Raw genomic sequence first — 144179 nt, 5'->3', positions numbered from 1 at the left:
TCTTAAGATCATATAATCTATTACATAATATTAACATTATTTTATAATAGGTTATGTAAATCTATTTATTCCCAGGCAGTTTTTTTCTTCCAGTCATATTACATTTAACTTTTTAATATATTTGGAATTTTGGGTAAGTTTAAGGCAGAGATCTAACTTTCCTTTTTCCCCCCTCATGCTGTACTCAGCCATCCTGATATTATTGGTCATTTATTTTCCTAGATGACACCTGTATCTTATACCAAATACTTACATATATTTTGATTTGTTTTGAGACTCATGGTCAGTAACACTGATCTGTTCATTTATAGCATATTAATGAGCTAATTATTATAATGTTTTTATTATTTTAACTTTGTTATATATTTTAATAATTGATGATATACCAATAATGTTTTAATATTTAAAATTCTTATTGTATATTTTAAGTAGCTTTTATTCTAAAAACCAATACATAAATATTTCATAATAAAAAAAAGTAATTACATGTTCATGGCCTTGAGTTTCAGTAACAAAGAAGAGTGTAAGATGAAAAATAAAAGCTCAGAATTATATTCCTCTCCTGATTGAGAACCACTAATCTAGCTCTTCTCTGGGACCAAAGGAATTGGTCAATAAGGTAGCCATTGGTAGCTAGCATTTTAATTGTGTGTACTCATATTTGCACTGTGTGTGCCTTCAAAAATTTTTTTTGATAACTTTTTGGTTGTGAGCTTTGGCTTTTCTTTCTAGTTTGCATCAGAAAAATGGAGACCCCTCCCAAAATACTAGTAAATCCCCATTCTTTATTCTTCTTTCTGTCTTGGGGCCATCTGAAATGCTGACAGATACCTCCCTTTGGCAGCTGAGAATCTGGGATCCACTTAGGGCCCATTAGCACACTGGCAGAAGAAAGTGATCTAGCATGCTGGCCACAGCCACATCTGCTTAATTGCATAGGTATCAGAGGGATCGTGCCTCCTCTGGTAATTGCTGTGGAAGGGGTCAGCAGGGCAGAGGTTCCATTCCCCTTGGGCCCCCTTCCCCACCAAATTCCCTTTTGGTGAAGGCGAGTTGGCTAATCCCATGACACCCCATCTGTCTGACTCATCCTTCCCTCCCTGCTCCCACACTGCAGCCCCATCCTGAGGGCATGGGCTCAATCAATCTCTCCTGACACCAGGGCCAGGCAGAGAGATGGAAATCAGACAGAGGGACTAATGGCTTAGCTCCCCACGCACCTGGTCTGCCTCCAGGGCTCTGGACACATTCCATGGTGGGGCTGTCCATCTCTTTCCCGGGTGCTTTTGCTAACCCAAACATCGGAGCAAGATTCCTCTTACCTTACTCCAAAAGACATAAACTAACTAGAGCATTCTTTCCACAGTGCCACTTGGTAAAGGTTAACTAGGAGCTAATCACCAAAGGAAGATGTGGGTGCATAGGCTGCCGCAGAGAGGGAGTGAAGGAGTCTAATATTCTTGTCTGACACCCTGGTGAATCAATCAAAGCACTTAGTAAAGCCTACTTAAACCTCAGAACTGTCCCCCCAATCCCAGGTGTCCAATGTTTGCACCAAGCTCATTAAGTATATACAACAAAGATACCATACTTTGGGGATAGAAGGGAGGATGTTGGGAGGAATAGAGGGAGGCAGGTGGAACTTGGCCAATGGGATATAAGAGGAAGTATCATATATATTACTTCTCCAAAGTGTTCTTAAAGGAAGGGAAGCAAACCCTCTTTATTCCCTTCCTCTTTTATGCTGTTGGAATATAAGATGGCTGGAGCCCAAGAAGCCACATGAGACTATGAATTGGAAGTCACCTATGGCAGATAACAAAGCAACAACAAAAAAGTCTGGATTCCTGAAGGCTATGGGGCAATCATTCATTCCTGGACTGTTTACCTCTGGACTTTCTTGATATAAGAGAGAATAAACATCTTGCTTAAACAGTTGTCATTTTGAGTTTCCTTTTACTTGGCAGGCTAACTATTGGAGAGCTATTAGGGAAGAGAATCACTGGACTTGTGAGATGAGACAGTGGGAGTTGAACCTTGCCACCGTATGGGAAGGGTTGCCTGAATGAAGCCGATGCATCAGGAAGCAGGGTCAGAGACTAAGAGTGCCTTAGTCCTGCTGATATTGTTTAGACATTGTATTTGGCTGTGCTAGAAGTGCATAGCCTTAACTTTTTCTTTATTTTTGCCTAAGTCTTTTTTGTGTGTGTGTGTGTAAATTGGGGTTTCTGAGTTTTGCCATTAAAAGAGTCCTATCTGATACAAGCAGCAAAACCGCTTCTTTAAACGAATCTTACTCAGAACCTCAGTCCTAGTTAATAGATGCAAGTGGAGCTACTTCAGCTAAAGCAGGCCCCGAGATCTCTCTGGAATTCCTTGTCCTCACAGCACAGTTTGAAAACCACTCAACTAGATGACTCCATAATTCTGTGGAAGAACATGGCTAATTCTAGAACAAGTATCAGCCCCTTTTTCAGAATCACTGCAAAGCCAGTGATTGTATCATTGCTGCTTTTCAATACTTTTTTTCTCCATTGGTAGTAATGTTAATTCGCAAGTGGACACTTTAGTTGAGACAAACAAGCTCAGTCCTCCCTCAGCTATTCTAGCACATTCAGTATCGTAGTCTTGTGAGCTCATTCATTTAAAATTATGTATACACACACACACACACACACACACACACACACACACACACTAGAGGCCTAGTGCATGAAATTCGTGCATGGAGGGGAGGGGTGTTTCTCAGCCCAACCTGCACCCTCTCCAATCTGGGACCCCTTGGGGGATGTCCGACTGCCTGTTTAGGCCCGATCCATGGCCTAAACAGGCAGTCGGACATCCCTTTCACAATCTAGGACTGCTGGATCCCAACTGCTGGCCTGCCTGCCTTCCTGATTGCCCCTAACCACTCCCCTGCAAGCCCGATCGATGCCTAACTTCCCTCCCCTGACACCCTGGTCACCCCCCCCAAATGCCCTCCTTGCATATTCCCTCTTTATTAGATAGGGTTTTTTCTTTAGCATATTGGACAGTCCTAACTGGTTTGGCTCAGTGGATGGAGCATTGGCCTGCAGAATCAAGGGTCCAAGGTTTGATTCTGGTCAAGGGCATGTACCTTGGTTGGGGCCACATACCCAGTGGGGAGTGTGCAGGAGGCAGCTGATCGATCTCTCTCATAGATGTTTCTAGCTCTTTATCCCTTTCCCTTCCTCTCTGTAAAAAATCAATAAAATATATGTTATAAAAAAAGAAACATTTAAGATTCCTCCATATCTGCCTGGCTGGTGTGACTCAATGGTTGAGACCCCAGGCTGCCACCGCTGGAAGGGGTTTGGGCCCTGGCCAGGCTGAGACCCCAGCCCAGGCTGCCGCCTCACCCCAGCCAGGCTGAGACCCCTGACCAGGCTGCCATCTCAGCCTGGCTGGGGATAGCCCGGTGGGGTTGCACGGCTCCAGCCCAGGCTGCCTTCGCTGGCCTGAAGATCGTGCATTGGGGGTGCACTGCCCTGCCAGCCTGAGACCCCGGCCCCAAGCCTCCGCCGCTTGCCCCAGATCGTGCAGCTTGGGGCCAGGGCGCTGCTGGCCTGAGACCCCGGCCCCTAACCACGGCCGCTTTGCCCCGGATCTTGCCAGGGATCACACTGGGCGCTGGTGCCTCTCAGCCGGACACTCTGGGCTGCCGCCACTGGGCAAGGATTGCCGTGTAGGGGGCGGGTGCCTCCCAGCTAGACACCCTGGACTGCTGCTGCTGGGCAGACTTGGGGACTCCGCCGGGGCTCGGGGCTAAGAGGACTGGGCGCCGCCATCTTGTAGCCATGGGCGCCGCTGTTTTTTGTCACGGAGTTATGGTTAATTTGCATATTACTCTTTTATTTTATATATATATATAATTTTTGTATTGATTTCAGAGAGGAGAGAGAGAGAGAGAGAAATATCAATGTTGAGAGAGAATCATTGATCAGTTGCATCCTGCAGGCCCGCACTGGGTATTGAGACCACAACCGAGCATGTGCCCTGATCAGGAATCGAACCTTGACCTCCTGGTTCACGTTCAACCACTGAGCCACACCAGCCAGGCTTATGAGCTCATTCTTAATCAAGATTTGGCAGTCAGGTCTGTTAGCCTGGACTCATTCATTTATATTTTAACTTGAGGGTCTTGGGCTTATTAGGGTTAATTAAGCCCACTGGGAGATTAGCTTCTCTCTAGTTGATTCTGCCATTCTTCAGATCCTTGGCATTTGGGATTGGTCCAGTTGAGTGCCCTTTGGAACCAAGTTTAATTTGTGCTTGGTGAGATCTTGGAGGGAGATCAGATGCCAAACTTAGATTCCACGTTTTCATTGGAGATACTCAGAATATGGAACCCACACCAGCTGCCTCCTCTAAGGATCCCTATAGGAGAGAGGGCACTGACTGCCTCAGCTTCCGTTCCCCATTCAGCCCCTATGGAGCAGGCATCCCTACTACCCACATGGATCTCTGGCTGGTCAGGGAAGGGAAGTTATGCCCGCTCTCTGCCCAGTGAAGGGCGCCTCACACCACCATTGATCTATTGGAATGTTGAACGGAACAACCATTTTTCTCTTGATGTGAGCATTGTTGACATTTTCATCAGCAGCCCAGGCTCTAAAAGCCACATCTTGGCAAGAGAAGAGGTGAAATTTTTCTCAAGCCTTTGCTCCAGGCAATCACTCTGGGATTCAGGGTTGGAGTCTTTTCATCAGAGGCATAGAATCACTGGAATAAAGACAAGTAATTCTTTCCAGCTTCAGGGAAATGGTTTTCCTCCTTTTCCTAGAGTTTATGTATGCCCTAGCTGCTGACCCAGGGAAGTTTTAGAATTAGACTCTGGTATCAGTTCAGAGGCTTGGTAGAGTTTCCAGGTCTTCCTGTGAGAAAAGTGGCATCCTTGGGACCATCTTAAAAGCTGCCTTGGAGTCTGACCTTACCTGGTCACACTGCTGCTACTTTTGCAGGAGTTGATGTTACACAAAGATGGTGAGTGCCTCAGCCAAAACTGGCCAGTCTTAAAGGGGACAGAGTTAGACCAGCACAAACGCTCCTCTACCCAAAAGGTTGAAAGATCAAGTTTGCTTGAGCTGGCAGGCGTAGGTACCCCTTTTATTGCTTGCAAGGTTCTTTAATCAGTAACTATTCAAGTCTTAATCAAGCACCTGTTTTGTGCCATAACCATGCATGGTACTAAGGAAGTGTAGAGAAAGATGGAGAGTGTGGTCTCTGCCGTTGGAGAGCCCATGGAATGGAATGCCTTTGCTATCTAAAATGGAGACACTGAGATATTGTGTGTCCCCAGGCCACCATGGACATGGGAAAGAAGGCAGAGTACCTGGTTGGTTGAGGGGACAAGCAGTAACGTGAGATTCACCGTATCTCAAAATTTTATTCTAAATAGGCACACCCTAGATATCATCCCATCTCTGAATGAAGGCTTGCCAGACTTTGCAGCAGGAATTTTGATTTTAGGCGAACAGGATCTTTATTAGGCTTGGGTGCAGTTTTGTGTCCTGTGAAATGCCTGAGGAGCAAATGGAAATGAAAAAATTCGAAGAGACTGAGATGGACACTGGTACACACTCCCCTGCTTTCCCATGGACTGTCTTTGCAGTTGTTTCTGAACAAGTTTTGGGGAGAGGATGGCCTTTTTCTGCCATGTTTCTAGGAACTGGGTGAGGGCACCAGGGATGAGTAAAATGTGTCCCAGCATCTGGGAATGTATTGCCAGATACCCTTCCCTCAGATGCTCATCAGAGGGGCCTTCTGAGAGCTTTCCAGAAAACTTATTAGATAAGTCCAGCGTCCGCTTATCTCTGGGAGGCATACACATTCCCCTTTGCTGTCTCTAATGGTTATTATCTGAAAACTGTCTAGACTTTAGATTCTAAAAGGGTTAAGGAGAATGAGAATGAAATATTTCTTCATTTGGGGGTGGGAGTGGACACAATGAAATATTCCCATTCCTGACCTCTGGGGCGGACTCCCTGCACAGTCAGTTAGAGGCCCCACAACTTGGGGAATGGGATTTGTCAGTGTCTAAGTGATGTCCCATCACAAGGGGATTATATGTTGTTTGGCTTGCACGAAGAGTTTTTGCAATAAACTTTTCCATTTGGGTGGAAAGGGAGCAGGAAAAGCCTTTAATCTTGGCGTTTGCATGGTATCTGCAATGGGGTTAGGGTGATTGCTCCCAACTGCTTAGAGAGTATTTTGGTGGGGTGGTGGGGGGTGGATTCCAGCCCCCTTTTGGATTCAGGTCTAACTTTCTTTTTTTTTAAAAAAAAAAAATCCCCTTTTATCCCAAAGCTCATCATGCTAGCATCTAGCGAGAAGTACTTTTTTTGCAGTTTCTTAAACATGTTGCCTTTTAGATCTTATATTAAAATGTACTTCCTTCCTGTAGGGGACACGGTGAAACTAGAACAGTTGCCTTGTAATTTTCCCACTTTGATTCTGCTGTTTGCAGAGGGCACCTCCAGTTCTCCAGGGCAGTGAGGAGCTGCTGTCCTGAGGAGGGAGTTAACGCCAGATTTGCTGCCCTCCTGAGAGTGGGGGTAGCCCTGGCTTTACCGCCTGAGTGATCCAGGCCCTCCTCGCCCTCAGCTTTGATGTGGCATCAGCAGATTGAGTGAGGGGAGCACGTCTCTGTGAAAATGTAGTTAAATCTAACTTTTCTTTAATCGATTCCACAATCTATGTCCCATAGAAACTACTACTATATGTTATTATAGATCCAAAGGGGATATCCCCTCTCTTTGGGGTCTTCCAGCTTTCAGTGACATCTCCTTTGGTTTCTTGGAGCATTTGTCCGATAGCAATGGACACTTCAAGGTCAGAAGGGAATTAATAATACCCTTCTGAGCCTGAACATTTCTTTCCAACTTGCTTGCTCCCAAGACAGCCTGGCCCATTGAAGGCCTCTCTAATTGTTAAGATGTTCCTTCTTAAATTGAGTTGAAGTTTGTCCTGCTCCCATGCACTGGCCTCTGTCCTGACAGCTGAGAACCCTGTTTAATCTAGATCAGTCTCCCATGAAGAAGAGTGGGGACAATGGCCTGGGACTCCAGGACAGGAGCTGTGAGCTCAAATGCTCTCAAGGACCTGGGTGGAGTAAGCTGGGTGGATAGTTAGTGACCAGTGACAGACTTGGAGCTGGTGAGACACAAGAATGATATGTTCCATTTCCAAAATGGACAGTCACCCCCTGACTCTGGCAACCACCAATCTGTTCTCTGTATCTATGAGTTTGATTTTTCTTATTTTAGATTCCACATATAAGTAAGATAATACAGCATTTGTCTTTTTCTTTCTGGCTTACAGGTATTTCACTTAGCATAATGCCCTCAAGGTCCATCCATATTATTGCAAATGGCAGGATTTCCTTCTTTTTAGGTTATTTTCCATATAATTTTAAAAATATATATATATTTTATTGATTTCAGAGAGGAAGGGAGGGGGAGAGAGAGAGATAGAAACATCAATGATGAGAGAGAATAATTGATTGGCTGCCTCCTGCATGCCCCCCACTTGGGATGGAGCCTGCAACCTGGGCATGTGCCCTGACCGGGAATTGAACCGTGACCTCCTGGTTCATAGGTTGATGCTCAACTGCTGGTTGGGTCCATATAATATTTTATATGCTCCTAAAAACCTTCATAAAATTGACCAAAATAAAAAACAGTGGGACTTTTATAGGACACATTCTCTACACATGATCAAACAAAATTAGAAATAAACAATAAAAGGGTACTAACAAATAATGACTATTTGGAAATAAAAAACAGTTCTAGGTAACACTAAAATTAAAAAGGAAATTTAAAAAGAATTTTCTATCTAGAAACAAAAAGAGAATTACTGAAATAGATAACCAACCATAATAACAAAAAAGCAGAATAGCAAATAAACTCATGAATAATTTAAAAGAGAAAAATCATCTCAACACAACAGTAAATGCCAAAAAGGCATTGTATTAAATTTGTCATTCTTAATATAAGTAGGAATAGAAAAAAAGAAACCTTTGCCGAAACCGGTTTGGCTCAAGGGTCCCGGGTTCGATTCCGGTCAAGGGCATGTACCTTGGTTGCGGGCACATCCCCAGTAGGGGGTGTGCAGGAGGCAGCTGATCCATGTTTCTCTCTCATCGATGTTTCTGACTCTCTATCCCTCTCTCTTCCTCTCTGTAAAAAATCAATAAAAATATATATAAAGAAAAAAAGAAACTTTTGAATATTAAAACTACCAAAAAAACAAGAGGAAATATTATCCTAAAGTGAAAGATGGTGCCAAGACAATGTCAATTACAATAATAATAATAAAAAACTAGAGAGAAGGATCCCTACAATTACCATGATCATTTAATGTTATTTTAGAGTTTTTAGCAAATGTAATAAGGCAAAAAAATTAAATAGCAGGCATAAATATTGCAAAAGAATAGGTAAAACCGTCTCTTCTTGCTATTAATACATTGTGTATGTGAAGTCCAAGGAATCTGGAAAAAAGTAAAAACCCTACTGAATTTAATAAATGAACTGGGATGCAAGATAATTATGCAAAAATCATATATTTTCACTGTTCCAACAGTAAGCATCTAGTAATGGAAATGGAAGTGTTATATCATTTAAAATAATGACAAAATAATTTAAAGTGAAGACCCATAATCTATATAAAAATACCTTACTACAAGACATAAGATCTAAATAAACAGAGAGACACATTATATTCTTAGATGGGAGGATAATATAACAAAAGTGACAATCATCCCAAATTGATATATAAATCTTTGCAGTTTAAAACTTTGATGGGTTTTCCTTAAAACTAGATGTAAATATTTTAAATTCATGTAGAATATTTTGAGAGCTCTAGCCTGGTGGCTCAGTTGGTTGGAATGTTATCTGGAATACCAAAAGGTTCCGGGTTCAATCCCTGGTCAGGGTGGGTACGGGAGGCAACTGATCGATATTTCTCTCCTATATTGATGATTCATTCTCTCTCTCTCTCTCTCTCTCTCTCTCTCTCTCTCTCTCTCTCTCTCTCTCCCACAACCATCAATAAAAACATATCCTCAAGAAAGGATTAAAAAAAACCCTACAAAGAATATTATGAGAAAGGAGAAAAATAAGGGATTACTTGTCTCATATGCAATATGTACTATAAAACCTCCATAATAAATCCAATATGGTATTTATGTAAGAATAGACAAGTAGGTCATTGGAACAGAATTAACAATTCAGAATTAAATGTCAGAATAAATGAGAATTTAATATAAGACAAGTGCGGTGGTTTAATTCAGAGGGAAAATAATGGACTCTTTAATAAATGGCGCTAGCATAATTGGATATCCATCTGGAAGAAAAAAATGGACCCCATTCTTATATCAAACACAAAAATAAATTCCAGATGGATTAAAGACAAATGTAAGACAAATGTAAAAAGAAAAACATTAAAATGTTGTAATAAAATATAGGGAGATCTTACCAACCAAGATTTGAAACACAGAAATAATAAAAGAAAAGTAAGACTTACTTGGCTACATAAAAATTTTAAGTTTTTGTATAGGAAACATTTCCATATACGAAGTCTATAGATTAATAATAGATCTTGGAAAGTATTTGTAATGCAGACAAATATTTATAATGTCAAAGAATCAATTTCTTTAATATATAAAGAGCTCTAACAAATTGATAAAAGACATACCAAGCAATAGAAAACTAGGCATTATGTTTGCATAGACAATTTACAGAAAGAATAGTAAAAAACTATATGAAAAGATGCTTGAATTCATTAGTAATCAGGGAACTGCAAAGTAAAGCAACAATAAAGTATTAGTTTATACCTATAAGATTAGCAAAACTATGAAGAACTCCAACTCATTGTTAGGGGTACATGTATAAGACATTTATGCTTATGAAAATGAGAAATGTTATATCCTTTCTGGAAAGCAACTGGGAACATCCATTAAAATTTAAAATATCATATACACTTTGAGAAACAGCATTATACTTCCAGGAATTTATTGCATAAAAACAAATGTGCACAATTTCATGAGGGCATATATGTATATATATATTTTATTTCTTTTTTATTATTGTCTAAAGTTTTACATTTGTCTTCTTTTTTCCTAATTGACACCCCCCCCCCCAGCCATTCCCACCCTGGGAAGCCCCCACTGCCCCAGTGTCTGTGTCCGTTGGTTATGCTAATATGCATGCATACGAGTCCTTTAGTTGCTCTCTAACCCCCCTTCCCCTACCATTTGTCTCTAGATTGATCTATTCTTGTTCATCAAATTATGTTGATCATTATATCCCACATATGAGTAAGATCATGTGATATTTATCTTTCTCCGACTAGCTTATTTCGCTTAGCATAATGCTCTCCAGTTCCATCCATGTTGTTGCAAATGGTAAAAGTTCCTTCTTTTTTTATAGCGGCGTAGTATTCCATTGTGTAGATGTACCATAGTTTTCTAATCCACTCATCTGCTGATGGGCACGTAAGCTGTTTCCAAATCTTAGCTATTGTAAATTGTGCTGCTATGAACATAGGGGTGCATATATCCTTTCTGATTGGTGTTTCTGGTTTCTTGGGATATAGTCCTAGAAGTGGGATTACTGGGTCAAATGGGAGTTCCATTTTTAACTTTTTGAGGAAACTCCATACTGTCTTCCACAGTGGCTGCACCAGTCTGCATTCCCACCAGCAGTGCACGAGGGTTCCTTTTTGTCCACATCCTTGCCAGCACTTGTTGTTTGTTGATTGGTTGATGATAGCCATTCTGACGGTGTGAGATGGTATCTCATTGTTGTTTTGATTTGCATCTCTCAGATGATTAGTGACTTTGAGCATGTTTTCATATGTCTCTGGGCCTTCTCTATGTCCTCTTTCGAAAAGTGTCTATTTAGATCCTTTGACCATTTTTTTTTATTGGCTTGTTTATCTTCATTTTGTTAAGTTGTATGAGTTCTCTGTAAATTTTGGAGATTAAACCCTTATCTGAAATATCATTGGCAAATATGTTCTCCCATGCAGTGGGCTTTCTTGTTGTTTTGCTGATGGTTTCTTTTGCTGTGCAGAAGCTTTTTATTTTGTTGTAGTCCCATTTGTTTATTTTCTCCTTAGTCTCCATTGCCCTAGGAGCTGTGTCTATAAAGATATTGCTATGACATATGTCTGCAGTTTTGCTGCCTATGGTGTCTTGTAGGCTTTTATGGTTTCCTGTCTTACATTCAAGTCCTTTAGCCATTTTGAGTTTGTTTTTGTGTATGGTGTAATTTGGTGATCTAGTTTCATTTTTTTTGCATGTATCTGTCCAAATTTCCCAGCACCATTTATTAAAGAGATTGTTTTGACTTCATTGTATGCTCTTGCCTACTTTGTCAAATATTAATTGAGCATAATGGCTTGGGTTCTCTATTCTATTCCATTGGTCTATATGTCTGTTCATGTGCCAGTACCAGGCAGTTTTGAGAACTGTGGCTTGGTAATATAGCTTGATATCTGGTAATGTGATCCCTCCAACTTTGTTCTTCTTTCTCAGGATTGCTGTGGCTATTCGGGGTCTTTTTTTTTTATTCCAGATGAATTTTTGGAGAGTTTGTTTTATATCTTCGAAATATGCCATTGGTATTTTAATGGAAATTGCATAAATCTGTAGATTGCTTTGGGTAGTATGAACATTTTAATGTTGATTCTACCAATCCATGAACATGGTATATTCTTCCATTTGTTTATGTCTTCCTCTATCTATTTTTTTCAATGTCCTGAAGTTTTCCGAATACATGTCTTTTACGTCCTTAGTTGTTTATTCCTAGGTATCTTAATTTTTTTTTGGTGCAATGGTAAATGGATTGTTTTTGTTTGTTTGTTTGTTTCTCTTTCTGTGGGTTCATTATTGGTTTATAAAAAGGCCATAGATTTCTGGGTGTTAATTTTGTATCCTGCTACATTGCCAAATTCATTTATTAGGTCTAGTAGTTTTTTGATGGAGTCTTTGGGGTTTTCTATGTATAGTATCATGTCATCTGCGAATAAGGACAGTTTTATTTCTTCTTTTCCAATTTGGATGCCTTTTATTTCTTCTTGTCCAATCGCTATGGCTAGCACTTCCAGTACCATATGGAACAGGAGTGGTAAAAGTGGTCATCCCTATCTTGTTCCTGTTCTTAGGGGAAATGGTTTTAGTTTTTGCCCATTGAGTATAATGTTGGCTGTAGTTTTGTCATATAAGGCTTTTATTATGTTGAGGTATGATCCCTCTATTCCCACTTTGCTGAGAGAGTTTTTATCAAGAAAGGGTGTTGGATTTTGTCAAATGCTTTTTCTGCATTGATTGATATGATTATGTGATTTTTGTCTCTCTGTTTATGTGATGTATCATATTTATTGATTTGCGAATATCGTACCATCCTTGCATCCCCAAAATAAATCCCACTTGTTCATGGCTTATGATCTTTCTAATGTAATGCTGAGTCCGATTTGCTAGAATTTTGTTGAGGATTTTAGCATCTATGTTCATCAAGGATATTGGCCTGTAGTTACCTTTATTTGTGGTGTCTTTATCTGTTATTGGGATTAGGGTAATACTGGCTTCATAGAAAGAGCTTGGAAGTGTGCCGTCCTCTTGAATTTTTTGCAATAGTCTGAGGAGAATAGGTTTTAGTTCTTCTTTGAATGCTTGATAGAACTCCCCTGTAAAGCCATCTGGACCAGGGCTTTTGTTTGCTGGAAGATTTTTGATCGCTGCTTCAATTTCTTTGGTAGTTATCGGCCTATTCAGGTTTTTTTATTCTTCCTTATTGAGTTTTGGGAGCTTGTATTTTTCTAAGAATATGTCCATTTCATCTAGGTTGTCCATTTTGTTCATAGTATTTTTTCATAATTGCTTGTATTTCTGTAGGATCGGTTGTTACTTCACCTCTTTCATTTCTGATTTTGTTTATTTGGGTCCTCTCTCTTTGCTTCTTGGTGAGCCTAACTAGAGGTTCATCAATCTTGTTTATCCTTTCAAAGAACCAGCTCTTGGTTTTGTTGATCTTTTGTATTATTATTTTTTTTATCTCTATGTCATTTATCTCTGCTCTGATCTTTATTATTTCCTTCCTTCTGCTTACACTGGGCTTTTCTTGTTGCTCTCTTTCTAACTCTTTGAGTTGTATGGTTAGATAATTTATTACCATTGTTTCTTGTTTTTTGAGATAGGCCTGTAGAGCTATGAACTTCCCTCTCAAGACTGCTTTCACTGTGTCCCATAGATTTTGGATTGTGTTTTCATTGTCATTTGTTGTCATGATGCTTTTTATTTCTTCTTTGATCTCTTTGGTAACCCAATCATTGTTTAATAGCATGCTCTTTAGCCTCCAGTTGTTTGATTTTTTTATTGTAGTTGATTTCTGGTTTTATGCCATTGTGATCTGAGAAGATGCTTGATATGATTTCTATCTTCTTGAATTTGAAGAGACTTTGCCTGTGTCCCAATATATGGTCTATCTTTGAAAATGACCCATGTGTACTTGAGAAGAATGTATCTTCTGTGGCTTTGGGGTGAAATGTTCTGAAGATGTCAATTAATTCCATCTGATCTAGTGAGTCATGTAGATTGATGTTTCTTTGCTGATTTTTTGTTGAGATGATTTGTCCAGTGGTATTAGTGGGGTATTAAAGTCCCCTACTGTGGCTGTATTGCTGTCAATCTCTTTCTTGATATCCTCCAGAATTTTTTATGTATTTGGGTGCTCCTGTATTGGGTGCATATATGTTTGCCAAGGTTATATCTTCTTGTTGAATTGCTCCCTTTAGTATTATGAAGTGGCCTTCCTTGCTCTTGTTATGGCCTTCACTTTGAGGTCTAATTTGTCAGATATAAATATTGCTACCCCAGCTTTTTTTTTTTCATTTCCATTAGCCTAAAAAACCTTTTTCCATCCCTTCACCATCAGTCTGTGTGAGTCCTTTGTTCTGAGTTGGGTTTCCTGTAGACAGCAGATATATGGGTCATGTTTTCTTATCCACTCAGCTATCCTATGTCTTTTGATTGGGGCATTTCATCCATTTACATTTAAAGCTATTATTTATAGGTACTTGTTTGTCGCCATTTTTATGCCTTTGTTCCTTCTTCCCTTCCTATTTCTTCTTTTTACAGCATTCCCTTTAGCATTTCTTGAATTGCTGGTTTGGTGGTAATAAACTCCCTTAGTCCTGTTTTGTCTGTGAAGCTCCTGATTTCACCCTCAATTTTGATTGATAGCCTTGCTGGGTACAGTATTCTTGGATTCAGACCCTTCCTTTGCATGGCTTTGTATATTTCATTCCATTCCCTTCTGGCCTGATGTGTTTCTGTTGAGAAATCAGTCCCTAGTCTGATGGGGGATCTTTTGTAGGTATCTTTCTGTCTCTCTCTGGCAGCCTTTAAGATTCTTACTTTGTCGTTGGTATTTGCCAATTTAATTATAATATGTGTTGGTGTTGATCTTTTGGTGTTCATCTTGTTTGGGATTCTGTGAGCTTCTTGGACTTGTGTGAGCTTTTTCTTCTCTATATCAGGGAAATTTTCTGTCATTATTTCTTCAAACAGGTTTTCTATTCCTTGCTCAGTTTCCTCTCCTTCTGGCACCCCTATTATGCGGATGTTGTTTCATTTCATGTTGTACCAAAGTTCCCTTAGGCTCTCCTCCTGTTTTTTAAGTTTTTTTTTTTCTTCTTCTAGATGTTGCTCTGCTTGGGTATTTTTTCCTACCTTGTCTTCTAGCTCACTGATGCAGTCCCCTGCTTCTTCTAGTCTACTATTGATGCTTTCCATTAAGTTCTTTATTGCAGCTATGTCATTTTTTATTTCTTATTGGTTCTTCTTACACATGTTTTTGAATTTGTCTTCCATCCTTTTCAGAGACCTTATGACCATTGCTCTGAATTCCTTCTCTGACATATTGCTTGCCTCCATTTCGGTTACTTCCTTTTCTGGTGATTCCTTTTTTTGTTTTGTATGCGGGCTGTTTCTTTGTCTCCCCAGGATTGCTGCTTTCTGGATGTCTGGTTATGTAGCTCTCTCTGTCCTTCATTGACTTAAAGACACAACAAGACACAACGCACAGGGAACCAAACACAAATGTATTCATGATACTAGTAACCCCAAATAAAGGTGACCTCCAGAGATAAGAGAGTTAGGGGATAGAAAAGAGTACAAAAATGATATTGAGAAAAGGAAAAAATGTAATAGAGAAAAGAAAGCAAAGAAAAAAGAAGGGGTGAAAAATATATGTATATGGGGAGAAAACTCCAATAAAACAACTAATCCCCCCCAAAAAATTGCAAAGAACAAACACCCAGAGATGAATGCAAACTACAAACAACAACTAATCCAAAATATGTAAACTACAAAGCCCCAAACAACAAACACCCAGAAGAATCTGAGGAAGCAGAGCTTATTTCCAGAAGGTGAGGTCAAGGAATTGAATGAATGGGGAAATAGCCACAATTCAGTATAGACGAGGTAGAAAGGGAATGAGTGTATAAGAAAAAAAGTAAAAAACTAAATATAAAAAAGTAAAAAAATATGTATATTCAAGTATATATACACAAGAAAATTTATATATATATAACTTTTTATTATATATTATATAACTCAATAATATATATATAACATATATAATTTAAATATATAACTTTTCCCCTTCTTTAATCTATCTATTTATGTATTTGTTTACCATTGGAAAAGGAGAATAGAAAGTAGATAGGCCTGAGTTTGTGATTGGAATTAGTTAAGCTATTAGTAAAAGAAGAGAAGCAGTGATGAGAGGAAAAACAGAAGTAAAAAAAAAAGAAGAAGAAAAAGAAAAAAAACAACAAAAATAAAAAAGCAATAAAAACCAAACTAATCAACAATCAAACAAACAACACCAAGTCAGCTTCTCTCAAGGACCAAGAGTCATAGCATCGTCTCACAAGATCCCCTGTTTGTTTTAATCTAACAGCTCTCATTCCCTCCTCAGAAAGAGTAACTGAACCCTTGTCTCACACCTCACATTCTCCATATCTGTTTTCAGGCTCTGGGAGGATGGCTTGAATGGGATCAAGTGGAAATATGGAAAGAAGGTCTTTCCTTCATGAGTATCAGCCATCACCACCCATTGTTGTGGAACAGTTTGTCTAGCTGTTCCCAAATCCCTCCAAACACTGAACAGTGGGCAATGAGAGGTGGAGGCTGAAGGTCAATTTCAGAATCCTCAGTCTTGTCAATCAGAGCCACAATTTTACAAAGCCAGTGAGATTTCAAACAGGTAAAGTGAGGCATGTGGAAGTGTTTTATAGATAAAACAAAAATTTCTGCAAGTTAATATTATTCACTATGTAACTTGAGCTTTATAGTCATCTTGTAGCAACTCTGATTCTCAGAGATATTAAATGACCATTCATTAATTTCTTACTTCATCAAAAATTCATAGAACACCTTTCCTATGTGATATGCCTTCTTCTAGGTATTTACATATATTATCTGATTTAGTTTATTATTGACTCATACCTATGTTGTGATGGACTGTACTGGAATCTATGCTAAAAGGAAAAAATCAGTAACAATGATCTTATTTTGTTCATCTCTTTGCGTTAATATTTTAAATATTGAATTAAAATGTTATTTATCTTGATTTTTGAGTTTTTCAGCACCTCTTTAAATTTTGTGCCTTCGGCAAATGCCTCACTTATCCCACTCTGGTCTTAGCTCTGCTTATAACCCTATGAGGTAGGTATTATCCTAATCATATTACAGAAAAAGAAATTTCCGTTCAGGGATCTTAGCTAACTTTCCCAAACTAATGAGTAATATAACAGTAATATATATCTAAGGCTGTGTGACTTTATGCTACTGTATCATGCTATCTTTGAATTGAGGGAATATACAGAAAAATTCCTTTAAGATCTAGAAAGTGCTATTTAGTATTGCCATTTTTAAAAATGCATTTTATTTTTAAATCTATTATTACCATTTTAAAGCTTCTTTATACTCCCAGTGTGTTTTGTTTTGGATTAAAAGGTCTTATAATTTAGAGACTCATTTTCTTTGTATGACACAGCATTATGTACAGATAGGAGTTTGACTAGTAACAATCACATGAATTCATACATAGTGTGCTTTCACTTTTTATCTGTTTGTGCTTTACAAACCAAGGAAATAGAATAGATGGATAACTTTCTCAATTCCTTGGATGAGGAAACTGCAGTTTACATAGAGGAAATGACTTTGAGGTGGTATAGTCTCCTCATGCTCTTTGTCTTTTATTTTTGATGCTAGTAATCATGGGAGTGGCCATAGTTCCAGGATGGGAGACTGGAGGGAAAAACAGCACACTAAATCAACGAGATGAGCACTCTAGAATGGAGTGGGGACAGGGACTTGAGACCCATGTCACCCTCTTATTCGTAGACTAGAGGCCTGATGCACGAAGATTCGTGCAAGAATGGGCCTTCCTTCCCCTGGCTGCCAGCACCGCCTTTGCTCTGGCCGGAGCCACCTTTCCACCTTCGCATGATGCCCAGAGGCCCAGAGTGGCTGGGGCAGAGTGGAATGCCTGCATTATCGCCATGTTGACGACGCAAGCGTCCCGCCCCCCCCACCCCGGCCGCTCGGCGCCTGTGTATGCAAGTTAATCCACCATCTTTGTTGGGTTAATTTGCATACTCCTGATTGGCTGGTGGTCATCACGGCGGTACAGTCAATTTGCTTCTTTCTCTTTTATTAGTGTAGACTAGAGGCCCAGTGCACGAACCCTGGCCTATGGGGTCCCTTGGCCTGACCTGCACCCTCTCGCAATTCAAGACCCCTCGGGGGATATTGGAGAGCCGGTTTCGGCCTGATCCCCGCAGGCCAGGCCAAGGGACCCCACCGGTGCATGAATCTGTGCACCTGGCCTCTAGTATGCATATAAAACCTTTGATTAATCTCTTCCTGCCCTCCCCCCTTCCCTCTGAGATTCATCAGTCTGTTCCAAGTCTCCATTCCTGTGCATTGAGTGTCTGCCCCTTGGTGGTCAATGTGCATCATAGCTACCAGTCGAATGGTTGAACGGTCACTTAGGTTTTTATATACATAGAGATAATCACAGAAACCATTAAGGATCTTCCTGTGGAAACTTCTCGGAGGCATCTTGCAACTGGGAAATGGTGTGTTTATTTTCAGTTTGTATAGGATTATCATTGCTTACCCTTTTTCAGAATCCCCCCACCAGAGAAGAGGAAAATTAATGTCTGCCTTCTTTTTTCCCCACTTCTTTCAAGTTGTGTGGCATGTGAATATCCAGACCAGTAGAGGGTGCTCTGGCCAGTTGGCAAGTCATTTAGTGGTTGGTCTGCCCTGTGAATCAAAGAGAAGTTAGTTACCTTCTGAACACCAGTCCAATTTATGAAGATCAGCAATGTGACAGGGCCTTTGGATATACATATCACTGGGGTTTGAGGAGAGAAATTACTACAACAACCTTCTCACTAGACTTTCTGTCTTTGTCTTGCTCTTCTCAAACCCATCCAAAGCTACAGTAATCTTAGTTTCCTTCAGTGATTTCCCTTTCTCTTATATAAAATCCAAAACCAGAATAGCTCTTTAAAAAAATTTTTTTTTATTGATTTCAGAGAGGAAGGGAGAGGGAGAGAGATAGAAACATCAATGATGAGAGAGAATAACTGATTGGTTGCATCCTGCACACCCCCTACTGGGAATTGTGCCTGCAACTCAGACATGTGCTCTGACTGGGAGTCGAATTGCGATCTCCTGGTTCATAGGGCTACGCTCAACTACTGAGCTACACTGGTCAGGCAGAAGAGCTCTTTACAAATATTTCCAGCCCCATTTCTCACAACCCCCATCCTCACATGTTATGGTCAATTCTAAGCCATTTAAAAAATATATATTTTATTGATTTTTAGAGATAGAGAAAGGGAGAGAATGAGAGAGAGAAACATCACTTGGCTGCCTCCTGCACACCCCCTGCTAGGGATTGAGCCCACAACCTGGGCATGTGCCCTGACCAGGAATTGAACTGGTGACCTTTTGGTGTATGGGATGATGCTCAACCAACTGAGCCACACCAGCCAGGCCTTCTAAGCCATCAAGCTAAATTCACTGGACAGTCTCTCACTTCTGGGGCTATGCATGAGTTGTATTTTCTGCCTAGGTTCTCTTTCCCCTGGATGCCTCTTGCATGGCTAACTTTTTTTTTACCTCCCAGTTTAGATGTTATGTTTCCTATGGCCTTTGTTATGATGCAGATCCCTGGGCATACTCTCAGAGAGATTCTAGAGGTGGGGTGAGGCCTACCAGATTTCTGTGTGATTCTTATCATATTGAAAATTAGGAGCTACTTTCTCTGTTTATCAATAATGGAAAAAATTCTTTTTATGTTTGTGTTGCCACGGACACAGTCGAATGCCTGGTCCAATCATCTCTCAGGCTATGGATCTCCTTCCTTGGAGGGCGAATGGGATCCGGTGGCCTTCCCACGATAGTTTCTCCACACTGTTTGATCCTCCCTGCCTGAGACCTCCCCTCTTCAGGGAGAAATCCTCTTTGCATTTGGTGTCAGTGCACAGAAATAGCTTTTATTCTTCTAGGGCTGTGGCCTCCCCGGATGGGGGAGCCAGCTTCTGGCCCAACATTCTCGACTCAACTCTCCCGACTCTCCTTCTCCAGGTTATTTCTCCCTGTGTGTGCCAAGCACTTTGTAAATGTGATAATGAGGGGTCCAATTTGCTGTGCTAACAGATAAAACAGAGGAGCTGAGCGGCAGGGCTCCCCTGGAAAGCAAATGTCAGCTGTTGCCAGGATTGTTTCCTCATTTCCCCTGCCTCTGCTAACCCCCTCACCCAGCTTGAACTAATTAGATGGCTAGCACTTCATAATGAAGGCTAATAATCACCTAATGGGTAGTCCTGAACAAACAAGCTGTAAGGGCTGGAGCAAAACCCGGTTTCCCTGTCCCCAGGCCCTTGGGAATTTGGCCAGACAGGTGAAATGACTCTCAGGGGCCTCAGGGGCCAGAATCTGGGCCATGCGGACCACTCCACCGTCCCCTTCTTTGCCCAGCCTGTTAGGAGATTTTCCATTATGTAGCCAAGGCTCCTGGATTGGCCAGACTTTAGTTTGGAGAGAGAGTCAGAAAGCAGCTGCCCCCAGTGGGACCTCCTCCTCCACACACCCCCTTGTCACCTGATAACAGGAGTTGGGAGAGGGCAGTGTCAAACCCCCCTGAGGCGCTCTTTTATGCTCTCAGAATAATCGAGTTTCAAAGAAGAGAACAGATGGATTTCATTTTCCTAACTTTTAGCTGGTTCCAATGTGCAAACAGTTAAGATCATAATGTTAACATTTTCTCAATGTTTTATGTGCATATAAAATATTTGTGAAGAATGTGCTTTTGAATGCAAAGTTTGATCCAATTACAATTTTATAGAGTTTATAAAAACATAAAAAGTATGTTTTCTGGGTGTCTGAGACCCTTTTGGCCTTTACAGTAAACTTGGAAGCTCGCAGGGAAACATAATTGCCACCATGTCGGAGAGGACCCTATGGAACTTAAAATGATGAGCCCATTATGTAAATATGGAAACATCCCATAGTCTCTTGGGGTGAATGAGATACTGATGAATGGAATTAAAAACAATTCTGTGGGCTTGGATCAGATTGGAAATGGTTGTTATTTTCTGTCTTTGAAGAGCTATAAGAAAAAAAAAAGTAAGGAAAAGAATCTTGCAAACTTAACTTCTGTGGTTTAGAAAACATAAGGTGGCTCCATGCAAAATCAGGAAGCTTTATTAGTGGGGCAGAAGCAACAGCTCCATAGAAAAAGATGCCTTTTCAGCGTGAACTCTAAAGTCAGCAGAACATGTAGGAAGCTTATATTTGAGGATGAAATGGAATTTCCCAGGGGTGGAGAGGATTGGGTGGATAATCTCTCTTCTAGCTCTAAAATGCCATAATAACCTACCACCCCTCCTGCCGAAAGCTCATTTCAAGCTGTTGGAATACATGAGACAACCATAGGTAGCATGTCTAGAAGAGGTGCCCATGCAATTAATTTGTCCAAAACCGAGTCCCCAATCAGAGGGCTTCGTTCTTGGAAAATATAGTTGCATAAAAAGCCTGTTTCTGAGTCAGTTGGCTTGCAGATTGCTGTATTTTCTGGTTCCATGTGTAAGTAGTTCATAACATTACCAGCCCATTCCCATTCGGGGATGTTGATTAGGAATAGCTCTTGATACCATAGTGAGAGTGTACACAGGATTGTAAAGAATAGTTCTATTAAGCAAATGTGGACCGGATTTCTTTCCAGGGACTGGTCCAGCTCCAGCAGCTCCCCTGTGGCATTCAGGTGCCTTACGAGGTGAGCATTTTTCCGTTGCTCACATCTGGGGCAGGTCCCTTAGCTCTGGAGAAACCCAAGGTGGTCTAATGAGAATTGCTCTCAGTGCACCGATTTGAGTGTGTATCATTGACTAGGAGAATCCTGAGCTCTTAGAACTAGAGGAAATGTAGAGATTATCTTGTTTTATACGTAAGGAAACTGTGTGAAGCTCAGAAAGATTAAGAGACTTGGGCAAAGTCACACAGTCTCTCAGGGCAGGACTCCTGCCATTCTGATATGACCCTTTTGCCATCTTCTATATCCACATGGGGAGTTTGAGGAAATCCATATGGCTGGAACCAAATGAGGGAGGGAGAGTGTGAGTTTCTTAGGGCTGCCATAACAAATTATCATAAACTTGGTGGCTTAAAACAATGGATATTTATTCTCTCACAGTTCTGGAGGCTAGAAGAATCAAGGTATCAGTGGGGCTACACTTCCTCTGAAGGCTTTACAGAAGAATCCTTCCTTGCTTCTTCTTTCAGCAAGCGTGCTCCCAAGCATTCCTTGGTTTGTGACAATGTAATCCAACCTCTGCCCACCTCCATTTTTACCTGACTTTCTTCTCTGTCTCTCTGTGGGTCTACTTTTCTCAGAAGGACACTGGTCATTGGATTTAGGGACCACCCTAATCCAGTATGATCCCATCTCAATCCTTAACTAATATATCTGCCTCCTATATTTTCAAAGGTTACATTCTGAGGTTCTGAATAGGTGGGAATTTTGAGGAACACTAATCAACCCTATTATAGGTGGGTGGTAGGAGAGGAAGTCAGAGAGCAGAGCAGGTACTATCCGTTCCTGAAACATGCTAGGCACATTCTCTCCTCATTGCTTTTTTTAAAAAAATCCTCACCCTAGGATATGTGGGTTTTTTTGGTGTGTTTTTTTGTTGTTGTTGTTTTTTTTTATTGATTTGAGAGAGAGAGGAAGAGAGAGAGCGAGAAAGAGAGAGAGAGAAAACTATCAATGTGAGAAAGAAACATTGATAGGTTAGTTACCTTCCATACATGCTCCGTCTGGGATTGAACCCTAGGTATGTGCCCCTACCGGGAACATACACAACCCTTTTGGTATGCAGGATGATGCTCAAACTAACTGAGCTACCTGGCCAAGGCCTCACTGCTTTTGCTCTAGATCAGGGGTGGGGAATGTCTGGCCCGTGGGCTCTATATGGCCCAAGAAATCATTTGGTCTGGCCCTGCCAAGGCATTAAGGGTGAGTTAATTAAATGTTTGACCAAATATAGCAGGCTAATTTTTAAGTTGATAATTTCGTATGCCTGTGAATGATGTTATAAATATTCAAATGGTCCTTGGCAAAGAAAAGTTTCTCCACCCCTGTCCTAGATGTCTTCCCCCAGATACTTGTGTGGCATGTTCCCTCACTTTCTTCATGTCACCTCCTTACTTGCTTCTTTAAGCCTTCTTGATTCTGTGGAGTCTTAACAGGCCATTTGTAACAATCTTGGCTTTTATTCTATGTGAGAAGCCATTGGAGGATTTTGAGTAAAAGAGCCACATGATCTGACTTATCTACACTAATAAAAGAAAAATGCTAATTGACCGTACCTTCGCTATGCCCACAGCCAATCAGAGTGAGTATGCAAATTAACCCAACAAAGATGGCGGTTAATTTGCATACGCTGAAGGAGGGAGGAGTGAAGACTGAAGACAGCATAAAAGGAAGAGGGAGGGAAGGCAGAAAGCAAGGCGGCTGCGGGAGGGAAAGAGTGGGCGGGGTGGGTGGCGGGTGGTGGGCGGCGGTGGCGGGCGGCGGAAAAGTGCGGGGCGGCAGTGGAAGGGAAAGCATGAGGCAGTGGTGGCAGGAGGGAAAGTGTGGGGGGTGGCGGTTGGGGGAGGGAAAGCGTGGGGTGGGGGGCAGAGACGGCGGGAGGGAAGGGAAAGCACCAGGCGGCGGCGGGAGGGAAAGTGTGGGACAGCGGTGGCGGTGGGAGGGAAAGTGCAGGGGGGGGTGGCGGCTGCAGGAGGGAAAGTGTGGAGGGTGGGGGGGCGGCGGCGGGGGGAGGAAAAGCGTGGGGTGGGGGTTGGGGGGCAGAGGCGGAAGGGAAAGCACGGGGGGGGGGCGGGAGAGGTGGTGGTGGTGGGAGGGAAGCCCGCCGGAAGCCCTGTTCTTGCAGTAATCTTCCTGCAAGGGGCCTCTAGTCCTATATAATAAAGAGGTAATATGCAAATTAACCCTCATGCTGTCACAAGATGGCTGCACCCACAGCGGAGGCGGGGTTCCTGTAACGAGTGATCAGCAGGGACCTGAGGCTGCATGGCGCCGGGCTGGGGCGGGGGACCTGAGGCTATGCCCCCCACTCTGGTGCCAGGCTGGGGGTCCTCAGGCCTAGCCCCCCACCCTGCAGGGCTTGACGGGAGACCTCAGGCCACACCCCCTGCCCTGTTGCTGGCCCAGGAGACCTCAGGCCACACCCCCCACCCTGGCGCCAGGCTGGGCGACCTCAGGCCGCGCCCCCCACCCGGTGTGCGCTAGGGGATCTGAGGCTGTGCCCCCTTGCCCAGCGGGGCTTGATGGGGGCCCTGAGGCTGGGACCCCCACCCGGCAGGGCTTGATGGGGGTGGGGCTGGCTGGATCTGGATCTCACCCAATGGGGGTGGGGCTGGCTGGGTCTCACGCGATTTCGAGGAGCGCATGGTGGGTGGGGACTTTACTCTGTGTCCGTAGCACACCCCAGACTCTGACAGGAGGAAGATTTTCATATACATTTTACTAATTTTCTTTCATCTCTGACACTTCTATTATAGAGAAAGGGCAAATAGCAATATTAAAATATTTCCTCTAATTAATTCCCTTTTAATGTGCATGAATTTCGTGTACCAGGCCACCAGTGTTTTCTAAGACTTATTATTATAAAAGAGTTGCTGTAGGGAAATTGGCTGTAGGCGGTAAGGGTAAATAAAAGGAGAGAGTGGTGTGACTTTTGCAGTAGATTAGAGGAAAAACAATTGGAGTTGGAAGTGGTAGAAATGTAGACGTGATCAGATTCTGAACAGATTTTGAAGGTATAACTGGAGTTTGGTCATTAAATCTTGAAATGCCTATTAGACACCCAAGTGGAGATGTTGATTAAGCAGTCGGATTTGTAAGTCTGCAATTAAGGGGAGAGGAACATGTTAGAGATACTAGTAAATATTTGGGAGTTACAGCATTAAGATAGTATTTAAAGCCATGTTACCTTACAGGTGAGCTCATCTGAGTAATAGAATGAAGAAAAAGAAAAGAGAGGTCTAGGGACTATGCCTTGGGATTCTGTATCATTTAGGGGTTGGAAAGATAAGGAGGATCCAGCAGAGAAAACTGAGATGAAATGGCCAATGAGAGAGGAAGAAAACAAGAGAGAGTGGTGGCCTAGAAGCCAGGTGGAGGAAGGTTTCAAAGTGGAGGGACTGATCAACCGTGTCAAGATTGGCTGATAGGTAAACAACCATGAGGCCTTAGGACAATGGGGGGTCCCTGGTGGCCTTGATGAGAAGTTGTGATGAGGATAAAGCATGATTAAATGACGTCCCTGTTAGAACTCTGGGTCAGGTGGAAAAGAATTGTGATGGGACCACATAACCCAATGCTGGGCAATGAGATCAGAGGGGAGGTTGGCTGGAGGGATTAGGAGAAAATGTATCCTTGTGCCCAGAAAGGAAAAGCTGGGAGAGATATGCTCTTCTTCTCTCTATTGTCTGTGGAGATGACACATCGATGAGCCAAATGCAGCTGAGCACAGGGAGGTCTACCATGTTCTGTCCTTTCGCCTCCCAGGCTACTCTGAAGGAGGCAAAGAGAAGTGGGTGACCCAGGCCTGATAATCTTACCTCCCAGGTTTGCGGCATCACTGCATGACAACCTTCTCGGAAAAATTGCAGCTTCCCTTCTGGTCCCGGTCCTCCGAGTGTCCTCTAGTCTCAGACACCCCCTCATCTCCTGTCCTAGTTCCCTTGCTTTCTGCCACTGTTTGGGTTATGCCTCACAACCTCTTCACAGTTTAAAAAGGTGGGGCTCCTGGAGTTACAAACATCTGCCTGGCCAAAACATTGAGAGTGGAATGGAAGATTCTGAGGTCTCAGGATGGCCCCAGGAGAATTATTTCAAAACAGAGGGGTTCACCAGGGGCCTCACACACAGAACATTGAGAGCCAATCTTCCTTTTCTTCGGGCCTTTCCTCTCCCAGGCAGACTCCCCAGGGGCTCTTTAGAGCAAAGCACTTCACAGGAAGCTAGAAAAGGAGTCCTTGGAAACATACAGAGGCCAACTATGTGGGGGTGAGCAAGAGGTAAAGATTTTTGTTCCAAAGGAAGGAAGCATAATGAAGGATGCTTTCATTTAGCCTGTGATGACAAGATAAGGAATTAATAGGTTTAAGCTGCATTGAGGAACGCTGAGATAACAGCGGGTGATAAACCTCCCAACCAGATGGTGCTCCAGACAACACGGGAGGATCCTTGGGCTCCAGCCCAGCCTCCCTCAGAGTTCCAGGGATTTTAGGGTGTTAGCAAGGCCAGGCCTCTCCCTCTCGACCTCGAGAGTGAGTGGAAGTGGACAAAGCAACTCCTAGAGACCTGGAAAAGGAACACCTGCAGGGAAGTAGGTCTGTTCCCACCTGGGGAATGGCAGGAGTCAGCCAGGACTGGCCCTGTGCAGATTTATTTATTCGCTGCAGAAGACAGAAACATCCCCAGGTTCCACCTCAGAAATCCAGGATTTCCCAAAGTGAATCTCCAAGGAAGTGACACATCCTATATAATAAAAGCATAATATGCAAATCAACTGAACAGCAGAACGACTGGTTGCTATGACGTGCACTGACCACCAGGGGGCAGACGCTTAATGCAGGAGCGGCCCCCTGGTGGTCAGTGCACTCCCACAGGGGGAATGCTGCTCAGCCAGAAGCTGGGCTCATGGCTGGCAAGCCCAGTGGCAGTGGCAGGAGCCTCTCCGCCTCCGAGGCAGCGCTAAGGAGCAGCGAGCCAGGCTCACAGCTGGCAAGTGCAGCAGTGGTGGTGAGAGCCTCTCCCGCCTCTGCTGCAGTTGGGTGGTAAGGAGTGCGGGGTCCCGGACTGTGAGAACCCTGGACTGCAAGAGCCCTGGACTGCGAGAGGGATGTCTGACTGCCAGCTTAGGCCCGATCCCCCTGGGGCCAGCAGGGAGACATCCCCCAAGGGGTCCTGGACTGCTAGAGGGCACAGGCCAGGCTCCTCCCCCCCCCCTCCCAGTGCATGAATCTCATGCACTGGGTCTCTAGTTCACTAGAAGTGTGTGGAATTCTGCTACCTACCTGATCTTGAGAGTTATGGGGCCAGTGGGAAAAAAGAAAGTGGAGAGAGTTACTCTTTCTGAAGCTGGGCATGTGCAGCCTGCAGTTCAGCTGTCCTGTGAGCAGAACTTGTGAAAATGTGCATCTGCTCTCTGAAGCAAGGACAGGGAGTCCATGTTTGATTTGGTAATTGCAGGAAACGAGTTCTGGCTACTTGTGGCACTGAATCTTTGATTTGTTTCTCCTACCTAGAACGGATCGTTTTGGCTAAAGTCCTGTCTCTCTTTGCATCCCACCAAGAATGGGAAAGAAAAAGAAAAGAAAGGAAAAGCCAAACAAATGAAGCCGGGGGATTTACAGGATGCATCTGGCAGCAGCCAGCATCTCAAGAAGCTGTCAAGGCAATGGCCTTATGGAGCAGCGCACACCCAGCTGGGCCAGAGCAGCTCACCTGGGTTCTTTACCCCCAGAAGTTCCGGGAGAGGGAAGCTCCCTACTCTGGCTGCTCTTTCTTACTCTTTTGATCCGAGTCAGGCCCCATTCCCCTGACCATCACCCCCACCTGGTCTTCCTTCTTTATTGCTGCTCCTCCCACCTCCCCATGTTTGCTGGGGAAAGCTGTGAGAAGATTACCATAGTCATCTTCTCCTCTGTCACGCCATCCAGGAACTTTCTGAAGCCCACCCCAAAGGCTCCCACGCTGAGCTCTGGAACCTTAGGGTAATTTGAACCTGCATCTGTGGATAACTTCGTCTGTGTTTACAGATAGAAGACAAGCTGCAAGAAACAGGACTGGATTTGTTTTTTGTAAGTCAAACCAGCTGCGATCTCCTGTCTATGGCTGCTTCCTTTGCAAGTGCCAAATGTCACTCGTGGTTGGAGACACTTTTCTTCTCCGAGAGTTGTTTTCCCTCTTGCAGCCAGCTCTCCTCCTGCGCTTCTTCCGCCACCAGCTGCTCCCCTGCAATGTGTCATTGCGCTGGGTCAGCCTGTGCACCACCCTGGCCTGCCTCCTGAGAGAGTGCTCCCTCTCAGGAGTCACTGACCTCTGGGAAGGCTGCTTAGCTGGGATAGGCTGGGCTACCAGGCTGGACTAGACCAGCCCCTCCCCAGAGTCTTCCTTTCCCTCCATCTTTTAGATATCAACTTGAAGTTCATCTCCATGAGGTTCTAAACCAAGAATCACTTTGGGAAGAAAAAGAAAAGAGAGACACGTGGCCTAATTATTACTCATTGGAGGGAGCATCAGGGTGACTATATGCATTTAAGGTCAACTGCACTTCAGATTGGTAATATTTAAATTGTCATACAGCCCGGCCAGCATGGCTCAGTGGTTGAGCATCAACCTATGAACCAGGAAGTCACAGGTTTGATTCCCGGTAAGGGCACATGCCCAGGTTGTGGGCTCTATCCCCAGTAGGGGGTGTGCAGGAGGCAGCCAAGCAGTGATTCTCTCTCATCATTGATGTTTCCATTTTTCACTCCTCCCTTCCTCTCTGAAATCAATAAAAAATATTTTTAAAAAATAAATTGTCTTACAAAAAAGTAATGTTTGTATTTAAGTTGGTCAGTATCCATCTTTTCCTTTTTTGGATGAAAGTTTCTTGGGAACTGGGACATGGTCATGTTATGTAGGAAGTTCTACATGCAAATTTCCATTCAGCAAGTATTTGTTCAACACCTACTGTTTAAGGGTTCAGCTTCCTGCTGCTTAGCTATTTGTTGGTTGGAGAGTACCCTGTCAAAAAAGGAGAAAACTCACACGCTCACCCAGCACAGTTCCGTCTTTCAGGAATAAACTTCCTAAATTTCCACTGCTCTACCATCTCTAAATTCTTTCCTCTGACACTTTGAGTTTGCAAAATTCTTTTAAAAAAGATTCCATAGCCATGAGAGTTGGGGAGTGCTTTGAGGCGAAATGAAAACAAAAGTAAAAACCCAAAACCCAAATCAAAACCATAAACTTGCAGTTCTTACCTGATGCAATTGTTACCAATTGCTTCAAATAGTTGATTATTTAAAAAAAAAAATTGGTTCCCATATTTTTATTATTGTCTAAGAAAGGTTTCACCAACTACTTGGAGCCATCATTACTGGAGGTAGGTTTGTATGGTAGTACTTCAACCTCTGTGACAATTTTCCTGTCAGCTCCGTGACTTTTGAAGTCCTCTGTGGTGTGAAAGGACTCCAGATCTTATTCTTTAATCTTCCTCCGGTCCCCTCCTCTTTCTCTCCTTCAGTCTCTGCTGGGTACTCACAGAACTCAGTGACTTGGTTTTTCATTTATAAACTAGAGGCCCAGTGCATGGAAATCATACACTCAGAGGGGGGTCCCTCAGCCCGGCCTGCACCCTCTCACAGTCCGAGAGCCCTCGGGGGATGTCCAACTGACAGCTTAGGCCCACTCCCCTCAGTAGGACAGCCGGCAGTCAGACAGCCGGCAGTCAGACAGCCTTAGCGCTGCTGCTGAGGCGGGAGAGGCTCCTGCCACCACTACTGCCCTCACCAGTCGTGAACCCAGCTTCTGGCTGAGCAGTGCTCCCCCTGTGGGAACACTCTGACCACTAGGGGGCAGCTCCTACGTCATAGTGATGGGTTATTCCACTGTTCGGTCAATTTGCATATTAGCCTTTTATTATATAGGATGATGCTTCTTCAGGTAAAGAAGTCTTACATTTTGATATGGTAATTCTTAATCTTTTGTTTTTGTTTTCTTTGGCCTTAATTCCATCTCAAACTCCAGGTGGGATAAATATTAACCTATATACTCATCAATTGGTAACATAATTCCTTTCCATTTAACACGTTCATCAATATGTAATTTAAAAAATATATATTTTATTGATTTTTTACAGAGTGGAAGGGAGAGGGATAGAGAATTAGAAACATCGATCAGCTGCCTCCTGTACACCCCCCACTGGGGATATGCCCGCAACCAAGGTACATGCCCCTGACCGGAATCGAACCTGGGACCCTTTAGTCTACAGGCCGACGCTCTACCCACTGAGCCAAACCGATTAGGGCCATCAATATGTAATTTATTTGTGTAGCATGAGGTAGGAATAGAACTTTGTTTTGTTCAATCAGTCAGTTTTCTCATCACTATTTTATTGATTGACACATCCTTTTCCCATTGAAATGAAATATTGCATGATGGGGAGTGGTTCTTCTCCATTCTGGATAGTTTACCCCCAGGTGGAGCAGTCCATTGCTGTGATAATTCCAATTTCTTTCTATTTCTCTCCTCACTCCACGATAAAGCATACTTAGTTTGGTTGTATCTTTCCTGTTGGAATCAAGGTAACCACAAGGAACAATCTTTCTGCTCTAAATGTTTTTGGCCATTGCACCTACTATGGGGATTTCTGAAGGGCATGTCTATCTCCGGTGTTGGCTCTGAGGAAACTGAGGTGATGGAGGCCAGTCTTTATTACTGATGAGGGTTCAGATGAAGCATGCAGTTTAGTGTGAAAGTTCAATGTGCTTGCTGATTGAACCTTGAGTCAGACAGATAGACTCACCCACTGTATAGAAATACTGGAGCAGGGTAGCCTCCCCACAGGTGAGGAGAGCCTGGAAGAGGAGAGAATGGCTGCTCCCCATGGACAGTTCAGTCCCAAGTGGAAAAAGAACAGAATCAGGTTGATCAAACCCAGTGTCCTCCCAATTGTACCAATAGATATATGTCACTTCCCTTCCCCAGATGAGGAATAAGTAAAGATAGATCGAAGCCAGAGAGGTCACTGAAATGCATCTTCTTCTACCCAGAAGGAAACATTAGGAGTAGAAAAGCACAGATACACACATTTATTTCTGAGCTTTCTTGTAGGTTTTTTGTTTTGTTTTGTTTTGTTTTGCGCCAGAACCAATCTTTTAAAGTTCTGGAGCTTTTTAATACTAGTTAATATTTGGCAGAGTGAGTCATTCCTTACAGGTTTTTTTTTTTTTAAAGTTTTTGGTAATTTCTGATTTTTTTAAAAACTCACTTTTTAAGAATATTTTATAATTTAAAAATCTTGGTGCTTTTTATTGAAAGTGCATTATGTAGCCCAGCTGGTGTGGCTCAATGGTTGAGCATCGACCTATGAACCAGGAGGTCATGGTTCGATTCCTGGTCAGGGCTCATGTCCAGGTTGCGAGCTTGATCCCCAATAGGGGTGTGCAAGAGGCAGCCAATCAATGATTTTTTTCTCATCATTGATGTTTGTATCCCTCTCTCTCTCTTTCTTCCTCTCTGTAATAAAAAGAAAATTTTTTTAGAAGAAAGTGTATTATGAAATCTAAGGATACTCGGCATATTTTTATTATTTTTTTGGTAATCCTCACCCGAGGATATTTTTTTCCATCAACTGGTTGCCCTCCACATGCCAACTGGGCCAAGGATCAAGCCTGAAACCGAGGTATGTGCCCTTGACTAGAATCAAACCTGTGACCTTTTAGTCCACGGGCCAATGCTCTAACCACTGAGCAACCGGCTAGGGCTTGACATATTTTTAAAAAAATATGTATTTATTAATTTCAGAAAAGGGGGAAGAGGGAGAGAAATATGGAAACATCAATGATGAGAGAGAATATTCCACCCACTGCCTCCTCCACACCCCCTACTGGGGATTGAGCCTGCAACCCAGGCAAGTGCCATGACTGGGAATTGAACCTCAAACCATGATCACATGGTTCAAGGGTCCACGCTCAACCACTGAGCTAAACAGGCGTGGCTCCACATATTTTTAATACTGAATTTTTCATTTAGGAAAGTATATTTCTCTTGATGTTTAAGATTTTTTAAAATTTCCAATAAATATTTGTAGTTTTACTTATAGATAACCTGTACATATTTTTTATTTTAAAAGAGGTAAGAGAGATCTTTTTTTTCATCATGGGCACACTTGCAGAAATCATTGGGACTTTTGCATGTTCCTGAGGTTAGCTTTCGTGCATAGAAAAAGATTATTTGTGGGATATTAACATCAATATTTGATTTCTTAGAATTACAGATTTAAAAACTAGATTTTCCTTACTCTTTTAAGTTCAAGTTACAAGCCTTATTATTCTATTCATGAAATTAGTAAAATATAAAAGTTTTCTTTGAATAAGTTTAATTAATGCAAGATGAATAGAGAACATACAAGCTTAACCAATTGATCCCAATTACAACTCAGTTGACTAAATTTCTTCATCATTAAAGCTATATTTATAAGTTTAACGTGGATTTTCTTTTCAACACTTCAACTACCTGTAACAAGCATTACCTTCCTAAGTACTTGAAAAACTCTATTAAGTCTGATAGAACAAACTGATAAATACAGTAAATCTTTAAAAACATTCCGGTACTGTTTAAAAACTTAGCTAAAGTCTCTTATTCTTTTCAACTCACAACTATAAAATTAATTACTCAATTGCATGTTGTAAAATGGAATCAACTCTAATCATATGCCAAAATCCTTAAACCCTACAATCTCTGTAAATACCAAATACAGATTGTTCCAATGATTACCAAAACCTATTTTTTAATGTAACACAAAAGTATTAATGTAATAGTCTGATTTATTTACTCATGTCTACATTTGATTCTAAACCTTCCTAGGGTTAAAAAGATAACCAGGAATGAAAAAATACTGCCATACAAAGCCAACAAGAGTTATACCAGTCAAATTGGGGGAGAGATTGAAGTAGAATGAAGTTGCTACAGGTCAGAGATTTTGGACCAGACACTGGATTCTCCTGAAGCTACTCAGCAACACATTGACTCAGTTTTCAATAGTCACTAAAAGACAGGGACCCTGAGTCCATACCCTTTGGAAGGGACTGAACTTTTCTAAAGTTAAGATATGCTATTACTTTGTATTCTACTGTCTGATATCAAGTCTGCAGCCTCCCACCCAGTTTGCTTCACATGTTTAGGTCCAATACATTTACTTCCCACCCAATTCCATTTTGAGTTCTTTTCAGATCCATGCTGTAGGCCAGGCCACACTTTGATAGCTGTTTAATGACACCCTGTCAAAGTCAGCATACACTTTCTGTTTGTTTTGAAAGCCCAGGACTGAAGTCTTCCTCACAGAGATAAAGAATTTGTATATATAAAAGGCTAATATGCAAAGTGTCCCCTCGGGAGTTTGACTGGGAGAACAGGAGTTTGATCGCTTGCTATGATGTGTGCTGACCACCAGAGGGTGGTGCGGAACATGGTGGGCGACCATTGGTGGCAGTGGGGTGCTGAGGGAGCGAGGGCGGGGAGGCGGGAACCTGATGGGCCCTGATTGCTGGCCAGGCCTAGGGACCCTACCCATGCACGAATTTCGTGCACTGGGCCTCTAGTATTATATAAGCATCCATTGCTTCTCACCCAGCTTCGTCAAATCTTAACATTTTGTTATCTTTGCTTCAGGTTTTCTAAAACATTTCTGATGCAGTCAAAGCCTCCATTGATTTCATTTTTTTCCTCCCCAAAGGAACACTCCTAAATTTTACATTTGTGAAACACATTTCCAAGTATCTTTTGATTCTATTATAACATGAGGGTGCCAAGAAACTGTATTGTTTTGCATGTTCTCAAATTTTACTTAGTAAATACTATTTAAAAATGTTATGTTTTTAAAAAGTAACTGAAAACATAGTAGTGCAGTAAGTGGGAAACACAATAAAAGAGCAGAACAAAAACCTATTTTAAGATTCAGTAGTTTATTTTGAGATCCAGGAATAAATGAATACTTGTTATAATAATGAGTTGGAAACACTTTAACATCATATAATAATTCAAACCAAAAGTAAAATATTAAAAAAGCATTATGTTTTTGAGAATTATTAATGTTGATACATGTATCTGCAGTTAATTTAACTGCTGTATACCAGGAATTATGAATAAATATATATATTTTATTTGGTGAATGGAATTTTTCCCCATTTTTTGCTATTATAAACATTGATGTAATTTATATTTTTGTATGTTTCTGTGTACACATATGTGTGTGATAGTTTTCTTTGACTACATATCTATAAATGTATGTTGAGTCCTACATTTTTAACTTAATTATTTTCAAATTGCTATGTAATAGTTTATGAGAGTTCCCATTGCTCCCTTATTCTTGCCAACACTTGTTTGCAAACTTTTGTAATCTGATGAATGTGAATAGTCTTTTGCTGTTGTTTTAGTTTATAATTTCCTGGTTACTGGTGAGATTGAGCATTTTTCTTTCATCTAACTTTCTTTTCTCTAAATTGCCTGCTCAGATGTTTTACCCATTTTGCTGCTATCACTTTTTCCACTTAATTGATTTGTAAGCCCTTTATAAATACTGATTTAATTCTTCGTTAGTTTTGTACATAAAAAAATACTAAGTTTTAATTTTTATTGGGGTCAAATTTATCAGTTTTTTTTATGATTTGTGTTTTTTTTGTGAAGTCATAATGATTTCCTAAAAATGTTTTACATTAAAAATAATTTAAAGTTAAAAATTTTTTCTTTTTACACTTAGGCCTTAATTTATTTGGAATTGGTTATTTTGTGTGAGGAAATAAAGTAGTACATAGTTTCCAAATGTATATCACCCATTATTAAATGATTAATCTATTCATGTGTCATGCCACCTCTGTCATATCATGTTTCCATGTATGTATGGGTCTTCTTGTGTGTGTGATTGTGTAATCCCTAAAGTAGTATTACTCTATTTCAATTACTATAACTTTACATTTTTGTGACCTTTGCTAGTCATATGAATTTTAGATCTGCTTATCAAGTTCACAAAAATGTGTTAGGGTTTTGGCTGGAGTTGTAATGCATTTATAGATTTACCTGGATAGAATTAGGATCTTAATAATATTGAGTCTTTTTATTCATAAACTTGCTACTTATTCTAGTCTTTTATTCACTACATCATTTATTAATGTTTTGTAATTTTTTCAATAAATGTGTCATACATTTTTTGCATATATGATTATATAACTATATTATAGCTATATTGATATAAACTATAAACAGATTCTTTATAGTTTTCATTGCTGTTGTAAATGGGATCTATTTTTAATTATAATCTCAAATTCATAATTACCAGTGGAGTTGTAAATTATTAATTTTAAAATGTTACTAATGTAACTATTATGAGTTATAATAGTTTGTAAAATCCTTAGGTTGATTCTCCATATAGAAAATCATCATCCAGGGAGAAAGACAATTTCAAATTTTTGTTTTCAATTATTATTTGTTTTATTCTTCTGTCTTGCATTGGCCAGGACCTCCTGTATAATGTTGAATATAACCAGTGAGTCTAACTCTTGACTTTATTGTTAATGCTTTTGAAATTGTATAATTAATTATGATGTTCAATAGTTTTTTTGTATCATCTATATATATAAAGAGCCAGGGTCCGTAATGACCAAGGCTCCACCAAACAACGGAAGTCAGTGCTAGGTTGCCGTGGTGACCCAACACTGACTGCAGCCATTGCCGGCACAGGACCCAGCACTGAAGAGGGGCTACGGATCAGGCCCAGAGAGAGGCCTGCAGAGAGAGAGGCAGGTTCTGATCCCCAGCCTCTGTGGCAGCTGTTGATCAGCCATTGCCTCTCTCTTTCTCTCCCCGCTTCTCCAGCAGCTGGACCTCTGTTTCTCTCCGGCCCTCCTTGGGGGCTGCTGATCAGCCCCGCCTCTTTGATCAGGCCCAGAGAAAGGCCCAGAGATGCTGACTGGCATAGAAACTGACCAATCAGAACCAAATCTGGGTGAAGTGCCAGGAGCCAATGGCTGCCTAGGAGGCGGAGCTTTTGACGCTGACTGGTATAGAAACCAACCAATCAGAACCAAATCTGGGTGAAGTGTGAGTTGCCAATGGCTGCCTAGGAGGTGGAGCTTTTGACGCTGACTGGCATAGAAACCAACCAGTCAGAACCTAATCTGGGTGAACTGCAAAGGCAGAACCTAAGGTGGGGGCTGAGGAGGGGTTTTAAGGGCAACAGCTGTTTGGTGTAAGGTGTAAGAAAGCGGTTCAATTTTTTCATAACCAGTTTGGTAGTATAGTGTATATGGCTGGCTACCAGTCCAGATATAGGGATTATGTGTTTTTGTCTGCCAAGAGCATCTTCTCCTGCTGAAAAAGGCTCCCCCCCGCATTTAAGCAATTCTATCCTACTAATAAAAGAGTAATATGCAAATTGACCCTAACTCTGCTACACCCACCAGCCACGCCCACCAGCCATGCCCACCAACCACGCCCACCAGCCAATCAGGAGTAAATATGCAAATAAACCCAACCAAGATGGCTACAGCCACAGAGAGCAGGAGGGAGGCTTGGGTTTCCCTGGTAACAAAGGAAGCCAAGCTTTCCGCCTGCCCTTGCCGGCCTAAGCCTCCACTCAAGGCTACAAAATTTCAATTATTGAAGGTAAACAAATCCAAACAGAAATGGCGGCAGCCACGGAGCTGGAAAGAGCAGGAGGCAAGGATTGCCCCCGGCAATGTAGGAAGCAAAGCTTCTGCAGCCCTGGCTGGCCTAGGCCTCCACTCCAGGCTACAAAGTTTCAATTATAGAAGAACACAAACCCCAAAAGAAATGGCTGCTGGCCACGGAGTGAGCAGGAGGCTTGGCTCCGCTCCAGGCTACAAAGTTTCAATTGTAGAAGGTAAATAAATCCCAGATACCAGGGCCTCTGCTTGGGTCGCCAGGGGGCGTGGCCGGCCTGCAAACCACCACAGGCCCTTCACCCAGGCCACCCCACACCCCAAGGGAACCCCCACCCTGATCCAGGATACCCTTCAGGGCAAACCAGCTGGCCCCCACCCATGCACCAGGCCTCTATCCTAACTAATAAAAGAGTAATATGCAGATTCACCATCACTCCAACACACAAGATGGCTGCTCCCATGTGGTCAAAGATCCTGCCCCCATGTGGACACAAGATGACCGGCACAAGATGGCCAGCAGGGGAGGGCAGTTGGGAGGGACCAGGCCTGCAAAGGAAGGCAGTTGGGGGCAATCAAGCCTGCAGGGGAGGGCAGTTAGGGGTGACCAGGCCAGCAGAGGAGGGAAGTTGGGGGTGACCGGGCCTGCAGGGAAGGGCAGTTGGGTGGGACCCAGGCCTGCAGGGGAGAGTAGTTGGGGGGACCAGGCCTGCAGGGGAGGGCAGTTAGGGGTGACCAGGCCTAAAGGGGAGGGCAGTTAGGGGCAAACATGTTGGCAGGGGAGCAGTTAGGCATCAATCAGGCTGGCAGGGGAGTGGTTAGGGGGTGATCAGACTGGCAGGCAGAAGCGGTTAGGGGCAATCAGGAAGGCAGGCAGGCGAGCAGTTGGGAGCCAGCAGACCTGGATTGTGAGAGGGATGTCCAACTGCCCGTTTAGGCCTGAAATGGGCAGTCAGACATCCCTCGAGGGGTCCCAGATTGGTGAGGGTGCAGGCTGGCCTGAGGGACACCCCCCACCGTGCACGAATTTCGTGCACCGGGCCTCTAGTCCTATATAACTATCTATACTACTAAAAGGGTAATATGCTAATTAGACTGGGTCAACCGGCCATCTTCCAGACATCTGACTTCCTTCCAGACAAAGCCATGGTGGTGGGGGCCAAGGCAGAGGCAGTTAGGGGTGATCAGGCTGTCAGGGGAAGGCAGTTGGGGCAAGATCAGGCTGGCAGAAGAGTGCAGTTGGGGGCAACCAGGCTTGTAGGGGAGGGCACTTGGGGGCGAGATCAGGCCAGCAGGGGAGGACAGTTGGGGGCGAGATCAGGCTGGCAGGGGAGGGCAGTTAGGGACGATCAGGCAGGCAGGCAGGTGAGTGGTTAGAAGCCAGCAGTCCCAGATTGCAAGAGGGATGTCCGACCGCTGGTTTAGGGGATCGGGCCTAAACCGGTGTTTGGACATCCCCTAAGGGGTCCCTGATTGGAGAGGTTGCAGGCTGGGCTGAGAGACCCGCCCCCCTGCACGAATTTCATGCACCGGGTCCCTAGTGTTTAATAATATAGCTGATGAAATTAAGAAGTCATCTACTATTAGTAATTTTCTAAGAATTTATTTTAGAATGATTGGGTATTGACTTTTGATATTTCTATTCTTTTGAAACATTCATACTTAAGTATAACTTTTTTTTATAACAAAGTCTATAGTTATTCACTTTATCTACCTTCTTGACAAAAAAACTTATCAAATGTTGAGAACTCATTGGAATAACCCACTCTCTCCAGTCTTGCCACTCCATGATCTTTTTTTTTTTTTAATATATTTTTATTGATTTTTTACAGAGAGGAAGGGAGAGGGATAGAGAGTCAGAAACATCGATCAGCTGCCTCCTGCACACCTCCTTCTGGGGATGTGCCCACAACCAAGGTACATGCCCTTGACTGGAATTGAACCTGGGACCTTTCAGTCCACAGGCTGATGCTCTATCCACTGAGCCAAACCAGTTAGGGCCACTCCATGATCATGATTTATAATTTAGACCAGAATTACTGAGTGCCACATTTAAATTTTGTAGTAAACAATTTAAAAATTAAAAATAGTAAAAATAATTTTAACAATATATTTTCTTTAACTCATGTCTAAAATATTATTACTTCAATTTGTAGTAAATACAAAAATCAATGGGATATTTTACATTCTTTTATCATACTAAGTTTTTGAAATCCAGTGTGCATTTAAACTTCATCATATCCCAGTTCAAATTAGCTACATTTCAAGTGCCCAATGGTCACATTTAGCTAGTGCCTACCATATTGGACAGCTTAGCTCTAGAATCTTCATGTTTACCTTATTTCAAACATGAAAATTACCTATAATATAAGTAATTTCCATAAAAATTAGTAATTTACATTAAAATAGGAAATTTACATAAAAGTTATCTATAATATAGGTGTATATAGTTAGTATATACACTGAGTGGCCAGATTATTATCTCTGAACGCATAATAATCTGGCCACTCAGTATATATATATATATATATATATATATATGTGTGTGTGTGTGTGTGTGTGTGTGTATATATATATATATATATATATATATATATATATATATATATATATATATTTTAGAGGCCCGGTGCATGAATTCGTGCATGGGTGGGGTCCGGCCAGCCTGGCCAGGGGGAGGGGACATGGGCAGTTGGCCAACCTGCCTTCTGGTTGAACTCCTGGTCGAGGGGACAATTTGCATATTAGCCTTTTATTATATAGGATATACACTGAGTGGCCAGATTATTACGCATTCAGAGATCATAATAATCTGGCCACTCAGTGTATATGTATGTATTATATAGTATATGTTATATATATATATATATATATATATATATATATATATATACAGTATAGCTATATATTATATAGCTAGTGTTAATTTTACCAACAAATCTCTCCATTTTAGTGCTTCCTATTGTTTCTCTAAATTCCATGTCTTCCCTCTAGATTTGTTTTTCTTTTTGTTGAATTACATTATTTATAGTTCTTTAGTTGCAGGACTGTTAAATATAATTTTAAAATTTTTGGTAGGTCTGAAATGTTCTACTTTGCCCTCGCTCTTGAATATAGATTTAGCTGGTTACAATCCAATATTAACAATCATTTTCCCTTAGGGTTTTAAAGATATTACAGTGTTGTCTCTTACCTTCAAGCAGAGAGTCTGGCTTCTGTCCCTTCTCGGATAGAGCACTTTTAGTACTCTTTATCTTTAAGGAGCTGAATTCTGGAGTATCACTTGTGCCTGGATAGTGATCACTTGTGCTTCTAGTTCCTGTTGAAGCCCAGCAGGTCATAGCTTCAACCTTACTCATCCTTTTGTATTTCTCTTCAGTTTCTGATCGTTGATAACACTTATCTTAGTTTTGAATTAGGTATAACTTTCTATTATTCTATTTTACACTAGAGGCCCAGTGCATGAAATTTGTGCACAGATGGCGTCCCTAGGCCTGGCCAGCAATCAGGGCTGATCAGGTTCCCTGCCTCCCCACCTTCTTCTTCCCTCACTGCCCATGTGCCGCCACCGTGTGGTTCCCCGCCTCCCTGTCTCCTCCTTCCCTTGCTGCCCGTGTCTGCTGCCAACCACTCCCAGTTCCCTGTCCCAGCCCAGGGCCTGGCCAGGGGGAGGGGCAAACCACCACTGTGGCAGGTGGGCAGTGGGCCAATCGGGGCCTGTGGGCTGGGGGCAGCTCCTGCGTTGAATATCTGCCCCCTGGTGGTCAGTGTGCGTCATAGCAACTGGTCATTCCATTGTAACGGTCGCTTAGGCTTTTATGTATATAGATTTTATCTATTATTAACAAGGTGTGTATCAAAGCATGAACTGATAGAACCATCTTGTCCAGAAATCAAAAACTTTGTTAGAGTCTTGGGTAATTTATTTATTGTTTTGTTGCATCTATATTATTTTTTCCTATATAATTTCTTTCCTTTCCTTCATGGTATATAAGAAACATATTGATTTTTATACACATATTTGTAATTACACATCTTCCTTTCTAATAATTCTCCTTACTTTTAAAGTTTATTTTGTAGGTAATAGATAAAATGATTTTCAGATAATTTATTTTATCTTCCTCTGTGTAGATATGATTTATAGAATTTTCATGTTAACAGTGGTAGCAAATATCCATATCTTGTCTCTAACTTTAAAGAAGATTTATCTACTGTCTCATCATGAAATATGAGAGTAGAATCTGATCCAAAATAAATATTCTTTTTATTTTATTTATTATTATTATTATTTTAAAAATATATATTTTATTGATTTTTTACAGAGAGGAAGGGAGAGGGAGAGTTAGAAACATCGATGAGAGAGAAACATCAATCAGCTGCCTCCTGCACACCCCTACTGGGGATGTGCCCGCAACCAAGGTACATGCCCTTGACCAGAATCGAACCTGGGACCCTTGAGTCCTCAGGCTGATGCTCTATCCACTGAGCCAAACCAGTTAGGGCTTATTTATTATTTTTAAAAATCTTTATTGTTGAAAGTATTACATATGTCCCCTTTTTTCTCCCATCGACCCCCTCCAGGACACCCTATCCCCCAACCCAGGCCCTCACCACCCCACTGTCTGTATCCATAGGTTATACGTATATGCATACAAGGTCTTTGGATCCACTCGGTTCATCAGTTTACAAAATAAATATTCTTAATTAGGTTAAGGGAGTATCCTTTCATTTCTAGTTTATTGTTGTTAAAAGAAATCAGAAATAACTGTAAAGTCCTTTTAATACCTTTTAGTTTCCCTCAAGTTATTCATATGCTTTGACTTACTGTGTTCATGTATATCTATAGATATAAAAGACTAAGTGACCATTATGACTGGTCGACTGGTTGCTATGACACACACTGACCACCAGGGGGCAGGCACTCAATTCAGGAGCTGCCCTCTAATGGTCAGTGTGCTCCCACAGCCAACCTCCCTCGGTCCCTCCCCCCAGCTGGCTGGCCCCAATCGACCTGGATCACCAGGCCGAGGGACCCCACCGTGTATGAATTCGTGCACTGGGCCTCTAGTTGATTTAATAAGATTGAATCTGTAAATATTTCTCTTTTCCACGTCCAGCATGGCTAGAGAACGGTCCAGTTCCTGAGTAGGGCTGGCTGGGGATTGAGAAAATGAAAGAAAGAGACAGACACAGATAGAAGGAAGAAGCTGGGGCCGGGTGGGACCACTGTCCTCTGACATGGACAGGAACAGGAACAGTGACCCCAAGCCAATACAGTGTGTTTATTTTATACAGTGAGAAAAAACAGGAAGTTTTACTAAAAGTCAAGACAAAGGAGATTATGCGCATTATAGGGTGGGCCCAGGTCATATTCATTCCTGGTGCTTGGCTGGATTTAAATAACAAAACCCCCCCCCTGGCACCTGGGCTGAAGGTCAAGCTGACAACACTCTTGCCTTTTGGTAAAGTGTTTTTCCAGGGTGTGGCTTTGCTGCCACCACTGGATTCAGCTGACAATAATTAAAGAAATGCCCGCCGAAGCCGGTTTGGCTCAGTGGATGGAGCGTTGGCCTGTGGACTGAGGGGTCCCAGGTTCGATTCCGGTCAAGGGCATGTACCTTGGTTGCGGGCACATCCCCAGTGGGAGGTGTGCAGGAGGCAGCTGATCGATGTTTCTCTCTCATCAATGTTTCTAACTCTCTATCCCTCTCCCTTCCTCTCTGTAAAAAATCAATAAAAAATATTAAAAAAAAAAAAAAGAAAAGAAATGCCCATGTGCCTTCCCAGGTACTCTCTACATGAATCATCCTTCATTTCTGGAATAAACTTTATTTGGTCATCAAGTATTACTCTTAATATGCTGTTGGATTCCATTGCTAATACTTTAGTTAGATTTGTAGATTAAAATAACAAGTGAGATTAGCATTTAGTTTTTCTTCTTGGCTTTCTTAGGTTTGATTTGAGAGTTATGCAGACTTTGTAAAATTAACTGGGAAGTTTTCCATTTTTTCATATGCTCTGAAAAGGTTTAAATAGCAGATAAAAGGGTTTTATCTGTTCATTGAAAGTTTGAAAGAATTCATTTGTGAAACCATCAAATTATTGTTTCTAAATTGTTATTTTTACATTATGCACCTTCTGTTTTAGAAGTAATTTTAAAAACATTTGCAATTAGTTATTTAACCAGACTTGCAACAGCTATTCATACTGAACCCTTTGTTTGTCCGGTGTAATCGCTCACTGTCATTTAATACCACAACTCCTCCATTCTTAAGCACTCATTTAGTTCAGTGTTATTTTAAGACTCTTTAAGAAAAATTATATATATACTCATATTTTTTGTATATATATGATCATATCTTTCCTTCATAATGGAGATACATTTCCAGGGAGTAATTCTTGGGCCACAACCTCTTCTTATCAAAACTGTGTAGACTTTTCATCTGACATTTAGTACTGCAGCATAAACTTTTAAAGCAGTCTAGTGTTTATTCCTTTGAAGATAATCTTAAAAAAAAAAATATATATATATATATATATATATATATATATATATATATATATATACACACACACACACACACACACATATAAATTTTGGATTTTAGAGAATTTTTATCTGCATCTGATAATTTAAATGTCCTAAATTATATTTTAGATTTGGGTCATTGTTTATTGATTTTTGCCTAAAATGTACTTTACTCCTTTGCATGCATTCTCCCATCTTTTATTTGTCTTTTTAATATATTTTAGTTACAAAATATATTATATATACATTTTATATACATATAAAGCTGTTGCTTCAGTTCCAGTTCTCATTTTTCATGAGGAATAATCCTTAGATTTGATTATTTATTTGTACTATAGATATTTGAGGGCTAACTCTGCAATGGGCTCTGATCTAGACATATGTACATAACATACTTTTTCTCATAAATCTCTTAGATTTTTCCTCTGTATTCTGGTTTAATTGATGATATACTTTGAGTTTATTTACAGTTCTTATCTCAATCACATTTATTTTCACCTTATCTTGTTATCATTTCATCTTTTCTTATTTTATTCTTAAGATGACCTGCCTCTGTTTTTTTAATTTTTTTTTGAGAATACCAAAATATTTTATGAATTAATTTCCTGAATCTTGCATTAAATAATTTTAAGAAGTATGTTCTGTCCCTGAATATTTGAAATGGGTTTCCTGTCATTCTGCTGTATATTTTTCATAGACCTCATTTGTTTTTTTGTGTCTTTTTCCACCCCCCCTCTGGAATCTCTATGAATAATAGCTGTGTTGACTCAGAGCTTGCCAAAGGATTTTGAGATTTGCTTCTAGCATTCTCCCCATTCCCTCCTCAGGTCTAATGTTCCGTTCTCAGCCTGTGGGCAACAGCTATTGTTTTTCCTTCTCACTGCCTCACTTCTTTTAGGAACTTCTTACCACTCTTCTGGGAGCTGACACTCCCCTACTCCACCAAAGAACCAGGTTCAGACCACATTCCCCCCTTCAGGCCACTGTTAGGGAACCTGGCAGAGACTAGGCCATTCACTCTTTCATAGGCATTTTGAAATTAGACAAGGAGAAATCTGTTTCTCTCTGGTTCACTGAATCTGTAACACACAGTTTAGGAACTGTTCACAGCCATGCTTTCTATCATGTGGATTGAAGAAGTAGAGAAAGCTGATCTAGAGAGAGAGAAAAAAAAGAAGAAGAAAGCAGACAAACAGGGAGAAACAGAGACCAAAAGGGACTTACAGTTATGGAAAGGGGGCAGGGGTGGAAAATAAAGAAGCCTGAGGTGTTGGATTGGAGTTTGGAAATATCAACATGACCTCGTGAACATAGTTTTGAATGTCCCTCAACTGCAATTTGTCTGATGTTTTCCTCATGGTTAGACGGAGGTTATATGTTTGGGGGAGAAAGACCACAGAAGTAAATTTTCCTTCTCATCATATCATCTCCAGCATACATACTACTTATCAACATGACTTTTCACTGTTGATGTTAACTTTGATCACCTGAGATAGTGTTGGAGAGGTTTCTCCAAAGTAATGTTACTCCGTTTACCTCCCTTTTCATACTCTTTGGAAGGAAGTTACTATGTATACCCACCATGTTCCATCTTCTCAAGGGAATTCTCTACATGGATCCCTTTGTCTTTTTGGTCTGTTTTGGAGGGAAAATCCCCAAGTTTGTATTTCAATTCTTACATTGAGTTTTTCATTTCTGGTATCATATTTTAAATTTCCAATATCTTCCTTTTTTGTCCTTTCAATGTTGCTTTTTAAGATTACCTGTTTTGCCCAGCCCGTGTGGCTCAGTGTTTGAGCATCGACCTACGAACAGGAGGTTATGATTGGAATACCAGTCAGGGCACATGCCCAGTTTGTGGGCTTGAACCCTAGTAGGGGGCATACAAGAGGCAGCCAATTAATGATTCTCTCTCATCATTGATGTTTCTATCTCTCTCTCCCTCTCCCTTCCTCTCTAAAATAAATAAAAATATATTTTAAAAAAGATTACCTGTTCTTATTTCATGGATGAAATATTTTCTTATTTCTTTTTCAGTTTTTGCCCTACAACTCTTTTTTTGTTGAAGTCACTTTCATCTGTTTGTTTTGGCACTTGCCTTTTATATTATAGATCTTCCTCAGAGATCTCTTCATACTTGGCTATCTCTTCATATTTGAGAATGGGTCATGGAAAAGCTACTGGAAGCCCTGGGTGAGAGGGCAGAGTTTATTTGCTGTGGGTTTTACTCTAAGGTGTTTTGGCTGTGTCGCTTCATTAGGGAGCTTCCCAAATCAGTATGCTTAGGTCTTATCTCATGCTCTAAATGAATTTCCCAGAGAAGGTTTTACCAATTTGCTTCCTGCAGAGTTAGTTATATGTCTGCTTGTCTGTGATCTCAATGCCAAAAGGGAGAATAAGGGTAAGGGTCTCAACACCGAGAACCTACATTTTCACGTAACTCCCTGTTTTCATTATGGTACTCCCTCTTTCCCCCAATGTGCAGTGATGTTCCATGGTCTTAAGAGCCTAATTTTTACCTTCTTTGGTGAACAAATCTCCAGTTTTCTGGCAGGGTAAAGGAAGGAGCAATCATCAGTGGCATCTAGAGATCTCAGAATTTCTTAGACTTTTCTCCTGATTTTAGCTCCACCTTTAGTTCCCCTCCCTGCCCCATTTCCAGAGATATCTGGTACTAACTGTTGGGTGTTTCATTATGTAAACTGGGTTGTTCCTCTTATTTGTCCAGTTTTCTCTTAGTATTCATTATCTGCAGACTGCTTAGTCAGTTACACATTCATCCACCTGCTCTCCAGCTTCCAACGTTTTGTTGTGCCATTCTCCTCCAGAATATTTGTCTTATGGAAGAGGAAGAAGAGAATAATATATATGTTCAGTTCTCCATCTTTAACCAGACATCATTAAGATCTGTATTCTCACCCAGCTAGTGTGGCTCAGTGGTTGAGCTCGACCTATAAACCAGGAGGTCACAGTTGGATTCCCCATCGGGGCACATGCCCAAGTTGTGGGCTCAATCCCCAGTAGGGGGCATGCAGGAGGCAGCAGATCAATGATTCTTTCTCATCACTGATGTTTCTATCTCTCTCTCCCTCTCCTTCCTCTCTGAAATCAACAATATATATATATATCTGTATTTTCTAGTGCATAGCTCCTCCCATAGAGAAAGCCTTGTGCATATCTACAGCCTTAAACACAGTGTGAGAAGGCAGCATTTGTTTGAACAAGTTTGATGACTGCCACCATTGTTGTGATTTTTTTCTGAGAGAAGCCAGGGGCTCAGTGAGTCAAGTGGTGAGCTCTGTGCCATAGATTAAGAATTAAGATTACTGGAGAGAAACCAAGATGGCGGCATAGGTAAACACTTAAACTGCTGCCTTGCACAACAATTTCAAAATTACAACTAAAAGATAAAACGAACATCATCCAGAACCACAGGAAAACAGGCTGAGTGGAAATTCTAAAACTAGAAGGAAAGAGGAAAGCACACAGAGAATCAGAGGAGCTGCAAAAGGCTGAGGTACGTTGACACGCGCGGGCGGCTGAGTGCCTGGCTGGCTTTCTCTAGCGGGAAGGAGACAAAAGCTCCCGACTGCGCTGAACCCCAGTTCTGACTGCACTGAACCCTAGTTCCGGGCAAGACCCTGGGGACCCAGGCTTATACGGGGGGAATCTGGACTGTCAGGTGGAAACTCAGGGGAGCCGCAAAAGGCAGAGGTCTGGAGGGGCATGCGCGAGTGCGCGAAGAGAGGACTGACTGCTGAATGCCGCTGGCTTTCTCTAGCGGGTGGGAAACAGAAGCTCCCCCACTACGCTGAACTCCAGTTATGGGCGAGAATCTGGGAATCCAGATTCATTGGGGGAGAAACTGGACTGTCTGGCAGCAGGTGAAACTCGAGGACGGCTTACTCTTAGAGGTGCTTGCAGCAATTACTGAGGGACACTGAGACCCAGGGGCATCATAGGGCAGGGCTGATGGGAAGCCAAGTCTGTCTGCCCCGCCCTGAGACTCCACTCAATCCAAGCTGAGCACAGAGGCTTTTGCAATTTTGCAAGTCTTGTCTCATAAGGCTGTCCCCATCACAGAAGTTTTCCCAGCGTAGACACAGCTGATCCTCACAGCCAGTTGGCCTGGAGGTCAATTTCTCCCAGTGATACCAACAACAATCAAGACTTAACTACAACAAGGCTGTACACACAGTCCACAAAGGGGTGCACCAAGAGTGTACACCTCAGGTAACTGGGGAGGCTGAGCCACTGGGCCATATAAGACACCTAGCACACAAAGCTACCCTACCAACTCAGGGAAGCAGTGAAAATGCGGAGACAAAGAAACAGATCACAAACAAAAGAAATGGAGAAAAACAAACGACTGGATATAGAGTTCAAAACCACGGTTATAAGGTTTTTCAAGAATTTCCTAGAAAAGGCCAATAAATTTAACGAGACCCTTGAGGATATGAAAAAGGACCAATTAGAAATTAAACATACACTGACTGAAATAAAAAATATTATACAGAGACCCAACAGCAGACTAGAGGAACGCAAGAATCAAGTCAAAGATTTGAAATACAAAGAAGCAAAAAACACCCAACTGGAAAAGCAAAGAGAAAAAAGAATCCAAAAATTTGAAGATAGTGTAAGAAGTCTTTGGGACAACTTCAAGCGTACCAACATCAGAATAATGGGGGTGCCAGAAGAAGAGAGAGAGCAAGATACTGAAAACCTATTTGAAGAAATAATGACCGAAAACTTCCCCCACCTGGTGAAAGAAATAGACTTACAAGTCTAGGAAGCGCAGAGAACCCCAAACAAAAGGAATCCAAAGAGGATCACACCAAGACACATCATAATTAAAATGCCAAGAGCAAAAGACAAAGAGAGAATATTAAAAGCAGCAGAGAAAAACAGTTAGTTACCTACAAGGGAGCACCCATACGATTGTCAGCTGATTTCTCAACAGAAACTATGCAGGCCAGAAGGGAGTGGCAAGAAATATTCAAAGTGCTGAATAGCAAGAACCTACAACCAAGATTACTCTACCCAGCAAAGCTATCATTCAGAATTGAAGGTCAGATAAAGAGCTTCACAGATAAGAAAAAGCTAAAGGAGTTCATCAACACCAAACCAGTATTATATGAAATGCTGAAACGTATTCTTTAAGAAAAGGAAGAAGAAGAAAAAGGTAAAGATAAAAATTATGAACAACAAATACATATCTATCAACAAGTGAATCTAAAAACCAAGTGAATTAAAAATCTGATGAACAGAATAAACTGGTGAATATAATAGAATCAGGGGCATAGAAAGGGAGTGGACTGCCCTGACCAGTTTGGCTCAGTGGATAGAGCATCGGCCTGCTGACTGAGGGGTCCCGGGTTTGATTCTGGTCAGGGACATGTACCTTGGTTGCGGGCACATTCCCAGTGGGGGGTGTGCAGGAGGCAGCTGATCAATGCTTCTCTCTCATCAATGTTTCTAACTCTCTATCTATCTCCCTATTGCTCTGTAAAAAATCAATAAAAATATATTAAAAAAAGAAAAGAAAAGAAAGGGAGTGGACTGACAATTCTCAGGGGGAAAGGGGTGTGGGGGGTGCGGGAAGAGACTGGACAAAAATCGTACAACTATGGATGAGGACAGTGGGGGAGAGGTAAGGGCAGAGGGTGGGGTGGGAACTGGGTGGAGGAGAGCTATGGGGGGAAAAAGAGGAACACTTGTAATAATCTGAACAATAAAGATTTATTAAATTAAAAAAAAGAATTAAGATTACTTCATTATTGTGAAAAATCCTATATAATAAAAGGCTAATATGCAAATTGTCCCCTCGGGAGTTTGACCGACTGGGAGTCTGACCGCTCGCTATGACATGTGCTGACCACTGGGTGGCGGCACGGAATGAAGGAAGGCCCCGGCCAGCAGCCAAGGGAAGGAAGGCCCCAATTGGCCCCGATTGCCGGCCAGGCCTAGGGACCCTACTTGTGCACCAATTTTGTGCACCAGGCATCTAGTATTTCAATAATTGCAAAAGTGTATAAACTTTCCTAAGGCCCTTTTTTAGAAGTAAGTAAATGCATATTTTTGTTAAAGTAAGGGGTGACAGTTTTGAGCCTGAATTATATTACAGGGGCCACCTTTATACCTGTAAATGACTCTCTTTTCTCTCCAGGAAGTGTGGCACTACCTACAAGTAGCATCTTTTAACTTTTCCTGTTGATAAGGAGAGGGACTTCTGGTCAACCCCACCATAGCAATAACTAAAGATATTAAATAACACAACCCCACAGTTTAGCATATTTTCCCATGAGGAGATTTTGCTGTCCCAAGTTGTGATTGTCTTCTATTTCATTATCTGGTTTTGGGGTGTACTATACTAACAGAAGAGTTGGGGGGAAAAAATCTTCTGCAAGCCCTTCTAGCTAGGCATCTACTATTTTGCTCCATGGCTACAACAAATTACTTATGAGGACTACACCTCCTAAGATGCAGTAGAGCACTTCCTAGGTTCCCAGAGTCTTGCCTTCCAGGCCTTGATGTCCCTCTGAATGGATATAGAAAGTTTGGGAAGGAGGGTCAGGGTGGAGGGAAACAAGCTCCAACCGAATAATATAGACCACACTTGGAAGCTGGAGGAATGACTGTTTTATTTCCTGGATATTAGTGAATAGGAGGAAGACAATGAAGGTCGGGATGAGGTTTTCCAACCTCTTTTTCAGGAGGCCCTTATTTTATAAAGCAAGCCTAGGATAGGGTTGTCAGAAGGTCTTTGCAAAAATATAGACCTTATCTCTCTGTGTGAAATACATTTTCAGTCAAAATATTTATTGAAACGTTTCAAATGATTTCTTACTTTTAGAAAGAATTATTTCACTGCATGTGAACCTTACAGAAAAAAAGTTGAAAAATTATTTAGTTCATTTTACACAGATCCAACTCACATTCTGCTTTTCTCATCCACACGTTATTATTTTTATTGAAATTTCTTTTTACACCTTCATTTGAGACAGGAACCTATACATAACACTAAAGCAATTTCAACAAATGTCAACACAAAAGTCAAGAAGAAATACACCAGGTGTATTTTCCGAATCAATAAAAATGTTATTAATAATAAAAAAGACATTTGCAGTTTTTAAATTTTCATTTTGCTGGGCAGGAAGCCAAAATTCTGGATAATCAGTTTAATACCAGACACTCGGAATCTGAGTTGAGGAGGAAGGTTTTCTTCATTCTTTGTCCTTGAACTTAAGGTTAGTGGCTATTCCTTCAGACTGTGATGGGGGCCTTCCGTGTGCTCCTTTAGTGATGTTTCTCAGGGCTGAGCCTGTGAAAGGACTGAGGCACCGGACTGCTGTCCCCTCAGAGACCAGGCTAAGAAAAGGCTCAGGAATTAGGGACTCTAACCTGTGGCTGAGTGTCAATGCAACCTTAAACTACAGCTCTCAGCTATTTATTCAGCTCAGGTGAATTTTAGAAAAAGCCTTCCTACTTTTTTCAAGTTGTCAGATTCAAATGTGTGAATATAGTATTTTTTTAAAAAGCATTTCATCAATGAGACCAAATAATAATTTTCTGTCTCTATGATTAATTGGTGAATCCTCGACCCAATTAACTAAGGCAAACTTCAAATTTGCATTATTACTGCCCTTTCAGAATGAATCCAGTAGCACTTTAAAAAAGCATTCAATGGCTCATTTCAGCTCTACCTAAAAGTCCTTATAGCGCAAATGTTATTTTTGGCTGAGGGCATATGCTTTCGTCTATGTCCCCAAAGCTCCCCCCTCACCCCCCGAAACCCAGCCTGTGGAAACGCAGCTTTGCTGAGTCTATTCAGGCCCCTTCACATTTGCATGTCTATCAGCGGGCTTTCACAGCCCAGTGGCCCCAACAAGTACTTTCCAATGGCCGCATTGTTCTTCAGAACCTCCCCAGATCAGAACTTCAGCTTCCTTCTCCCTTGCCCTTTCAAATGTGGTTGGAGTCCTTTGCTTTTTACTTATAGGAATTGTACCCCCCCCAAGTACTTGCTGAGATGTCTGTTTGTGGGGAAATGCTTGAATTTGCTACTTGGCAAAGTCCTTAGAAGCTACCTAGAGTTTTATATGACACTCTTTGATCCTCCTTATTGCTTCTTTTAATTTCATTTTAAAAAAAGGCTGGACTGCCACATGGATGGGAGAATGAAAAATACTTGTTTCCTCCCCTCTCTCTATAAACTTAAAATTTCTCCAGAGTTAAGGTCTACATGAATGTAAAGTGATTATGTTGATAATACAGTATTGTGAAACAACATTTCAGATTAGATTATCACCATGTTCAGGGAGATGAATTAAAATCTACCACAAATTCTACATTTTGACAGGTCAGCCCAATGAGCCCACTTACAAAAGAGTTGGGCAAGACGTTGCCTGAGTAGATGTTTGTTCTGACTTGTGTGGTTATGTATGGGTGATATACAGTATGTGTCTATGTATGTATGCACAGACATATGCATACATTACACATATGTATTTATTATCAGTAAGTATGTGCATGTATTTAAGCATATACAAATTCATGAATACTTATGCATTGAAGAAGAAAATAAAATCTTTCATGTGTTTTGTTCTTAAAATCTATACTTAAGGTCTGCACACGTAGTAGTCAGCTCATCTGTAAATCTATGAAATGCTTTTGCATACATTAATTTGGTACATCAGACCTGAGAGTAAGACAGCCCACTATTTTTATTTTCATGTTATGAATTAATTATTATCTTTATCATTAATAACTACGTTATCATTCAAATACTTGGAAGCAGACCCAGGCTTTGTGACTTCTGGCCTTTATGGCCCTTTCCTCCTTGTTCCCAGCTTGGTGGCTCCCTCCCCCCCAAACTGCAATTATGTTATGTGATCATCAATCACTTTCATTGAGTTAGAATTTTAATAACAAGAAGCAAGTTATTAAGTTAAGTTAGTACAGGCAATGCTTACTATCTTAACTGTAAAATAGTTTTAAATGGTTTATACTCATTGAGTTCAGTGAAGTATTATATGTTTTAAAATTTTGCATCGCTGCTTTTTCAGCAATTTTGCTTCACAACCCAGAAAGCTTTACTCACTGTTTCTCAGAAGGGTGCAGATTGGTGTTTGGGCTGCTTTCAGCAAATCATCTTTGGGTTTCTGATTAAATTGTATATAAAATATGTATACTGTGGAGTCACCCAAGAGCAATGCCATTTTTGGACATTTTGGGATCATAACCAGAAAAAGCTAAAGGAGTAGAGTCTACAGGAGCATGTAAAAGCCACGACTGCCCAAATGAATGGCTCTGGTATTTAGGTATTCAGGCCGAGACCCCCAAGCCCCCCGGCCTCTCTGGGACACCGGGATGACCAGAGGGACAGCAGTGCACATATTCAAAGCTCGGCCTGATGTCCTCGGGGTGCCCCTTTCCTTTCCTTCTGGATGGAAAGATTTTCTCCACGGATGGGCTCTCGTCCCTGAATTCACCGCAGTAGGCAGTTCTCGTTCGTCCAAATATATATTTTTCTTTCCTAGTTTTAGAGGGAGGTTGGCTGTGGGAAAGAAAAGTTGGGACTATCTAAAGGCAGGATGAGAGGATCAAAAAGTCTGCTGGAAAAATGATATTCCTAAGAGTCAGAGAATCGGCCACACTCCCAACGGCTTCGCTCCTTGGGAAACGCTTCTCAACTGTGCAGGGCCGGAGATGGGATTAGACACAGCCCCTGCCTGTGGCCGCACAGAATGCTCATTCAGCTCGGGGCTCTTTCTGCCCCCTTTTCTCTGGGGAGTGACCAGGAGAGAGGGCAACCGTGTCACCACGTTTCCCAAGGAGCAACCAGTGGAGGTTGCCAGGGGTCAAAGGTTAAACGCTGGTGTCAATAAAGTGAAGGGGATTTTTGGGGGGAGGAGGAGTAGGTCAGTAGGGAGGTTGGGGAAAAGGTGGGGGAGGTGAGATCCCTGCCTGTCCCTGAGTTGAGAGAAAACAGACTGGCCACTCCTCCCTCCCCCCTCACTTAGACCCTGCATTTGTGCATTGGTGGTTGTGATCTGATCTTTCCCCTCCCTCACTTCCTTCAGCCTTGTGGTTTGGCATTTGCTCAGTGCTATATAGCATTATACACAGGATGTTCACAGGAGATGCTTGTTAAATTGTCCTGATCCTGCCGAGACTTTGGCTCTTCTAGAAATTCTCCGCTTTTAGTATTGGAACATAGCTTTTCTTATTGCCCTAATGGTTGCTAAATTTTCTATACTAAATGTAGGACTGATATTTGGAAGAATCTCTAAGTCAATCAGAATAATCTGAGAAAAGTAGAGAATGAAGTTAGGGCTTATTGAAAATGAACCTTCTTGAAAACATGGGGTTTCTAGAAAATAACGCATATGTTTTTGTTACATATATACATATATACATATACATATATATATATATTTCTACCCTGAAAACATTCCAAGATAATTTTGCTACATGTTAGTACATTTGGGATGAGTGGCTTTTCAAAGTCATTTTGTAGGACCCAGTTTACTTACAGAGAATTTGTTTAGAAAGAAAGGCTGTTTTCTTTCCTGTCTTCATGCAGCCTTGATGGACCCTTCCTCTGGAGCTGAAGAGAGGCCCCACTCAAGGCGTAGGAGAAAAAGGACTCAGTTACCTCTTGAATGGCCTTCAGGTTGGTTGCCAGGATCGTTCTTAGAGGAATCTGCCACCTCCATCAAGAGGAGAAAAGTACACTGTGTGTGTGTTTTGGTGGAGGGAGGGAGGAGGGATCCCCATTAGGGTACCGGGCTGGGATTGGGTCTACCTGGGGGTGATATTGATTTATTTATTTGGCAGCTTCACCCCTGAGTTCCTGACTGAATTTAAGACCTCTCTACTTGGGCTTATATTTTCTTACCTATGGTATAGAAAAAAAAAAAAAAAGAAGAAATAAAAAAAGGGTGATTTCTCTCTGTGTACTACCCAGAGCTATGGGGATGGCTATGAGGGTTCAGAGAGGAAAAAGAGAGAAGGAAACAGAACATCCTAAGGATAAGAGGAGAAAGCAATACAGAGAAAGGACTGGCAGGGGAAAGGTAGGAAAGGAAATTTTGGGCAAAGAGAGAACAGCAGAGAGGAGGAGAGTGAGAAGGAGGGATGAAGAAAGAAAGACAGAGCAAAGGAAAGAATGATTCTCATCAGACAACAGTCAGGATAAGCCTGAAGATCTCACCTTGGGGAGACAGGGTGAGCTGTGGCTTAAAAATCTTCAGGGCTCTATTTTCTTAGATGTCCCGGGAACAGAATTCCAATGCCTGGAACACACCAATATGTGTTCTTTTTGTTGTGCAGGGTCCTAGGCCTGGAAGGAGTGAAAGTAATAGATTTCAGCAACAGGTTTGTTATAGGAACACAACCCGTGGGGCTGGGTGCAGAGAGGATGGATTCTCAGGTTGGGGAAAATCTGTCTGAAGTGGGACAAAACTTCAGTGTATCTGAAATCTTACACATACATTTTAAAACACATTATACTATTATTTGCTATAGGACAACGTATGTAAAAAACCACTATAAAAACAATCCAGAGAGAAGGGCCAACCTAACACTACCATGAATGAACTCATGGGTGACCACTCCCAGCTCCCACCTTCAAAACATGTTAGCCACTCCGTGTGTGTGTGTGTGTGTGTGTGTGTGTGTGTGTGTGTGCGTGTGTGTACCTTCGAGAACCCTGAACTGTCTTTGGGCTTCGTTGCTGGCACACTGTGTTATAGGAACGTTATATTCCCTGCCCAAAATGGAGCTTCATACTCGGTCTAAGCCTGGGATGGATTATTTCAAACATGTAGGCCTCAGTGACTCCGCCACAGACCAAGTGCTCCCTCCAGGTCCCCTTATAGCGAAGGAAAAAGAGAGAAGGAAACAGAGAGGAAAAAGACAGAAGGAGCGACGGATCTCAGGGTCCCTCCCAGGAGCTACCGATCTCAGGTCTAGGGATTTCCTTCTTCAAGTGGAGAGTCTGAAGAACCCCGAAGGGCTCTTCCCCCACGGGCTTTTCTCCGTGTCTGCTGCACGAGAGCCGAGGAAGGGAAAGGGGAAGTAGGGAGGGAAGCCCACTGGCCTGGAAGCCCTAACAAAATGCAAACACCTTCTTGCCCCACCCCCTTCCTAGCCGCTGGCCCCTCCACCCCCCTATCCGCTCACGCTACCCCCATCCTGATGCTAACGCAGGGTGTAATCTCACTTCTAAACACAGAATTACAGAAAACCAGGGGGGAAAAGGCCCGAGAGGAATAATTAATTTCTGCTTCCTCATGCAAATCCTTTGGCCAGTCATTTAAGGTTCAGAGCAGGACCAATTCAGCTCCTTGTGCAAATTCCAAACTGAAGGCATTTAGAAAAGAAGAGAGAGCGAGAGAAGAGAAATTGAATGGATTTACTTTTCTAAGAACCAGAATTAACAAAGGTTCCATTTTCCATGGTTATGGGTCTGGCTAGACAGCCCTCACTGACAAGCTCTCCAAACACATGTGCTGGCCTGTTGAAAAGGCCTCAGTGTTGACTGACAGATAATTGAAGTGACAAATTGTTTCATTGTATTTGGCAGGGAGAGTGCTGTATTAGATAATTATGGGGAACAGAGGAGCTCTGGGGTCTCAGGTCACAAGACATGCCTGACCCTATTTTCTGAAAACTCTGAATGGAGTTCTTGGTCCCAGAGGACCTGAGTGTGAGGCTGTTTCTCTCTTTTTTGTTGTTGGTGTTGGTTTTTTTTTCCTTCCCCTTTTCCTCCCCCTCTGCCTTCATTCCCCTCCCCGCCCCCCTTTTCCGATCTAATGATTAAGAGCTAAAGAACACAGAGATTCCCCAGAGCTGAGAGTACAGGCCTTACTCTCACCCCAACCCCAACCCCAATTCCTTGTTTTTTAGAAAAAGAGCATGTGGATTTTATCTCTGGTAGCAAGTTTGCAAACTCTTCTTATCAGCTGCCCACCATTGGCCTGAAATGGGGCTGGGACAAGTAAGTCAATTCAAATGGTGGTTGCCGGCTTGGGGTGCATCCTGCTTCTCTGTGCAGCCTAGTGACATGAAATTTTCTGTGTCATCAATTCTTCCTGACCTTAGTTTTCCTGAGGGGAAATTTGGGGATGGAAGGGACCTGAAAATTGTTTGGTAGTAGAACCATCTCATTTTCCAGCGGAGCCTGGAGAGTGGACCACACAGTTTGTTGGTAGAGAAATAGCAGAGATCTCAGGTTGCATCCCCCACTCCCAATCCAGCACTTTCCCCCCCAAACCCTGATGCCTCCTGGGAGATAACGGAAAAAAAATATATGAGGGTAAACTACAAATAACCATGTCTGCCTCTGTTTTCTAGCTCCCCTTACTGACACATAAGCCTATAAGAAACTGGAAGTGGCTTCACACAGCATTTAGCCTCATGTATGGATGGGGACCCAGGGAGTCATTCTTGGGTCGGGGAGACCCTCAGAATAGAGCTAACCCTCAGAATAGAGATGTCCCTAGAAGGTTCAGCTGGGAGCTCAGAGCAGATCGCACTTACTTTTTTTTTTTTTTTTATCCTCACTCAAGAATATGTTTTCATTGATTTTTTTTTTTTTTTTTGAGCTAGAAAGAAAGGGAGAGGGAGAAAAACATCGATGATCAGTGACTTCATCCCAACTGTATCCCAACTAACTGTGGATTAAACCCGCAACCTGGGTACTTCCGATGTCCGGGATGATGCTCCAACCAACTGAGCCACACCAGTCAAGGTGAGCCTCCTATTCTTACAGGGGAAAGTGAACGGCTTAGTATTTCTGCTTCTGGCAGCCTTCCTTCCACCTGCAGCCTGCTTGAGGGAGGGTGGGGGACAGAAGTGAGATTGGAGTGTGAAGATTTTCAGTCACTTGTTCTCTACAGAGTTTTCATGCCTCAGAAGATTCCCTTTCCTTTCAAAGGGAAAGGTTTTAGAATTACACAAACTCTCAAGAATCATAATTTTCAGTTGAATTTTCACTTTTCCACAGAGTCTTTTCCCCCCTTTCTTTTGATTTTTCACTCTTAAATATAAGTCCAAAGAACCTCAGAAGGTGGTTTTTGTTTGGTTTCTAAACAAACAAACCAACAAACAAACCAAGCGAAGTGTGGTGGGAACACCTGAAAATTTCTGTAGTGACCCATGGACTTTTTCTGATTATTTAAAAAAACCCAATAACTTAAAAGAAAGAAAAAAGCTTCCTAGTGGTTTTAAGGAAGCCATTCTTTGAGTCAAAAGCCACTGTGCTGAATTTAGAAGTGGCTTTACAAAGAAAGCTGTCAAACCCCTTTCATTGACTTACAGAAGATATGTTCCCAACAGAAAGCATTAATTGGGGGATCATGAGTTTGAGGGGAAGGGGATAGAGGCAGCATAGTGTCAGAAGGGAATAAAATGGGTTTAGACTCTTGGAGTAAGAGAAGACTATGTATGGTACAGCTCTGTGGTAGAGTTTGCAAGCATGGCTGCCATCAAGTCCCTCCCTCGCTGTGCTTGCATACTTCTCATCCCATCAAGAGGTGGAAGACAATTCCCTCCTCTTGATTCTAGGCTTACCTTCATTCCTTGCCTGATCAATAGGATGTGGTGGAAGTGACTTTTAGGGGCTTAGGCTAGCTGGGTCAATAAGCACCTTTATAGCTTCAATCTGCACCTCTTGGAATGCTAGCTTCTTGGGACACTTCTTCCTGGGACCCAGCCATCACACTGTGTGAAGCCATATGGAGAAGCCACATGAGGTGCTCTGGTCAACAACCACAGCGGACCTCCAGCCGACTATCAACTCTCAGCCATGTGAGTAAACCATATGGGATGTCCAGTCTAGCCAAACCTTTAGATGACTTTAGCCCTGGTCCCCTTCTATCAGATTACAATCCCATGAAGGATCCTAATGAGAACTGCCCAGCTGACCCAGGCACCAGATGCATGGGAGATAATAATACATTGTTGTGTCAAACCACTAAGTTTTAGAGTGGTTTGTTAAGTAACAAGTTAACCAGAATAAACAATGAGGCTTTTGCCCCTAAATCCCTGTCTCTGGGAAGGTGCTAAAGAGAGAAAAAGGTCGAGTGATGTAGGACATGCAGCTGGCCCCAAATGCTTGGAAGTCCAAGGGGAAAGTCTACATTTCTCTCTCCTCATTAAATAGATCTGAAGGATTCACCCTGGTAGGAAGCCCTAACTTACCCCTCCCAACACACACACATTACCTATGGAAATGAGTATTAACAGACTTGACGGGAAGGGAGGATAATTAATGGCCAGAGACTTGTCAGTGAAGGCTTGCATCCAGAACCTGGGGAGGCTTGCAAAAATCCAAGGTCATCAGGTCAACAAGCTGGGAACCCTGTCAGCTCTGTCCCTTTTTAGTGTACCTGGCCCAACACAGAACTGGATGCAGGAGCAAGTATAATATAGTGACATCAAAGGCCCTCATTATGGTTTTTCAATCTCTCTTGCCCAATGGATTTATTATTTCCTTTTCTCTTTTCTCTGTTACTCCATCCTGTTGCATCCTCTAAAAGTGACACTTCCTCATAATTTAATGACCTCTTTGGGGACTGATGATCTCAGCTCTTTCTCTCTTACTAAACCTCACGTTTGGAGCTGGGATCTCATTTGTACCCACCCGCATGCAACTCTGGCTAATAGGTACGTGCCTTCATGGGGCCTCAGCCCTGGTCTCTATGTCTCAGGAAGGAGACTACATACAACCTACCTGCAGAGAATTGTCTTTTCTGAAAGGACAAAGTAGAGATGAATATTCCTTTAGAAAGCTCAATATGATAAAATTTATATTTGCTCGTAGGTAAATTGGAGAGTTGTTCATATTGCAAGGGGTGTGTTTTTAAATGTCCACTAGTGCATTTAAATATAATTTGATTTAAAAAAATAAGCAAGGTAGCATTTCTTCAGGCCATATTTAGTATGTAAGTGAGAGGGACAGATGTTTATAAGAAGGGGATCTAGCAGAATGTGCCTCAGACTTAAACAAAGGGAGCCCTTGATTGATTTCTCACAGGGGGAGATATTTTTCTACCTTCTGAAGTTAAAAACAAACAGCCAAAGAGTTGAACAAGTCCGGCTTTCTGCAGTCAATTCACTTCACCAATTACTTTTTTAAGAACCTATGTGTGCCCAGTGAAATATGCCAAATAAAGAGTTTCAAATTAGTAGAGCAGGCTCCCAAAAAAAAGCCACCTTCAAACTATAATAGGGGAATACAAATTTTACTATTCTAAAGGGTGTAAGATGAGACAGTACTCTTTAATTCTTTATTCTACACCATTTATAGTAGGCTGATAGTCTTAGGTCTCAGGAATGGAAAATGAATTTTGCCAAATAACCTAGAGAGAAATGTATAGAGCTGGAAAAACCTTTACATTATACTTTAAACTTCTGCCTAAGGCAAATTCATTCTCAGGGTAAATCGAAATCAAACTCAAACAACCTAGATAAATAAACTAACCAGAAAAAAATCTCACCCTCTCAAAAGAACAAAAATCCAACAACACTAAAAGAAAATTGAAAGCATAAAAGGCTTTGTGGAAGGAAGCTAGAGTTAGAGTAGAGGGGAAATGGGAACCCAATTTGATTTGATTCAATTCCATTCAACACAACCCAACCCAATCCAGTCCAACCCAATCCAATCTATTCCAACCAACCCAATTCAATAAATATTGAGTGCCTACTATGTGGCTGGCAAAGTGTTAGATTCTGTGGACTCAGTTGAGTGAGACACAGTCTCTGCTTCCAAGAAGCTATACGTGCAGCTTCTACATGAAGATCAGATGTGCATTAAAATGTTAGCAAAGGGCCCTGGCTAGCCCATTGCTTCCTGGCTGTCTGGGAAAGTCCTGCCCTTATGACCCCACCTCTGTGCTGCCAGGTTCAGCATGATGCCTTCTCTCCTCTGCAAGGAGTAGGATGCCACTGATCTGTGTGCATGGTTGTGGGGGTACATGAGCAGTGGTGGCTGGTCAGGTATAACCCATCTTTCCCATCACATCTGTTAGAACTTGAATTTCATTAAGATCCCTCCCCACCCCCGCCACTTTTTTCTCTTCCTACTGTCAGTCTAGCACAAATAATAATTATTAAAATCCCCTGCCCACTATTGAAATAAAATACAGCCAGAGAGCTAAAACACAGCCAGTCCATTGAGAGGCGACTGAAGTTGGGTAAGACCAATAATTCAAAACAGATGAACGGTACGGCAAGTACTATGGGCTCACTATCCCAGGCTGACCCGACCTTTGAAACTTGCTGAAAGTTATCCTTGAAATTCCCCAGAACTCCTTGAATAACTTCTGTAAAAGGCTTATTTATCACAAAGTCATAAATAATATTTGCTAGATATTTGCTCCATCTATCTAGAAAATGAATTAGGCTGGAAGACATGAGCTCAGTGGCTGAGTTGGGCTTGGGGGTGGGGTGGCCAGGGTGGAGGGGTGGCTGTTCACAATTCCAGTAGGAACAACAGAGAAGCTGCAGCTTTCCATCTTCCATAAGTGGGGATGGGGTAGAGGGCGGGGGAGTTGGGTAAAGATAGGGCTGCTCAAGGAATTTGATTCAATACAGTGGATTTTAATTTCATCGCTTCTACACAGAGATGGTTGTAGATGGCTGTCAAGAGACATAGCTCTGGTAAATAATTGAACTGATACTTTTTACAATCACCAAATTGTTTAGGGACAAGAATCCCAAAGACCCTGCTCAAAGAGCTATAGATGCTCTGTGATTGCCTTCTGTGAAAGCTGGGGGGTTCATTCATTCATTCATTCATTCACTCATTCGTTTATTCATTGGAAAAATCTATTGAAAGGCATCATCCTAGTTCTGTAGGAGATATAAAGATAAAAATGACTTAGTTACAACTTTCAAGGAATCTTTGTGTGAAGGGAGACAGGAAAATATAAGAACACCTGGGACACAATGTAGGAAATGATAGTATCTTAGGACAGGCACAGAGACAGAGCTATAGGAATTGAGAGGATACTGAGATGACTTCCAACTCATGGAAGGTGGGAGGGTAAGAGGGGGCAGGATAGTAGATGAAAGGATTCCTAGATTAGGTTCCACTGAGCAGACTCTTGAAGGCTGGGTAGGCTTTGGCAGGACAGAGGTGAATCCTTCCAGGCTTAAAAGAGTGTGAGAAGATAAAATATAGACATGTACAAGGGTGGTCCCAAATAGGCTATAAATTAAAAAAGGTGGTGGTAGGGGGAGGTGGAGAAACTAGGGCCAGAAGACTCTGACAATAGTTCTTGTAAGATCTAAGGAAGATGATGTTCATAGGAATGAAGAGAAAGGGATGATCCTCAAGTATTAGAAAGGGTAACAAATAGAAGTTGGCAACTAATTGTGTGTGTATTGGGGATTAGAAGGAAGATGGAGGAATCCTCAAGTAACAATGTTTAGGTCATTTCCTATTTTGAGCTATTAAAGACAAACCTCACTGTTTGAGCCTGCATGCTGGGAACAGGGGAGGAGTAGGGAGGTTAGGAAGAGAGTCTGCTTGGGAGAGAGCATCACCAAGGACAATCAATAGTATCTTATGATGCTGACAAATGGGGACCAGGAAAGGTGGTGGAATGTTTGCAGGTGAAGGGAAGGAACTAGTGGGGAGAAAGGCTGAAGAGAAAGAGTGGGGTTGACACAGAGTTAGGGTGTAAGAAAAGAAGGGATACAAAAGCCTGCAGGAAGAAGAGATGAGATCTGATGAGTGGGTATCCAGAAAGATTTAGAGAGGGGACAGAGGAGTTGAGAGAGTGTCTGTCCTCATCCTGATCAAGTCAGTAGGCAGAAAGGGCTCCTGTGAGATCTTGGGAGGTGACAGGTACAAGCTTGGCAGGGAGTGGAGTCAAACTTTCTGCATGTTTGTCTCTGTTTTCATTCTGTATCTGGGGCCAAAAGGCTCCAATGGGGGCTTTTACCTCTGCCATTTGTTCCTTGGAGGATGGAGCTCTGCTCCACTGAGTTGTGATTGAGTTGTTTGTCTTTACTGGGGAATCGGGGCTTTGTGATAGGATGATGGTTGAATAGATTGGGGCGGGCTGGTTCGTGCATGGCCAAGGAGCTCTCTCTTGGGGATGCTCTGAAGATCCTGTCTTGCTTTTCTGTTTTTCTTAGTAGCTTTTCTGTTTTTCTTAGTAGCTCTCCTGTGTTGACTGGCAGTGGACATCTGCTTTCTGCACGGCATAGGATCATTTGGTTGTGATGGATGATATCACTCAGGTGCTTGTCACGGTTCCCATTCTTATCTTAGAGTATTCTAGGTGCAAAATCGCTTGGAGGTCATATGGCCCAGGAGCTCCCAACCTGTCAATCCAGAATCCCAGATCTGGGCCTAGTCTCCCAGCAGCTTCCAGTCTGAGAAGCCCTCCAGGCTTAGGGAGGGAGCTGGTGGTCTCCGGTGCAGACGGTGATGCTGTGACAGAGAAGGAGCAGGAAATGTGCCTCAAAGCAGGTCTGGGAACCACGACTTTAGAACAACCCCCAACTGGCAATATAATGAGTACAGGGCCTAGTCCTGGCAGAGAGCAGCTCAATAAATATATGTTAAAATAAAAAAGTGAATAAACTAATTAATTACATTAGGATTATAGTTCAGTTTCCTGTCTCTGCACCCATAAGACCTTTCTCTCCAAACATCATGTTCTTTAGGGATTTTGTACCTTAAAGAGTTGCGTCTTTCTTTCTTTTCTTTTTTTTTTTTTTTTAAGAGAAGGAACTCTTCTTTTTTTTTTTAAGATATATTTTATTGACTTTTTACAAAGAGGAAGGGAGAGGGATAGAGAGTTAGAAACATCAATCAGCTGCCTCCTGCACACCGCCTACTGGGGATGTGCCCGCAACCAAGGTACATGCCCTTGACCGGAATTGAACCTGGGACCTTTCAGTCTGCAGGCCAATGCTCTATCCACTGAACCAAACTGGTTAGGGCAAGTTGTGTCTTTCTTACACTTTTCAAATTTCCATAATCTTTCCCCAGACCTGAGGATCTCAATATTCTTTAGGCACTTTGAGTTTTAGACCTATATTCACTCACTCTCTAAACTCACTCCGTATTCACTCACCCCTTGTTTTCTTTATTTCACAGTGTATTTATTTGCTTACACATCTGTTAAAATATTTATTGACCACCTTATATAATAAAAGCCTAATATGCAAATTGACCAAACGGTGGAACGACTGGTCAGCGGGGGGCGGGGCCAGTAAGTGGGCAGTGCCAGGCCAGCCAAGGTGGGTGCCAGCGGGCAGAGGAAGGGGCAGTGATTGGGGGGGGTGGCAACTGGGGGAGCGGCGAGGGTGATTGTGGGGGCTGGGTCAGCCTGCCAGTTTCCTCCCACAGAGGGAGGCCAGACTGCGGCTTAGGCCGAAGCCGTCAGTTGGACATCCCCTGAGGGCTCCCGGACTGCGAGAGGGCGCAGGCCAGGCTGAGGGACCCTCCCCCACCCCTCGCCTCGAGTGCATGAATTTTTGTGCACCGGGCCTCTAGTCTATTATAATGAGGTAAAAAAGGAGATATTTTAGATGATTTTGTAAGAGAAATGTATTAGTAAAAGACAGCCTGCCTGGTGGTTTATTTAACCCTTGTGGTAGATTGCAAAAATGGTCACACTTTCATCCCCTTCTTGGATTCATGCCCTCCTATGCTCTAATTCTGACTGCCCTGCCACTCAGAGACTGGGCTTTGTCACATGACTTGCTTTGTCTGCTGTGAAATGCGCAGAGGCTGATCAGCACTCCTGCAGTGGGATTTGTCCTCTCTTGCTATTTTTGGAACCCTGTGACTGCCAGCATTTGGAGAAGCTTGGGCTAGCTTCTGGTGATGAGAGACACATGGCCCAGTTGCCCCTGTCATCATGGCCAACAGCCTGCTAATGACCAGACATGTCAGTGACCCCATTATGTTTTGGGGTAGTAACTACCTGGTATAACACTCCTTCTCATTATCCTTGAAGGGACTGTGATAAAGGAGGATCCCATATCTTTCCAACCAAAAATTTATTCTCGCCCCATGACATGCCCATATGTACAGTCCCAAATAATTCTGCTATAGATTTTTAAAGTCATGTTCACACTTTCCTGAAAGCCACTTGCTCTCTTACAACCTCTGGGCATGAAATCAACAATAAATATTGATTGGATTCCCAGTCAGAGATAAGACAAGATGCAAGGTGTGAGTAGTTACCACCAGATTCCAAGGTCTGATGGGAGTGGATACACCAGAGGCAGAAGTGAGCATGTGAGGGGGGCATCTACCGAGGCTCCCTCAGAGGGCACAGAAAACCTATTGCTTCAATCAGGCAGCTTTGCAGACTTGAGTCCGTTCTGGCTAGTTCAGAGTGCCACAGCCACCCACCACCCAGGAGGATCCTGTGTCTTTAAAGAGCCAGAGGTGGCTATCCTGATGCAGGCCCCCAGGGAACAATAGCTCTGTTTGCCCATTCAGGAGTCCTTATTAGGTGAGGCAGGGTCTCAGTTTCCAGGGCATGAGTGTCCAGCTGAGGAGTCTGTGCTTCGTTACTCGGAGGGGACAGTCCCGGATGGTCAGACTGGAGCCTGCTCCTGGAGTGCTCTGTGACACAGTGGTCCCTGCAGCAGTGAAGGGAGACTTTTAGGGATGGGGTACTGTGCTTGGTTCTTCAAAGAAGGCAAAGAGGATGAATAAGTGATGCTGGTAAGTAAACAAATGATACCGATAATGACTGGAGTAAAACGATGATAATAGCAGCCACAGCTGGGATCAGGGCACGACAAGCAAGCTCTGTGAGTGGAAGTGAGGGAACTCAGCACTGCAAAGCCGGGTTTTGGCATGCCTGCCTTGGGCCGAGAAAATGCAGAATTTATATTTGGCACCTCTCGCTCTGACTCTCCCCCCTCCATCCGTCAGGCTTCCCTCACCCCACTCACCCTGACATTGAACACCCCATGTCCCTCTCCCCAAATTAAAGAGTCCCCATCATGTCTTAATCCTTTTGGGGTCTGTTCTCTACCAACAACAGTTAAGCCCAGATAACGGCAGCCCCACTAATCTGTCGGTTACTGCGAGTGTTCCCGTCCCAGATAACAGAACTCATTACTGCAGACACTTGGCAGGGCTTTCGGGAAGGCTCTGAAGCAGCAGGCCTGGGGCTGGAATTTAGTTTGTACCTGAAGGTCACGGAGCAGCACTCAGACAGATGGGGTCCCAGAACCTCTCAAACCAACCGGCATGGAGGTGGCAGTTCAGCTTCCTCTGTGTGTCTGCCGCCGACCTCTGACCTCTGGGAGCGCACAGTCTGATCCGCTGCAGTGGAAAAGCCACAGGCTGTGGGGCCACATGAATCTGACTTGGCCTCTCCTAAGCTCTGTGACTTAACCGTTTGACTTGACGTCTCTGGACCTCAGCGTTTCTCATCTGCAAAGTGGAAAAAGGATGCTCACCTTGCAGGCTCACTGTGAGAATTAGAAAGAGTATATGGAAAATGTTTGCCCACTGTGGTCTCCCGAGGTGGTGCTATGGGGGCTCCTCTTGGCTGCAGCCATGGGTGTGACGATGCAGAGGGCCCCAAGGTGCAGGCCTGACGGGTCTTGGGTCTGGAGCCAGATCCTGTGGGGCTCAAAGGCTGGTTCCACCCCTTACTAGGTGTGTAACTTTTATAAAGTTGCTTTTCTGGGCTCCGCTTTCTTTATCTGTGGGAGACAGTAATAGTCCCTATGTCAGTGGGTTGTTATAAGGATTAAGTGAAGCATTTCAGGTATGTGATAGAGCTGGCACTGTGCCTGGGTGGCAGGAAGGTCAGAGAGGACAGGCGTTTGGGGCTGGGGAAGGACTTTGCAGGCTGACTGCTGCGGGCAGAGAGCTAAGGGCGGCAGGGACCCAAGTGGCTGGGGGAGAGCAGGTGCCTGCCCCATACTCCTCAGCTCCAGAGGGTCACGCAGGCTGGCCGCAGGGTCTGAAGGCTCCAACCAGATTGCTGTAGGAGCCAGAGCACTGTGGCCTGCAGGGCTGGGAGAGAGCTCCCAGGAGTGATTGCCAGGGGGTGGCAAGAGAGGTTTGGAATGAGAAGGAAGGAAAGGAAACCCAGCATTTGTTTAGCTCCTACTGTGTGCGGAGATGGAACTAGACACTTTGATATACATGATCCCATTTATCCTCAGGGCCACCCACCGGGTATATTACAATGAATGTCCCCTCTTTACAGACGAGGAACCTGGCTTGCAGAGGCCACAGGGAGAGTGGGTGATGGGACACACGTGTGCTGGATGCCAAAGCTCGCACTCTGTCCGCCGCAGCAGAAAGAGCCCTTTCCTGGCCACCGTGGCTGAGTCACGGCCTCTGGGTGGCTGTAGTCACAGCACTATTGATGGACCTTGCAGTTATGAGGCACAGGAAAATAAGCCTCATAAGACAGGTTACTGGGACCCTTTGAGGTAAACTTTTGTGAACCGGGTTCATCGATTAACAGACACAGGCGGGGCCGCACCACCTGACGTGGGCAGAGCCAGGCCCGCTGCCTTTCCTGACGTGGCCACTGAAACCGCAGATGCCAAGGCATCTCGCTCCTTTCCCCAGGAACTCTCCCTGACCACAATTCTGATGTCAGTTTGTTTTCTTGCATGTTTCACTTTTTCCTCCAGAAAGGGTACAAAGATCTAAAAACAAAACAAAACCCCAAAATAAAATAAACAACCAAGAACCTCAATGAAATGAGAATTGCAGCAAATGGCATTCTGGTTAGCTGAAGCGTCATTGTTGAATGTGGCTTTTCTTGTCGCTCGGCATTGGCTTTTGTGTGTCTGTGCAGCATGGAGAATTTGTCACCGAGAGTGACAACCAGTGACTCTCTGGCTGAGGGGATCGTGTGTGTCTCCTGCTGTGTGTGGTCACAGTTAGCTTCCGGGGTGTCAGGGCCGTGGGATAAAGGGGCCCAGCAGGTTGGTCTGCCCCTCAGGGATTTCCTGTGGGGGCAGTGGCCCTTGAAGAAGGGGATTTCACGGGGCAGGGCCACCCCTGCTCTGTCTTTGCAAATTTTTTCTCAATGAGCCCAGGCCTGTGTGATGAATGCAGCTGTAGGGGGGCCCCCCCGGGCAGGGGAGGAGGGGCAGGAGGAAGCCATTCAGAGGAGGCCTCCACTTTTACCATCCCACCTCCAGTGAGCCAGGCCCTTCAGCACTGACTAGGATGCTGGTAGATCCCCAGGGCAAAGGACCTTTTGTTTATTCACTCATTTATATTTCTTCCTTCCTTCTTCCCACCTTCCTACTCTTCCTCCTCTTTTCTTCCCTCCCTCTCTCTCTTCCTCCCTCCCTCCATCCATCCAACCATGTATGAAATTGTACACGAGTTGAGGGGGGAGGGATATACAAGACTAGGTCCCTGCCCTTTAAGAGCCTTCCATCTAGGAACATGGATGAGACAAATACACACATAAAGCAGGGCATGTAGCAGAGTATAAATTGCCACATTCAGAGACGAGATCTTGCCAATCTGGGTCAGGAAGGGGGTGGCAATTGACTTGAACCTGGAGGGACAGGTGAGGGGCTATGAAATGATTAAGGAAACAAGATTAGCCTTTCGAGATACAGAAACAGCAGGGTAAAAGGTGGAAGGCGGAAACCCTGTGGCTGTTCAGGGCAAGGTGGGCTGTTTGGTTTGGCCATGGAGTGGGAGTGAGTGGGAGGTAAGGCTGGAGGGATGGCCCTGGAGTTAAGCTTTGCTGTAGTAGGAGTCAGGATCCACCCCAGGCTTCTGGGTAGGCATGTGGCATGTCCAGAGCTGTGCTTTGGGATGACAAAGCTGGCAGAGACAGCGGCATCACGAGGGCGTCTTCATGGCTCTTCTCAGATGCCCAGTGGGTGAGTCCACACCCACTCTCACTCCTTGAGCCTCGAGGGGTCCTTGCTGGAGCCCTTGTGGCCAGGCTAGGCCAGCCAGCCACTCCCCTGCCAGTTGGCATCCTGCTCTTCCTGTCCCATATCTTTTGGCAGCGGTCAATCCATGCCACACACATTAAGGTGGAAAACCAGTGAGAAAGTCCTGCCTGGCGTGGCCATAGGACTAAGGGATGGGTAGCCTTTATGGGAGAAAAACATTGGCCAGGAGAACTTCTCAAAGTCTCTGGGAAGCAGAGTTTGAGGCAATTAAACTTGGTCAGTGACAATGAGAGGGACCACTTGGTGGGTATAAATGTCCCAGTCAGGACTGTCCTTTTTTTTTTTAAAAAAAGTTTTTTATTGATTTTAGAGAGGAAGAGAGAAGGAGAGAGAGAGAGATAGAAACATCAATGATGAGAGAGAATCATTGATTGGCTGCCTCCTGCAAGCCCCACACTGGGGATCAAGCCCGAAACACGGGCATGTGCCCTTGACCAGAATCAAACCCGGGACCCTTCAGTCTGAAGCTAGTGGGAAGGCTGATGCTCTATCCACTGAGCCAAACTGGCTAGGGCAGGACTGTCCTTTTTAATGAAAGGTCAGCTTACTTCTTATTGTACTATAATGAGTGTTGAAAGGAATTTTGTCCACAATAATTATCCCTCCCCCTTCGGTGCCTTAAGTGGGCACCCTTAAGCATTCTTTTGGTTTAAGGAATATAAACTCCCAGCATGTAAATCCTGTCTCTGGGAAGAGTAACACATTGAGAACTGTTGAGTCCCTAACACCTCAGTACAAACAGACTCCTTAGGTTAGCAAGTCCTGACGCTACTAGCTCCTGAGAGATCAGCGCCCAGCACTGGATGGATACAGAGCATTTTTTAACAGTTAACAAGCATCTATTGGGTGCAAAGGTCTAAGCTGGAGCTGGGGCTGGGGGAATAAAGAGGAATACATCCTAGTCACTCTATAGACACTGAAAGGGTCCTGCCCCCAGCAAAGAAGAAAAAGCATTGCTACCATTTTGCAGGTGATGAGGGCTGAGTCTTACTTGGCAGACATTGGTATGCTTTTAAATGCATTATGTCATTTAAAGGCATTAATACACCCTTATAAGATAGCTACTAGGATTATCACTACTTTAGGCTGAGGAAACATGCTCAGAAACATATGTAAATAGTGTTAAAAATCGAAAGAGGGGGTGTAGGGGGATGCACGGGGGATGGAGAGGGGCCGAGTGCAGTGTTTATAGCGTAACTATGCAGTTAGGAAGTGGAAAGGCCATTCTAAACTGCTACCTTGGTAGTGAGATCAGTAGGAGAAAAGCCAATCAGACTCTGAGGCAGTAGAGCAAAGCAGGTGGGAATCAGGGCAGACCTGACTGTGGGGTCCTGGCAGGGTGGCTAGCCATGGGAGGGGCTGTGTCTTGTTCACCCCAGAAGCCCCACACCAGCGTAGTGCTTGGCCCATGGGAGGCACTGAGACAGTGCTCACTGGATTTGCTCTTCTTTTCTCATGAGTGAATTCGGAGAGCAGGACCCAAAGCAGCAGTTGTGGAGGCCTGTTAAATTTGTAGGGTTAACTCACACTGAGCCCAGGTCGCCTCCTAGATGGGCCTGCCAGCCCTCACATATAAGAGAGGATGGACCTTTTTCCTTCTCTCGGATGCCATGCTACATTGTGAAGCAGCCCTCAAACCAGGTTGAGAATAAAAGCCTTCCCTGGTGGGTCCTGGGAGGATGTGTACGCACATGTGTGTGTATGCGTGTGCAGGTGTGCACGTGTGCACGCAGCCAAGCTCTCTTGGTCCCATGCAAACATGGGGGCTTTCTTTCCTTGGAGGGCTGTTGACAGCCCAGCCTCCCATTTCCAGGTTGGAGAAAGAGCATTAATCTTCTTGACCCGGCACTGGTGGGGGAGGGGAACTGGGGACTGGGGACTGGGGACTGGGGACTGAGACCTCTCAAGCCAGGTTGTCCCTGTGAGCAGAGATCCTTGTCTTCTTTGGCTGTTTGAATAAGCTTTAGCTCACAAGCCCAGGGCATAAAAATGTCAGAGGGCTACTTGAAGAAAATCAAGTAGTATTATAAAAAAGCAAATCTCATCTCTCCTTTTTCTTCTTGCTTTTTCTGCGGGTGAGGCAGTGGTGGGGTGGGGGTGGGAGTGTGGGGGGACGGGACTCTGAGCCCATGGAGGAACCTTGAAGTATTTTCTGAGAACAAACACCCATGTTCTCAGTAGGAGGGTGTGGGGGTTGGGGTGGGGCTCCTGCAGCAGAGAGGGCAGACCTGGTGAAGTCTAAACCTTCGAGCAGAACATAATTTATACAGCCATCTGCTTTAAGAAACTCTGGCAAGCTGGTGGGACCTCCACTGCTCTCTATGGAGTCCTCCTTGATCTTGATGGTCTTACTTAGGTTATTCCTCCCTGTTAACCCAGACTCTGCAGCCACAGTGTGGGGCTAGCCAAGAAGAGCTCAGATCCAGAGGCCAGGCAGGCCCACAGGGGTCCTTCATCCAGGAGGAGGCCCCATTCACCTGGAATGAGAAAGGCAGGATTGGAGTGAGGAGAGGGGGCGGTGGTCAGGAACCCAGACACATTAGGTAGAGAGACTTAGAGCAAAGAGGCAGTGGCTTCTATTGCCCTAGGAGCTGTATCAGTGAAGATACTGCCACAATATATATCTGAGATTTTGCTGCCTGTGGATTCCTCTAAGATTTTTATGGTTTCCCATCTTACATTTAAGTCCTTTATCCATTTTGAGTTTATTTTTGTGTATGCTATAAGTTGGTGGTCTAATTTCATTTTTTTGCATGTATCTGTCCAGTTTTCCCAACCCCATTTATTGAAGAGACTGTCTTGACTCCATTGTATGCTTTTGGTTCCTTTGTCAAATATTAATTGAGCATAGTGGTTTGGGTCGATTTCTGGGTTCTCTATCCTATTCCATTGGTCTATATATCTGTTCTTGTGCCAGTACCAGGCAGTTTTGAGAACAGTGGCTTTGTAATATAGCTTGATATCTGTATTGAGATCCCTCCTACTTCGTTCTTCTTTCTCAGGATTGCTGCAGCTATTTGGGGTCTTTTTTTATTTCAGATGAATTTTTGGAGAGTTTGTTCTAGGATTGTGAAATATGCCATTGGTATTTTAATGGGGAGTGCATTGAATCTATAGATTGCTTTGGGTAGTATGGACATTTTAATGATGTTGGTTCTACCAATCCATGAACATAGTATGTTCTTCCATCTGTTTATGTCTTCCTCTGTCTCTTTTTTCAGTGTCCTGTAGTTTTCTGAGCTAGGGCAATGGAAACTAAAGAGAAAATAAACAAATGGGACTACATCAAAATAAAAAGCTTCTGCACAGCAAAAGAAACCATCAACAAAACAACAAGAAAGCCCACTGCATGGGAGAACATATTTATCACGTTATCTCCAATAAGGGTTTAATCTCCAACATTTACAGGGAACTCATACAACTTAACAAAAGGCAGATAAACAATCCAATCAAAAAATGGGTAACAGACCTAAATACTTTTCGAAAGAGGACATACAGAAGGCCAAGAGATATATGAAAACATGCTCAAAGTCACTAATCATATGAGAGATGCAAATCAAAACGACAATGAGGTACCATCTCACGCTTGTCAGAATGGCTATCTTCAGCAATCAACAAATGACAAGTGCTGGCAAGGATGTGGAGAAAAAGGAACCCTCGTGCACTGCTGGTGGGAATGAAGACTGGTGCAGCCACTGTGAAGAATAGTATGGAGTTTCCTAAAAAAAACAAAAACACACAAAACTAAAAATGGAACTCCCATTTGACTCAGTAATCCCACTTCTAGGAATATATTCCAAGAAACTAGAAACACCAATCAGAAAGCATATCTGCACCCCTATGTTCATAGCAGCACAATTTACCATAGCTAAGATTTGGAAACAGCCTAAGTGCCCATCAGCAGATGAGTGGATTAGAAAACTGTGTTATATCTACACAATGGAATACTATGCTGCTGTAAAAGGAAGGATCTCCTACCATTTGCAATAGCATGGATAGACCTAGAAAGCATTATGCTAAGTGAAATCAGTCGAAGATAAATATCACATGATCTTACTCATCTGTGGAATATAATGAACAACATAAACTGATGAACAAAAATAGATCCAGAGATAGAGAAGCATCGATCAGACTGTCAAACCTCAGAGGGAAGGAAGGGGAGGGTGGGAGTAAGGGGGAGAGATCAACCAAAGGACTTGTATGCATGCATATAAGCTTAACCAGTGGACACAGACACTAGCGGGGTGAGGGAATGAGTGAGGGGGTGAGGTGGGGGGGCGGGCAATGAGGGGATAAGGACGCATATGTAATACCTTAATCAATAAAGAAAAAAAGAGGCAGTGGCTTCACACACTGTAGCTGCACCCCTCACTGTCTCAAGAGCAGGCCACATCCATTCTGCTCCTTGCCCCAGCTCCAGCCTTCCCCAACCTGGAGTACCCAGCAGCCTCTTCTCCAGCTAGCCCAGATGTCACCCAACTTGGGCTCTGCCTTCTTCCTGAAACCTCCAGCTAAGTGTTCCCTAATTGTTTCTCTGGTGGTCGTCCTGGCCCCTGAGAGCCCTGCCCTCTTGTTTGGGAGTTGCCACTGTCCTACACAATTCAGGTCTCAAGGGAAACGCCACTTCTTCACAGTCCTTCCCTGATCGAAGCCCTCCAGATGGAAGCATTCTGTTTGGTTTTTGTCTGTAGCACTTCCCACTTTACTAACACCTAGCTTATGTGTGCTTGCTTTTCTTATCTCACTCCATTAGAAAGTAAGGCAAGAAGGGAACGTGCCTGCCTGTTCCCTATGGTGGCTCCGTGGTTGGAACAGTGCCTGGCACATTGTAGACCCTCAAAAAATGTGTTGAATAAACTGATGAATGAATGAACCCTCTTTCCCCCTAGCATAGTAACCAATGCATGTTTGCTGGTGGGTTAGAAAAAGCGAACCGCAGCACCCAGCACCGTGAGGAGAGCAAAGGATGGAGCAGTGCAGAGAGGGCCAGGGGCCGGCCCGGGATTAGGGTTTGGGGTTCCTAACTCCACCTGGTGGGTGACTCTGGGCAGGTGGACCAGTCTCCCTGTGGCCGTATGACACTCCAGGCCCTTCCTCCTAGGATTCCAGAGCTCTGGAGGTGGGAGCATTTGGGACTCCCTGGCTTGGCCAATGGACCTGCCTTGGCAGCCGATGCCCTGTGTGCAGGGGAGGTGTTCCAGCGTGCCCTGGGGGCTGCAAGCCTCTTTATGGAACCAGTGGAACAGGCATCATTAGGAGAGGAAAGGGGAACAAAGAGCAACCTTCCCAATTATTAATAAGGCAGCAGCCCCATCCATCTTAATGAGACAAGGCGGAAAAAAACCAGCCGCCAGGCAGCCAGCACACAATAGGATACAATAGAGACCTTGCTTTCTTTTTCAAAAGGAGGAAAGAAAGAGAGACACATAGAAAAGAAAAAGCCACACAGATTGGAAAGCGGTTCTAAACCATCCTCCTCTGCCCCTTGAGGAAGGTGTCACCCTGCTCTGCAAACCACAGCTGTTTGAGAAATGCAGACGGTGCATGGTCCTCTGCTGGGCCCCATGGGTGGAGGGGTGGGGGTGGTTTGGGAAGGGTTGGGGCAACTTTTGTGGCAAGTGGTGGGGGAAGTGGCACCCATCCCATCCTAGCAAGAGATTGAGTCCTGGGTGCAGTGTGGCTCAGTGTGAACATGAAGATCTCTACAGCTTAGTTTAATTCTAGCTTAGTTAAATGAGGGCTCCAAATGATTTGTTAACTTTTCAATTAAAGCTCCTCTCCTCCACCCCCACCCCCACCCCCACCCCACCTCCATGTTCTGTTAAAATTTGTCTGAGCCCTGGATCTGGGTTCTTCTATTTGTTAGCTGTGAGCAAATCCCTTAATGAGTTACCCTCAGTTTCTTCAGAACAAACTTACCTTCTAGAGTCGCTGATAAGATTATATTGTGCTAATCATGGATAAACAATTATCCAAGTGTCTGACACAGGAAGGAGATCAGCAGTAAATCTTAACTGAATCAGAGTCTGAAGCTTATTTCAGCTGGACAGGCGATGAGGTCTCCTCCAGGAGGCAGGGGTATCTTGACTGTGGATCTGTCTGAGGTTCACGTTGATTCCCCTGGTCCAGCACAGGGCCCAGCGCAGAGTAGCTGAATGAATGACTAAGAGGCCAGATGCTGATGCAGAGGTGGAAGACAATGCTCAGCACTCACAAGCCGATGCCCTCTGGGGGGTCAAACCTGGATCCCAATTAGAGGAAGGATTCCTGCCAGTGATCGCTGCACTCTGCCAGGATCCTCATCAGTTTGGCGGGAAATCTTTGCAAGCTCTGCTGGATCCTGCACATGCCCAGACATACTCCCAGATGTCTGAACCACTAAGCTCTCTCAGGGATGACACAGCTTGTCCAGCATTTCCTCAGAGCCAACATCTCCAGGCCTGTGCAGGAACTCAGGTGCTCTCTGTGGCACTCAAGCAAGCATTTTCACCATCTCTCCCATCCTGGGACAGGGTCAAGTCCATAGAGGAAAGGTGTGTTTTGTGTGGCAAGTTATTACATGATGGATTCCTGCAGCTCCGAAAGAGTGGCTGCCAAGAACTCTCCTGGTACAACAGGTATATGACCTTCCAAATTTGCCCGCTTGGCATGGCCATCTTATGGATGGATTACCTCAGGAGGCGTTTGTTTTACGCCCAATGTGGCCAGGAGGGTGGAGGGGTCAGAGGGTCAGTGTGCTTTCAGGGTGTTAGGGGCCTGGTGTCCACGAGTGACCTACAGTAGGACCTTGAGCAGGCTGTTCAACTTCTCTGAGTCTGTTTCAAACCCCTCTCTGCTTCTTGGTGGAAACAGCTCAGAATCTCTTCTCTTCGGGGGATGCATGATGTAACGTAATGAATAGATGCTTAGACTGGGCCTGTGATTCCCTGGAGAGGGCAGGAGGCCTGGACAAAGCACACTGGGGTGGTGAGAGGTAACAGGGAGCGGCTGAGAAGGGCGTGTGTGTGAGGGAGAGTGAGGACACCCATCCTGTACAAAACCTTGCACGTAGTAGGAACTCATTAAGGATTTGTTGACTGATTGCTGGCCTAAGAGCTCTCTCTCCATATTTCACTTCTGTGTGGTCTGGAAGGAAGATGTAGAAGATGACTCCATAGGCATCGTGACCTGGACAATGGGGGCAATTATCCAGAAAATGTGAGCCATCGCTCACCCCACCTCCCACACTAAATCTTTTGCAATAATTACCTGACATTTCAAATGAAGCAAGATTTTTAAGAACCTATGTAATTGAGGCGAATATTAGAGACTCACCCTGTTGCTTCTGCCTGAGAAAAACATTTATGCTGTTCGATTTGCCCATCTTGTTTCTTTAAAAATTAATAGTTATACTTTTATCTTCTTTTTAAAAAGTGCTATATGGCCATTGTAAAAATTTTAGAAAATGAAGATGATACTAACAACCAGAGATACTTAACAATTCAGTGTACTTATTTGCAGATAATTTTTTAACCTTTTTCCTTCTTTCTTTCCTTCTCTCTCTCCTTTCTCCTTTCTGCAGAAGTTGAATCACATTATATATGTTTGTGTATATGCCACTCATATATTCTTCATATGCCACTAATTTATTCATTTTCTTCATATGCCACTCATTTATTCATTCACTTATTCATTCAGCAAGCCTTTATTTATTGAGTGCTTGAAAGGTACCCGGGCACTGTATTTTGAGGTATAGTTGTGAATAAAACTGCTACAAATCTCTACCCTTGGGAAGCTTACATTTTGGTTGTGATGGTGATAGGGTGACAGGAGGTAAAATAAATGAACAAAATATGTAGTGTGTTAGGAGATCATAAGAAGTAGGTAGGAAAATAAAGTAGCCAGGGATAGCAAGTGGTGGAGAGGTCTGGGTACAATTTTAAATAGGAAAGATCTCACCAACTAGGTGATGTCTGAGTCCCAACTGGCAGGGCAATATTCTATCCTAAAGTACTTCATTTCCAATATCCAATTTTCCGGTGCTTAGAATGACTTTCTCAAGAGCACTTTCTGTAGGCAAATTCTTGTATCAGCCATATTAATAATGCAATAAATGAGAAGAAAAATGCAAAGAAAAGTGCTGAAAGTTTATGACCAAGTCCTGGGTCGTTTATTCACAGCGATCACAGAACAGAGAATGAGTTGGGGGAAGGCAGGGTGGGTCGGAGGTGATACTGCAGGTACTTGCTTGTCACAGCTACACCAATGTGCTAGCTCTCTTGTCTTTCCACTTTAACATACTGCATCATAGGTATAAAAAATCCCATCAGAACAACTCGATTTTGCGTGTTGGCTTTGCTCTGTTCCCACTGATCTTTGTCAAAGGTTATAATTATCACTAACATTTGCACTGGGCTTTTCAATTTTCCAAGTCCTGGTGTTTTTGAAGTTTTTGATACAGAGTGGGGTGGTAAAGTAAAAAAGGGTGGCCAGAGTTTCCTATTTATATAAAATTTCAAAGTTTGAAAGAGTCTAGAGTCTATCTGGTCCAACTTCCTCATAGTTAAGGACTGAGGCTCAGAGAGGCAAAGAGATTGTGAATGCCACTCAGCTCAGCTTGGAAAACTAGACTCTAAGTCTAGTGCTGCATGCACAACAGCGGTGTCTCACACAGGCTGTAATTACAGCATCATTCCCTTCCAGCAGCCAACCTGGTTTTTCCCACGTAAAATTCCAAACAATAAAAATTGTTCTGCAGTCAATTACTGGTACCAGATTTCTCAAATTAACAGCGACACCTGTCTTGCCTGTTTTCAGAGCAGTAACTTCTTCACCTGCCTCAGGATCTGTGTGGGCTCTGTCTGGGGATGGGCAGGTGGTCGGTGTCAGCCTCTTGGCGCTGGCATTCTTTGAGTGTGGGTTCCAGGAAGTAGCCTGGTGTTGGTACCCCTGTGCCCATTAGCCAGCCCCTCCTGAAGCTCTGAATATGGACTTTGTCTCACGGGCTCCACTCCGCTCTGAGTGGACTAAAGCCAGTCATTTGGCAAAAATCAGCTCAGTTGCCACCATTGTTCTTAAAGAGGCAGAGCTGAATGGGCCGTGGGACTAATGTATTCTATTATGCCCCTCAGGCTGGCCTCTGAGTGTTGGGGAGAGGGCTGCATCCCCCAGGCCTCCCTCCCCCATACTCCACTCTCGAGCCCTGCCCACCCTGGGCCCCAGAAGGGAGCTGTCCAGCCAGCGCAGGGGCCAATGGGTTGTCTCACCTCCCAGGAAGAGCCCTTGCAAATCAGCTGTGGGGAAGGCACCCCATCTGGAACCCTTGGGTGGGAAGAAATGGTGTTGAGAGTGGCTGAGGGTCCAGTGAGGGAGCCAGGAATGGACATGGAGAGGCAGCATTAGCTACTGGGAGGGGCAGGAGTCCATGGGGATGTTCTGTGGAACCGGGCACCCTGCTCCTGCCCTGCCTCCCTCACACCTCCACAGCTCCACCCTGCGGGGCGCGTTCACCAATCGTGCAATGTGTGTCTGCCGCCCCTTCTCCTCTGTGAGCCAGTTCCCACCAGGAACGTTCCTCCTCCAGAGGACAAGAAGGGTCACGGATTTGATCTGAGCAGCCTGCAGGCCTCTCGCTCCAGGGTCAGCGGTGCCTGCACCAAGAGAAATATGATGTGTGAAAGATAAGGGGAGAGGGGCTTGGAGACAGAGAGCCTGGTCGCACACATTTATCATATATGCCCCTTTAAGCACAAAGAAGGGGTTTGTGTGAGGCTTGGGTCACTACCTCTGATTCTTGTGTTTGACAAGCTAGACCTCCACCCAGAACTTCCCCTTATCTTGGAGCACCTAAGGGAAGCTCAGCCAGGGCAGGAAGGAGAGGAGGCAGCGTGTGGCCGGGGCTTAGCTGTCTTCCCTAACTAGACAGAGGTTTGGAAATGTGACTTCTCAGCCCCGGGCTCGGTGAGCTCATACTGCAGAGGTTTCTCTCCCTTTTGGACTTCATTAGTCCTTGTTTTTTTTTCTCCCCACCACCCCCTTTTATTGGTTAAAGTATACTTGTTTTCTTTGACAACTACACAACCTTTGGGAGAGATATCAGAAGGCTGAGAGCCTACTTCTTAGGATAGTTTGGGCGAGGTGGGGGTGGGCAAAGTGATAGGGAGACGGAGAGAGCTGTCCCTCAATCTGACAGAATTGTTTGACCTGAGGAATATGGGGATGTCTGTGTGCCTGATGCTGTAATGGGAGTGAAATGGGGTTCTGGTGGGCTTGTTCTGGGGCTGTGTGTCTAGCATGTCTGGTGGTTTCTCAGAGTTGCTGGACAGTGGGTGGGCAGATGGATGCTTGAAGAGGAATCCCGGTGTCCTGACTAACTGGCATCTCAGCCCCAGCCCTTCCCACATCCACTCTCCCCATCCCTTCCCTCTGTGCACGCTGCCCCCTCGGCCACCTCTGGCGCACATCTTTCTTCCCCACCTCTGTGATTTCATGATTTTGGGAATCCGTCTCAGATAGCCTCTCTTTCCCACATGACCCAGCCCAGACAAAGGTTGTGTCAGGAGAAAAGAGAGGATAGAATTAAATTCCAATCTGAAATCCCCCCTAATTGTGAGGAGGCCTTGTCCTTGGGGGTGGGGATGGAAATAAAACAAAAAATCGGGGAACTTGGGTGAGTTGAAATCACGCAGGATGTAGAGCATTTTATCCTCCAGAAAGAATATTTTATTCTTCTGTCAAGGCGCCAAGGATAATGGTAATAAAAGAAAACATAAGTGATGGCGGTAAGGATTATATGGCCATTTAGGAAGCAGCCGGTTACATATTTATGGACCGAGATGGCTGCAAACCCCTTCACACGAGGAGTTAATGCAGAACTTGGAAAGCGCTCTGAGGCTGAGTGGCTGTACTCGGGAAGCTGTTATTTATGGAGCTTTATACCGTGTATTAAGCAATTTGGTGGTCTAGACTACACTTAAAAATAAAGAAAGAACAAAAGGGTTTGATAGACAAATTATGCTTTCCTTGGGGCGGGGGAGGCTTGTCACACTCTAAGTGTTAGAAGGATTTGAGACAAGGCAATGTTTGTACAACGGCGGATATTAAATATGATAGAGTGTGAAACTGCTGGAAGATTACAGAAGCCTCCAGATATACATACAGTCGCTTAGGATACAGCCCGTGTGGAAGAAAGCAGGGTCTGTGGGCTCCTGGCCGCTGCAGTCAGCCTCCAAGGGGCCAGGGGGCAGGGCTTCTTTGCCGCCTACCCTTTGACTGTGTAACACTGCCCATCCCTTGTAACACTCCGCAGCATTGCTTCCTTAAGGGTTGCCTGTCCACCCTTTCTGCCTGAGAACTAGATTTCATTGCTAAAGGATTGTCTGAATGCCCTGAACATGGGATACCTGAGGAGCCTCCCTGACTCAGTTTCCTCTCCTGAGAAGTGGGGGTTCACAAGACCCTTCCAGTGGGATGCTCAGTCGGGTGATATGAGCGATGCAGGTGCACGTGTGTGACAAATCCACTGACACTTAGAAATAGGGTGTTTCACAACCACAGGAATCGAAACCGAAGGGAGACAGACAAACTTCTAGGCACGTGGAAGAGCTTCTTAGAATGTGGATTCTTGGTCCCCAATGCGCAAAGGATTCGCCTTGGAATCTTGTTAACATGTAAATGGATCTGGGGTGGGACCTGAGATTCTGCATTCTGACAAGTTCCCAGGAGATACGGATGCTGCTGGTCTGGGGATCACGCTTTAAATAGTGCCAGGAGACGGTAAAAATGAGAACTTTCAACCTCTGAGTTTCTTTTCTGCCGTGGGAGTCCCTACACTATAGACCCGCATCAGTTAGGTTTGTTTCGAGCTGTTTGAAAGAGAAAACTCAAATGACTTTGGATTTAAGCAAACGAGGGAGAGAGATTGTAGTTCTCACCTAACAAGAATTCCAGGGTAGGCTGCGCAGGTCATTCCTCAAGACCCAAGCTTCTTTCTGTTTCTCTGTTCCTCCACCCTAGTTCGTGGGCATTTACCCTCATGCTGTGGTCTCATAGTTGCAAGACAGCTGCTGTGCCTCTTGGTATCGCATCTGAATTCCAGACAGGAAGAAGAGGGGAGGGACCTTTAAGGATATCTGTGCGCCACTTACCAGCCAGTACTTACTTCTCACTGCTCAGAGCTGGGTCATGGGACCAATCTTATTCACTGATCCCATGTATGTGTACCTACTATGTGGCAGGCACTGGGCTAAGTACTAGAGATACAAGGACCGAAATAGTTTTTGTCCTCAAGAAGCTTCTAGAAGAGCTCTATACGTACAAAGAAGCAAATAGTGAGGAGAGGTGCTCAGATAGCTGTGGTGCGTGGGGCAGACAGAAGACTGACTGTGCTGGTCACTTCCACAGGGGAGTGGCCACCCTGGAGAAGGTGGAGAGCTAAGTCTTGGAAAGGGACTTGGAGGACAGCCGGGCCTGTGGGGGCAGCATGAGCTCAGCACAGAGGTGGGAGACAGCCTGGTGCCTCCTGGGAACTGCATATCCACTCGCAACTCTGTAGGAACTGCCCTAGGGCGGGGATCCAGCCCTCCCACCCCTGTAGGGCAGCACAGGTGCTTTTCCTCTGTCAGACAATCTGATTGGTCGTGCTGTCCAGGTCTTAAATATTTTTAATATCACCCCTCAAAAGACCATGGACGTCTCAACATGTCCAGGTCCTAGAGAGGACCGTGACTAGCCCTCCTGCCTTCCACCCTGGACCAACTCTTGTGCAGTCCTCTCGTGCCCTATCTCCTGGGTGTACAGCCAGCCCTCCCTCTTTGCGTGGCCCTCAATGTTTTCTCCCTAGAACAGTGGTCGGCAAACTGCGGCTCTCGAGCCACATGTGGCTCTTTGGCCCCTTGAGTTTTTAGCAAAGGCCAGCTTAAGAGTACCCTAATTAAGTTAATAACAATGTACCTACCTAGATAGTTTAAGTTTAAAAAATTTGGCTCTCAAAAGAAATTTCAATTGTTGTACTGTTGATATTTGGCTCTGTTGACTAATGAGTTTGCCGACCACTGCCCTAGAATGTTTCTTCCGGGCATTCATGTGATGGCAGCTCAGCAACACATGGGTTATTGGCAGCTGCCAGCGCAGAGCACTGTGGTCACCTCTGCAAGCCAGGCCCGGCACCCCTCAGGCACTCCCTACTTCCTGCTACTCTTGTTCCCTCCCAGGAAGACCCCTCATGCACCCCCAGGACCTTCAGACCTCTCTCTCTCCACCCTCTTCCTCTTTCAGAACCGTCTTCTCCTTCTAGCTGACCTGTGGGAAGAGTGATAAATAAATTCACCATAGAAGTCAATGACAGCCAAAGGCTCTCTGAGTTTCTCTCCCGGGGCCTGGCATTTAACAAAGGCAGTTAGGCCTCGTGCAGAGTCCACAGGACTGGAATCCAAAGCTCGGTGTTCTTGGCTGAGTCTGTCCCGCCCCAGAGCACTGTTATGGCTGGACTGTGTCCCAGCACTCGGAGCCTCTGTGTCTTCTCCTGTGAAATGGGAATAACAAACGTTGCTGCCAGCTCTGAGGCGGCGAGGCCCCGGTGTGGTAATGCTCGTGGCGTGCAAACTGCAAAAGGCTGCAGGAAGGTGGCTTCCCCCCCCCCGCCCCCCCCTCCCGAGGCACTGTGCCTCAGCCCCTCTGAGCAGGGCCTTGCGGATGCGGACTGTGCTATGCAGGCAGAGGGAGACTGGGCCCAGATGGAGACCAGGGGGTGAGGTCACCAGACCCAGAGCGGGAAGGAAAGGTTCTCCTGAAGGGCCAAGGAGTGTGATGATGGGCCCTCTTCCACTTTTCCCCCCAACACCTCATTTATATCCCAGTTTGTTCTCAGCTCCAACCCTTGAGGAAGGCGGCGGAGCCGTCTGGCTCGCCTGCCATGAAGGGTTAGGTAAATAAGCACATGGCTCCTGGGGGAATGTGTCTGCTGCCACCGCTGCCCCCCCCCCCCCCCCCCCCCCGCAGCAATCTCAGCAGATTTACAGGCCTCCTGTCACCGAAGCATGTGCAACTTCACCTTCACTCCCGGATCACCAGGGTGAGGTCTCCTGCTCTGTGGGGTCCCAGCGAAGCCTCAAGCTCTGAAACCAGGACCTGGCACCAGGTATTACAGCCTTGTAGCTTCTCCGGCCCCCACTTCAATCCCTGGTGCTGACAGAGGCTCCCAGAACCCCCAGCTTCTAGACCCCAGGCCCTGTTCTTTACATAGGATTGCATCAGGGTCTGGGGTCAGTGTCATGTACGAGTTACAGGAAGTTCCGTTCTCCTTTTGGAATTGGCCACTACATTCAGCAACCCATTCTTCACTGAGCAGCCTACTGGTGCAAGCCCTGGGGAGACAGGGAGTTGGATGTGGCATCTGCCCACAGGTGGGCTCTGGGATGGGAGGAGAGCCAATACAAAAGTCTCAGACTCCGTCTTTGTAAAAGGCTCCAACGATCAGCTCTCCTAGGCGGGATTTTCCTTCCCTGCAGACAAAGAGAACTATGTGAGTGATTCATGCTTACTTACTGCCTTGGGTCTCAGGAAACTAGTGCAAAATCAATGCTCAAGTGTAGTGTCTCTCTTAGCCGGATATTTCACGTATCTCCTCCCTCTACTGCATGTTTATGCATTTTTTGGGGAGAGGGGGCGGAGGGCCCTATTGAGCATCCGCTGTATGCCTAGCACCATGCTAGATGCTGGGATGCAGGGATAAATGAGACAAAGAAGACAAGATGCTGGCTCTCCAAGAGCTCAGTCATGTAGTAGACGCCCCAAAGCAAGCAGTTATAAAAGGTCGAGGCAGGTGCTGTAATGAAGGTGCTCTGGGTGCCAAATCAACCTTGAATTTTTATGAATTGTCCTAGACATTCCCAAACCCCAGACAGCAGGTCAGGCCAGTTCTTGAGTCAGTGTGGGGGGAGGGGGGGTCAGGATCAATAAGGCGGGCATGATATTTGCACCTCCACAGAGGCTGAATGGAAAAGAAGCTAGTCCAAGCAAGTACAGTCCTGTGCTCCATGATGTCATATGTGGAATATCACTTTAAACATTTCACATTTTACTAAAAGCCTACGTGCCTCACTGGCACTAGCTATTGATAATTCATGTATTTTATTACGTGAGGTAGCAGGGTGGGCATTATATCTCTGATTCACAGATGACAGCTCTAAGGCCAGAGGGATGAAGTGCGAGTCACCTAGCCTGTAAGCAGAGCGGAGGCCACACGTCGTATTTGCTGACCTGGGCCAGGATGCTTTTATTTGCATTGTACCAAAGCCACCACCACCCAGCCATAGGCAGGAGACCTCTCTGTACAACTCCTGATGGAGAGGATTCTGAGTATATCTTTGGAGAGTGTCATAAAATCACTGATGATATGATAATGGAACAGATTAAAAGGATGAGGGTGGGAAGGCTCCTCTTTCCCCCCAGTTTTCCTAGGAGAGGGCAGGAAGGAGCTCTGTGGGTGGGAAGAGGCCACCAGGTAGGCACCTGGGAGGCCCTTCAGTGACCCTGCCTGGCCTGAGAGTCAGCTTGGGGTGGCAGGGAGAATGAAGAATGCCTCCTTGAGCCGATGCTATGAAGCAACAGGCAACACACACATACGGGCATCGGGCAGTGTGGGGAAATCAGAACCTTTTTGCAATGAAAAACACAAGTTGCAAGTTGTATTTTGCCCCTGTTCTCATATTCAAGCACCCTGGTTTCTAGGAGCTCTGTCACATCAACAGCATGTTTAAAGAACCATTGCTCTAGAATTTTCTCCTCTAAACACACATATTTTTGCCATTAGCAAAAAGGAGACTGGGCTTTGATGCGCAAAGGTTTGGCAATATGAAAAAGGACATCTCTCGCCCCCCAGCCCAAAACACACACACCCACACACACAACTCTATGCAGTGCTAAAATACAAAATCTTCACCAGTCTGTCGTGGCTCAGTGGTTGAGCATCGACCTATGACCCAGGAGGTCACAGTTTGATTCCCAGTCAGGGCATATGCCCAGGTTGCAGGCTCTATTCCAAGTGTGAGGTGTGCAGGAGGCAGCCGATCAATGATTCTCTCTCATTATTGATGTTTCTATCTCTCTCTCTCCCTCTCCCTTCCTCTCTGAAATCAATCAAACTATATTTTTAGAAAATACAAAATCTTCAGGTTCTTCCACCTGGTGCCTTTGCACAGTATGTGAACTGACTGGTGGTTATCCTCCAAAAGTCCAGGTGTGGGATAAAGTCTGTCAGTGGGACTGAGACCAAGTCCTTCCTTTCCAGCTGGGCCTTGGAAGGAGCCAGAAACTGGGTTTAGGGTTCTGGGGTCTTATTTACCCCCACACTCCCTGTTTGTCCTTGAGACAGTTGTGTCACCAGCATGGCCTACGAGGCTTCCCTCTAAGGCAGTAAGACCATGTGGGCGTGGGGTGGGGAGCTGGGGATTGTGGGTGATCAAAGTCAATGGGGGTCAACCAGACATAGGCTAGGGCCTCCCATGAAAGGGTTTGTGAGATTTACTCCTGACCTGAGACTCCAGGACTGGTGGAGGTGCAGTGGCCTGGATGGATTTCTGAATGGTCATGGTGGACAGACTCAAGTTCTCCCACCATTTGGGGAAACTGTGCAAACATGAGTGAGAGGCCAGCCAAGCCTGGATGCAGAGGTGAGAGGATGTTATTTACTAACACAACTCTTTCCAAGGAGGGAGTAAACAGACACATTTGGCGTGGGACTGAGGGCCTGGCTGGAGGAGAGGAAAGGACCCCTACCTAACAGCATTTTCCTCTAAATGCCCCTTGAATTGAGACACAGTTGCCTGGTCTCCTGCAGGCTGTACTCTGTGAGGAATGTCTTCCCAGCTTCTCCGCTGAGCTCTACCAATTGTTTAGGGATTAACCCTTTGCCATCCAAACTCTAGCTTTATTTCTCTCCGTCTCTGTCCCTCCGTCTGCAACGCTCGGCTTCGGTGCCCCTTTCATTAGCCTAAAAATGACAAGAGAAGTTGAATCTGCCGATGCGTTTTGCATGCACAAGTGGAATCACAATCTCCGTATGGGCACGAGTGCTTTAAGAAAACAGTCTCGCTTCTTCACAAACTCAAGTAGCTTTACTTGGAATCTGTCCATCCAAAAATTTGGTCTGCAGCGTCCAAAGCCAGCTTCCCTGGAGCCTTACAAACAAGCTGGCTGGCAAGGCAGCGCCTCCTACAGTGTCTGCCTTAAGCGATAGGATCTGTGGCCCATTTGCCCCTCAGAGGCAGGGTTTTCAGCATCCGTTGCCCCCTTTCACCCACACTTCAGGGCACACGCAGTTCAGACCCACGAACTTCCTAAACTGCTTGCTGATGTCTCCTGTCCCTGGGAACTCTGAGGTGGAGGGTGGCAAGGAGACTTCTGTTCCCAGGGGGGGCCAGGTGAGAAGGCCCAGCTGTGTTTCTGCTAATACTCTCCCCTTGCTGTCTGCTGTAATGGGGACCCTTGGTTTTGACTTGAGGTTCGTTCCTGGGCCAACTCTGAATGTAGCATGTGTGCCTGAGTGATGGATTTGATATTTACACACACCACCCTGATAAGTGCACATGTGTTTTTAATGTTTTGGCTTTCTACACCACAAACATGTCAGTGTGGATATGCCTGCACACACAGACATGCTGTCGGGCTGGGACTTGAGTAGTTTTTTTTTCTCTCTTTTTTTTCTTTTCCTTTTTTTTTTTTTTTAAACTGCCCTCCCAAAGCTAACACCTTTGCACCTTTGCAAGCAATATCTCCCACCACAATGAACAACATTTACTTAATGCCTCCGGTGTTGTTGGAGGGCCACCATCCGGTTGTCCCACCCGGAAAAGTCCTGCATTTTGAAACCAGCAAACAGCCCCAACTACGCACCTTCCTCGGGTCTTTGCGGGAGCCCGGCCCGGCCCGCTGGGAATGTAAACGCAGACCTCCGTGGCTTCTGCCTTCCCGAGCCCCGGTTTGTCCGGGAAACGACTACTTGTTTTTGAATTGCAGCTACAGAGAACAAAACCGAAGAGGTGAGCTGCTTGTCTGGTAGGCTGTTGTTTGAAATGAGGAGAAGGTGTAAAAAAAAAAAAAAAAAAAGTCTTCATTATCTCATGGGTTTGCAAGTACAGTTCAATTCCTCGCTTCTCTGCGATCCGACGCAAGTTAATTCCAGCGTCCAACATTCTCTTTATCCACGCTACACTTCTATTTCCCCTTCCTTTATTTTCCTTTTCTCTCTCTTTGTTTCCCTTCTTTTATTGACTTATTATTTTTTTTTAAATTTTGTGTTTTAAGGGGTGTTGACCTGTGTTTAGTTCTAGTAAACCGAACCCCGTTGCAAGTGAAGCGATTGGCTAATTGCGCGGGTGACTGACGTGCTAAATGAGTGCGGCTCGCCGCAGCCCCGAGCTGATTGGCTGCGCGGGAGACTCAGAGGGCTTTGCAGCGGGAGCACCGGGCACTCGAGTCCTGCAGCCTCGGGAGTAGGTGCCGCGCTCCCGGGAGCCCGGGCAGCACTCAGGCCGCGCGCTCCCCTCCCCGCAGCAGGCCGAGGGCCGCCACCCGCCGGGGACTGGGCAGGAGCGCGCCGCGGAGCCGGGTCGGGGTGGGGACGGCGCCCTTTGTCGCCGGAGACTCCTGGAAGTTTGCGGCGGGACGCGCGCGGGGAGGCGGCCGAGGCAGCCCCGACGTCGCGGGAGCGAGTGCGCGGAGCCAGCAGCATGGGCAGCGGGCGCGGCGCGGGGGGCCGGCGCGGGGCCGCCGGGGGCGTGCTGCTGGCGCTGGCCGCCGGGCTTCTGGCCGCGGGTTCGGCCAGCGAGTACGACTACGTGAGCTTCCAGTCGGACATCGGCTCGTACCAGAACGGGCGCTTCTACACCAAGGCGCCGCAGTGCGTGGACATCCCGGCGGACTTGCGGCTGTGCCACAACGTGGGCTACAAGAAGATGGTGCTGCCCAACCTGCTGGAGCACGAGACCATGGCCGAGGTGAAACAGCAGGCCAGCAGCTGGGTGCCCCTGCTCAACAAGAACTGCCACATCGGCACCCAGGTCTTCCTCTGCTCGCTCTTCGCGCCCGTCTGCCTGGACCGGCCCATTTTCCCGTGCCGCTGGCTCTGCGAGGCCGTGCGGGACTCCTGCGAGCCGGTCATGCAGTTCTTCGGCTTCTACTGGCCCGAGATGCTCAAGTGTGACAAGTTCCCCGAGGGGGACGTCTGCATCGCCATGACCCCGCCCAATGCCACTGAAGCCTCCAAACCTCAAGGTAAGCCCTCCCCCCTCCGACGCCCCGGGCGGCTTGGGACCCCGGGATTCGCCGGGCTGCAGCGGAGGCTGCGGGAAAGCCTTTCCCTGCCGCCCGGATCCCCCGGCTGCCGCTCCACCCCGGAGTTCGGACGTGCTCCCTGGAGATTGCTCTTAAGCTGTGCAGAGGGATTTCTCACAGCTTCCAGTCCGTCCTAGGTGTTGCATAGCGCCCCTCCCGATCCAGGTGCATGGACGTCGGGGGCTCGTCCGGCTGCGACGGCTGAGCCTCCCCCCTTCCTTAAACGGGGTCCCGCTTCTGGAGCCGCTCTTCTTGGGGTCCAGTCTCTCTTTTCCGTACCTGAGACAAAGCCTTAAGCTCCAAATGAAAGGAGAGCCCGTCTCTCCTCTGGGAGAGAACCGAGTCCCCATCGCAGTGTTGAACACCCCAGACAGGATGTGCCAGGAGGGAAAAACCCAATACGGTAGAAAGCCCAGAAAGGCCGAGAACATGCTAAGGAGCAGCTTTATTTTCATAGGTTCCCTGAGGATTAAAACAAACAAACACACAAACAAACAAACAAACAACTTTCCCCTTAACTAGTCCTTCAGCCCAGGAGCACTAGCTGCAGTTCTGGCTGAGGAAGAAAGTTTAGAAACCCGGGATTTCTGTTTCTCCACCCCTTTCAGGTAACAGTTTGGGGAGGGTTGGGGGATGGAGTCTCTTCTTTCTCATTCTTGCATACCCCCTGCTTCTCTCATTTACACAAATCCTCAGGTAATTAGAAAGATAAAAATGTAATTAGTTCATTGTTCATCTCTCCTTGGGGAGTGGGATTTCTGATACTTTCTTAACTGTCTCAGGGACCACCCGAGGTTCCTCGAAGTCCCTGCCACTTAAAGGGCAGTTCTTGAGTGGCGGGGGGGTGGGGGTGGGGTGGGGGTGGGGTGGGGATATCTCGGTGAAGCAACAAAACAAAACAAACCAGCAAAACCCCCAACTTGGTGGCCTGACTTTTATAGGAGTGAATTCAACCCTGAATTCTTTGGAAGCAGAGTTGAGATTTAAGGATGTGGAGATAGTCTGAGATGGGGAGCCATACCCAGGTGTGCTTATTAGCTCAGGGGCCGGTGTCTGGAGGGCTTTTCAGGTGTGGGGCTGGCTGCTTGCTGACTTCACCCATCCTCATGTGAAGCCAGAAAGAGATGTCCACTGAAGGGCGTGTTCCCCCAGAGTGAGGGTGGGGGTAGGTGTGGAGAAAGGGGCGCCCTGAACCTTGAATGCACTTACTTATTCTAGGAAGGGAGATCAGTCTGATGTACTTGATGCTGGGTGGCATGGGTCCCGGCCGGCCGGAAAGGCAGCAGCCTGCCTGCAGTGGCGAAGTCCCGGCACCTCTTGCTCTCTGCTTCCTGGGTGTCTGCACAGGGTTAGCCTTTGGGAAGTGCAACCCCGAGAGCTGAGCAGTTACCTAGAGCAAACAAAGCACTTTGTGTTCTGTGTGGAGCCATCCCCTGCAGCCCACAGCATTTTCCTTCTTCCCTTCCTCCGCCGCCGGCCACTGGGGGATTAGCCCAGCCCAGCCCTGCTCCGCGAGGCTGGGGCCAGCTCTGCTTGGGCCGAGTCCACTCATCTTTCTGGGACAGCTAGGTGGTGGACATGGAGACCTTTGGGGGAATACTTTCTGGGGGAAGATGGGAAGACTGGCTGGGGAGCCTACTTAGGAAGAGGAAAGAATCCTCCCAGCTGAACTCCAAAAGGCTGGGTGTCTTGGCTGCTGTTCCACTTGTCTGCTTCCTCTTGCCTGGGCCTTTTTGTACATCCTCCCCTCTCCTTCCTCCATCCCAAGTAGTCACCTTCCCAAGACCAGCTGCTGAACGGAGAGGCTGTGAGAGGTCCAGTCAGGTGTGGGACCAGCATTTTTGGTGAGAGGCTCTGCTTTGAGAAGGAAGCTGTTCCTCCTCAGCACTACAGCCACTCAGTGGGAGCCCCACAGGACTTCTCTGAGGCAGGATGGCCACTGGAGGTGGAAAGGCTGTGTGTGTGTGTGTGTGTGTGTGTGTGTGTGTGTGTGTATTGGGACAGGCTGAGATGACCGCACTACTGGTCGTTGTAGCCTTATGGCTGGTAGCTCCCGAATAAGAACTGGTACTTTTGGATGGCAATAAGTATACATGCACTATTTTATTGTTTTATTCTTAAAAATTAAAACATTTTCCAAAGCAGCATCAGATCTCTGCATGATTTAGCTGATTTCTGTTTACATACTTTGGGGTATTGGGCCTCCCTTTGTGGACATGTGTTATTAAAGATAAACTTAGTTATGAGAAATGAGGCAAAAGACACCCACCCCCCCTTCCCAAAGGCCATGGCCTGAGCCACATCAAGCATCTGTTATGGGAGAGGCGATGGTTCTTTCCCCAGGAAAGTTATTTCTAAGTCTTGCACTTACATTAGACCTGTGCACTCTGATAAGTTGTCCCCCTCCCTGCCAGGTTTTACTGATTGAAGTTGTTTGAATAAGCAAGTACTTTTAGTTTAGTTTTGTTGTAGTTTAGGCATGTTGTGCATTAAATCAGCCTGGCTGTTATAGTCACAGATCACAGAGGCCACAGTGTGAGCATTATGACCAAGAGCCTTCCACAGAGCCCCTTCTCCATGTATCCAGGGGCTGGCTGGGGAAGAGCTGCTGTGTGTGTGTGTGTGAGGGCGGGGGAGAGGAAGAGGGGGGGATGTGCTATGTTTGAGAGAGAGGGGGGTAGAGAATGTGCGAGGTGCATGTGTGTGCATTGATTTTTAAAAAATTCACTTAATCCCGATTCCACCTTGGGACTTTCTCTTCTACTTCCCTTTAAATATCAACAAAACACAAACACGTTTTAGGTTTTGGTTCCTTTGCTTTAAACTTTACTTTAAATACACTTTAAAAGGGGTTTTGTTCCACCTCTCAGATAGATGACTGGGTGGATTTCTCCTGCTGAGGCAGCCTGCGGGGCCCAGGGACAATCGGAGGGGCACAGATTAATATTGCATTACACATTCCTCCCTTCTCCGGATCGAGCTGCTGTGCTCCAGAGTCTGCTGCTGCTCCAAAGTTGGCTATAAGGAAAGCAAGATGGGGGGAAGCCACGTTGAACTCACCTCAGCAAGATCCTGCAGCCCTGAGCGGCACTGCCGGCCAAAGGTCACTGTTGGCACTGAGGGAAGTGCCCCCGTGGGGAACGCAGTGTGTCTACACCACATGACGTGAGTGTGTGGAGCAGATGGAGACCTGGTGTTTACATTCTGATGGCCCTGGTCCCGCTACTTGTTTAGTCAAGGTTGTTTTCATAGAACCTTGCAATATGATCGCTTCCACTTTTTAAAAAAATAAGGAAACAAGGAAAATCCCACAGCAAAGTTGATGCTCCCACTATAAGTAACAACGTCCTTCCCATATTGCGGGACTTTCTTTCCCTGTTTTTCTCCCCATGGAAGCAAGAACCATATGTAAGACTCTGGCTAAGTTTTTCCCTTGGTTAGAAACACTACCAGTTTCAAATTTGATTTTGTGTGAAAAGCAAATTTCCAACATCTGGGCCAAGAGACAGTCAGACAGTCTTCTGCTTGGAGTGTGGCTATGGCTCCTGCTGCACTGAGAATCTGGACGGTGTTTGGCTCTGGGTACAAAGACTAAGGCATGCGGTCTCTGCTAGGCCATGTAGGGACCCTGCTGGGAAGTTGGGGGGTGGGTGGCCAGCTCTGGGCCGGTTGTGTCCTGGGAGCAGCATTGATCTGGGAGGGCTGTGCAGCTCCCTACCTACCCCCCATCTTGGGAGGCTTTGCTCATTTCACTGAGCCATTGGGGAGCTCACTGAGGAGGAGATGCTATCCCAGAAGCCATGGAGAGGGAAGGGAGGGAGCAGGATGAAGAGCCTTATATTTGAGCAGAGGTCACTCAGACCACATCCTTCCTTGAGGTGACTTTCCTTTGCTCCTTAGCTCCAGCCTGGCATGGCCTCTAATGCTGTGCCAAGGATGGAGTGCCCTTGGAACATGCTAATGCTTTCTTCCTAGATCATGGATAAAACTCCACGTGGTTTGAAAGATGGTGATAGTGATGGTGATGATGGTAGTGGTAGTGATGGTGATGATTGTGGTGGTGGTAGTCATGGTGGTGGTGATGATAAGCCACTATGCCCTTCTGGGGATTCCACTGTATCACCTTCTCCCTGCCCTTCCACAGAGGCAATTTATCTCCCCAGGATCCCTCTAGCATCAGCAGCATTTTGGCTTGGAGGAGGCCTCTAGCCCTGGCCTCAGATGCCTCTTCCCCTGGAGCTTAGCCACCTACCAGTGGCCCCCAGGTCGGCCATACACACATCTCTTCAAAGCACTTCACAGTGCTGTGAAAGTGCCTCCAGAGAGTCTCTCCCATCCAGCTCTCTCCTCCCATTTGGCAGCTCTTGCTAGCAATTGCCCTTTTGGAGAGGGGTGTTCTGGGTCTGGGGTTAGAGTTCATGAGTTGACTGAGTTTTTATTTCTGGCTCCTAAAGAGCCGGTCAGATCGACCTGCTGTCTTGTTGGGAGTTTGGGAATGGGCAGGGGGTGGGAAGTGGATGGGGGATATTTGAAAGAGGGTGGTGGTGGGGGGGAAAGAACGGGAAACCAACAACTGGAATAGATGTGTTTGGTTTATAAGTCAACTTTTCCTAGAGACCCACCATACCCCATTAAGCCACAAGTTACAGGTCTGCCTCCACCCAGCCCCAGATATTGTTGCTGTAAATAGGTGTGCCATGTTCAACAGCTCTAGCCCCGAAATTTTCAAGAAGCCATATGTCTGCTTATAGCTTTAGGTTGTGGGCGTTAGGAGTCTTCTTTTTGATTTTCAGGTTGCCCTTCAGAAATTCCAGAAGACCTTTAACTGCTTTCATTCTGGTCGTGGGCTGATCTCTTTCCCAGGGAAGGCTTTTCTCTGCACCCATTCACCCCATCACTCACAGCTCCTTTTTCTCCGCCTCTCCCTTCCTAGGCACAACTGTGTGTCCTCCATGTGACAACGAGTTGAAATCTGAAGCCATCATTGAGCATCTCTGTGCGAGCGAGTTTGGTAAGAAAGCATCCCTGGCTGCCTTGGGGCGGTTTGGCATTCCCTGGTTCCTCCTGGCTCATGTCCCTGCTTAACAGAGCCTGTTGATGCATCTTTTTGGGGGCGTTATGTTCTCTACCTCCAGCCTCCCTTGTGGCTACTTTTCTCAGGCAGATAGATGGAAGACTAGACAGGGTGGGGATCCGGGCGGTTGTTATTGAAGTCAAACTTTGCTTTTGTCCTTCTGTGTGGGAGGTCCCTGGACAGGTTTATGGGGACCTTCTCTAGGAGCAAGGGAGGTAGACTTGGGGACAAGTGAACAGGAACTAGGGGGAAACACCACTCCTTGGACACTACCAGGAGGTACAGCGGGCAGCTAGAGCTGGTCTTCTCTCCGCACCGGCCCTTTCTCCATCCACCCCTAGGTGTCAGCATCACTCTACCCAGGATCTAAAATGGCTGGTGGCTGGGTGCCTTCCTAGGGAGGTGAGTCCACTGTTAGGGCATTCAGAGAAGGGACCCCTATCAGGTCCTTCCAGGCAAAGAAAATTGACACCTCAGAGTATTGGGACTTAGCTTCCTTTTCCCCAAATCACTCTGGGTTAAAAGGGAATTTCTAATCAGCACTTAGAGCCCAGGAGAAGGGCTTGATGTGTCCTGGGCAGCTGGTCTCAGGTGGCCTTTCAGGGATGGTCCCTGGTGGGGATGTGGTGGAAGACCTGTGCTCCAGACACCCTGGGCGTCTCTCCTCAGGGAGAAATAAATGTTCACCGCATCCATTTGAACAAACAGCTGACTCCCTCGTGCCTGCCTCTATTTTATGGTCCGGGCCAGGCCTGCTTTGCTAAGGACAGGTTCAGCCTGACGAACAGGGGGTTTCTCATGATGCCTGCACTGTATCCCTGAGGCTGGATTTTGTACAGAATTCTTACCAGGAAAAGCAGCACGGTAGGTAACGCGAGTGTGCCCTTTCAGAACCACCTACTCCGTGTTTCATTAACCAAACATCATCAAGTACACGAAAGAGCCTTGTACTGGCAGAGTGCCACATCTGAATGAGCTGCACACGTATGTGCGTGCACACGCAAGTTAAAGGACATTGTACATATGACAGATGTGCTCTCAGGGTATTTGCCATGGTGACTGAATACACTTTGGGGAATTGAGACCCTTTGCCATGGAGAGCTTCTTGAGGAGGGATGTGTTTTGCGTGCTTCATTTCTTTTTTTTAAACCTATTTTTATTGATTTTAGAGAGGAAGGGAGAGATAGAAAACTAACGATGAGAGAAAATCATTGGTTGGCTGCCTCCTGTATGCCCCACACTGGGGATCAGCCTGCAACCTGGCATGTGCCCTTGACCAGGATCGAACCTGGGGTCCTTCAGTTTGTAGGCTGATGCTTTATCCACTGAGCCAAACTGGCCAGGGCTGCATGCTTCATTTCTACACTAGGTGTCTCTGTCTGCCTCCTTCATCCTTGGGGAGGACAGCAGGACCTCAAAGATTTGGTTTATTCTGCATTTTGCTGCTTGTGTTTATCACACACTTTTCCTTGTTGTCATCTTAAATGAACTCAAATGAAATTGTTATAGAGGGCTCTGATTACCCTGCCATCTGACCGTTGTGACATTTGCTTCTTGATGGCCACACTCTTGCTTTGTCAGGAGGTGTTCAATGCCAGGCTGAGCCTGGCGGGTGACCTGTGATAAAGCCTGTGGGTGCGCAGCCCCTCACTGCCTTAGCAACAAGCTTTTCATCCACGTATGGGATTGGGATTTCTTCCCAAAGACGCCTTTGGATATGGAGAAAAAGGACATAAAATCACTCAGAAATCCTGATGAGAAGCCTTTTGCTACATAGCTGGGGCAGGAAGAATCTGCTCACGTATGGCTGTGTTCCTGAAGGATCCTTAGGAGAGATGACTAAGAGGCCATTCTTGTAGATTTCATTGATCCTCTTCAGCTATTGTAAATCACCACACTTACTTTTGGAAATTGGCCCCCTGGCATTTCATCAAATCCAGGGAATCATATTAAACTCTGAAAGATAATATATTAGCTGATGTGAATGCTTATGTGACTTCTATCAGGCTCAGCTCCTGAGGGAAGAGTGATGGAAAACCCTGGAACTGAGTGTGGAGGTGACTGGCAGGGGGTGTCTTCCTGGTATGGAGCTCAAATCCAGTGCATCTGATTATTCATTGATTCACGTGTCTCTTCATTAAATGTTTCTTGAGTGCAAAGCCCTGTGCTAGATGCCATATAAAAAATACTTACCTAGGATAAATTAAAATTTAACTTTAAGAAATTTTAAATCCCGACCAAACACTAACCAATGATTTTTTAGACACTATGGACTCATTTTATAACTCACCAGCTGAAGAGAGGGGCTGTGGGGATGCAAGGCCAAAGCTAATGCCAAGGAGGTGTGAGAAGAGATCCATGCTTATGCCCCATACCAACCTGAACTTGTCATCAGGTCTCCTCTAATCTCCCCCAATTACCCACCAAAATTCTGGTAACTGGGGCTTTGTGGCAATTAGTGACACTGGAGACATTCCCTAGAGGTGAGCTGAAGAGTCAAGCCTTGGGAAATAATTTGAATGTGAAAGGTTGACCTTATGGTATAGGGTAAGAGTCTGGTGCTCAGGTAACTCACCTGGGGATGGACATCTTTTCCCTAATATGGTAGGTGCCTACTAAGTCAGCAAGCACCTGCTCACGGCTTCCAGGAGAGAGGGCTCTCTATCTTATTTTAATAATCAACCAGGTCTTGGAGAATCTGAGTGATTAGCTGTTTGGGACTGTGTTCTTTTAGCTCTGAGATTATTTTCTTCTTGGGTTCATAGAACTTTTGATTTCCTCCCGGAATGTACAGGTCCTCTTATCAACTTCACTTATTTCATAAATAAGGAATCTGACTTTCCCAACTTGAGTTCTTTGACTCTCTGTCACATTGCCTTCCTCTTTAAGAAAAGACGAACGGCCACTGGACTTGGCCATAGAGATGTTTATCTCTCCAGCATGGGTGTGGTATATGCCAGGCCTCTTTGATTTGGATGCAGAGAGACTTTTAGTTTTTTTATTTGTGATGTTCTTCTAAGAAAATAAGTAGGCTTCCCCCCTCCTCTCTGCAGGGGCTGAGCCTAGCTCTGCCCTTCTCAGCACCCTGGAGAATGCAGCCTGTGGGGAACTTGTTCTGAGCTGAGTTCATTTCAAGTAAGTGAGGCAGTTCGCTTACACTGATGGGATTCAATTAGGAAACAAAGACATTCGGCAATGTCAGCTGACACACAACAGAAAAGAAAAAGAACATTTTACTCCCTCCTCCAGGGATCAAACTTTGCAGTAAGTGGCCCTGACATCCCGGATGGGAAGACATCAGGTTGTTGGAAGGCTCTCTGTGAGCTCCAGGAACAAGGGGTGCATTCCTTCTGGGTCAGCACGCACACTTGCCCTCCTGCCAACACACCCTCGGACTCCCGCATGGCCTGCCATCCCTCCTCCTCCTTGGGCAGTGCGTGTTTAACTCTGCCTGGTGTGCCTGGCCACCAGTCTCTCCACCCCTGCGCTGGACCCCCTCGGTTCAGAACACATTTTTTTCCCCCAACAGGGAAAAGCATCAGTAGAAACACCTGTGTGCTGATGCTCAGGAATGCAGTTGGATCAGCCTGGATCAAGCACCAGATGGGGGAGAGCCAAAAGTTAGGTGGTGCAGTTTCTGAATTCCAGTTGGTGGCCAGCCTGCGTGCAGTGCTCAGTGTAGGATGTCCCGATCTGCTTTTGGTCCTCTCTGGTGTTCCTGCTGCATGACAACAGGGTGCTGCTCTCTCCTGTTACGCAGGCCAATATAGTATTGCAAGTGGCCCCACTAACGATCCTGCTGTTAGTAACCCAGTGCCCATGGCCGTCTTCAGGTCAGCTTGTCCCAGGGATGTGAGGGTCGGATTTATAATTGCTGCCAGGTTAGAACCCCACCTCTGGCCACTCACTCTAGCTTCTCCAGTATCTGCAAACACCCTTCAGCTTTTCTGCTGGAAATGTGCGTGATGATGAGATAGTTCAGAGCTTTCTTTTACCGGCTTCCACAGTTTTCTTGAGCTTGGGAGTTCAATTGACAACTTCGTTAGCCCGGTATTTTCTCACTGTGGAAAAAGATTTCTTTGCCCCCAGAAATTTTCCTTGGTTTCTGGAAGGATTTCCCCCCCCCCCCCCCCCCGCGCTTTCATTTATATGTTTCCTCATAAAGAGTAAAACCATACTTTTGCAACACTAAAAATGAGTCAAATAGGAAAGCAAAAAATCAGCTCTCACAGTTAAGTGTTTGGGAATATTTCCTAGAAGAAGGATGTTTGAAGGTTCCCTGCACCTTCGCAAATCTGTTCTCACTCCTTTTCCAAGGTGTCTTGGCTGTGCTGCTGTTCGGAGACACAGTGTTTTACGCTGAAGGGCTGTTTGATCTCTTGCAAGAGTAGGTCTAGCCTTTCCAAACTAAGCCTGGAGTTTCCTCCCACAGAGGAGGGAAACTGGCTGCCAGCAAAATAATTGCAACATCTGTAAGCTGCTTGAGAGCAGGGTCTGTATCTTGTACCGTATTTTACTTAATATAAGATGCCCATTAATTGTGAGATGCACTATTGGTTTGGTACCACTAACAAAGAAAACATAGTTTGTGTTCAAATGTAATGATAATCTGTGTCTTAGAATGAACAGAACAAGGTCTGCTTGTACTTAGAGCCTCTGGCACGGTGTCTTAGACATGGAGGCACAATTAAATGTTTGTCAGATGGGAATATGAGTGATACGGGATGGCAGGGATTTGGGAACTGGACTTCCTTTTTTAATAAAAGGACGAAGGCTCCTTTCCAAGTGAATATGTGCCACTTGTTTATTAAGTCCAAGGAAAACCACATGCCCTGTTTGGGGTGACTGAGTGTATATGTAAAAGAAAAAGAAGCCCTAGCATTCAGAAATCCAGTTCAGTCAAAGTAAAATTAAATAGACATGAGAGAAGGGAAACAACGGCTTAAGGGTGTTTGCAGATACTGGAGAAGCCAGAGAGAGAGGCTGGAGGTGGGGAGAAGGGTAACAGACAATCTCTAAAATACATCATCCATCTATAGTCAGAAGGAGCTGTGGCATCTCATGTGAGAGAAGAGACGGGGTTGGGCCCTTTAAGTGCCCTGGAAGTGTAATGCCCAGCTCACGGCCCGAGACCAGTCTAGTCTTCCCGGGCACAAGGCGGGCTGGACAGTGCACAGACCTCGCTGAGCCAGGAGCCTTCCAAGCCTTCGAGTTGGCCGGGTGAGTTGTGATGTCATTCCTGGCTCGCCCACAGTCTCCGATAGGAGAGTTCCTGAATAGATGCCAGACCTGGGGTCCTGGCCAGACGAAGCAGGTCCTGAGCAGTTTGGACTGAGGTCAGATTGGGAGCACCTTGCACTCGGAAGTCACGTTGCGGAACAGAGGAAAAGCTGGGGAAAGAGCCCTGGTTCCCCCGCTGGTGAGGGTGGTGCATCCATCTCCTCTCATTCCTTCTTATCTATATCTGTCGCAAGAGGACAGTTAGATAAAGCACATTTCAATGAGAAGCACTTCTCTTCAGCATCTTTGAACCTGTGAAAGCATATGTAAGTGTGAGAAAGTACACAGAAACCCAGGATCCATGGGTGGGCATGGCGTTCTCTGGAACTGAGTTCAGCCCTCCCTCTACGACTAGATGAATACTCTGCAACACTGGGCAAATCTCTCGACCTCTCCAGCCCTCAGGTTCCCTCTAAGAAATGACAGCTGATAGCCAGGAATAGGTTTTGGTAAGGAGCAGATGAGCTAGTGGGTAAGGAACCCAGTGCTGGGCCCGGCACACAGGGTGGACTCACTGAACATTCATTTTGGGGCTCTCCGCAGGTACAGCAGTAGCCCAGCGACCGGTCCCTGGCATTGGACGCCTCCCTTCGCGACTCTCACCTGAGAAGTGAGAGGTGCATCTCAGAAACTCTGCTCTCGGCTTATTTATAGAAATCTTCCCTGAACTGAATTCTGGTTTCAGCCCTTCCCCGTCCTTGCACTGGGCTGGAATGGTGGCTTTTCCTTGTACTAAGACCTAGCTAGGTATGGGCTCGGTTGGTTCAGGATTGCCTGACACGTGACTTCCCCCTCTTTGTGGTGAAGTCCAGGTCTGACCTGGGGATGGCCAGTTGCCAAACGGTGATGTACTCTACAGTCTGTGATTCTCTCATTCTCCGGGTGTGAGTAGCCCTGCCCAATTGCCTAGCCCTCATCTTTAAAAAAAATTTACTGTGGTGAAATGTACATAATACAAAGTTTACCATTTTTAAGTATACAGTTTAGTGGCATTGAGTACATTCCCATTGTTGTCATTCGTCACCCCCATTCACTTTGGTTATTTGTCATCATCCCAAATTGAAACTCTACCCAAACACTAACTCCCCATTCTTCTCTCCCCTCACTCCCAGAAACCCCCATTCTACTTTCTGTCTCGATGACTTTGACTATTCTAGGTACCGAATATAAGTGGAATCCTACAGTATTTATCCTTTTGTGTCTGGCTTATTTCACTTAACAAATGTCCTCTCTAGCATCTGATGTATACACAAACTATCATGGAGAAGGGGGGAAGGAGGATTTGCCCTCCAATTCACCCCTGCTATCTGAAGCCTCTGAGACTGGCTGGAGGAAGAGGGGTAAAGGATGAGCTCGGATAGAGGGGCTGTTCGTAACCCACACAAGTGGCCCATTTCTTTGAGCGTCGTCTTGCTCATCTGTACCCCGTTGTCATTAGATCTGCTGAGCATGATGGTGCCTCAAGATCAGCCAGTCCAGGGCTTATACCTAAAGGCTGAGGAAAAGAAGGCTCAGATAGAGGAGTTAGCCAGTGGATTGCCCAAGGCCACTCCGCCTGGCATCCCTTACAGGTTTTGTTCCCATCAGCACGCACCTGGGTAGCCAGTCCAGATTCCATACCCTTCCTCCTTCATGTTCTCTCATGCCCATCACATTTCCGTCCTGCCAGGAACGGTAGAGGAAGCTCCCTGGGAAGGGAGCACAGGGCGTTCCTTCCCGACCTGAGTTTGTGGGATCCCCATGGACCGATGACTGTGCCTAACACACAGGAAGGGCTCAGCAGTCATTGATTTCTTTCTTTGTGGAGAGAAGCAGGTAGTACAGTAGGATATCAAGAACACATGCTTCGGGCCAGACGGACTTGGATTAAATCCCAACCTGATAAACTGAGCAACCTTGAGGAAGTCTCTCCACCTCCCCGAGCCCATCCCCTCACTTGTAAAATGTGGACGGCGATTCCGGTGTCACTGTGGGGAGAACTGAATTAATCAAGTGTGTCTAGTTCCTGGAATATGGTGGCTGCTCCATCCCTAGTAATGTTCTCTTCTTATTCAAAAAGATTGTTTCAGGATGGAAATTAGCCCAGGTAGGAAGAGCCTGGCACTAATGAAATCATCTGGTTTGCCAAAAAATAAAAATAAAAAAATAAAATGTTAGGACTTGGAATGGAATGTCCCGATTAATTCTCTGGTTAAAAGAGGATTATGCTGAAGAAGCCTTTTAAAAAGCGCATTTGGAAAAGCTTTAAAAGTTTTATGCAACTTCAAGGTGCTGTAGTTAAAAAACCCAAACCCAAACCCAAACCAAACCAAAGCAGACAAAAAAACACACAAACCCTACCGACCAGCAGTTTTAGTTAGATGCCACCCTGACGTCATCGTAAAACTGGGTGTCCTCAGACAGTCAAGCCTGCAGAACACAGGGAGCTTGGGCTGAGTGTAGACCGATTCTAGGACATGCTGACCCACGTTTTTTCTTTGCGTTTTTGTGTGTTACTTAGAAATCTTATTCCTAATATGAGCTTTTCTACTCATAATTTATTGGGGCCTGTTTAAGAGGGACTTAGACCTTGTGTGTTGAACTTCCCTCCGTCCTCCCCTTTTCTCACGCAGGATCTTCAGGGCAGTTTTTAATTTCTTTTCCAACAACTGCCTTGTGATGTTTGATAGGTACTCCTTTGGACTGAAAAACAGGCTATGTTGAGAAGCAACTGAACATTTAAATATTGGTAAATTTTGTCTGATTTTGCAGAAACGAGCCAGAAACTCCAGTCTGTATTTTTTTTTTTTTTAAGGAGAACAAATGGCCACAGAAATGTCAGGCCCTTGCCCTGCCTCAGCCTGCTTGGAGCAGCCAATTAAACATGCATTAGCTTTGAAAGGCTTCTCAAAGGCCTATAGATTGCGCTCGAAATCTTTGTTTAGTCTTTCAGGAACACTGTCACATGGATGATTTATCAAAGAAAGTTGTTTATGTGGCAGTAAAATAAACTCTGGGCCTGTTCAGGCTAAGATTTCCCGTGAATTTCTACCAAGGTAAACACTGCTAACTGGCAGGTTGCAGATTCCGTGTGAAAGCCAGACACATACAATAAATATTTGAGCTACAGCTTTGCCGTGTAAGAGGACGGGCGCTGTCACCGGCGCTGTCACTCTCCCTGTGCCGCGGGGACCTGGCGCTGCAGCCTGGCCGCGGGGCCGCCGGGAGCGAGAACTGGCAGCGCCTGCGTGCGCAGGAGCCACCCCCACTGCGGGGGCCTCCCCGGGCTTGAGTGCCACTTAATGCTGGCACGGGGGACTTCCTGGCTCAGAGGGGACCAGCCTCAGACGGCTTCCCTCAGCATCGCACACACAGCTGGTGATGAGTTATGAGGGCCGTGAACCAGAAGCGGCCGGCTTAGGTTTCTTTGAAAATAGACATTTGTTGAACCAAATTGGCAGGGGACTGGGGCGTGTTGAGTGATTTGGGAGCTGGGGCCAGGGCACGGTGGGAGGGGGAGATCATCGTGAATTCTGCTGAGCTGGAATTCTAGTGCCAGAAGGGCCGGCCGAGGTGCTTCCCCGGGGTCCCCGGCTTTGCTCACTGGTGGTGGTCGTGAGAGAGCCACTTGGGAGTCAAGAGGGCGGGTCCTGCTCTGTGGGTGCTGCAGCGAGCACCCAGGACCATCTGAGTGATGAGTGAGTGAACAAACAGAAGGGGATGATGGGGAAGAGAGGAAACAAGCCTCCTCCGTCTTTGAATGGAGGCTGTGGTGGTCATTGTTCATCGTGGCTTTCTAGGGAGTGGCCGCTGAGTTATAAACCGCCTCTTCTCAGTCTCAGAGGCTGGAGCTTCCAGACCACCGTTCCTGGTCAGGACCGAGTTTCATGGTGTTTGTGGGTACCTTCCGTCACTTAGGCGCCACCCTGGGCCCCTGCCATGCCGACCTCCGTGCTGGGTCCGGGAGGGGAACCAGGACCCTGGAGAACAGGTGACGTTTGTGTCTGTTTGATGAGGACTTTTCAGGTTGGGCTCGTGTGCAGGGCATCTGTGCTCAGGGTTGAGTCCCGAGAATAAACGGCCTTTCCAGGTTGGGGGTGCGAGGCCCGGCTGCCGGCAGCGCTTAGAGATGGATGTGCAGGTAACAGATGCTTACTGGCTTGCAGATATTTAGGGGAATAAGGGAGTGCTTTCTGCAGGGCAGGCATGAGGGAAATCATTTACAAATTCTGAAAGGCTGTCTGTACAGAGATGCCCACGATGTGCTTTGGCGATGGGGAGGCACTGGGGACCAGCCCCCTGAGCGGTGTTCTGGCTCCGTCTGGCAGGATTCTGAGCGGGGTCTGGCCTTCCTTGTTTTTTCTAGCCCTTTCGTCAGCATCTTCCCAGGACACTTCCTCCACCTCCGATGTTCTCCTCTGTGTGAGCCCTTTGGAACCTAGTTCACACGGGTGTGTCTTCCACAGCAGATCCATCCAGCTCCTGGGAACGGCTTTGGGGCTGCAGGTGACCCCGAACTCTGTGTCTGGCAGCAGAGCTAGGAACGGGGGCCTGGAAGAAGCACGTTAGACCCTCAGAACAGCCGGCACCTGGGAGAGTCCCCTCACATGCCCTCCACATGGGGCAGCGGTGCCAGCTGCCACGAACGCATGGGCCTTGGATGCAGGCACTTGGTCTGTGGCAGAGGTGGCCCCGCTTCCAGGCTTCCTGAGTTCTCATCTCCGGGCGGAGGGACCTGTCCTGCCAGAATTTAAGCCCCCGGTGGATGAGGCCTGCCTTGGCCAGGCTCGTTTGTCTCTGTTCCTGGTGATTTCAGATGCTCTAGTGCAGCGGTTGCTAACCGGTGGCCCGTGGACCTCTGGTGGTCCGTGAGGTCCGCGAAAGGTTGGCGACTCCTGCGTTAGTGCATGGTCCCAACTCCCCGGCCTGAGGAAGGAAGGGTGTTTTGCTTTTGGGGTGGGGGCTGGAGAAATTCAGACACGTTTCCTCCAGGAGAAAAGTAACCTCACTCAGGCTCAGGATTAACGGAGAAAGTAAAGAAAGGCATTCCTGGTGTCAGGAGACGGGCGTTAGAAAAGGGCGTGAAGATTCAAAACAGATAATACTTCTTAAAGTGACAAAACGTAACGCAGCTAAATAAATGCAGGAAGGAAAGTCACATGTCCTTTCTGGCTGCCGACTCAGCACCCTGTGTAAGGGCTAGTCCCAGCCAGAAATGCGGGGTCTCGAAGGCTGACTTGAGGTGCGAAGAAGAAAAGTTGGTCTTCTGACTCACACCATTGCCTGTGTACCCCGCTGGCAGGGTGGCGGGGTCCCGGCGGCACTGGGACCACTTCCTATGAATGGGCAGCAGTTGGAAGGAGCAGGTGTGGTTACCCGTTTGCTGTGGCCCATGGGCCTGAGTCAGAGACACCACCTGGTGGGGCAGGGCTGCAAGAGGGGAGGAGGTCTGTCAGTAAGGATTGTCTGCTTTGGGCAAGGTGCTGGGAAGTGGAAGGGCGACACTGGGCCGATGAGGGCAGCCTCTGACCCCCAGAGAACCCGCAGCCCCCTCCGCCCGCAGGGAGCAGGGCTAACTGGAGAGTTACAGTCTTTGTTCTGAGATTCAGAGGTGCAAGGTGCCAAATGCCAGCCACCCAGCCTCTCGGGTTACAGCTTCTTCACTCTAAGCACGTATTCACTTAAAAACAGGTGTGCGATATGTGTGCGTATGTGTGCGTGCGCGCATGCATTTTCTGTTGAAAATCTATCTGCAGGAGGTGCGCATTCTTGCACAGAGTTAATTCAACAGGCGATTGTTGGGCTTCTACCGAGTACATGGCCCTGCTTATGCTTTACACTTCATAGGCTGACTTTGCGATCAGCACCCAAAGAGCTGTCAGTTGTGTGCACGGGAATGTTTGTATCCTTCATCCCTAGTCAAAGCCAAAGAGAGCAGCCGCCTCCTCCCTCTAGGTGGTGCTCTGAACCCTGAGTTGAGCCCTTGGCAAGGAAGGTAAGACCTTAGTTGGCCAGAAGATGAGTCTTATCTGTACACAATTGGCCTCATCCTCATCCTCATCCTCAGCCTCAGCCTCAGCCTCAGCCTCATCCTCAGCCTAACCCTCACCCAAACGTCTCTCCTGCCCCAGACATCTCACCCCTGAAGCCTGAAGTTCTGCTGTTAGCACGTCATCGCAGAATGAATGAGTACCTTCTCTTTCAGGTGTCCGCCTGCTCCCCACCCAAGGGCTTCTTTTAAGAGGCTGTGGCTACCATATAGTCACATCCCTTAAGGGCTCAGGGCAGTGCTCGGCCAGGGGTGGGCCAGCGCTGGCCACCCACTGAAAGGAGCTCCTGAAAGCGGGCCTGATGAGGTCAGCACGCGGCCAGGGAAAGGGCCCATCTGCTGCGGTCGGGGTCCCCGAGAAACCTTTGTTCTGGGCGTTTGGAGCAGGAGCCAGAGCTTGTAATCAACTCCGAGTTGGGTCACCGCAGAGCTGGTCATTACCACGAGCAGTCGTCATTAGGGGCCGTCATAAACGGCCCTGACTTTTCTCCCCAGACCTTGTTAGTGGGCCAGGCAGGCAGCAAGCACAGCGCTTCTCTAGCCAGCCCTGTAATCGCGGGACTGGTAATGGCGTTAGTCAGGGCCCCGAGGGGCTGGATCAGCTCAGGTGTCCGGGGTTTTCTGGAGCAGGGAGCCAAGAGTGGCTGTGGCTACAATAAAGGATGAGAGGAGAGGCCTCAGTTGGGGTACATATGTGGTTTGTGTGTGTGTTTATGTCTGTGTAATGGGGAGGTCTGAGCTGTGGGTGTAGCCGTGTGATTATCTGTGTGCTCACAGCACATCCGCCTGCTAAGCACAACCATGGCAGCCAGCTGCTTGCACAGAGAATGGGAGCGCGCCTCTTACAGCTGCCCTGGCCTCGCAGGTGCTAAGTCTCCCCTGGTGAGGTCAGAGGCTTGCTCCTTCCCCCATCGCTTCAGAGAGAGGCCCTCAGAACATGGCCCCGATTTCCCCGGGCTTAGAGAAGCTCGTAAAGATTTCTCTGCAGCACGTCTTTATGCAACACCATCTCGTAAGTCTGGGGACACTGCTACAGCCTTGGTGCTTTGTTTATTACTCCAGATACCAACGTGGCCTATTTTGTTTAGTGTTTGCAGCAAGTCCATTTAGAACTGCTGGTTCTCTGGGCAGGAGTCACTTCCTTAGCAGATTCCAGTGGTTGCAGGGATTGTCATAAAGGGCATGCTGTAATCCCATGGATTTATAAAGCAGAGTGGAAAGAACATGCATGGCTCACGAGTCACATGGACCTAAAGTCAAGGCCTGGTTCGACCGTCTGCTGTGTCAGCTCAGGCAAGCCACTTAACCTCTCCATGACTCAGTTACCCACCTGTCACACAACAAAGGTAAAATCTTCTGGGCAAGGAGATGTGCTGTGATGGACAATAACACAGATTCTGGAGTCCTGGGGTCCGATTTCGGCACGGCCACTAAACGGCTTTGTGACTCGGGTCGGTGTTAACATCTCTGAGCCCGTTTCCTTAAGCACATTGAAGGGGTCACCCTAGGGGGACTCTAAGGCTCCTTCCAGCCCTGAAGTTATATGGTTTTGTTCCACAAAAACTCTGTGACGTGGTTTCTTGATAGGATGTCTTTGTGGGCCCCTCCCTCCTCCCTGGAAGTGTTCACCTGGGAAACTTGAGCCTTTGTCGCAGGCACCTGTGGAGGAGAAGTCAGTGTCTCAGAGTGTGCAGCAGAGGGCAAGGGAGTTGGGTGGAGGTGGGGTTGCATTGTTACAATGCAATTGTAGATGAGCATTCGCCTACAGTGCCTGGTGGTCTGGACATCCTGGACAACCATCGTTCCTAGATCTCAGCTCCTTGGACTGGTCCCCATTTGGGGTCCCTCTCCTCACCTTGTCTCAGGTTCCAGCTCTTCCCTGTGTTTACTGAGAAACCCAGGGATGGAGGGCATAGGACCTTCTTTGCCTGCATGGGGAAGGCATGGCCTGATGGGGAGACAGTTTGGAAGCATGGAGCAAGTGACTTCTGAGGAGCACTCTCGAAACCTCACAGTCACATTTTAATTCCAGCTCCACATTTGACCAACCATGAGAGTTTGGCCAAGTTTAGTTCTCCGAGCCTCAGTTTTCTCACCTGCCAAGTAGGGATAATTGTGCATACTCCCCAGAACTGGTGTGTAGACCCCATGAGATCCTATCGAAGTGTTCTGGAAACGACAACGTGCAAATGCACATCTAACAAGTTACCCTGTGGCAGCCGGTCACAGGTGCCACCTTCCAGCTTTGCTTGGCATCCCCAGGAAAGGCTTTCTGTGCAAGCAGAGGCTGTCAGCGTGCCCCCCAAAGCATTTATAGCCTAAGCACACACTTCTATTTCCTTAAAAAGGAAAAATAAAAGTTTTACAGATATACTAAATCTGAACCAGGGTAGTAATAGCGATGCTTCTCTCAGAGGAGCTTACAGAGTTTCATAGAGGGAATAAATGGTGATGGAAAAAATAAAGAAAAAAAGGTTTTACAGGTTATTCACATATAGGCTGATCTAACCCCTAAGCATCTCCAGGCTCACAGGGAGCACATATTACCTGAAGACTGAGGTCCAAAACCATGGGGTAGGAGAGGAAACTGGGAAAATCAAAACCACGGGGTCGGAGAGGCCTGCATCTTTGTGCCAGCCGGGTCCCCAAAGAGGGGACAGTGGCCATGGCAGGCCCTGGCACAGGTGTGTCACATCTGGGAGTGACCTGGTGCCTCCTCTGCCACTGGTGCAGTGGTACAATGAGTGGCCAGCCTCCCTGTGGCCCGTGGTGGCCGGTGGCAGGTATTTTGTGTAGAGGAGCTGTGAGGTGTCAGAAACTGAGCTGCCGACCATCGTCCCTAGACCTACATGTTGCACAGCCGGGTTGAACGTTTCCCATTTTCCAAGGGGCCTGGCGATTCTCCCATATCTTCCCTCACATGGATAAGCCTGTGTGTCTGAAGCTGTCTGCCTCCCAGGACTACAAGTGTTGGGAGGACAGTAGTCGAGAGAGCTGACACTGTCTACCCAGCAAAGGGGAGACTTGTTCCGCTTGGCTCTGGTAGGACCTGGCTTGCTGAGGAAACGAAACCTTGAGCAACCAAGTAGTAGGGTCCCCACCACAGGAGCTGTTCAAAGGCTGGATGGGCTATAGGATGCCTGCGATACCTGAAAGGCCTATATTTGGCAGGAAGCCAGAAAGCATGGCCCTGTGGCCCTTTCCGACCCTGCAGATTCCACGGTGCACTGACTTATGGAGCACCTGCCGTCTGCTTTCCACCTGGGAGGTGGCTGTGTTCGTGGGTGAACCTTCCTTCTCACGAGGATATCGGAGTATTTTCCCGAGGACGGTTGAGGAATAACCTGGGGCCCCCAGCTCACTAGATCACCCGGCAGCTTGGAATGCCACCTCTGAAATGTGTTTCTCTTCACTTCCAATCTCACGTGTGGACCCACTCTGCAGCCAGGAAAGGGCCAGCTGCTGGGTGTGCAAGAACAGAACCTCGAATTCATTCCTAATTGCATGTCTTCGCGATGAAGACCAGATGGCTCGGAGCATTCTGGTGGGCATGACTCTTGGGGAGCGGTCCTCCAGTTGCCAGAGAGGAGGTCCCACGGGCATGGAATGAGGTGCGGGCCGCAGGCTGGGCCTCCTTCTTCTCCTGCTTCCCCTGTCCTGCCTTTACCTTCATACAAGCAAGAGCATTTGGTCTACCCCCCACTCCCTGGTATCAGTTTTCTTGATGACTTAAAAAAACCACCCTTTTTGCCTTCACAGTTGTATAACTATGTGTGATGGGGGAGGGCGGTGAGAATGCTGAACATGAAGCTGCTCCTTCACTGGAAAAGGAGAAGAATCAATAGATTGTGCTGTTGATTTTTCTACGTGACTGACAGCCCATCGCCTGCAGCCTTCTTTTCTTACAGACTTAATGTGTCTCCTGGCAGGTTTCCTTGTTTGAATGATTACTCAAGTGAGGAACGGACAAGCCCAGCAAAGAGCTCAGCACTTGTCCTTTCTTTCGCGCATCGTCCCATAAGGTCCCCTGCCCTGATGCTCTTCGGGAGTTGGTATGTGAGCTGAATCTGGTTCGAGCCGGTGGAAAACTCTCTGTGCCCCTGCCTTGCCTTCTGGGTTCCTGAGAAAGGTTGGAGTTGGGGAGCTGCTTGTTCTTCCCATGGAGCCCTCAGCAAGGAGGGGGCTTCTGGGGGATCTACACCCCAAGACACTCCAGCAGAGGACACGACAGAAAAGTGGTGTGGGGGGTCATGGTCACTCCCCAGGTCTGAGTGGTGTGAGGTCCGAGAGCCCATTTCTCGGGCTGCTCTCTAATGAGTGAGCTCACGGGAGCACATCCATCTGTTCTAGTTCCTGCCTCACCCCAACTGCTCCTCAGAGGAAGATAGGTCGGGGACTCACCTGCACAGGCCCCAGACTGCTCAGTAAGCTTCCTGAATCATTGGGGATTGAGTGTGGGGCTGCAGCCCGCTGTTTGATCTGATCTGTGGTCCTGGGCTGGAGCCAGGGACCAGGGGCCGGGCAGCACCCCCCAGGTTCTCCCTGAAGGGGATGGGGATGGGCAGAGGGACCTCTGGTCCAGTGACTTATGTGATAGTGAGCTGGGGTTGTACTTCTTCAGCCTGGATGGAGCTTAGTCTTCTCATTTTTGGTATTTTGTCCTGGTGTTGGAGTAGGGAGGGGGTTGCCTGCATTTGGAGAAGGAAGAAGGGAGCACATGGGGCTGGAGCCTTGGAGGCTGGGTGTCAGCTCTCTGAGTGGGTATGTGTGAAGTACAAAAACAGGAGGGAACACTGGCCATGGGGACTCGGGGTCCAGGCTCCGGCGCTGGATCAGCTGCTGACGGCTGAAACCGTGGTCCTCATTTTCTCTGAAATGAGACTTTGGCTAGATGGCCTCTTAAACCACATTCCCCTCTAAGAATCTGTGCTTCTGTGTCCTAACTTACTGATCTGTAAGCGCACACATGCAATGAAGCAGAACCTTCCTTCAAATAAAATTTTACCCTGAACTCCATTATAGGAAACGGGTTGGAAGAAGTGGGGACCTGGAGCTGGGTTGGCCTGGGGTACATCAGCCACTCTTATAAATTACAGGGTATGTGACCTCAGGCAAGAGGGGCTGGATTATCCATCCTTCCTAAATGGAACATTGGGGGCTTACCAAATGGCCCCTGGCCTGGCCACCTGCGGGTACAAACAATGCCATTTCCATCCCAACTGTGCTAGCCAGGTAGCCCGCCTTTGTTGGAGTTCTTCCCTGCCCACCCAAGCTTGGTGGCAGTCACTGCACAAGGCTACTGGGGCTGGGCTCCCAGTGCTCAGAGGCCCACAGGAGTGCCCCGGGGGAGGGCCCTACACAAGGGTACCTGGGTCTTGAAGCGTTACAGCCTCCAGGGAAGCAGCTCTTTTTTCTTCTTCTTCCAATTTAAAAAAAAAAATATTTTTATTGATTTCAGAGAGGAAGGGAGAGGGACGGAGAGAGAGTAACATCAATGATCAGAGAGAATCATGGATTGGCTGCCTCCTGCACACCCACTACTGGGGATTGAGCTAGCAACCTAGGCATGAGCCCTGATCAGGAATCAAACTGTGACCTCCTGGTTCATAGGTCGACGCTCAACCACTGAGCCACAGTGGCCGGGCTGAAATAGCTCTTGGACGTCTTTCCACAACACATTTTCTCTCCAGCGTGGCTGGTCCGTGCAGTAGCCACTGTGCTGCACCCGGAGCCACGATTCCCTCCTTCCTTCGGGTCCTGCTTCTGAGTCTGGGCTGATGAGCTGCCTGTCATTCCTCCTGGTGTCTCACTGGCTTCATGTCCTCTCAGTGATGTGGCTCTCAGCAGTTCCTCCAGGTGTTCCTGTGTATGCATGGATCCCACTCACTGTAATCTTAGGGTTCTAGTTTTTCCAGAGAGTTCCTCCATGCTCATGCTAGCGGGTAATCCTGGTGGTGGTGGAGGTCGGGTGGGTGCTGCTGCCAGCTGTGCTGTGGCCCCACAAGGACACCTGTGTCCAGGGATAGGCAGGACAGAGCAGTCAGTCTGAGCAAAGGAACGAATGCTCATCCACTCTGTATACTATTTGAACCAATCAATAGATATAAGAGAATTGGAGCAATGATTTTTTTTTTTCCTTTCTAGAAAGATAGTGTTGATCTGGGAGGTTTTTACAAGCTCAGCTGCTGATTTTGGTCGGACTTTCTGATCCCTCCATTGGATTGCCTTTGAGTAAATCTTGAGAACGGCCGAGAAAGCCACCTGGTGCCTGCTCGTTGTCCTTCCAAGGATGGTTTCACTGGGTTTCCTGTCCACCACCAGGTCTGCCTGACATGGGGGACTTGATATATTTCTAGGAAAAAGGCCATTCCATTCTCATTTTACAGGGAGAGCCCACAAAAGTTGAAGGGGGCCAGGAAGAGGAGATACAGGCAATTGCCACCTAGTAGTCTCTCTAATTCTAACACATGTCCGGGAAACATACTTTTTGTTAGAGCAAAGGAAAGAAGCAAAGATGAGGCTGTGTCCTGAAGCTCAAGAAATAAAGATATTGAAATCTAAATGTAGAAAGAGAGGGAGAAGTGGCAGGGAGCATGGAGTTAAAGGTCACATAATGCAAAGCAAGGATTGAAATTCAGCAGTGCTCTTAACTGTGAAATAGTTGGCACCTTCACTCTTTAGGGAGTAGGATGAAGAACCATGAGATCGTACATAGATAGTCACAGAGAGTTTCTGGAAAGACCATGGGGAAAATGAACCAACATTCTAAAGCTAGAGTTATTTGGCCTAAACACAGTAGAAAACTATTTGTACTTTTCTACTTCTCCTGAAGGCAGAGGGGTCCTTAAAAATCGGGCAGAAGTTTAGGTGAATAAAATAAATGAATCTGTGAATGAAGAGTAAATAAAAACACAAATCTATACATATACTAGTATACTTTTTAAACTCAGTTTTGAATATGTAGTTTGGTTTTAAAAAGGCAATATGTTCACATGGTATAAAATTTTAAAAAGTACTAAACAGTAGAGATTTAAAAGTAAGAGTAAGTTTGCCATTTTCAAAATGCTTTTCTATATATGAGTTTATTTTTATGCTGAGCCTACTAAGGACCCTGTGAGGTGTGGAAATATTATTACCCCCCTTTTTAGGTTGAGGAAAGTGAAGCTCAGAGGACAAGTGACTTGCCCGAGGTCAGACCCAGGGCAGCATGGACAGGCCTCCAGCATCAGACATTCCAGCCAACCCTTCATGTTTCTCGTAGTTGACTGACTACATCTGTGGAGAGACAATAACGCAGGGGGGTTGAGTTGGTGTGTGTTACTTTCCTAGGGCCGCCATAACAAGTGACCACACACCAGGTGGCTTATACAACAGAAGTTTAGTGTCTGACAGTTCAGGGGGGCCAGGCGTGCAAAACCTTGTTCCTCCTGGAGGCTCTGAGGGAGAATCAGTCCCATACCTCTCTCCAGAAAAGAGTCCGCTACACTGCACAGCAATTCTGGGTCCTGAGGCTGCCTCTTCCCTGAAGGGACACGTACATGAAATGCTTCAGACCGGAGGTGCACCAGTTTCCTCCAAACATTGCACACAGCCCTGCAGGCTACCTGCCACAATAAGCCACAACGTGCATGCTGTACTCGGGGTGGTTTCCCAGCAAACCCTCCATTTATGACAAATCGGCACTATGGCTGTTCTTTATTCAGTGCCTCTCTATGCACATCTGTCTACGAAAGACCTAAACTGGTACCAATGCTTGCACAGCACGTGCCCGTTGACAAGATACCTCCCGCTTACCAGCTTCTCTGAAACCCTCACATGGTAGCCATGAGGTCAAGCATTTGGTGTTCTGGTGACTGTGCTGCTGCTCTAGCTGTGGTCAAGGTGACATTCGTCTTCCACCGTCCCCTGTCTGTGGCTGTCACATCAACTCTCGTAGGCTGAGACAGTGAGGGATGCTGGGACTCCATGTCTTTAGCAAACCCAGGAAGGACCTGCCCAACCTCTGGGACTTCTCCTGGTTGGTACTAGGGTGAAGCTTGCTGGTGAGGCTTGTGTGTGGGGGTGTGATGAGTGCCCTCTGGCAATACCTGAGGTGTTGGAGGTGGGCTGCAGGAGGAGGGCACCCCTCGCTCCCTGAGTGGGGCAGAAGCCCATGCACAAGGTGTAGGAACACTTGGCAGGTGGCCCTGGGGAAAGGAGCTGGGGAGATGTGAGATGTGAGAAATGGACACACTTGCTGGGGAGCTGGGCGCTGACGGGACTGTCCCATGGAGCTCCAAGCCATTGCCCGGGATTGTGACTCCCGGGATTGTGACTGTCTTCAGTAGGAACGGGGCACCAAGGAGTCCTGCCAGCTCTGGAGTCAGGAGCTGGGGAAACACACAGAAAGCATTTGTCACCTGAATGGTAGGAGTTGGGGGCAGGACCCCAGCATGTGGCTTGGACACCTGCTTCCTGCTAAGGTCTGTCTTGGTGGTACTCTGAGTCTGATGTGACTCCCCTCTGGGCCTGGGGCTGTTTATTCCTCCTCGGGGGCCACCATGGCCTCCAGAGCCATGGGGAAGTTGGTTTGTTTATTGCTTAATGTTTGTTTTTGTCGCTTCTTAAGTGGCTTTCCTGAGAAGGAAGAGCACAGAGTGGGAGTGTATGTGTTCCCATTGCCTTTATTTCCCTCGCACCCACTGTCCCCTTAGGTCCCGGGACCTCTGCCTATTACTTGTGTGTGAGGCTCCAAATGGGCGGAGAGAAAGACAAGGTCAGTGAAGGTCAGAGGACCTGGAAGCAGAAATCCGGACATCCAGCCTTAGGCTGATGCTGCCCAGCTCCCTGAGCGGCCACCCTGAGCAAGTGCCTGCTGAGCTCGGCAGAGGGGCAAACCCCAGGAAGTAGAGAGGCGACCAGCTCGGAGTTAGGACGAGGGGCTGACTCCCATTCACTTTTTAGATTTTTGGCTTCAACCAAACCTACCTCAGGTCAAGACAGATGTCACCATCGGGAGACCAGCCTCCCCTCCACCCTGTTTGGTGTGTGTTGTAATCCAACCAGATGCAGATCTGTTCCAGCGGGGCTTGGCGGGTGGGAGATAGGAGAACCGGATGTGCTCGGTCACCCCTTCCTGGAACTTTGTAATCAAGCCCCATGTCCTGGAGGTGGTGGGTGTTTGTTGTGGCTCAGGCTCCCACTGAACCTCAGTACCTGCCAAGCCCCGGAGACGGGCAGGCCGCCTGGGCGACTGGGTCTTCTGAGTCTCCCTGCTGTTTACACAAAGCCTAGAAAGACTGAAAAATGAAACAGAAAATGAAAGTGCAGAAAGTTAGACAGATATGTAGGGTCGGAAACATGGATCAGTAGGAAGAACCGTAATATCAGGGGTGGGTGAGCCAAGGCCTATGGTGAAACCTGTTTCTGCTGCAGAGAGAATCCTGCCAGGGGTGGAATGAAGGATTTGGGACATAGGCTTCTTTTTTGTGTCCTTAGCTTGGTACTTTCCAGAAGTCCCGTGATGACTCAGAGGGGCGAGACCCTCTCTGAATCCTGTTATACCAGAATGCCCTTTCCCCTGGCCATCGCTGGACCAGGCAAGGGAGGTTCCCAGGAGAAGGTGGACTGTGGCTTGGCTGGAAGGATGGGTAGGGAAAGTATACGTTTAGTCGGGATGTACCCTCTGCCTTCAGAAGGATCAACTAAGACGTAAAAAAGGGAGAAGAGCCGTGGCCAGTGTGGCTCAGTTGTTTGGAGTGTTGTCCCACTCCGGCCAAGGGGTCAGGGCTCACCCCAGGCCTCTTCTCCCATCTGTCCAATGGGAACACACCTGACACTCCATCGTGCTTGGAGTGTGTCACATGCTTTTCGGGGGTGGGGGGAGGGGTGTACAATTGTGTTCACTCTAGTCCTAGGCTATGCTCCATGTAAGCAAGGTTCCCGGGTGGTGTGAGAAGACAGGGGTAGCAGTTACCACCTGAGGTGGGGGGTGCTTTTCCCTTGTGTGAATTTTAAGACAGAAAGGAAATAGGAAGATGTAGAAAGGTTGCCAGTGCTGGGATGGAAATTGAGGTTAAGTGGTCCAAATGGCTACACAGAGACCCAGGGAAGTAAAACGATTTACCCCGGTTTGCACAAAAAGGCCCAGTTCTGCTGACTCTGGCCTTAAGAGTCCTTTCCTCTGAAATGTGCACCTCTTTGTCAAAGCTTTTGTTTTCCCAACTTTGCGAATCCACCACTGAGGTTTAGGGGCCTATAGACCTGCAATTCTGAGAACAGTGCTAGACAGCTCGCGCGAAGTCCGCTGGTCCTTGGACATGCCCACGTTGGCCTTGCTGAACTCACCCTGAGTTTCTGTGAGTTTGGAGGGCTGTCCTGGGCGGCCAGCATGTTTATACACATTCCAACAGAGTCCTCAGACTGGGCCACTGTGAATAGCCACGGTGACAAATCAGAAAGCCCACCTTATCCCCACCCCTCAAACTCTGAACCAGTGGTTCTCAAGTGTGGTCCCCAGACCAGCTGCATCATCATCACTTGGGAACTTGTTAGAAATGCTAATTCTTGGGCCCCATCCCATTGCTACCAATCAGAGCTCTGGGGGTGCCTCATCCTGTAACAAGTGTCGCCTGCAACAGGTCCTCCAGGTGATTCTGATGACACTGAAGTCTGAGGACCCCTCCCAACAGTAAGCATCTCTCAGAGCCAGGGGCAGCTCATGGCTTTTCCTGTATATTGGTTGCAAAGCCCACTCCCCACTTTTTTCCTTCCAAGAGGCCTTTCCACACTCCAGCTTGCCATTTGTGCGAACAGTAGGGGGTGGAATGGAGAGGAATGGAAAACAGTGACCCTGCGGCAGGAAAAACTGTTTGCCTTGGCAGGTTCGCCCAGACTTGGAGCCAAGATTCAATCAATCCTAGTGATTGACTTTATTTAAGCGATTCTCCCATTCTCCTCTGCCTCCTGCTTGGGGAGGCGGGGAGGCGGGGAGGAGGGATACAGAGCTTACTGGAAGGAGGGGCCCAAAGCTCTTCTTTGTTCCACTCTGCGGCCCAGGCCCCTGCTGCCAGGGCTGCCAGTGCACACGTCTTCCCAAATAAAACCACCCCAGGAGCTCTTTGCTCTTAAAGTGGGGTTTTCGTTGTGCACCATTAGCTTAAACCAGTGGGGACTTAACACAGTCCATGAAATCGTGCAATTAGGCAGCGGCATCCTGGCTGGCTGACCTCAGTGCCGCTGTGTTGAGTGTGTGTGTTAGGGAGGAGCCTGTAAAGGTGCAAATTCCACTCTCCTACCCCTCTCCCCACCTCCCCAAGATGTCGGGGGTCCAGAAAACAGAACAACATCAATTAATTTGCCCCAAGTAAGTACTCAAGGAGTATTTTTTACATCTGCTGTTTTTGTAAATGAGAGGAAAAGTAAGCTGCTTTCAGTCTTTTTGAGTGTTTTTCTTTTGCTTTCTTTTCTTTTTTTTTTTTGGTAATGCATGTCCTGCAGTCAGTAAATGCATGTAAGTATGCAGCCTGTGGTTTGTGGTCAGGGGAGAGAGGCCCAGTTATTGTGACCAAGTGCGAGCTCCTTTCTTTCCTAAACGAGTTAATGGTGCCAAACACTGGCTCCTGCTGGGCACAGAGAGGTCTGTTAAGCCTCCATTGCGGGGCCTTTGTCAGCAAGACTCATTTGGCCCTAATGCCTCAAAGCCAGCGCCCCACGGTGCCCAGACCCTCTGCTGAGAGTTGGAAGGAGGCTGCAGTTTCTCACAGCCCAGCCTCTACCCAGCGCTGTTACCCAATCTCATAGGCTCAGTTGGGTTTGGGGACCATGGCGCTTTCTGCCTCAGGGACGCCCACCCAAGAGATTTGTGAAAATGGGGCAGGAAGCAGAAAATCAGGCCCTCTCTGTTTTAAGGCTCGGCGAGGTCTTGTTATCTGAACAGGCTTTTTTACCTGGAGGCTCCATGTGGGATGAGGAGTGTGAGCCAAGGCCACAGAGCTGATGCCCGTGTGCCCATCTGTGGGCTTCTCCCGATCCAAGGGGCTGGTAACAGGCCACTTTGTACAGAGTTTGCCAGTCTTACCCGCCTGTTTCGCAAATCATCTATTTGGGAATGTCAGCCCTCTCTGCAAGAGAAAGCAATTGAGGAAAAAAGCAAGTCACTAGGAATCTGGGTGTGTACTGTTATCTGCTGTGGGATGGCTTTTCATGAGCAGCCACTAGAGGTGACCCCAGGATCTTCCTGGACTCATTCATCCCCTCTTGCTTTTCTGCTTGGAGGAACTATGGAATAAAGGGATGAGCTCTGCTGGAGAGGCCGGGGAGCAGGTTCTCACAGAGCTACGGGAACCTCCGTCTGTATGATCTTGGGCAAGTTACTTTGAGCATCAGTTGAACTAGGTTTAACATCCCTTCCAGTTCAAAGGAAATAATTCGGATTCTAACCTAAGTGTGTATGTGTGTGTATATATATATATATATATATATATATATATATATATATACTTATTGATTTCAGAGAGGAAGGGAGAGGGAGAGAGAGAAACATCAATGATGAGAGAGAACCACTGATCGGCTGCCATCCAAGCCTGCAACCTGGGCATGTGCCCTTGACTGGAATCGAACCTGGGACCTTCCAGTCTGCAGGCTGACTATCCACTGAGCCAAACCAGCTAGGGCCCTAATTGTTTTTTTATCTGAAAAATGATGGGAATTGATTAGATTGATTAGGGCCAACCCCTTTCCCCCAAAAGCACTTAAAAAAGCAGAATTCTCACTCAAACATAAGCCTTAAAGAAGCTCTAGCTACCTCCAAGCCTCTCTAGTTGAAGGGACAGTGGAGGACCTGGAAATGTAATCTTTGTGTTTCTTTTAAGATCCCACATTTTATGACTCATGTATATTTTAAGTTATTTAGAGATTATACACTTTTTTAAAAACAATTTTAAGTTTTTTTGCGTTACAATAAATACAGTTAAAAAGTCAAATAGCAATAAAAAAAACTGCAGTCCCTTGCCCCAGGCCTTCCACCACTAATTCTCACAACCTAGAGGTAAAATTTTAGTAATTTTTTTGTGATATTTAACATGGTTTTTCTTAATTTTAATTTTTAGACATTATTCATTTCCTGTTATTGAAGTTAAACATTTATCTGTTTTATAGTGTCTCCCCACTTCTCCCGAATATAGTTTTATTACATTAGAGGCCCAGTGCATGAAATTCGTGCACTCTGGGGCAGGGGGGTTCCCCTCAGCCTGGCCTGTACCCTCTCACAGTCCAGGAGCCCTCGGAGGAAGTCTGACGGATGGCTTAGGCCTCCTCCCCATGGACATCCTTAGCGCTGCCGCAGAGGCAGGAGAGGCTTGCCAGCCATGAGGCCAGCTTCTGGCTGAGCGGCGCTGTGGGAGCGCACTGACCACCAGGGGGCAGCTCCTGTGTTGAACATCTGCCCCCTGGTGGTCAGAGCGCGTCATAGCAACCAGTCGTTCTGCCTTTCAGTCGATTTGCATATTAGCCTTTTATTATATAGGATTGTTGGTTAAGTTCATATTCAATTTTTAATTCATTCTAATTATTTGAGTATTATCTCAGCTGAGCCATGTAGTGTACTGCATTTATATGTCCTGTACACCTTTGTGTTTTCCCTTGAGTTGCTAATTGCCTCATTTCATTTTCCCAGTTGTAATGTTTGTATTATGAACCCAGCCCCAAACTTCTCTGCAGGTCTCTTTCCTCCTGTTTCAGTCTGGACTGGCTGAGCTTTAGGCCTGCCACACAGCTGTTCTGGAAAAACCATTCTGACTTCCATTGCTTTTATTTTAAGTTAGATCTTTGGTTTTCTGAATTCTGTGTCTTCTTGTTCCGCATTTTCTATAGAGTACACCAGGGAGTGGTTTCCTGAGAGAAGACATGTGGGAGATAATTTTTCTTTAATCATTGAATGTCTGAAGATGTCTTTATTCTACTCTTACATGCTGATTGATAGGCTCCATATCTAATGTGGGGATTTTAAAGACATTGATCCATTATCTTCTAGCTTGTAGTGTTGCTATTGATAAATCCAATGCCATTCTGATGCCTGTTCCTTTGTATTAGAGGTACACTCTCTTTTTCTCTAGAGGATTTTAAAAGTTCTTTTTATCCCTGTTGTTCCCAGATGTCATGATTCATTGAGCTGGGGACTATTTAATCTGAGAGCTCATGTTTCTCATTTCTGGGAAGTTTTCTTATATTATTTCTTTGATATTTTCTCCCATTCATATTCTTGGTTCTCTCTATAATGCCTTCTATTCAGATGTTAACTCCTGGATTGACCCTCTAGCTTATCTTTCTTCTTTTGTTTCCCATCTCTGTGTCATTTTGTTTAGCTTTCTAGGGAGTTTTTTCAGGCTTACCTTAAAGCACTTGTATTGCATTCTTTACTTCTGCTCTTATATTTTAAATTTCCAAGTACTCTTTCTGTTCTCTAAACATGTCTTTTAATAGCTTTCTGTTTTGGTTTTATGACTACAATATCTTATCTAATATTATCTTTGTACAAGTTTTTTATTTTTTTATTTTTTATGCTTTCTACATTGTCTCTGTTATCTGATTTATTTATTTTTCCTGATTTGTTTTGTATGTTTTGGTCTCCCGTAGTTCACATTTAGAGGCTTCCTTCAATGTCCGCGGATCCTTGGCTGGCCATTTGAATTTAAATGTGAAGCGCTAAATTGGAAGCTCTTTGTGTAAATGCCTGTGATTTGTGGGGCCTCAGTTTAGTTTTCTGTGGGAGCTGTAGGTCTTTCCTTGTGAGCTTCTAGCTTCTTTAGATGGAAACCCTTCAGTTCCTTGACTGGGGGATATAAATGCAGTGTTCTAAGACCTGAGGGTCTCACTACTCCCCATGCAGCACCTCACTATCCTGTCCTCCTGTCTGGTGTAGCCACGCCCACTGTCTTCTGGCTCAAACTTTCTGGAGAGAATCAAGCTCTTGGCTGCTGCCGGTGAAGGCCAGTCACCTGGCTCTATGGCCCAGACCAATAGATCTGAGTGTCCTTACACAGACTTTTTACCAGTTCCTCTGTTTAATACAGCCTCTGTAATGAGGTGCAGAAGCACCCAGTGGCCCCGGTTCCTAAGCGTTTCTGGGTCCTGCAGTGAGGATCGACTTGTTCCTGAGGGGCAGCGAGGTTTCAGCGTTCCCTCTCCCTGTCAAGCCAGGTTCCACCATCCATTTGCTTTCTATTACACTAAATGTTGATATGTTCTTGCTTCCTTTACCGTTTCCCTCCCTGTGTTTATGACTTTTTTTCACTATAATTTTAAACTGACTTCGGAGAGGAGTGGAAATGATTGCGTGTGCTCGGTCTGATATGTTTGGCTAGAAGAGGCCAGTGGTAAATCCACACAAACATTCCAGAAGCTTGGTGGTTGTCAGTGTGGCATACCTTTCCTTTCCACTTCCCACTGGTGCTTAGCTCCCTGGAATTCACCCTCGCCCCTTGGGATCCTGGCCTCCCACAGGTCTTCAGGGACCGCCTGATTGCCAAGGCGAGGGATGGAGTCTCACACTCGTTCTTAAGCTCTGCAGCCTTTGGATCAAGGAGCACTTTCTCCCTTCAAACACCTTCCCCTGGTGCTTTCTGAGGCTCCGGGCTGCCTGGGTTCCCATCTGCCTGCGATGACTTCTGTGATAACCCTTCTTCCTCTCCCCCTGCGAAGGTGCTCTCAGGAGTCCCCCGTTCTTTTTTCTGTCCTTTACTCTTCATTGTAACTACGATCTGTCACCAGATGAGTCACAAATCTGATCCCTAACAGCCCCATCCCCACCTTTCCCATCAGATTTTTCTTATGTTCTGGCAGTAGTTCCGCGTCATTGGTTGTGTAAATGACTAGCCCTTGGCTAGAAGTTGCCCTACATCCAAGTGCCCTGTCTAGGTAGTTGGAAGAATAGTGGCACCATTAGTATAAGCAGATCAGGAGGAAGAGATGGTTTTGAAGATGGGTTTGCCTAGAGTGTAATGAATTTCCTATGCTCATTTCAGCCTCAGAAATATGGCCAAGCCTCATGGGGAGCATACCAAGGAAGTGTAATTTGGGAGAAAAAAACAAACATGGCTTGGGTGACTGAAGTGGAATGAAGCTTTAAGGGTCTACCTGAATATAAAGGATTATTTATTTTAAAATTTCTGAGAAAGCCCCTAATTGTAGCCTTAAATTTGGGGTTTTCTCAGTTTCTAGGTCTCTGGGTTCTTGCTCGCAGTGACTGGTGAGCTGAAAGGTGGAGTCATCTTCTACTCTTGAAAGATGCTAAGTTGTTGCTACAAATAAACAACAAAAAACGCCAGAGAAATGTTTTGTTTTAGTTTGGAGTCCAGCTGTTGCAGGAAGCTGAGGTCAAGGGCCTGAGACCTTCGTAGCATTCTCCCCCAGGTGAGTGGGCTCACCAGGAGGGCAGAGAAGAAAGAGCAGTGTGGGGATGCTGGAGATTAGCTTTGCTGGCTACCCGCCCGCCCCCCTCCCCCCCCAGTATGCCCAGCATGGTGCCTCCGGATGGTAGTGCTGCTAGGCCTGCAGACTTCACTCTACGCTTTGTAGATGGATAACAGACACTCAGAAAGCCCAAAACCAGATTTTTGTGGTCACACAGTTAGAACCCAGGACCCAAGACTCCATCACACCAGCTGCTGCCTCCTGGGGCGTCTCCTCCCTGCCCACCACCACCAGGTGCATTGCAAACTGAGAACACAGTCCAGGGGCGTAGCTCCTGGGGGCCAAGCACTGTCAGCATTGGGGGCCTGGGAGGGGAGGAAGAGGGAATCAGTCCTAAACTGCTCCTGGGCTAGCATCCACCCCTGTCCCAGCAGTCCCTGGATGAGGCATGGTGGGGGGTTGCCCACGTAACCACAGACACAGGGAAATCAACCGCGGACGGCTAATCGCCTATCCAAACATTGCTGGTAATCTGCATCCCTAAAATAAACCCTTGAAAGATGGAAAGATGTTAGTAATTTCTGGCCAGATGTGCCTCCTCCTTCCCTACTTTCCCCACCTCAAAAAAGAAAGTGAGCCAAATGGCAGGGAATAAAGAGTCTAATGCAGAACACATTTCCATCATTTGATTTCCCCTCTCCCCGTGCCGCCCCCCCCACTTATGTAAACTAAATTCCTTTACACGGTCATGGCAAAGGACCATTAATTTTTGATTTGAGTTGTGATTAAAGGCAACACAGTCAAAAGAGTGAGATAATTTCCACTGAAGCAATGTCATTTGAAACCCAGTCATGGTATAGTAGGAAAGAGCGGGGGTCTTTGGGGTTAGGCTGGATTCTACTTCTGATTCTCTCTTACAAATGGAGGCCGCGTGTTTTATTACTTAACCCGAGTCCTCTCCCTGATTGTAAGAAATAATAATGCAGATTCTACACATGGATGCTGTGAGCGCTAAGTCAGAGCCACACGGACAGCACCTGTCCTGTGCTCACGGAGCGCCATATGGTGGGAACTTAAGAAAGGACGGCTCACGTCTGTGTAGGAAAGAAGGCGCCTGCAATGCCAGCGGGGCATGCATCCCCCTCTCCTGGTGCTGGAACTGATCACTCACTCCGAGGGCAATGCTTGGTTTCCAGCCTTCGACTTTGGGAAGTAGCTTGAGACTCATCTAACCCGTGGGGCCACCTTTTGGAGGGTCTTGTGAAAGGAGGATTGTTCTGACTGCCTGGCCTCCCTGCAGCATTCTTTGCTGCCTTTCTGTGTGGTTTCTCCTAGTCCCATTTACTCTGTTGGGGCCTGAGCAGTGAGTCTCCTCCGGCTGGTTCCTCACTCAACCCCGCTGAGAACCTTGCTTATTTAGCAAGCCACAGACTAGAACAGTCGAGGTCTTTTCTCAAGTGAGCCCCAGGTACAAGGGCTGTAAGCCTACAAGGGAAGCTTATCCAGGTGGGGGCCTGTTTGGGCATGTCTGAGGTGAGGTCCTGGAGGGGAGGGGCATTCTGCCGCTTTCTGTTCTGCACTTCCCCCCTGCTGGTCCCACTACACTGTTCCCGGTGGGGGCGGGAGGTGGGGGTGGGAGCCACGCATAATCGGTGGTGCTGGGCAATGGCTGGGTCAGGCTGGGGGGAGAGCTAAAGAAAGGAACTCCCTCCCATGTGTGTGGGGAAGCCTGGGCCAGCCTGTGAGGTCAGTGCTCATCCTCAGCGAGAGAGCATTCTGCTGCCGGGTGCCCAGATCCTGAACCTCCTGCCACCCTTGGGAGTGAGGCATTTCATAAGCGACACCCGGTCTAGGGTGTTCTATGGGGTTAAGCAGGCTGCAGGGTCTGGAATCCTTTAGTAAGGAAAAGAAAGCAGTGGGGCCATGTTTAATTTACTGACTTGGACTCATTCATTAAAGATTGTTCCTAGGACAATTTCTTCTCTCCTCCTTATTCTTGGGTTAGGCCAAGGGTGTGCTTTTTAATCAACTAAATATTAACTTATAAAGCCGCCACGAATGCAGTGTTTCCTTTGCCCCAACAGTCTCTTTCAACCGGGAAGAACTCTTACCATTTCTTAAGTGGGTCATTTTGAAATGTGGGTGAAACTGGGAAAGGAGTTTGAGTTCCTCCCCCTTATTTTCTTGGTCCATTTCATCAGTACTCTAAGTTTCGGGTTCATTATGAAGAATTTTGCGCCCTAACCAGTTTGGCTCAGCGGATAGAGCATCGGCCTGCGGACTGAAGGGCCCCAGGTTCGATTCCTGTCAAGGGCGTGTACCTTGGTTGCGGGCACATCCCCAGTAGGGGGTGTGCAGGAGGCAGCTCATCGATGTTTCTCTCCCATTGATGTTTCTAACTCTACATCCCTCTCCCTTCCTCTCTGTAAAATTCAATAAAATATATTTTAAAAAACGAATTTTGCAACCATAGAGTCAGCATGGGCAGCACAGTGATTAAAAGTGCACATTCAGACATGGGTTTCAATTTAGGATTAGTGACTTTGGGCAAGGTCACCCCTGTGCCTCATTTTTTTTCTCATCTGTTAGTTGGGGGGAAATAATGGCACCTTCCTCCTGGAGTTGTTAGGTTTAATTGAGGAAATGCATGGAAATGCTCAGCACACTCGTAGGCATGCCCTATGCTTTCATAATTGTTAGCTATTGTTATTTAGTTCAGATTCAAGTCATTCCTCATGGCTTGTGGGTGGGAGCTTTGTGTTATTAAAAAGAGGGGGCTGAGTAATTTTGAACTCAGAAGAATTCAGAGGATGTACAAATAGTCTGGTGACTAGCATCTAGAAAATGATTCCCGACTCCTTTGGGAATACCCGGGCTGGCTGGCCTCAGAGTGGAGTGGACTGTAACAGCCATGCTGTGTTACCACCCTGACCGCTTAGAGAATGCCGTCACACTGATTTATCTTCATCCAGAGACCCTTCGCAGCCATCACGGAAGTATCTGGTCCACACGTTAGCATTAAAATAATGTTGACTCAGGGTCTGTGATGACAAAGAAGAGAGAAGGCCAAGTTGATGGTCTTGCCCTTTCCGCAGGCAGGGGGATGTGCCGAGAACAGAAGCAGCCCATGTCCTAGATTAGACTTGAGAGTTCATTACTTTGATTTGTCTACCAGGACCCCACCAGGACTTGCTCTAATCTACCAGGAAGTTTGGTTCCGTGTGGGGCTACTCAATGGATAGAACATTCGTGGCAGCCGCTGGAGGCTGATCAGTGGTTGACAAGACCTCAGCGGTACCTGCTGTCCAAACTTCTTAAAAGGCACTCTGGTGGGGGCCCTGATTTTCCCAATGCTGAAGTTGGACATTGATGTTTCATGCACTTGAGCATGACAGTTTGAAGCACTTTCCCTTGTTGGGTGTGCACACGTAGATTCTGTTTGTCTTATTCAGAGGACACAACATTTGAGGAATTGGATGACCCTTGGATGTTAAAAAAAAACTAAACCAATAATATAAAAAGAACATAACCCTCAGGGTTTCTCTTTAACTCCAGAGTCTAAAGCATTAGATTATATGGATTATATTGGATTTTATGATCCCTTCCCTCTCTCAAAGCATTGTATGATATTCTGAGTCACTGAGTTTTAAAAAAGAGAAAAGTGTTTTGGTTTTGAAATTGTATTTGAGACTCATAGCACCTTGCAGCAACTGGTAGGCACCACAGAACTAGGGGGACAGAATCAGTTAACTGAGCCGTTGGTACTTATTTATAAAACTGTCTCCTTTTGCCTGCTGTTTGCCTTTCCTTCCACCCTCCTCTTCCGCCATGGGTGTGGGTTATTGTTGTACATGAAAAGCTGTGTTCTAAAATTCTCGCTCCCCTTCTCTCCTCCCCGCTCCCTGCCCTCTCACCCACTCTAGCACTGAGGATGAAAATAAAAGAAGTAAAGAAAGAAAACGGTGACAAAAAAATCATCCCCAAGAAGAAAAAGCCACTGAAGTTGGGGCCCATCAAGAAGAAGGAGCTGAAGAAGCTTGTCCTGTACCTGAAGAACGGGGCCGACTGCCCCTGCCACCAGCTGGACAACCTGAGCCACCACTTCCTCATCATGGGCCGCAAGGTGAAGAGCCAGTACCTGCTGACGGCCATCCACAAGTGGGACAAGAAAAACAAGGAATTCAAAAACTTCATGAAGAAAATGAAAAATCACGAGTGTCCCACTTTCCAGTCGGTCTTTAAGTGAAGCTCACGGGCAGGGCGGGTTGGGGCGGGAGCCCTGGGCTGGGGTGAGGGGTGGGGCTGAGCAGACAACGCTGAAACTCACCGCTTCTGTGGGTAGAGAGCGTTGTATTCCCATTGGCTTTCCTCTTGCAGCATCCCTACTCTTCCCTCCACACTCCCCTCCAGCCCCAGTATAGCCAGTATTTAAAGCCGCACGCCCAGGTAGGGAAACCCTGTTAGATTAGGAAGTCTTGTCTGATCTCCAGTCTGGAGCCGCATGTCACTGAGTATAAGGAGGTGCAAAACCATTCAACCAGAGACACAGTCCACCAGAGACACACTCACTAAAAAAATAAAAATTTTCCACACCAGAAAAGGGATTAGGCAAAACGTAAGAGACAGCAGCAAGCACTAAGCCCCATGACTTTCTTTGTGTCATTACAAATCGATTGTGGGTCGATCAGCTAATTGATTCCTTTGGAACTAGGAAATTCTAACTATTGGGAAGACATGTTGCTTTCGGTTCCAGGGTAATTTCCTGTCTGCTTTAGGCAGACATGGACACCCACCACACTTACAACTTCAGATCAGTTCCAAGGAGCAGGAGGTGCAGGGAAGAAAAGCACACAGTATGTAGCAGTGAAAACAAAGGGAGGCCATGTCCGCCCTGCTTCCCCGGGGATTGCCTTTTGCTACGAATCAGCCAGTCTCAGATGCCATGGGAGTGACAGCTGACATCCGCCTCAGTCAGGATCGAACCCCCACACATGGGGAGGGCAGCACGTGCTGGCCTTTGTGTGAGGAGGGGAAACACCGAGGCACCAGGCCCACGGCTGAGAGAGAGGACTCTTTCCAGACCCCAGAGGCCTTGGTTAGTGGTTTTTTAAAAAGCATGGATAAGAGAAGAAAAGAAAAATTTAGAACAGTCCAGCAACTTGTTAGTCCCGGTGAACTGTAATTGGGTGAAGAGATTAGTATTCTAATGTCATCTGTTTGTTCATGTCACATTTTCTTAAGAACAACTGAAAAAACCTACTTTTCAAGGATTTTTTTTTTTTTTTAAAGTCTACACTGAGCATTTGAAAGGTGTGCTGAAGACCAGGGTCTCTTGTGCATCTGAGGCTACTTTCTGGCAGAGCGGTGCTATCGCTCGGCATTTTGGGTGGGAGGTGGATGTAGCTGGTGCGTAGCCGTGGGTCCTCCCTCCTGAGGAGTCCTGGATTGCTCTGGCCCCAACACAACGCTCTTCAAAACTCTCAGTGCTGCCTGTTCCTTTCTTTCCTGTGAAGACATGGATTCCTTTCAGCAGGTCAAAGACGTTCAGAACAGCCAGGCTGCCTGTGCTCCTGCGTTAACAATTTTTATTTTTATTTCTGCAGAGGGCAAGTTAAGCCACAAGTGTCTCCCCACTCAAGGAGAGAGTTTCAAAGGCAACACACCTCTGCAGTTTTTTCTGACTTCCCTAGGTATTCCTCAAAGCCTTCTGTTTTAATAAATGATGTGTGCAAACCTGTTCACTTAAGCAACTTCATTCCTCTTGTTCCGTGTATAGGAAGCAGTTCTAAACAATCAATGCTAATTTCTCCCCCAAGCCTGATTCTTAATTCTCTGTAACACCTCGAGGACTTGAGCAGTTGTCCCCCTGGGCGAGTGGTTACACCCAATGTGGCTGCTGCTGAGAGGCCGGCAAGTGTTGCCCACGCCGCCCTGGCTGGACACAGAACCAGTGGAACATGCTGTTAACGTCCGAAGACTCCAGACTGAAAAATCTGCCTGCCAACTTCGCTACCTACCTGAGGGTTATCCTGATGTAATTAACCTCTCACAATTAGGGATTCCCATCATTTTAATACCTTTTTTTGGTTCTCTCCAAACTTTAATCGTAAAGTGTTGGGGGGATCTTAAATGATTTGCCTGTAATTTTGAATAGTTTAAAAAATGTGTGTATATATATATTAGTTAATTAGAAATATTCTACTTTCCTATTGTCAACTGAAATTCAGAGCAATTTCATGAGTGCGTGGATCTGGGTTTTAGATTTGGTTGATTAGCTCAAGAGTTCACTGAACGTATGTATCTGATGTGTCTGCTCGTTTTGACAGAGCATCATGCAACAGGACCCTCATTTCAAGGCAGCGGCCTTGGGAGAGGGGTCTGTGTCGGGTATTTGCAGTTACAGCAGAGAAATTTTGGAAGAATAATAGGTGGCCATGCTGTGCAACCCTCTAAATGGGAATTCTCAGGTAGAAGGTGACATTTTTAGAAAAAGTTCAAAGTAAATTGGAAATATGAATTGCAGCTGGATTTACCCCAATCACAGTGTCCCAGGACTTTGAGGTTTACTGTGGATTTGAGACACCCACCAGCTCTGTGTACAACACAGCGATTTCAGGACGCAAAGGGAGGCTGTGGGCCCAAATCCGCATTGTTATCCCAAACCTTTGATTTGCTCAAGAAAGGCCATAACAAAACCAATGTGCATACTCATTGGCTTGGTCATCGGCTCCCAAAAGAGGAGGTGTGTGTGTGATGTAATTATTGCTAGTGCAAAGGTCCTGCTTGTACAGGTTTCAGATAATCATTCTGGGTAGAATCCTGTGAGGTCATTGGCAGAACTCAGCTCAATCTTTGAAAAACATTAGTAATTATCTTAGCAGATAGGAAGGGAGGCGAGAATTCCAGGAACATTTTACTTTTAGAATATCCGGTAGGACACTTGGCTCTCAGTGCCACTGAATTAGCACCAAGGCGGAATCCAATCAGAGCTCCGGTTTCATTTGCATCTATAAATTACAGAATCACCTTTTCCCAAACCTAGAGGCTGTGTTTCTCCTCAGACTCCAGGTTAACTAGTTGCCCTATTGTAACTGTACAGATGTGGTGGGCTCAGACGATCTGTTTAGAAGCACACCTTTGGTCACTCCCACAGAATAACGTACTGGCCGTTTCGACCTGTCACCCGCAGATACATAGGACACAGACAAAATTTGTTTCCTCTAGTTCCTTCCTGTAGCACTCCTCTTTTAGAGTCTAAATCTTTTACAAAAGCTTTGAATACTGTGAAAATGTTTTACATTCCATTTCATTTGTGTTGTTTTTTTAAACTGCATTTTTACCAGATGTTTTGATGTTATCACTTATGTTAATAGTAATTCCCGTATGTGTTCATTTTATTTTCATGCTTTTCCTGCCATGTATCAATATTCACTTGACTAAAATCACTCAATTATCGATGGATCATGTGAGCTGTGACTCTTTCCCCCAATAGTACACCACTCACCCTCTTCCACGGCACACTGACCCCACGCCTGATTTTTTCAGTGATGTTTTCTGGCCTCAGTGTCATGACTTGCAAGGAGTAGCTGGGCGTGGGTGGGCTGAAGAAGCTCCTGGGGGCACCGCAGGCCGCCCTCACCCCCACCCCCCGTTTACCATCTGCTCCCATGAATTACTCCCAGGTGTGTTTCTCCTGGTTGTGTGTGTTTCAGATCAGAAAGAAGGTCAAATACTTGCTCTACAAGAATGTATTTTTCAACCCTGCCTGAGTTTTTTTCTGGTTTCAGATGCTCTTGCCCCTCAGACACTGAGACCTTAGAGGGACCATTTTAATTTACAGATGGAGAAGCTAAGATGAGACATGGTAAGAGTTTGGACGTTGCTGGAATTAGAACCCAGGGCTCCCAAGTGCTAGTCTTGTGGGAACAACACTTGACTTACCACTGAACTTCCCCTTTGGACGCACAGTGTGGCCCTGACCAGGCCCATGCTGTTTCATATTAGGTTAGATGCTTCTTGCCTTAAGGAACTATTCAGTGCAACTTCTTATTCTGTAAGCAATTACAATGACAGTTTCAGTTGATGTCATCCCTGATGAACAAGGCATTTCCAAACCTCAGACAGCTGGCAATTTTACCTACAAGTGAGCAAATACTCCATCACAAAAAACCACACCTAAACACAGACACCATTTTCTAGGCATGGTAGGGGATTGTAAAAATTCCACCAAAGTTGCACTCCAGTGTGGAAAGATTTTCTCATCTAGTGTACCTGACTGGTGAACTAGTGATATGCTAGCCCAGCCAAGGCAAATACTGGCATTTCCTTTCAGTTCCCCTGTGATTAATAAGAAGGAAAATGTCTTAGGCTGGGTGTGGATGGCCCATGGTTTCCCAATGCTGTTTGCATTTTTGTAAAATAAATCAGCAAAAGAGTGAAGTTGCCCAGGAGTTTGGGGTGTCCAAGGGGTGCTGGAACCTTGTGTCTTAAGATGCTGGCCCCACCCAAACAGAGGCCTGGCCTTCAATCTCTATAGCACTACATCTCTTCAGGGAATCACACCGGTGCTCGCCTACTTAGGGGCAGAAAGAGCTGAAGGGCCAGTCACTATATTATCCAACTTAGGCTGGTCTCACTTCTAATGCCACCTCCCCACCATGAATCCAGAGGTGCCAACATTTCATGTTTGTTCCCAAGAAAGGGAAATCCGTACCCATCATCCAATAGTAATCAAAGGACATAGGGAGAATCATTCTTAAATCTTAGTATGTATCATCGAGGGGAACTTGCTAATATGCAATTTCTGGCTCCCACCCTCCAGATGTTTAGGTTCTATCTAGGTTTGCCATGGGGCCCTGGACTCTGCACGTAGAACTAGCGCTCTAGGTTATCCAGGTGCCTGAAGTCCACTGGGTCTTACTTTGTAAAACATGCTAGTAGGACATAAGTGGCTGGGGATGAAAGATTTTTTGGGGGCATTTCCCTTTTCTCTAGCCACACACTTCATATTACTGCAGCCCTTTCTGACGTTTTCTGAGCTACTCTTACTAAGTATTAGTTAATAGAAGTCAGATACACGAGGGAGAGATTGAGCCTAACTCCTTTATCACTGGGTATGTCTGGCTCTCCAATGAGTGCTTCGCAAACTTTAATATGCATGTGAGTCCTCTGGAGACCTGGTTACAATGCAGATTCCTCTCCATAGGCCTGAGGTGGGGCTGGAGTTCTGCATTTCTTTCTTTTTAAAAAAATATTTTTTATTGATTTCAGAGAGGAAGGGAGAGGGAGAGAGAGATAGAAACATTAATGATGAGAAAAAAGTCATTGATCAGCTGCCTCCTGCACGCCCCCCCCCCCCCCCCCCACTGGGGATTGAGCCCACAACCCTGGCATGTGCCCTGATCAGGAATTGAACCGTGACCTCCTGGTTCAAAGGTCGATGCTCAACCACTGAGCCATGCCAGCCGGGCTGGAGGTCTGCATTTCGGATGGGCTCCTGCTGTGGGGAGAGGCTGACCCCACAGGGTTCATTTGAAGAGCACACTTTGAGTTGCAGGCTCTAAGGGGCAAGCAAAGAAGGGCTGCCAAGGCTCAGTAGTGTCATTGCTCTCTCCTGTTATAATAAAGCCATTTCCGGAGTGCCCACATAGGGCCCACCTCCTAGGGCCGTGGTCAGCAAACTGCGGCTCATGAGCCACATGAGGCTCTTTGGACCCTTGAGTGTGGCTCTTTCACAAAATACCACGGCCTGGGCGAGTCTATTTTGAAGAAGTGGCGTTAGAAGAAGTTTAAGTTTAAAAAATTTGGCTCTCAAAAGAAATTTCAATCGTTGTACTGTTGATATTTGGCTCTGTTGACTAATGAGTTTGCCGACCACTGTCCTAGGGAATCAAAATATTAACTATGTTTTGGGTTGGAAAGAAAATCAAACTGCGGAAGGGTTACTGGTGAGATAAGACCTTGGTTCTTATCTTCTTGAAGGAAATATTTCAATCAGGAGACAAAGTGCAGCAAAGCAAGCAAGAACTTATTGGCCAACAAACTGAGGAGAGTGAAACAAGGAAGGGCTGAGCATAGAAGAAGCAACAGGAGAGCCTAGGCTGGGCTGCTTTGGCTCACTAGGAAGTCAGAGAAGAGAGGGCCTTGGAAACAGGGTCAGCGGGTTAGCCTGGGACGAGCTGCCACTGCCCATTGCTCCCCTGGTTACAAGTCTCTTTGGGACCCTTGGAGGGAAAAAATGGGGAAAGGAAATGGCCCAGTGTGCTCCCTGGAGGGGAGAACGTATGCTGGATCCTTTGCTTTGAGGGTATTTATCTCTCTCTTGCAGGTGGGACTCTTAGGGGAGGTTCTCAATAGACTATTCATCAGCTCTCCAGGTGTGTTCTTTCAGGGTCGTGGTCTCACTGATTGGTTCGAGCCAGGGCACGGGATTATTAGTCAATGCAGCTGGTCATGAGGCAGCCACTGCATCACTTGTCTGGTTTTGTTGCTTTTCTGGGCCTGGAGCTGAAATACAACTGAGGCCTAGAAATTATCTTTAGGGAGGAAAAGGTCAGGAAGTCCAAACTGCATGACCAGCGATATGAAAGGTAAGGAAACCTAAACCGCATAACCAGCGTTATGCTAGCGGAGGAAATGTTACCCTGGGAGCAACATCCTTATTTTCCCAGTTTTGCCCCTTGCTTGGCAGCCGGGGCTTTCGGTCCTGGTGAGCGTCTGCATTGGTTGTCGCTCTGCTCATGTGTCTCTAACTGCCCATTACAGAAGAGTCCTGATTAGAAACCCAAAGCTGGGGTTCATCTTCTCAACCCATCCATTAGATTTCATTCTTGTCCACGGCCAGAAGGGTTGGTTCTTTTTCCTCCATTTATGTTGGAAACTCACAGATCCCTTCCTTTTAGAACCAGGTCTGTGCCCTTTACCGAACTCCCCCCAGCCCCCTGTCCTGGACCACCAGGGGTCCTTGGCGTTAACCAACTGATGGTTTTTACCTCGACCGCTAAAATAATATCAGACTTTGACAAGAGAATTGGGACTTTTCATGTCCCATTTGTTCACATCTGGGCAGTTTCAAGCTCAGGTTATGGGAGAGGCCAAGACAAGGGGGGTGGGGAACCGAAGTATTTGGAGGGGAAATCCCACCTCTTTGATAAATTGAGGACAGCCTGCCAAGCAAGGCTGATTTACCGGGGGAACAGGCGTCAGGAATTTCTGTCAGCGAAGGTGGGGAAGGCTGCCTTTTGTAGGCTTGGAGAAGATGGGTACCAGAACCGGCTCCAACTAGGAGCAGAAAGCTCCTGTGTCTTTATACATCTGTGGACTATTTAGATAAGCAGGGGCTGTACTTAATCATGGAGGGAGTTGTTTGCTTAAATAAAGGGAGGGAAAGTTGCATGTGTGTGCTTAAGAGGAGAGAAAGAGGAGGTGGGAGGAAGGAGAAAGGATCCAGCAATTTTCCACGGCTGAAAGCCCACCACGTGGCTTTAATTAGGATGACTTTCCCGTCACCTGGATGCCAGAATTCATGGGTGGGAGCCGGGGTGAAGGATTTGGAATTCTCATGGTTCTGTCTGTGGGGCTCAGCTTGGCTCTGCTGTGGGCATCCGTGAGCTCCAAGGAAAGGTTCCTATTGGTTCTTACTTCCCTTCCCTGGCGTGCCTGCTCCTGGGCTCTCGGACTACGCACACGCAAGAGGCCTGTGCCTTGGCTAGCCAGGTGGGGTCCTGGGCCAGCGCTTCTTTGAGGTTCCATAGATGTTAAGACTTGAAGAAAAAGCAGTTGAAACCCAGAACTTCACATTATATTTCCTCAAAAAAAAAAAAAAAAAAGGACGAGAATTTGCTGCTGAAATGTGTGGGACATGATCCCATCTCTGTGGCACTGTTTACTAATTTTCACCAGAATCGCCTGTCACTGTTTGGCCCTGCGGATGGACTGGTGGTGGGAGGTGGTTTCAGGGCCTCAGTTTCCCCTTTCGCTGTCTAGTTCTCTGGAGAGTTCATGCAGATCATGGCAATTTTGTTTCTTGGCCTAGAAGATGAAGCCCATAATCTGAAGGAATAAAGGCATAACAGGCCGAAACCCAAGTGCCTATTTCACAATGTGGTCCCGGGACAGCCAGGGTGGGATCCGCAGAATTAACTGGATTCCTCTGGGGTCAGCACTGCCTCCCAAGGCTGGCAGCTCGGGCCATCTGGAACCTAAATTTGGCTGCTGGTCTTGGCCAGTGAAGCAGCGACTTCCAGCAGCAGTATATCCCTCCAGCATGGCAAAGCCGGTCCTGACCTGGGCCAGGCCTGGGCAAGGCCCCTGGGCCCCTGCAGAGGAGAGGGAGAAGAAGGAGAGGATGTAAAGGAGGGGAAGGAGGAGGAGGAGGCAGCTTGTGGATGGCTAGAGGAAAAATGAGCACCAGCCTGTAAACTGCAATTAATGTCAGCACGAATCCTTCCCAGCTCTGCCCCCGACTTGCCAACCAGCTCGTGTAAGCTCTGCGTCCTCTCACAATTCTCTCCAGTTGCCTCCTCACTGCAGTGCCAGGACTGCCAGCTCCTATGACATGAGGACTGGACTGGAATGATGATGCAGGCATCCCAGGGTGGAGTCGAGGGAGGCGCCGCTTAGTTGTGCAACAGAACCCAGACTAGCATTTATTTCTATCCACGAGCTGGCAAGAAAGAGCTCACCTTTCAAACCCTCGGAACTGGCTTGACCATGCCGTGCACCTTGACGATGGGACAGGACAGCTGGTGTGTCCCGCTCAGTGTGGCTCCTAGCACACGTGGCATCCTAGACCCTCCTCATTTCCATGCAACCTCTCGTGCTGAGCTGGAGAGCACAGCAGTCCGCTGGGGACTGTTCTCTCTGGGTCTGGACGTTTCCCAGCAAGCCTCACACCGAACCTTCAGCAGGTCCCGAGAAAATCCTCTCCTCTCTTCTGACTCACTGTTTCCTCCCCGCCTAGTGGACGGAAATGTGTTTGTTAAGGAGAAGTGGTTTCAACTGCAGGGGAAAGGGATCCAGCTTTCAATCAAGTCAAATGAAATTCATGTGTTTCACAAGGCACAGACACGCGTGTGCGTGCGTGCACACAAGGTCACCTTCGTGCCCAGGGAGGGTCACGGCTCCGCCCCAGGAGGACTCTTTTGCCAAAGCGCAGACTACTCGCTCAGGGTCGGCACTGGTTGCTCTCGTCTTCACAATCACTGTTCTGTGTTCAGATGATTGTGAGTGGCGTGGGGCATGTTTGTTCTCATGTAATTGCTTGTTTCCTACTGAAATTTCCATGTCAGACCCTCTCATTGTTCTCATTATCGCTTGCCTCATATTCCGCCTGCCAGGGAAGGCCCATCACAGCGCCTCTGGCACGGTTGGTATCGATTAGGGGGCCCAGTGCAGGTTCCCCTCGCAGGCGGGCCCTCGGGCGGCTGGGCTGTCAGGAGCCTGCCGCAGGAATTCAGGGCTGTGAGCTGCAGCTCCGACTTGACCAGCTGGGGTTCCTGGTTGCTGGGCCAAGTATCAGGACAAGGGAGACTTGACAAGGGCCTGGCCTGCCTCCTGATTTTGGATTAGGCTAAACGCGGAGTGCATTTTGCATCCCCATTCCAAGTATTTCAGAGGAAATGTGACCCTTGTGTTTCTGATTCATGTGCACTCAGCTCACTAAAATGTTGATTTACAAAGGGTGAGTGATGTCCAAACAGTCCTCCAGGGCCTCTATTCTGAGCCAGCCTTTCTTCTTCTTCTTTCTTACGGCTTGTTTGTGAGGAGGGTAGGTGGGAAGAAGTCAACGATTTTGCCTTTGAACTGGGGAGTTGCATTCCATCAGGAATAAAACTTGGACCGAGAGGACAGGAGCACAGACCTTTGGAATCAATTGGGTTCTATATTGGACGAGTCATGTGCTTCTAGACCTAATCAGAACCACCTGGACTTCCTCACGGCCCAGTCGCTTTCCAGGCAGCACAGTGCATTTGAACTTGACCTGTGCTGAAAATGAGCCAGAGTACATAAAAAGAAAGACCATCGTCTGTTTACAGGAATAAACGTGTGTCTACAGAGAGCTCTTGGAATTCTGGGATAAACACCCCATGTTGCCTTCACCTGAAATTCCAGGGACTGCCTCCCATGGACACTGTTACTCTTTCAAAAACTCAGCCTTTCCAGGAACTTGGGGTGCATGCATTTTTTCTTACGGACTGCATGTAAAACCTGTTTGGAATCGGGCAAAAGGATGATGACATACTATAAATTCAGTCATAAGTGCCTTCATGGGCCACCAAACATTTTTAGGAAGCCCTGGGCTTTTGCCCATTTCTTATTTATTTCAGGAGAGAAACTTAAAAAAAAATGTATCCCTGGACTTGTGTGCCAGGAGCACATCTCTTTCCAGGGTGTGGGTGTACGTCAGGGTCAGTGTGTGTAGGTGTTAGCATTGGGGTGTGTGCGCTTGAGTTTGTGTCAGTATCTGTGTGTGTAATTCGGCTCCAAAATCAGGCCCCTCTTCTGCAAGCACCCACCATATGTGATGTACAGTGGGATGTTAAAATGTTAAATCGTGTGGTGCCAAGTCTGTCTTGTATGGATCACTCTTGTTTCTGGGATGCTTTAATCACTTCAGCCTGTTTGTAGACACTGTGAGATACATTATACATTAGAATACCTTATGCTAGCCCTGGCTGGTTTGGCTCAGTGGATAGATCATTGGCCTGTGGACTGAAGGGTTGCAGGTTCGATTCTGGTGAAGGGCATATGCCCAGGTTGTGGGCTCGATCCCCGGTGGGGGGCATGCAGGAGGCAGCCAGTCAATGGATTCTCTCTCATCATTGATGTTTCTATCTCTCTCTCCCTCTCCCTTCCTCTCTCTGAAATCAATAAAAATATATTTAAATAAAAGAATAGGCACATTAAAAAAAAAAGAATACCTCATGCTAATATTATACCTGTGTACTGCCAGTTCTGTGTGTCACCCTGTCACCACTGCCATTGCCCTCAGCATTGTGCCTTGCACAGGGCTTGTACCTGAGTAACTTGTGTTCAGAAAGGGGTGGGTGGGAACAGCTGGACTTCAAAGTCTTGCCTACCAGAGCCTCTGTAAGGCCCTCCAGGAGAAAGGAAAGTTACTCTGAAGGGTGAAGAGGTTGGGCAGCATTCCTGTAGCTTTGCTGTCCCTGCCGGGGTGCTCCTTCCTCACCTCCTATTGGTACTGTTGGGTTGAAGGTGTCATCAATGAACAAGCTTTTTTTTTTTTTTTTCCATTCTGAGAGGAAAATGGTGAATTCATGCCAGTAGATTCAAATGTGTTAAAGGTTGGTCTGACTTCACAGACGGTGTCCAGCAGCTGCTGACATACCAGTGAAATTAGGGAAAAGCTGGTTTTCCAGTATTTGTTTGGCAGAGGACCCAGCAACTGACAGTGGATCAGAACAAGGGCTCATAAAGCCCAGAGCCAGGACCCGAACGCTGAGCGCTTTCTCATCAGATGCTTTCAAGTCTTATCTTTCTGAACAGTTAAATGTCTGCATTTGGCTCACTCCCCTCGGGACCATTTATTGACTTTTTAGAATGATCCCTTCTGGTACAAGTAGTAAAGATCTGAGCTGGCCAGAAAAACTGGGACATTTTCTCCTAAATAAGCGGTTCATTTTGGTTCTTTTATGTGGTTCTTAACTCTTCAAGATTCCTTGTGTAGAACTTGAAAAAACATACTCAGAAGGCTGGAAAAAACACACCACCAGCATCAAAACAAAACCCAACCAGCACCAACAAAACAATGAAGCTAAAAATAAAATCCTGCCCTGGCTGGTGTGATCAGTGGTTAGAGCATCAGCCCGTGCACCGAAGGGTCATAGGTTCAATTGCCGGTCAAGGGCACTACCTGGGTTGCAGGTTCCATCTCCCGTCCTGGTCAAGGAGTGTGCGGGAGGCAACCAATCAATGTGTCCTTCTCACATCAATGTTTCTCTCTCTCTTTCTCTCTCTCCCCTTCCTTCCCTGCCTTTCACTCTCTCTAAAAATCAATGGAAAAAATATCCTCGGGCGAGGATTAACAATAACAACAAAAAATCCTAAATTTAACATGGGCCTGCAAAGAAAGGATTTCTGATAACCTCATACATAAAGTCGGACACAGAAAGTAACAGAAAGAAAGGGTTCGTTTAAGCTGGCCCATGCCTGTTCACAGGGCTGGTCTGAGATACTGGGATGCACATTGTATTCACTGGTGTGGAGTTTTAACTATCACTTAATGGTATCTGGAGAAGAACCATAGTATTGACATTGGCTTAAAATACTGTTCCTTTCAGGAACCGTAAGAAAAAAAAAAAAGATAAATTAGACCACATCAAAATGAAAAACTTCTGTGCATCAAAGAATGCAATCAACAGAGCTGAAAGGCAACCCATGAAATAGAATTTACAAATCATGTATTTGATAAGGGATTCATATCCAGAATGTATAAAGAATCCCTACAACTGAAAAAACCCCCATCCAGAAACCAACAACCCTATTAAAAAGTAGGCAAAGGACTTGAATAGACATTAATCCAAAGAAGATACAGCAATGGCCATGAAGCACATGAAAAGATGCTCAGCATCAGTCATCATTAGGGAAATACAAATCAAAACTACAGTGAGATACCACCTCACACCCATTAGATTGGCTCCTATAAAAATACCCCTGAAACAAAACAACACCTCCCAAAAAAGACCCCCAGAAAACAATAATTACTGGCAAAGATGTGGAGAAATTGAAAGCCCTCTGCACTATTGGTGGGAATGTAAAATAGTACAGCTGTTATGGGAAATAATATGATAGTTCCTCAGAAATTAAAAATAGAATTACCATCTGATCCAGCAAGTCCACTTCTAAGTATATACTAAAAAAAACTGAAGGCAAGATCTCAAAGAGCTATTTGCACACCCATGTTCCTAGCAGCATTTTCCACAATAAACAAAAGCTAGATGAGTGGATAAACAAAGCATAGTCTATTCATAAAATAGAATGTTATTCAGCCTTAAAAAAGAAGGAAATCCTGACACATGTTACAACATAGATGAAACCTGAGGACATTATACGAAGTGAAATAAGCCAGTAACAAAAAGACAAACATGGTATGATTATAGGAGGTACCTAGAGTAGTCAAATTTATAGAGACATAAAGTAGAGTGGTGGCTGCCAGGAGCTCGAGCAGGGGGAGTGGAGAATTGCTTAATGGTTATAGTTTCAAGGTTGGAAGATGAAAAGAGAACGAGAGATCGGTTGCACAGCTGTGCACTTAAAAACAGTTGAGATGGTAAATTTTGTTTTGTCTATTTACCACGATTATAAATACTGTCCCTTTTATCCTGGGCATTTCTGGGACAGAAGAGGTTTTCCAAAGTTCAGGAAGATGTGAGTTGGAAGCTCTATGTGCAGCAGACCCTCATTTCTGAATTACTTCTGCAGCTTAGGCCTCCTAAATGGAAAAAAACCCTCACGGAGTGCTTTTTCCACCCCCTTCAGCTCACCACACTGGGGAGCACGAGGGGAAAACAGCTACACCCAATCCAAAGTTATCGGAATTCTTGCAGTGGCAAGATTTTCCAACCCCAGCAGGCAAGCTCCTCATCCCTCTCTCAAAGCTCTCTCTCTCTCTCTCTCTCTCTCTGGATCACTGGGCAATACAAGGGTTGAAAGGAACTGTCCTGCCTGACAGAGACAAGGAGGAGCGACACAGAGCCCTTCAAAAGGGACCACTTAGCAACCAACCATTTTTCCTTCATGCTGTTGGGATTTCCCTGGTCCATCAGGGCCTTCACCTTCCTGGCACCCGAGGTAGGAAGAGCAGACAAATAGCTGTTTACCTCTGCCCGGCCTGCTCCATGCAGACTCAGGGAGTGGGTTCTGCTGTTTTCCAGCATTGAGAAAAGTCAGCTTTACTGGGCAGCCATGTGCCAGCTGTTACGAAGGCTGCAAGGAACAAGTGGAAATAAATCCACCCCCAAGTACTTTAGACTCTCACAGGGAAGGTAGAACACGGGCATCAGTGACCCCAGCGCCAGGCAGGGAGTGAGGTGTGCAAGAGGAGAAGTATGATGACTCCAGAGAGGTCCCGGGAAGATTGCAGGTGGGAGACCTCTTGGGAATCATCATACTTCCATCCAGGATGATCAAAGAGTGGGGCAGGTGGCACTGCAGTTGGGCTTCAGAGAACGGTTAGGCCTGGATATGCCAAGTCACGAAGAGGGCATCCCAGGCCGAGGGAATGGCAGGAACACCAAGGGAATTCAGAGCTGGTGCTGGGACCCACTGAAGGTTGATGTTTGGGAAACCAACTGAATCAAAACTTGCTTCCAGGAGACTGGAGAGCCAGCAGGGACCACAGCCTGGGTCTTAAATGCCTGTGGGTTTTAATCACCGGCTACTTCGAAAGTGCAGTGGCTGCCACTAATTGACCCCAGCTCGTGCTCCTCAGAGCATGATCTACAGACCGGCTACCACTGATACACAATGAAATAAGTGCAGAAATTGCAATTTAATGGAGTAATTTTGTCTGTCAAATCTAATAATACAAGTTTTGAGCTTGTTGCATGCTTTGCTTTTATTCAATATTTTTCTAATAATTTGCTTTCATTGTATTTTACAAAATACAGTAGTTTTGTGACAGATCAGAAAGAAAGAAAGAAAGAAAAAAAACAGCTACAGTAATTTTTTATGTCAGAGAGTTTTGGTAGCACCATCCTAGCTTGTCCCTGCCGTTCTTCCTGGAACAGGCTTCATGTCCATCAGTGACACGTATTTGAACCTCACAGGGTTTGCTGAGGTCGATCTGGGGTCTGATACCTCATCTGTTCCCTGTCCATAGGGACCACAGATAGCATGTACCATGTCTGCACAGCTGTGTGGGAGTTCCACAAGGAGGGGCAGGGGTGCAGCTCTAAGGTGTCTATGGGAGCAGCGCTGACATTTTGGACTCCTCCCCATGGTGGACGCTCATGGGTGGTGAGGCAGATCTGGACTGGAGCCCTGCCATTGGTCTGCACCAGTGTGGACCCAGGAGAGGCCCAGCAGCAGCCTGCTCTTTGTCTGAACCTCAGGAATCCCATCTCTTTCCCATAAACTATCTTCACGTATTATATATATAATACAATGGCATAATATTAGAAATAAACTACAATAAAAAAAATTCAAACACTTGGAAGCTGAATAGCATGCTATTAAACAATGATTGGGTTACCAAAGACATCAAAGAAGAAATTAAAAACATCCTGGAAATGAATGACAATGAAAACACAACAATCCAAAATATATGGGACACAATGAAAGCAATCCTGAGAGGGAAGTTTATAGCTCTACAGGCCTATCTCAAAAAACAAGAAAAAATAGTAGTAAATCATCTAACTCTACAACTTAAAGAATTAGAAAGAGAGCAACAATAAAACCCAGAGTCAGCAGAAGGAAGGAGATAATAAAGATCAGAGAGCAAAATAATGACATAGAGATAAACCAACAACAGCGAAACACACACACACACACACACACACACACACACACACACACAACAATACAAAAGATCAATGAAACCAAGAGCTGGTTCTTTGAAAGGATAAATAAGATTGATGAACCTCTAGCCAGGCTCACCAAGAAGCAAAGAGAGAGGACCCAAATAAATAAAATCAGAAATGAAAGAGGCGAAATAACAACAGACCCCACAGAAATACAAAGGATTGTTAAAAAATACTATGAACAACTCTATTCTAACAAATTAGACAACCTGGAGGAAATGGACATATTCCTAGAAAAATGCAACCTACCAAAACTCAATCAGGAAGAATCTAAAAATCTCAATAGGCCAATAACTATGGAGGAAATTGAAGCAGTCATCAAAAAGCTCCAGCAAACAAAAGCCCGGGGCCAGGCGGCTTCACAGGGGAGTTTTACCAAACATTCAAGGAAGAACTAAAACCTATCCTCCTCAGATCATCCCAAAAAATTCAAGAGGAAGAAATACTTCCAAGCTCATTTTATGAAGCCAGCATCACACTAATACCAAAACCAGGTAAAGCAACACAAAGAAAGAGAATTACAGGCCAGTATTCCTCATGAACATATATGCCAAAATCCTCAACAAAATTCTAGCAAATCAGATCCAGCAGTACATCAGAAAGATCATACACCACGACCAAGTAGGATTTATCCCAGGGATGCAAGGATGGTACAATATCTGCAAGTCAATAAACGTGATACATCACATAAACAAATTGAGAGATAAAAATCACATAGTCATATCAATTGATGCAGAAAAAGCATTTGACAAAATCCAACACCCTTTGTTGATAAAAACCCTCAGTAAAATGGGAAAAGAGGGATCATAACTCAACATAATAAAAGCCTTATATGACAAACCTACAGCCAACATCATACTCAATGGGCAAAAACTAAAACCATTTCACCCAAGAACAGGAATGAGACAGGGATGCCCACTTCTACCACTCCTGTTTTACATAGTTCTGGAAGTGCTAGCCACAGCAATCAGACAAGAAGAAGAAATAAAAGGCATCCAAATTGGAAAAGAAGATGTAAAACTGTCATTATTTGCAGATGACATGATACTGCACATAGAAAACCCTAAAGACTCCATCAAAAAGTTATTAGACTTAATAAATTAATTTGGCAATGTAGCAGGATACAAAATTAATGCCAAGAAATCTATGGCATTTCTATACACCAATAGTGAACTTACAGAAAGAGAGACTAAAAAAAAAAAAAACCCCAAACAATCCCTTTACCATCGCACCAAAAAAATTAAGATACCTAGGAATAAACTTAACTAAGGAGGTAAAAGACCTGTACTCAGAAAACTACGGGACACTGAAAAAAGAAATAGAGGAAGACATAAACAGATAGAAGAACATACCGTGTTCATGGATTGGTAGAATCAACATCATTAAAATGTCCATATTACCCAAAGCAATCTATAGATTCAATGCACTCCCCATTAAAATACCAACGGCATATTTCACAGACCTAGAAAGAACTCTCCAAAAATTCATCTGGAATAACAAAAGACCCTGAATAGCTGCAATAATCCTGAGAAAGAAGAACAAAGTAGGAGGGATCTCAATACCAGATATCAAGCTGTATTACAAAGCCACTGTTCTAAAAACAGCCTGGTACTGGCACAAGAACAGACATATACCAGGTGTCCCGGTTAATAATGCAGATTTTGTAATCAAAGAAAACACAATATTTTCAAGAGAAACATGAAAAGTGCTTTATTCAGAGTAATGTCCATCGCTAGGTACACATTCCCCTCATCTTTCAGGTAATTTGTGGTTACCATCCCAATAGAACTTTTCTTGTTTTGAGGCAAACCATTAAGAGACCCAATTTTCTACTTCTTCATACGTTTTGAAGTGCTGCTCAGAAAGTGCGTGTGCCATCGATTGGAGCAAGTGGTAATCTGCAGGAGCAAGGCCTGGTGAATACAACGAGTGGGTTAATACTTCCCAGGCAAAATCTTTTAACGTGTCTTTAACTGGTTTTGAAGTGTGTGATGGTGCATTATCATGAAGCAAAATTACTTTGCCATGTCTTCTGGCCCAGTCTGGTTATTTTACGATCAAAGTGTGGTTAAAATTGATTATTTGTTGTCAGTAGCGATCAGTATTAATGGTTTCACCTGTTTTAGAAGCTCACAATATACCACACCTTCCTGATCCCACCAAACACAGAGCATTGTCTTCTTTCCGAAGCGATTTGGCCTTGCAGTCGATGTTGATGGTTGACCTGGATCAACCCATGATTTTGTGCATTTGGGATTCTCAAAATAAATCCACTTTTCATCGTCAGCCACAATTTGATGCAAAAATGACTTTCTTTCATGCTGTTGAAGCAACATTTTACTGATGACTTTTCGGTTTTCCATTTGTCTTTTGTTCAGTTGATGTGGCACCCATTTCCCTTCCTTTAAATCTGTCCCTTTGCTTGTAAATGACCGGAAATTGTTTGCTGAGCAATGTTTAATCTTTCTGCAAGTTTTTTTTTTTGAGTTTGACATGCATCTTCATCCAATAATGCTTGTAATTGTTGGTCTTCAAACTTTTTCAGTTGACCTGGACGTTCTTTGTCTTTCACATAGAAATCATCACTTTTAAAGCATCTAAACCAGCTTTCACAAGTATCTTGAGATGGAGCATGTTCACCATAAGCTTCCTGAAGTATACGATAACTTTCAGCAGCACTTTTCTTCAAAATAAAGTAATGAATTAAAACTTCCCGCAAATGCTCTTTTTTTTTGTCACGAAATTTGACATTTTTAAGCATAAAAATATCTATGATGTTAACACCTTCAGCAAATTTGACTATGAAGTTTTGAAGCTTGCTGTCAGTAAAACAAAATAGCATACATATCAAATCACATATATATCAACATATGTGTAACTCCATCTACTGAAAAAAATCCACATTATTAACCGGTACACTTGGTAGATCACTGGAATAGAATAGAGAACCTAGAAATCAACCCAAACCACTATGCTCAATTAATATTTGACAAAGGAGGCATGAACATACAATGGAGTCAAGACAGTCTCTTCAATAAATGGTGTTGGAAAAATTGGACAGATACATGCAAAGAAATAAAACTAGACCACCAACTTACACCATACACAAAAATAAACTCAAAATGGACAAAGGACTTAAACATAACATGGGAAATCATAAAAATATTAGAGGAATCTACAGGCAGCACAATCTCAGACATATGCTGAAGCAATATCTTCAGTGATACAGCTCCTAGGGCAATGGAACTAAAGAGAAAATAAACAAATGGGACTACATCAAAATAAAAAGCTTCTGCACAGCCAAAGAAACCATCAACAAAACAACAAGAAAGCCCATGCATGGGAGAACATATTTGCCAATGTTATCATTGATAAGGGTTTAATCTCCAACATTTACAGGGAACTCATACAACTTAACAAAAGGAAGATAAATGATCCAATAAAAAAATTGGCAACGGACCTATATAGATATGTTTCAAAAGAAGTCATCAGGAAGGCCAAGAGACATATAAAAACATACTCAAAGTCACTAATCATGCAAGAGATGCAAATCAAAATGACAATGCAGTACCATCTCACACCTGTCAGAATGGCTATCATCAACAAACAACAAGTGTTGGCGAGGATGTGGAGTAAAAGGAATCCTCATGCACTGCTGGTGGGAATGCAGACTGGTGCAGCCACTGTGGAAAACTGTATGGAGTTTCCTCAAAAAACTAAAAATGGAACTCCCATTTGACCCAGTGATCCCACTTCTAGGAATATATCCCAAGAAACTGGAAACACCAATCAGAAAGGACATCTGCACCCCTATGTTCATAGCAGCACAATTTACCATAGCTAAGATTTGAGTGCCCATCAGCAGATGAGTGGATTAGAAAACTGTGGTACATCTACACAATGGAATACTATACTGCTGTAAAAAAGAAGGAATTCCTACCATTTGCAACAGCATGGATGGAACTGGAGAGCATTATGCTAAGTGAAATAAACCAGTTAGAGAAAGATAAATATCACATGATCTCACTGATTTGTGGAATATAATGAACAACATAAGCTGATGAACAAAAACAGATCCAGAGACAGAGAAGCATCAGACCGTTAAACCTCAGAGGGAAGGTAGGGGAGGGTGAGGGTAAGAGAGAGAGAGATCAACCAAAGGACTTGTATGCATGCATATAAGCCTAACCAATGGACACAGACACCAGGGGGGGGGGTGGTGAGGGCATGAGTGGGGAGGTTTTTTTTGGGGGGGGTAATGGGGAGATAAGGACACATATGTAATACCTTAATCAATAAAGAAAAAAAATTAAAAGAAAACAAAAGGTGTCATGAAACTGATATGCAAATAATTTATCTGACAGCCAAATTAAAGTCCAGCACTCTTTAAAGAAATGCAACAAAATCCAGCGTTCAGGAAGGTGAAATTCACAAAATCACTAGATTTGCACAGAAGCAGGGAAGTGTAACCCATAACTAGGACACACACACACACACACACACACACACACACACACACACACACACACAATTATCCAAAAGAAACAAACCCAGAAACAGACATGATGGAAATTGCAAAAAATACTTAAATTTTCCCTGCCTCACCCCCATGAGTGTGGCTGAACTTAGTAACTCACTTCCAAAGAATAGAGTATGGAATAGAAAAAACAGTAATTTTATAGCAAGAGACCTGGCATATATTACCTTTATCAAGTAATCAAGGTTCATATCACCAGTGATATGTTAATATCTTTGTCCTCCTGATATGTTATCATGAACAAGGCACTTCATCTCTTCCAAAAAAACCCCCCATAAAACCCCAGTCTAAACATGAGAAACACGAATGGAGGTACATTCTATAAAATATTTGACCGGTACTCTTCAAAACTGTCCAGATCATGAAAGTGAAGAAAGAGTGACAAATAGTCACAGTCCAGAAGAACTAAGGAGTGGTGGTGACCAAATGCAATGTGGTATCCTCCATTAGAGTCTGGGATAGAAAAGGACATTAA

The 144179-nt window shown here is 45.7% G+C and overlaps 1 protein-coding gene across 1 annotated transcript; it reads left to right on the top strand.

Moving 5' to 3' along the window:
- Nucleotides 1-85977: 85977 nt before the first annotated feature.
- On the top strand, nt 85978-123878 carry SFRP1 (secreted frizzled related protein 1). The gene is made up of 3 exons (XM_079779076.1): nt 85978-86795; nt 91789-91866; nt 123550-123878. The coding sequence occupies exons 1-3, from the start codon at nt 86252-86254 to the stop codon at nt 123870-123872; spliced, it is 945 nt and encodes a 314-aa protein (XP_079635202.1). The 5' UTR covers nt 85978-86251; the 3' UTR covers nt 123873-123878.
- The last annotated feature ends 20301 nt before the right edge of the window (nt 123879-144179 follow it).

This window comes from Cnephaeus nilssonii (genome assembly GCF_951640355.1).
Source record: "Cnephaeus nilssonii genome assembly, chromosome: 8".
NCBI lineage: Eukaryota > Metazoa > Chordata > Mammalia > Chiroptera > Vespertilionidae > Cnephaeus > Cnephaeus nilssonii.
Note: the sequence above shows the minus strand (reverse complement) of the source record. Positions and strands in the feature narration are given on the sequence as shown.

Bases quoted from the DNA above. Each gene is read 5' to 3' on its own strand.
- SFRP1 (XM_079779076.1), top strand. From the start codon at position 86,252: ATGGGCAGCGGGCGCGGCGCGGGGGGCCGGCGCGGGGCCGCCGGGGGC. The intron at 86,796-91,788 runs GTAAGCCCTCCC...CTCCCTTCCTAG, and splicing joins TGAAGCCTCCAAACCTCAAG to GCACAACTGTGTGTCCTCCA. The intron at 91,867-123,549 runs GTAAGAAAGCAT...CACCCACTCTAG, and splicing joins TCTCTGTGCGAGCGAGTTTG to CACTGAGGATGAAAATAAAA.